Here is a 144,179-nt window from a genome sequence, read left to right as displayed (position 1 = left end):
ACAACTGTTAGGTACTCTTGTTGAATTGATCTCTTTATCATTATGTAATGCTCCTTATTGCTTATACAGCCTTTGTTTTAAAGTCTGTTTTGTCTGATAGAAGTACTGCTTCCTCAGCTTTTGGTTTTTGTTTTTGTTTTTTTTTTTTTCCTTTGTGTGGAATATCTTTTTCCATCCCTTCGGTTTTCATCTATATGTGTCTAGGTGTGAAGTGAGTCTTTGTAAGTAGCATATAGATGGGTTTTTAAAAAGTTCATTCTGCCACCCTATATCTTTTGATTGGAGGATTTAAGCTGTGTTTAAAGTAATTGATATGTATACTGCCATTGTGTTAATTGTTTCCTGGCTGTTCTTGGAGTTCTCCTCTCCTCCTTCTTGTTCACTTTCCTTGGGATTGGCTTTCTTTAGTGTTCAGCTTGACTCTCTTTCTCTCCATTTTTTGTGCATCTCTTTAACATCCTTTATATATGGCAGTTGATACTAAGGTGATGATCACTTAAGTTCAAACACATTCTACAATAACTACTTTAAAAATTTTTTAAAAATGTTTTTATTTATTTTTGAGACAGAGAGAGAGCATGAGCAGGGGAGGGGCAGAGAGAGAGGGAGACACAGAATCCGAAGCAGGCTCCAGGCTCTGAGCTGTCAGCACAGAGACTGATGCGGGGCTCGAACTCACCGAGTGTGAGATCATGACCTGAGTTGAAGTCAGACGCCCAACCGACTGAGCCACCCAGGCACCCCTACGATAACTACTTTTTAAACTCTTCCCTCCACATTTTGTGTATATGATGTCATATTTTACATCTCTTTATTTTGTACATCCTTTGACTAATTTTTGTAGATGTAAATGATTATACTACTTTTATGTGTAACCTTTGTACGAGCTTTCTAAGTGATCTAAGTGATCTACTAAGTGATTTTCCTGCTGTATGTTTTTCCTTTCATACGCTTCTTCCAGTGATGACCTTTTCTTTCCACTTGAAGAAGTCCCTTTAACATTTCTTCTAGGACTGGTTTAGTGGTGACAAACTCCTTTAACTTTTGTTTGGGAAACTATTTCTTCTTCAGTTCTGGATGATAAACTTGCTGGAGAGAATATTCTTGCTTTAGGATTTTTCTTTCAACACTTTGAAAATTTCATGCCATTCCCTTCTGGCCTGACAGTTTCTGCTGAAAAATCATTTTGTGGCCTTACGACGATTTCCTTGTACATAGGTGTTTGCTTTCTCTTGTTACTTTTAAGATTTTATTTTTGGCCACTTTAATTATTTATGTCTTGTTGTGGGCTGTTTTGAATTTATCTTGTTTGGTACTCTCTATGCTTCCTCGACCTTGATGTCTCTTTCTTTCCCAAATTCGGAACGTTTTTAGCTATTATTCGTTCAAGTAAGTTTTTTGCCCCTTTATTTATCTTTGCCTTCTCCTTCTGGGGTCCCTAGTATGCATATGTCTTGAAGTTGTCACAGAAGTCACCCTATTCTCATGTTTAAAAAATATTTTTTCTTTTTGCTGCTCAGCTTGATTGTTTTCCATTACCTTGTCTTCCAGCTCATTGACTCATTCTTCTGCCCCCTCTAATCTTCTATGGATTTCCTCCAGTGTATTTTTCACTTCAGTCATTGTATTCTTCAGAACTGTCATACCAGTTCCGACTGGTAACTTTTTATATTTTCTATCTTTGTTGAAGTTCTCAGTGGATTCACTCTTCTCTTAAGTCCAGTGAGTATCTTTAATTCCATTACTTTGAACTCCTGTTTAAAAAAATTTTTAATGTTTATTTATATTTGAGAGAGAGAGAGGGAGAGAGTGCGTGAGCAGGGGAGGGACAGAGAGAGAGACAGTGACAGAATCTGACATAGGCTACAGGCTCTGAGCTGTCAGCATAAGACCAGCACGGGGCTCACACTCACCACCTGTGAGATCATGACCTGAGCCCAAGTCGGATGCTCAACCGACTGAACCACCCAGACGTCCCTCCGTTACTTTGAACTCTTTATCAGGTAGAGTTTTTCCTTCGGTTTTGTTTAACTCTTTTAATGTAGCTTTATCTTGTTTCACTTAGAAAGTATCCCTCTGTCTCCTCATTTTGTCTGATTCTCTTTGCCTCTGTATATTGGGTTAGGTCATCTATGCCTCTGGGTCTTGAAAGTAGGGGCCTTATGGAGAAGGCACCCTGTGGTGGTTTGTAGTGAAATCTCCCCCGGTCACCAGAATCAGGCACTGTGGGCATGTCCCCTGTGTGGGCTGCATTTCTGTTGTGCCTTCCTGTTGAGCATTAGCCACAACTGCTGCTGGCACTCTTATGGGCAGGGCTTATCTCCCATGTGGCTGGGCTCAGCCCTACTGCAGTCACTGTGCCTGTGCTTGCGGGTGGGGCCAGCCCTCAACCTGGCTGTGTGCAATGATTGGTCACAACCACTGCAGATGCACCGGTGAGGAGGGCCTGCCCCAGGCGTGGCTAGGTGAGAGGCCTGGCAGTAGCTACTTTGGGCAACACTGGTGGTTGGGTTAGCTCCCCACCTCCCTAGGGCAGGCGTTGCTTTTGGAGGGGCATCAGTCCTGGCTGGGGCTGCCCATTGCGTCTTGTGGGGCAATAGTCACTTTGGAGAAATTCTGGTCTCAACTGAGGGTGCCTGCCAGGGGTGGCAGGGTGGGAACAAGCTGGGGTGGGGAGATTGTATGAGATGGGTTTGCAGGGGAATGCTGGGGTGGGGCAAACAGTGCTGCCAAGGGAGATGGAGAGTGTCAGAAGTGGCTTCTGCAGGCATCTGGGTATCTAGGTGAAAGGAGGCCACGTGTCAGCACTTCTGTTTCTGGAAAAATCTTCTATAGATCCTTGTCTCACTGGCACATATCCTAAGATTGCCAATAAATCTCATTCACACGTAACGCTGGTGCTTTTCAAGCTTCTAGTCTTGTGCTGGGTCTCCTGCCGTTGCCGGCTCTTTAAAAGCAGGGACTTGGTTTCTCATAGCCCTGTGCCCTCCTGGAGTTAAGCCCCACCGATTTTCAAAGTCAGGCACTGATTTCCAGAATCAGTGTGTGCTGCTTACCCATCTGGGGTCTGGTCCCCTTGCTCCTCTGTGGTTGTGGTCTCCCTACTACTTGTTAGCAGCCATACCTGTGGTCTGGTTCCCTTCCTGCCTTTCCCGGTGTGGCCTTGTCTTTACGACTTCAGCTGTGGAGAACTTTTCCTGCCTGCCTTCAGATCATCTTCAGAGCGAGGTACGATACCTGCAGGGGTCGCCTCTGTGTGTGGGAAGCGGTACATTCCGGATCCTTCTACTCTGCCGTCTTTTCTCTCTCCTCAATTTCTTATTCTCCTTTCTTTAGTATAAAGAAGAGTTAGCATGCTTTTTTTCACTTGACTGTATATCCTAGAATGCGTTCCACCTCCGTAGGGAGGTCTTCCTCGGTCCTTTTGACAGCAGCAACGGATCCATTTTGTTGCTGAACCATAGTGCAAACCTCTCCCTTTGGCCATTTACGTAGTTTAAAGTATGTTGCACTCATAAATAATACCGCGCTCACTAAACGTGTACATTTTTTGGAATTGATGGGTATGTACCTCCAGTGCCAATTCCTACGAGAGTTGTTGGATCAGAGCATAAATGTATATGTAGTTTTATTAGATATCTCCTGATTTCCCTCCACAGAGGTTACACAATTTTGCTGTCCCTCTAGAAGTGTTTGAGAGCACCTGTTTCCCCACACCTCACCAATATATGTATTATCAAGGTTTGGAATTATTAATTAGCATTGTTCTTATTATCAGTGAAGTCAAAGGCACCTTTTCACCTATTTAAGAGCCTTTTTTGTATCTTTTTATGATTTTTCTATTCATACCTTTTGCATATTTTCTATTCAATTTTGGTCCTTTATTCCTCTATTTTAAAACGATTCGTTTATTCATATTGATTCTTGAGTTGTGACATATGTGGGAAATACTTTCTTTCCATGTCATTTACCCTTTTGCTCTGCTTTTGGTCTGATTTTCCTATGCAATGCATTTTATACTTATGTATTTAAATATATCAGTCTTTTTTTTTTTATGGCATCCAGACGTTGAGTCTTTATTAGAAAGTCTTTTTCTATGCCCAGATTATCTAGGAATTCATCCGTATTGTCTTCTACCATGGTATAGTTTTCTTTTGTTAAAGTGGATCTCATGTTTAAAAAATATTTCTACTAAGGTATAATTTATATATAACGAACTGCTCAGTTCTTCAGTGTATTATTCTCTCAGCTCTGATGAATGCAATCAAGGCATAGAACATGTCCATCACCCTCCCTTTTCAAAAATGTCAGAATTGCTTTGTGATCTGAAGTCTCTCCCTGCCTATGCCTATTTTTGCCCTCTCCCCTTTCTGGGCGTTCCCCCCGATAAAGCTCTTGTATGTTTAATTTTGTTTCTGTGTTTTGGAGGACTAAAATGGACATAGGTGGTAACAGAAGTGGAATGTGGAAACAGGTGCCTGGGGACCCATGGGGGGACATTGCATTTCTCTTCCCTCAGCCATGGGTTCTGCGGGGCTAAAGGTCCTGTTCCCACTGGGGATGTGCTCTTGCCAGGACACAAAGCTGATCACCTGCCTCTGTCACTCACTGGGACACTTTGAGCTGCTCACATCCTAATCCTTCTCCTAGTGAGAAGCGGAGCCCTCATCTTAGCAGGAATATTGACCCCAGTCATCAGAAGGTCTCAGAGCTGCTTTCACAAAATAGGGGCAGGGAGGAATATGTGTGGAAACTTTTTTTTTTAATGTTTATTTTTGAGAGAGAGGGGAGAGAGAGACAGAGAGACAGAGAGAAAGGGAGACACAGAATCTGAAGGAGGCTCCAAGCTCTGAGCTGTCATCACGCTGCCCGATGTGGGGCTCGACTTCACGAACTCACGAGCCATGAGATCATGACCTGAGCTGAAGTTGGATGCTTAATCGATGACAGACTCACTCTTCGTGCCCACTACGGGATTTGTCTAATAGGCAGCTTTGACTTGGGGACTTGTTACCATGCTGGTCAGAAGTTTGTGGACTGGTGCTCTTCCTACATAACCCTTCCTTCCCTCTTCCTGTTGACAAGTGTTGGACCTAAATTGCTGTCTGAAAGCACCTGCTGACTTCTGGTCTCTCCCTTTATCCCTCACAGGTGCTTTCCCCAGTCATCACCTTGCATGCTCAACCCTGAGCCTGCAGCTCAGAGGACCTGACCTGGCACTTTGAGGTCACTGGAATTGACCACCTGATTCTCCTCTGTATTTAAAATTGCCCCTCCCATAGGGCCTGGAGGCAATGTCATTTTTTACTCTTCCATTCCTAAGCATAACTGTCCCTGTCTCCAACTTCCATGAGGATAATTAGCCTCCCTCCCCAGGCTCCTCAGTGATTCAGGCAGACACCTGACCAATCCCTAACACCAGATGGGTCAGCACCCCAGAGTAAATACAGTGAGAGCTCATACTGAGGCCCCAAATGAAGAAGCCATGTTGCACCATTCGTGGAGAGCTTTGCCCAGAGGGCTCAGTTACTGAGCAGAAGGCTCATGCTCTCTTACGGAAATTGCAAAAAAGCTCAGAGAAGCTATTTCCTAGAAATCAGGGTTCCTACATTATTCTTTCAGGAATCTGTGCAATTATGCCAAGTTAGGGGCCTACCCCAGGCCGATATACTTTTAATTACAAATATACAAAGGGCTTATATTCTTGAAGAGTATTGTATATATATAATACTATATACATATATACACACACACACATACTTATATACACACTCATATACCTATAAACACATATATGTAATTGTTACACATGTAATTCAAGTATGTATAATTTACATAATTGCATAGAAAATACCCCATATATTAAAAAAAAAAAAAAGAAAATACCCCACATACAATATAGAATGACTGCTTTATAGAAATTTTACAAACATCCCCTTTCTTTTGTTCTCTTCATATCCTAACAGAAGAATATCAGACACTTTACAAGGGCGATAATACGGTCTGACTACTCAATCTGCAACCAGAAGGATAAAATGTATCTTCTTTCAACACTCCGCCCAGACACATTCTCAGAATATATAGAGAAGGTATTGGACTTAAAACATAGTCACATTTTTGTGTTACAAATTTGAAAGCTTTGACTTTCAAATTTGCAAGACTCAAGGCATTACTCTAACCAAATTATGCCCCTTTTGGAAAGCAGGGAACAGAGAGAAAGAACTAAAGCTGCTTTGCATAATACAGCTAGCTATTGGCCATATTGTGAGAGGGAGGTAACTTGGAAAGTGTGAGACAATTGGGAGACACATTATCTTTCTCCTTTGAGATTTACACTATATTGTCTCAGAACTATTATTTCTCTGTGTTCTGTGCTGAACTGTTGACAGAAGAGAGCGGGGTGTCTGAAAATTACAACTGCAGAGTCTATCCCTGAAGGATTGGGGGTGAAAATGGGTATCCCCCGAATATCCTGCCAAACCACATGCTCCAGCATTTCCACCTCATGCTCTCCGAGGTCTGATTCTGGGTCAGACTGTGGAAAGTGTGCCCCAAGTACAGGGCAGGGGGTTCTGGAGTCAGATCAATTCCTACTAGTAGAAGGCCTTGGTATTTTGGATGGAAGGCAGAGGGGATAGGAGGTGAGTAGGAGATCTAAATTAGGAGTTGGGGGCGGGGGCCTTCATAAGGAGTTTAATTGCCTGGGCACATAGTTTTAATCATACCCCTTCTACACTGAATTCCTTTGGGTTTCTTCCAAATCCTTCCGTGTAGTCTGATCTACCTGGAGGATATTGTGGGGTGGTTTCTTGGCGGACAATGAGGTTAACCTTCCCCTGGTGCCTGAGGAGAGGGAAGTGGAGCTGTAGGCAGGGGGTGGGGGTGGGGGTAAGGAGGGATGCCCCCCAGGACAGTCAGGGACAGGGCTGAAGAACTACTCACAGGAGGGGCGCCTGGGTGGTGCAGTCGGTTAAGCGTCCGACTTCGGCCAGGTCACGATCTCGCGGTCCGTGAGTTCGAGCCCCGCGTCGGGCTCTGGGCTGATGGCTCAGAGCCTGGACCCTGTTTCCGATTCTGTGTCTCCCTCTCTCTCTGCCCCTCCCCCGTTCATGCTCTGTCTCTCTCTGTCCCAAAAATAAATAAACGTTGAAAAAAAAAATTTTTTTTAAAAAGAACTACTCACAGGAGAGTTAGCAGATAGAAACTCTGACTTCCTGATATTTACCAGGAAACAAGAGAACCGAGTCTGGAGGCTGTCAGTAGTGGTCTGCACAGGGTGAGGAACACCAGTAGGAGACCATGAGCCAAATAACGGAGCTGTTGACTATAGTACTCTGCACGATTGTCCTATGACACTAAGCAGGTCTGCCTGTGCCATGTTTTGCTGTGGGACAAAAAGAGGCCCAGAATGTTACAATATTCTGAGATTGCTTTATAAGAACTACCTCCCTGGAAGGAAGGAGAGAACACCTCCGACAGTCGGGCGGTCCCACAGACAGAGTGTCTTACCACATCAAAACATAGAACTTCTTTTCTTAATGATTATGACCTTAGATCCCTTCAGAGTGTCCCCTGGTTTCAGCAGAGGAGAAAGGTAACACTGAGATAAAGCAAACAGACGCTATGCTATCCCATAAGGAAAAGGTGGCCCCTGTAATTCTAAGTCAGCAAACTTGAAAAGGGCTCTTTGAAAAAGCAATTAACAAGTCTTTGAAAAAGCTTACGCTGTTAGCCAAGTAAGTCACTAGGGATCTATTTTATTTCTAGCCGTTTATCTCTTTCTCTAACCACTCACTACTCTTATCTACTCAAACTGCTATATTATTTTAGAGGGGCCAGTTTCTTCCTCTCAAGTAGCAATCTCTTTCTATAGCTCCTAGATGAGTGTTAAGTGTGAGTAGCAGGGACACTATGAAGAATTGTCTGTATTAATTTGAGGATATTTATGAAAAAATAATAGAATGCATATGATCTAGTATTAAGCCACAGATTAAAAGCAGAAACATGTCGCCTCCTTTACCTATCTGGAAGCTATCAATAACTATTTGTGGTACTGAATTAAGAAATGGTCAAAATTTTAAGTAAAAATCTGATAGTGTAAAATTTACTTCGGGCAGTGTTAACAGTTCTTTATTTTTTATTTGACCAATATGAATGAAATGCACAGCGGAATCAAGGGGCTGGGCCTCTTCTTGTAGGAGTATTTGAAATAGATGGGGGTCAACAGTTCTTTTCACATAAGATGTATTAGCTGTCAGCACAGAGCCCAACAAGGGGCTCGAACTCACAGACCATGAGGTCATGACCTGAGCCAAAGTCAGATGCTTAACAACTAAGCCACCCAGGTGCCCCTAATTATTGCAGTTTTAAAAATCCTATTTTATCGGGGAGCCAGGGTGACTCAGTTGGTTAAGCATCCAACTCTTGATTTCAATTTAGGTCATGATCCCAGAGTCATGGAATTGAGTCCCTGGGTGTAAAGCCTGCTTAAGATTCTCTCTCTCCCCCTCTCTCTCTGCCCATCTTACATACTCGTGCTTTCATGCTCGAACTCTAAAAAAAAAAAAAAAAAAAAAAAAAAAAAGGTCATGGGGCGCTTGGGTGGCTCAGTCAGTTGAGTGCCTAACTTCAGCTCAAGGTCATCATCTCACAGTCTGTGAGTTTCAGCCCTGAATTGGGCTCAGAGCCTGGAGCCTGCTTCAGATTCTGTGTCCCCTTCCCTCCCCTCCCCTCCCCTTCCCTTCCCTTCCCTTCTCTCTCTTCCTCCCCTGCTTGTGTTCTCTCTCTGTCTCTCTCAAAAATAAATAAATAAACTTAAAACAATAAAAAGAATCATATTTCATCAATTTTGTTTTTAAGTGGCAGAGCCTGATGTGGGGCTTGAACTCATGGACTGTGAGATCATGACCTCAGCCATCTGAAACCGAGAGTCAGATGCTTAACCTACTGAGCCACCTGGCGTTCCCATATATTTCATCAGTTCTAAGATACATGTTTTTTCCCAGTTTAAGACCTCTTAGCATCAACAGTATTCATTGATCCCTGTTGGCCTCCTACAACCTGCTGTAGCTGGCATGCACAGGACATGCAGGTAAACCTGGGCATCACTATTCACATTGTCTCTTCAACAGAGTTAGGTACGTTGTTGGAAAGATACATATTGAGTTTAGTAAATGTACCATTGTAACCACTTTTAACTGTACAGTTCAGTGGCATTAGGTGCATTTGTATTGTTGTATAACCCTCACCACCATCCATCTCCAGGACTTTTTCATCATGCCAAACTGAAACGCTCTCCATTAAGCACTAATCCCGTTTTCATCTCTTTCCCACCCTGGTAAGCACTGTCCACCTCCTTTCTGAATTTTGACTCATCTAGGTAACTCATCTAAGTGGCTTCATACAGTATTGGCCCTTTTGTGACTGGCTTATTTCACTTAGCATAATGTCTTAAGATTAATCCATGTTACGGCATTTGTCACAAGTTCCTCCCTTTCTAAGGCTGAATGAAATTCCATTATATGTATATATCACATTTTGTTTATCCATTCATCCCCTGGTGATTTACAATGCTTCTTAAAAAGCAGCTTGACTGAGATATGATTGACATACAGTAAACTCAGCATGTTTCAAGTATACTCTTTTTTTTTTTTTTTTTCAACGTTTATTTATTTTTGGGACAGAGAGAGACGGAGCATGAACGGGGAAGGGGCAGAGAGAGAGGGAGACACAGAATCGGAAACAGGCTCCAGGCTCCGAGCCATCAGCCCAGAGCCTGATGCGGGGCTCGAACTCACAGACCGCGAGATCGTGACCTGGTTGAAGTCGGACGCTTAACCGACTGCGCCACCCAGGCGCCCCTTTTTCAAGTATACTCTTTCTCCTCCTCTGCACACACACGTACATCCATAAAGCCATCAGCACTGTATGGCATTACAAAAAGGTACAAGGGGGGCGCCTGGGTGGCTCAGTCAGTTGAGCGTCCGACTTCGGCTCAGGTCACGATCTCGCGGTTCGTGAGTTCGAGCCCCGCATCAGGCTCTGGGCTGATGGCTCAGAGCCTGGAGCCTGCTTCCGATTCTGTGTCTCCCTCTCTCTCTGCCCCTCCCCCATTCATGCTTTGTCTCTCTGGGTCTCAAAAATAAATAAACATTAAAAAAAAAAAAAAAAAAAAAAAAAAAAACAAGGTACAAGGGCATAGATCACATATTAGAGAAGCAAATGTTCATTGTTGGAGGAATGACCAAAATCTGATATTTTCTTGCAAGGTACCAACAAAATATTTTTATTTTTTTTTTATAGAATCTTTTTTTTTACTGTTTATTTTTAAGAGTGAGCATGAGTAGGGGAGGGGCAGAGAGGGAGGGTACAGACGAGCTGTAGTGGGCTCCATGCTGAGAGCAGCGAGCTCAGTGCGGGGCTCCAACTCATGACCTGTGAGACCACGACCTGAGCCGAAGTCAGATGCTCAACCGACTGAGCCACCCAGGTGCCCCATGTGAGAGATTAGAAAGAGGATTAGCTATAAGACCATAACACCTTGTTACAGACACTTTCCTAGGCCGAGCACTGCACCCAAAAGCAGGAAGAATTGCCCAATTCTTCAGAACAAGTTTCAAAGCAATGACTTGTGTGACTGATTCATGCATCATTATTGAGCCATCATTAAGGAGTTGATCAGTCATCTTTTAGGAGCTTCCTATGGATTTTGAACAGAAGTTGCTCAATTTCCAGAGACCAGTGATTGAGTTGGGCCCCAAACTAAAACTACAAATGTAGTCAACTACGAAATGCTAACTAAACCCTGCAGTTCTTCAACAGCCTCAAAAATTATACTGTCAATGTTAACGGTTCCAGGGAAGGCAAGACGCTGAGCACTGGCATTTGAGCCTGAGTAAGTGTGAAGGAGCTCTTTAAGCAAAAACATTCTAAATGACCAGAAAGCTCTGTGTCTGGCTTTCATGGCAGCCTTTGTTCTTCTTCGGTGGGTCAACAAATAACAAGAGATCCTATGACCAACAGTATCTTCAATTCAAAGAAATGTGGTAATTAGGAAAAGACATGAAAAGTAGCTTCAAGCTTCTAAGTGAGACATTTCTGGTGGTCATCTCCTTCTTGTGATGCATGGGTCTCCTTAGCCCTCAGTCTCAGGAGAACACAGGCAGAGCCAATGTGGGATGATGGGATTGCACCTGGTCTAAAGGTCCACCTGTTCCACCACACCTACATAGTCCTATTTACATAGTACTACTAGTCCAAGCTGATATATTTAAATACATTTTTTTAAATGTTTACTTTTGAGAGGGGGAGAGAGTCAGGGTGTGAGTGGGGGAGGGGCAGAGAGAGAGAGGAAGACACAGAATCTGAAGCAGGCTCCAGGCTCTGAGCTGTCAGCACAGAGCCCAATACGGGGGCTCAAACGCCAACAGCGAGACCATGACCTAAGCAGAAGTCGTCCACTTAACCCGACTGAGCCACCCAGGCGCCCCATACGTTTAAATAAATTTAAATGATCGCTTCAGACTTGACTTGAATTTCCCGTGGTCTTAATCCGTTCCTTTTCATGGGGCTTTTTTGCCTGCCTTGTCTAGGCAGAGGAAAACAGTGGTTCACCAGAAACGATCAGGGCGCTTGTGACAGAGACTTCCATGTTTATTTTGCACAGGTACAAGTAAGCATTGCCTGAGAACTGGATTTGGCATATTGTGTGAAGTAAGAGGAGTAAAGTTAAACAACCGGCTCTTCATACCTTTCAGCTACTGAATAAAAGAGCTCAGTCTCTCTCACACACCAGTGTATGCTTAACTGCCTCCCTTCTCATTGCCGGGTTTTATGCATAGCGCTCGAGAAAGGTGGAAGGTGTGTAGTTCTATTGAACCCTTCTCCATTCTGTGACGACTGTGCCATAGAGAGTGCGAAGTAGCAAATTGCCTGCAGAAAAGTGGTCTTGATAAGATCAGTTCAGCGAAGAAAAAGAAAATATGTGATTGAACTTATCAGATTCTACTTTTTGAAAATAATCCACACTGCGTTTTATTGATTGAGCCTCTATGACTGTGAAGACATGGGGCCTTGTTAATACGCAAAACTCTAGGAAATAGTTGGTTTGTTTTTTTTATCCTTTCCCACCCTCTCCTCCCCTACACCGCCACTCTGGAGACCAGGAAACTAAGCCTCAGAGGAGTTAAGCAACTTGTCCAGGATCTCACAGCTGTGAAGTGGGGACTGGGTGGTGATTGATGGTTGTTTTATTGCCATAAAGTAGACATATAACATTGTATTAGTTTCAGGTGTACACCATGATGATTGAAATTTGCATATATTGTGAAATTGTCACCAGAATAAGCCTAGTAAACTCCTGCCACCTCACATAGTTACAATTCGTTTCCCCACCGGTTAGAACTTTTAAGAACTCCCCTCTTAGCAGCTTTCAAATATACAGTACAATATTATTAACTCCAGTCCCCAGGCTGTATATTACATCCCTGTGACTTATAACGGGAAGTTTGTACCTGTTGACCACCCTCACCCCTTTCTCCCACCCCATACCTCTTGCCTGTGGCAACCACCAATCTATTCTTTGTACTCAAGAGTTAGTTGTTTTTTTTCTTTATTCAAATTCCACATATAAGTGAGATCATACAGTGTTTGTTTTTCTCTGACTTATTTCGCTTAATATAACGCCCTCAGGTTCCATCTGTGTTTTTACAAATAGCAAGATTTCCTTTTTTATGGCTGAATGATCTTACGTTGTAGATAGATAGTAGGTGTTTTTCTTTTTTCTTTTTAAAATTGAAGTATAATTGACATACAATGTTATGTTTCAGGTGTAGGACATAGTGATTTGACAATTCTATATATTACACAGTGCTCACCCTAAGCGCAGTTACCACCTGTCACTATACAAAGTTACTACAATATTGGGGTGCCTGGGTGGCTCGGTCAGTTAAGCGTCTGACTTCAGCCCAGGTCACGATCTCGCGGTCCGTGAGTTCGAGCCCTGCGTCGGGCTCTGGGCTGATGGCTCAGAGCCTGGAGCCTGCTTCCGATTGTGTGTCTCCCTCTCTCTCTGCCCCTCCCTCGTTCCTGCTCTGTCTCTCTCTCTGTCTCAAAAATAAATAAACGTTAAAAAAATTAAAAAAAAAAAAAAACAAAGTTACTACAATATTATTAACTGTATTCCCCATGCTGTACTTTGCATCCCTGTGACTGACTTAATTTTACAACTGGACATTTATACCTCTTAATCCCTTTCACCTATTTTGCCATTCCCACAACCCTCTGGAAACCACTAGTTTATTCACTACGCTTAGGAAACTGTTTCTGGCGTGTGTGTGTGTGTGTGTGTGTGTGTGTGTGTGTTACAGGTTCCACATATAAGTGCAATTGTATGGCATTTGTCTTTTTTGTGTGTCTGATTTATTTCACTTAGCGTAATACCTTCTAGTCCATCCATGTTGTAACAAATGGCAAGATCTCATTCTTTTTACGGTTGAGTAATATTCCATTGTGTGTATAGATACTATATCTTCCTCATTCATTCATCTATTGATGGACGTTTCAGTTGCTTCCGTATATCGGCTATTTTAATTAGTGCTGCAGTAAACATAGGGATATATATATATATATCTTTTTGAATTAGTGTTTATGTTTTCTTTGGGTAAATTCCCAGCAGTGGAATTATTGGATCATATGGCATTTTTATTTTTGTTTTGTTTTTTTAAGGAACCTCGATACTGTCTCCCAGTGGCTACATCAATTTACATTCCCACCAACACAGCATGAAGATTTCCCTTTCACTGCATCCTTGTTAACTCTTATTTTTTCTGGTCTTTCCTTTTATTATTATTTTAGGGAGAGAGCATGTACATGAGCTGGAGAGAGGCAAAGGGGGAGAGACAGAATGTGAGGCGGGCTTCATGCTCAGTGCAGAGTCTGACCTGGAGCTTGATTCCATGACCGTGGGATCATGACCTGAGCCAAAGAGTTGGACACTCAACCAGCTGAGCCACCCAGATGTCCCTCTTGTCTTTTTGGTATTAGCCATTCTGACATGTGTGGGGTGATATCTCATTGTGGTTTTGATTAACATTTCCCGTTGATTAAAGATGTTGAGCATCTTTTCATGTGTCTGTTGGCCATCTCTATGTCTTCTATAGAAAAATGTCTATTCAGGAGCTCAGCCTCTTTTTTAATCAGATTGTTTTTTCGTGTTGAATTGTAGTACTTGTTTACATGTTTTGGATATTAACCCTTGTTAGATGTATCATTTGCAAATAGCTTCTCCCATTCAGCAGATTGTCTTTCCATTTTGTTGATGGTTTCTTTCATTGTGCAAAAGCTTTTTATTTTGGTATAGTTGTAGTAGTTTCTTTTGCTTTAGTTTCCCTTGCCTGAGGTGACATATCTAGAAAAATGTTGTTAGCCGATGTCCAAGAGATCACTGCCTATGTTTTTTCCGAGGAGTTTCATGATTTCAAGTCTCACATTTAGGTCTTGATTCCACCTTCTGTTTGTGTATAGTGTAAGAAAACGGTCCAGTCTTATTCTTTTCTAGCTGTCCAGTTTTCCCAGCACCATTTTTTAAAGCGACTATCTTTTCCCCTGTGTATATTCTTGCCTCTTTTGTCATAGATTAATTGACCATATAAGTGTGGGTTTATTTCTGGGCACTGTCTTCTGTTCCATTGATCTATGTGTCTGGTTTTGTGCTAGTACTACACTGTTTTGATGACTGTAGCTTTGTAGTATACCTTGAAATCTGGGATTGTGGTACTTCAAGCTTTGTTTTTCTTTCTCAAGCTTACTTTGGCTTTCATGGTTCTATAAAACTTTAGGATTATTTATTCTAGTTCTGTTAAAAATACTACTGGTATTTTGATAGGAATTGCATTAAATATAGAGATTGCTTTGGCTAGTATGTACATTTTAACAATATCAATTCTTTAAGTCCATGAGCATGGTATATCTTTCCATTTATTTGTGTTGTTTTCAATTTCTTTCATCAGTGTCTTAATTTTTTTTAATATTTTTAACGTTTTTTATTTATTAATGAGAGACAGAGACACAGAGTGTGAGCAGGGGAGGGGCAGAGAGAGGGGGACACACAGAATCTGAAGCAGGCTCCACGCTCTGAGCTGTCAGCACAGAGCCTGATGCAGGGCTCGAACTCACCAACTGTGAGATCATGACCTGAGCCGAAGTCGGTCGCTTAACCAACTGAGCCACCCAGGCACCCCAGTGTCTTATAGTTTTAAGAACAGAGTTCTTTCACCTCCCTGGCTAAATTTATTTCTAGGTATTTTATTATTTGTCATCCAATTATAAATGGGATTATTTTTTATTTTTTAAAAGTTTGAGAGACTGTATGCACGAGTTGGGGCGGGGCAGAGAGAAAGGCAGAGAGAGAATACCAAGCAGGCTTCTAGCTGTCAGCATGGAGCCTAATGCAGGGTTCAGTCTCGCAAACCATGAGATCAGGACCTGAGCTGAAACCAGGAGTTGGACGCTTAACCAACTAAGCAACCCAGGCACCTCTATAAATGGGATTATTTTTAAAATTTGTCTCTCTGCTACTTTGTTATTAGTGTGTGGAAATGCAACCAATTTCTATATATTAACCCTGAAACTTTGCTAAATTCATTTGTTAGTTCTAATAGTTTTTTGGTGGAATCTTTAGGATTTTCTATATATAGTATCATGTCATCTGCAAATAGAGAGTATTGCATCCTTACCAATTTAGATGCCTTTCTTGTTTTCTTGCTTAATTGCTCTGGCCAGGACTTTGAATACTATGTTGAATACAAGTGATAAGAGTGTAAATTCTTATCTTGCTCCTGATGTCAGAGGAAAAGCTTTTAGCTTTTCACTATTGAATATGTTAGCTGTGGGTTTGTCATATATGGCTTTAATTATGTTGCAGTATATTCCTCTAAACCCACTTTGTTGGGAATTCTTTTTTTGAATGTATATCTCATTTGGTTTATTCATCTCTTTTGGGGGGGCCCTTTTTTATTTTATTTTTTATTTTTTAAAATGTACATCCAAATGAGTTGGCATACAGTGCAACAATGATTTCAGGAGTGGATTCCCTAGTGCCCCTTATCCATTTAGCCCATTCCCCCTCCCACAACCCCTCCAAGTAGCCCTCAGTTTGTTCTCCATATTTATGAGTCTCTTCTGTTTTGTCACCCTCCCTGTTTTTATATGATTTTTGTTTCCCTTCCCCTTAGGTTCATCTGTTTTGTCTCTGAAAGTCCTCATATGAGTGAAGGCATATGATTTTTGTCTTTCTTGGACTAATTTCACTTAGCATAATACCTTCCAGTTCCATCCACTTAGTTACAAATGGCAAGATTTCATTCTTTTTAATTGCCAAGTAATACTCCATTGTATATATATATACCACATCTTCTTTATCCATTCATCCATTGTTGAACATTTGGGCTCTTTCCATACTTTGGCTATTGTTCATAGTGCTGCTATAAACATGGGGGTGCATGTGTCCCTTCAAAACAGCACACCTGTATCCCGTGGATAAATGCCTAGTAGTGCAATTGCTGAGTCATAGAGTAGCTCTATTGTTAGTTTTTTGAGGAGCCTCCATACTGTTTTCCAGAGTGGCTGCACCAGCTTGCATTCCCACCAACAACGCAAAAGAGATCTCTTTCTCCGCATCCTCGCCAACATCTGTTGTTGCCTGAGTTGTTAATGTTAGCCATTCTGACAGGTGTGAGGTGGTATCTCATTGTGGTTTTGATTTGTATTTCCCTGATGATGAGTGATGTTGAGCACTTTTTCATGTGTGGGTTGGCCATCTGGATGTCTTCTTTGGAGAAGTGTCTATTCATATCTTTTGCCCATTTCTTCACTGGATTATTTGTTTTTTTGGGTGTTGAGTTTGATAACTTCTCTGTAGATTTTGGATATTAACCCTTTATCTGATATGTCATTTGCAAATATCTTCTCCCATTCTGTCGGTTGCATTTTAGTTTTGCTGATTGTTTCCTTTGCTGTGCAGAAGCTTTTTATTTTGATAAGGTCCCAGTAGTTCATTTTTGCTTTTATTTCCCTTGCCTCCAGAGGTGTTGAGTAAGAAGTTGCTGTGGCCAAGATCAAAGAGGTTTTTGCCTGCTTTCTCCTCGAGGATTTTGATGGCTTCCTGTCTTACATTGAGGTCTTTCATCCATGTTGGGAATTTTTATCAGAAAAGTTGAATTTTATCATATACTGTTTTGGTATCTATTGACATGATCTATGATATTTATCCTTCATTTTGTTATTTGGTGTATCAAAGTGATTGATTTGCAGATACTGAATCATTTTTGTATCCCTGGAACTTGATCGTGTAATGTGATTCTCTTAAAGTATTGTTGAATTTTGTTTGCTAATATTTTGTTGAGGATTTTTGCCTCTGTGTTCATCATGGATATTGGCCTGTAACTTTTTCTTGTAATGTCCTTGTCTCATTTTAATGTCACAGTAATGCTGGACTCATAAATGAATTTGGAAGTGTTTCCTGCTTTTCTAACTTTGGGATAGTGTGAGGAAAAAAAGTATTCTTCAAATGCTGAGTAGAATTCATCAGGGAAACCATCTAGTCCTGGACTTTTGTTTCTTGGGAAGCTTTTGATCACTGATTCAGTCTCCTCACTAGTAATTGGTCTGTTCAGATTTTCTATTTCTTCCTAATTCAGTCTTAGTGGGTTTTATTTTTCTTGGAATTTATTCATTCCTTCTGGGTTGTTTAAATTGCATGTATAATTGTTCATAGTACTTATCAGATATTAGCTGAATTTGTTTACGAATATTTGCTTGCCAAATAGCTTGCCTCACAACTGCATGAAGATAATCAGTAATTTAAAGTATATATTGTTTGGGGCGCCTGGGTGGCGCAGTCGGTTAAGCATCCGACTTCAGCCAGGTCACGATCTCGCAGTCCGTGAGTTCGAGCCCCGCGTCGGGCTCTGGGCTGATGGCTCAGAGCCTGGAGCCTGTTTCCGATTCTGTGTCTCCCTCTCTCTGCCCCTCCCCCGTTCATACTCTGTCTCTCTCTGTCCCAAAAATAAATAAACGTTGGAAAAAAAAAATAAAGTATATATTGTTTCCATTTTGTTCCATTTTATCCATTCTATTCCACCCACATTATTGGCTACAAATACAAGTCACAATCATAGATACTGGAGATACATAATGAGTAAGATACAGTCTTTATTTGCAAGAAGGTGGCAGGCCAAATGAGCAAGGTTGTGGGGTATAAGTTCGGAGATTAAATGACTATCTAGACCACATTGTGACAGGTGCTAAAAGAGGTTGAAGTTTTAAATTGGACAATCGTGGTTTTAAGCCTTCTCCTTATAAAACAAAAAGAAAAATTAATAGACACAAATATCACGTCTCAGCCTAGATATTACCTCTTTCAGGGGCCTTCTCTGACCCACATATTTGCAACCAAAGAACCTATCAAAGCACCTTACACAAATCTAATACCTGCTTGTATTCTCCACTTGTCTGTTAAATTCCTTGAGGTAAAGGCCTACATTCGGTTCACCAAGAATATCCTTGCATCCACCACAGGTTGAATGAGCGATAAATGTCAGCTTTGTGAGGATATCATTTTAAAAATATAGCACCTGGGGGCACCTGGGTGGCTCAGTCAGTTGGGCGTCCGACTTCGGCTCAGGTCATGATCTCGTGGTCCGTGTGTTCGAGCCCCACATCGGGCTCTGGGCCGACAGCTCAGAGCCTGGAGCCTGTTTCGGATTCTGTGTCTCCCTCTCTCTCTGACCCTCCCCTGCTCATGCTCTGTCTCTCTCTGTCTCAAAAACAAATAAATGTTAAAAAAAATAAATAAAAAAAAATGAATTTAAAAATATAGCACCTGTTTCCCTTGAATATCTTTTCCCCCCAAAGAACTTATTACTTTAAATTTAGATTTTTAAATGTTTGGAAGTAGCAAAACTCATTTTTAAAATGAAAAACCTATTAAAAATGTCACAGGGGTGCCTGGGTGGCTCGCTCAATTAAGTGTCTGACTTCGGCTCAGGTCACAATCTCACGGTTCGTGAGTTCAAGCCCCATAACAGGCTTTCTGCTGTCAGCACAGAGCCAGCTTCGGATCCTCAGTTCCCACCCCCACCCCCCGCCCGTCCTCTGCCCCTCCCCCACTGGTTCTTTTTTTTCCTCTCCCTCTCTCACAAAGTAAATAATAAAATTAAAAAAAAAAAAACTTGCAGCTTAAAAAAAAAAAAACATGTTCTGACGACACGCTGTAGATGATCATAATTTGTTTTCTGACATTAGGAATATTTATTTTGGGGCCGGTAAATATTTATCTAGCATGACAGACAGAGTGGTTGGGTGCTTTTATGATACCTGCAGATGAGGGAGTTGAAAAAATGAGCTGCCCTCTGTCCTGGGAGTAGTGAATGGTGCTTTCCGAGGCAGTATCTTTGAATCAAGAAGACCTGGGAGTTAAGTCTGAAGGAGCCTGATGGCTGAGTGAAGGTGACTGGATTCTGTTCTCTAAGCCCATGCAAAGGGAAGATCCTGGGGATTTGTTTTTAGCAGGGAGTTGCATGGGGCAGAGTTGTGCTTCAGGGAGAGGATCTGAAGGCAGGCCAAGCTGTACCGGGGGCAGAGGAGTAAGAGGCTGTGGCTGCAAAGAGCCTGACTCACGGTAAGAAAGGACAAGGATGGAGAGCTAATCAAGGAGGAATCCAAGGGCCTTGGCAATCCGCTGAAAGACAGTTTTGCTCACTGTTGTCTCTGTGCTCAGTGCCCAGCAATAATCAGTAATTGCTCCGGACGTGCTTTACTGAACGCGCCAATTCATGTAGGTGGGAAGGAAAGAGGAAGAGCCTGAGATGTAATTGAAAAGCCTGGCCTGGGTGCCTCAGGGGACAGTGGTGTTGGCAGAGGTTTGGAACTAGAGGGCTGGAGCAGGAACGGGAGGGAAGGTGGTGGATTCGGAGGGGGGCGACTGGTGTGGCCGTCGGCCCCTCTCTCCTCCCTGTGCTGTCCTTCCTGTGACCTGTACGTCTGTCACTTCTGTCTGCTTCCCCAAGTTCCATCATAGCATCTTTTTTGTGTTTGGAGGGGTTTTTGTTTAAGAAATTTATGGGTCCTTTCATGCTCCCTGGAAAAATCCTATCGTCTTTGGACAGAAACTACCTTGGGAGCTCAAGAAGACCAGACGCTCAGTAAATGGGGAGAGGCGTTCTGTTCAAGTGATTTTTTTTTCTCATGTTCCTCAGGTTAAGGAGAAAACTTAAAAAAAAATTTTGGGTGAAATACTTGTAAAAAGAACTCTACCTTCCTTTGAAAGCAGATGGTTGACGTTACTGGTAATATAAATTACTTAAAACGTGTGAATAAGAAAAAAACCATGGGCAACATACTCTCGCGATGATGACAGAGTCCTCTGAGGGCATTCTTTAACAAGCCCATCCAGGGGTGATGATCTAGGGCAGAGCTTCTCACCCTTTACACTGTTGATATTTGGGGCAGGATAATTTCTTATTTCGGAGTCTGTCCTGTGCCCTGTAGGGCCTCGAGTCGCAAGATGGTAACCACCCCCCACCCCCAGCTCCCAGAGTTGCTGAGTTGTGACCAAAAAAGGTCTCCACATAATACCAAATGTCCCCTGGAAGGCAAAAGCTCTCCTGGTTGAGAACCACTAATTTAGAAAAACAAGTTTTTGTTTGGCTTCCCTATTTCCTATTAGTTAAGGTCTCAGACTCCGTGAATTTCCCTGGTAATTTCCAGGTCTTTTCTGTAGAGAGGCAAATAATTTCTGTTCACTAAATGATCCTAGGGCCGCCTGGGTGGTTCAGTTGGTTAAGCGTCTGACTTTGGCCCAGGTCATGATCTCAGGGTTCGTGGGTTCAAGCCCCACCTCGGGCTTTGTGCTGACAGCTCAGAGCCTGGAGCCCGTTTCAGATTCTGTGTCTCCCTCTCTCTGTGCCTCCTCCACTCGTGCTCCATGTGTCTGTCTGTCTCTCTCAAAAATAAATAATAAAACATGAAAAAAATTAAAAAAGAGAGATCCCAAACGTTATGATTTTTGTATCACCTTGGAGTATTGACCAGTTTTGTATCTAAACTAGAAAATTTATTCTAACATTGCTTTATAAATGTCTACAAATAGTTTCTCAAGATGCTCCTTGAGCCAGATGTACCTTCTTCCCTCTTCTCTGTCTTAGATTATCTAATTGAGTAAGATTTTGGGGCCTGTTCAGTGTATACTTGTGGAAAGTCATATTTTTAACTTTTGTGAAAGTTATTCAAAGTTTTCAAGTTTTGTGAAAGCGATCGACTTTTCCTTTCCTGGCTGGTGTGACCTGGGGTCACCATCGTGAACTTCAGGTCCAAAGGCTGCTAGTTGTCAGATTTGGTTTTCAAGTCTCCTCTGATCTATCTCTGTGATACTTTACAATTTTTCCTGTCTCTGTCTATTTTCTCTTCTTACCCCCATTGTCACCGACGTGGCTAGGCCCTTTTCATTTGCACATGGACTGCTCTTCCCAGAATCCTCCCAGCTGGCCCCTCACTTCTAGTCCTTTCCTCCTTCCTTCCTCCTTTGGGGAGCTCTGCTGTCAGATAAGGATTCTTGAACCATCCAGGCATGCTGCTCCCAAGACAAAGAGGCCAGGGAGCAGGATCAGAGAAGTTCCGTGTTGAAAGAGCTGGTCTTCCAGATTCAGGGGTACGGGTTTAGGGTTCAGGCTTAGGGTTAGAGTTTCAACACAGTGAGGAAACCGAGGCCTAGAGAAGCCAAGTAGCTGTAAAGTCACACAGTGAGGGAGAGGAATATTTTGTTACAGAGGTTGGTAATCAGTTTGCGCCCTGGAGAGTCCCTGGAGGTTGACTTGATGCATAAACCCCAGATATCACCCTGTTCCCCATTTGTTTCCATTGGAAAGGACAGAGCAGAAAATGGTTCCATTAATGGGTATGGAGAATGGGGTGCCAATTAATCCAAGCTTTTCTGGCCTCCATCACCATCTTCTATGTATGTGTTTATTTGGGGATTAGTCCCCTGTCTGCTTTAACCCCACAAAGGCCTGCCTTCCTTGTTCTGCCACTCATCTAACTGTACAGCAGGTTCTTCCTGATGCTTCTGCACTGGGCTCCGTTTGCCTGTCACTGTGTGTTTCTGCTAGCCCTCTGGACTCGCCAGGTACTTCTGTCTCCCTTCACAAATACCAGCTTCTAACCTCTCCTGCTTTTTGGCTTTTTCACAGAACCAACACGTGAGTAAGTCCCTTAGTTAAAAAAATTTTTCCCACGAGTATAAGTGGATCAGGTTGGTTGTTAGACCCGCTCTATCTCTGCATGATGGCACGGATGACACGGATGTATGGCACTGTGGATGGGAGCTTGACCAGAGCTCATGAGAATACACGCTCCCCCCACGACCTGAAGGTAGGGTGTGCCCATGGACACTTTCATAAGCCACACGGTAGAAGGGAAGAGTATCCCCTGCTTTCCCAAAGTTTCTGTGAAGCCACTTTGCTTTTTGAAAGACCTACGTTAGTAGAGTAGCAGCTTTTTATTTTTTTAATTAATTTTTTTTTTAGCAAAAGTGAAACTCCCCTTTGGATTTAACGGATGCTAACGTCAGTCTTTTGTGAAAGTGAAGTGAGTGTAGTCTGAGGAAAGCAGGGGATCCCTGCATCTTACTTAAATAGCACCTGAAGTGTATGGATTCGGCCACTCAGAACATGGCCAGGATAACTGTGCAGTCCTAGCATAATCATTGCCTCCCCTACATCACAATATATCCCCGATGGCTCCAAAATTTAAATGTAAAAAGTCCCTAAAAATTATTAAACGCAAATGTGAGTGAATATTTGTATGATCCTGGAGTAGAAATGGGCTTTCTTTTCCATTCATTACATGAATCTCCGAAGGCAAAAGGAAAAAATAGAGAAGTTTGACCGTATCAAATAATTGTGAGTTTCTGTGTATCGAGTGTTAAGCCTAGGAAAGAGCCCCATAAAACCTAGTCAAACCATGCGCTGGGATGACATAGCCACAAAAACTGAACGAAGAGTACATAACTGATAAATTCAGAGCTATGTTTTTTTAAGTTTATTTACTTTTGGGAGAGAGAGAGAGAGAGTATGCAAGAGAGCAGGGTAGGTGCAGAGAGAGAATCCCAAGGAGGTTCTGAGCTGCCAGCCCAGGGTCCGATGCAGAGCTTGAACTCACAAACCGAGAGATCATGACTTGAGCCGAAATCACCAGTTGGACGCCTAAACCAACTAAGCCACCCAGGTGCCCCTAAATTCAGAGCTCTTACAAATTAATAATAAGTAGTAAATAGTGTAACATAAAAATGGACAGAAAAACATTAGTGGGAAAGAAATTGAAGAAGAAATGCAAATGGCCACAGATATATGAAAAGGGGCTCAAGTTTACTACTAATAAAAGAAATACAGATGAAAACCACAGTGGGATATCCCTTTTCATCTATCAGTTGTGGCAAAGACAAAAACCAAAGATAATGCCAGGTGATGGCAACGGAGAAAAAAGTATTTTTGTGGTAAATGAAGAAAATCCTGTGGGTGGTGCCAATTAAATATTTAATTTATTTTTAAATGTTTATTTTGAGAGCACACACATGCACAGGAGGAGCAGAGAGAGAGAGAGAAAATCCCAAGCAGGCTCTTCACTGTCGGCTCAGAGCTCAACGTGAGATTCGATCTCATGAACTACGAGATCATGTCCTGAGCTGTAATCAAGAGTTGGACACTTAACCGACTGAGCCACCCAGGCACCCCAAGAGAGTAGTATTTGTTTTGTTTCCCAAGATGATTCTAAAATAGCTTTTAAAAATTCTAAAAATCCATAATACATGTGAATTCTCGATAAATTGGAAAACTGATGAGACGAACAGATGAAGAAGATGTGGTATGTATACACAATGGAATATTACTCAGCCATAAAAACGAAATCTTGACATTTGCAATGATGTGGATGGAGCTAGAGAGTATAATGCTAAGTGAAATAAGTCAGAGAAAGGCCATATGATTTCACTCATATGTGGAATTTAAGAAACAAAACAGATGAACATGGGAAAAGAAGCAAGCCAAGAAACAAGGTCATAACTCTAGAAAATAATCTGATGGGTGTGGTGGGTGAAAGAGGTGATTGGAATTAGGGAGTGCATGCGTTGTGGTAAGCACCAGGTATTGTATGGAATTACTGAATCACTGTAGTATATACCTGAAACTAATATTACATGGTATGTTGACTAACTGGAATTTAGATGAAAACTTCGGGGGAGGGAGGCGGGGAAACAAAAAAGAGAAACTGAAAACCGGCAGTGATCACACAACCAAGAATACTGTGGTTAATGTTGGGTGCATTCTTTTCCAGACTTCTCACCTGAACTGTGTTTTTCATGAGAAACAAGAGATGCTGTGATAGTGTGGGGATGAGGGAGGCGGTGGTAGGATGGGAATTAGAGCTCCTGTATACTCTACAGCCTTCAGACTACCTTCTCTTGACTCCCCTGAAACATGTGACTTTTTCATACCTATGATTTGAAATGTCCCTCAATTAAGAAACAGCTTCTGTGTGGGTTAGGAATTTGTGAATGACGGCTCATATCAGACCTGAAAAAGTAGTGAGTAAAGAAGGTATCTCTCTCGCTTTTATTAATGAAACCTAGAAGTAGGCAGTCAGTCCAGAACTCGTGAAATGGCTCCGTGGTATTACTTTCACCTCATGGCTTCCCCTTTCAATGTTGCCTCAAGATCCTAGATAGCTGCTGAAGCCCCAGCCATTAAATCTGCATTCATGAGTTCCCAAAGAAGGAAAGAAGCTCTTAGCCTCTCCTTTTTTTTCAATGTTTATTTATTTTTGGGACAGAGAGAGACAGAGCATGAACGGGGGAGGGGCAGAGTGAGAGGGAGACACAGAATCGGAAACAGGCTCCAGGCTCCGAGCCATCAGCCCGGAGCCTGACGCGGGGCTCGAACTCACGGACCACGAGATCGTGACCTGGCTGAAGTCGGACGCTTAACCGACTGCGCCACCCAGGCGCCCCTAGCCTCTCCTTTTTAAAGAGCTTTCCCAGAAGTCCCATTTCTTACTTCAAATGATAGTTTTGTTTATGGTTTCCATATAGTTAAATCTGTTTTGTTTTGTTTTTTTTCTAATTTTCTGTTCTTGATATAATACTAAAAAGAAATTCCCAACTTAGGTATCATACATTTCCTGGATCTTTTGGAACTGTTTTTTCTTTTTAGATATAAATCTGAAATGTATGTTTATAGTGTTGGGGTTGTGATCTCCCTTTCTTTTCCCAAATGGCTGTTCTAAGGAGACATTTCCTTTAATCCATATTTGTTCATCCTATGGCCACTGCCACTAGCCAAGACCCTTCTCTAGACAATGCAGGAGGCAGCCGCACAAATTCTTACTCTTTTTTTCTTCTAGATTTCCTTAAGACCCACACTTAATTGTTTGTGCCTGTATTTCTGACCATTCCCTTTTTTTGTTTCAACCTCTGGGCCTCTTTTAAAGCCAGCGTATATTCCTGCTTGTACTCCTACGTGGCATTACAATCTGTTTTCACATATTTCTCCCACACGAGACTATGAGCACCTTGAAAGTAGAGACTGTCTTAATCAACTTTGTAACTCTAGCATCTAAAACTTAGCCTCCTCCATCAACAACTGTTACGTGGGGTGAATGGATGAAGCACTGCCATGTCACTTACCGTTTATTATTGGTTCCGTTTAGGTTACTTCCTAATGACACAATGGAAGGCATCTTTTTGTTTTTTTAACGTTTGTTTATTTTGAGAGAGTGAGTGAGAGTGAGTGGGGGAGGGGCAGAGAGAGAGGGAGAGAATCCCAAGCAGGCTCCTCACTGTCAGCACAGAGCCCAACACAGGGCTCTATCCCATGATCCGTGAGATGATGACCTGAGTGGAAATCAAGAGTCAGGCACCCAACTGAGTGAGCCACCCAGGCACCCTGGGAGGCACCTTAATCTCATTATTAACTTGCTTCCAACTCTCTTTTTTGGTAGGCTATTTCTGAGAAAGTTTCCTAAGCAAAATTAATCCCTTTTTAAAAAAAAAAAAAAAACAACAATTTTTTTTTTTTAACATTTATTCATTTTCGAGAGACAGAGTGTGAGTGGGGGAGGGGTAGAGAGAAAGGGAGACATAGAATCTGAAGCAGGCTCCAGGCTCTGAGCTGTCAGCATAGAGCCTGACACGGGACCCAAACTCCTGGACTGCGAGATCATGACCTGAGCTGAAGTTGGACTCTTAACCAACTGAACCACTCAGGCGTCCCAAAATTAATCCCTTAAATGCTATTTGGGTTTCAGTTAGTTTCAGCTTGGTGGCATTACGTTTTGGGGCATAGCTGACTTCAGGGAGTCTCTACCTGTTAATTCCAAGAACTACAATTGACGCTCGAACAATACAGGGAGTTAGAGGTGCTATCTCTCCCCATCACCCAGTCAAAAATCCATGTAAAACTTCTGACTCCCCCAAAACTTAATAGCCTATTGTCGACCAGAAGCCTTACCAATAACATAAGTCAATTAACACATATTTCATATGTTCGGTGTACTGGATTCTCATAATAAAGTAAGCTAGAGAAAAAAAATGTTACTGAGAAAATCATAAGGAGAAAATACAAATACTGTACTGTAAAAAAAAAATCCACATATAAGTGCACCCGCTTAGTTCCAAACTGTCTCGTTCGAGGGTCAGCTGCACCTGTAAACTCCAGTTCTAAGACACCGGTACTAAGAGGACCTTCCCTGGGACACCGAGGCAGTTATTCATTCAGGAAACATTTACGGTGAACCTATCATCTTCAGGTTGTCATGCTAGCTGCTGAGGCAGAGCTGAGTCATTCGTGGTCCCTGCCCTCAGAAGCTCATGACACCACAGTGAGGGCCAGTGCATTTGGACAGGCTTATGAGGTGAGGGAATAGAAAACATGGCGGTGGCTGGCCTCTGGGTCTGTGGTACTGAGGAGCGGGTAGTCTGGCTTTGGTAGAAAGGGGGCTCCACTCAAAGCTGGGGGGCTGAAGGGGAGAGTAAGCAAATAAGGCCTCCTGTACAATTCAGCAGATGATCTACCGTGGGAATGTGAGCAGGAAGGAGCAAGCGGGATTGTATCTACTTGAGAAGATACCCTTCTTTCCTGCTTTGAGAATTTTCCGCTGCATTTAGTGAACAGATACATAGTGAATTCTATGGGGGAGGGGAGCCGTGTTCTTTTTTCTTTCTTGAATCTCTTTTCCCTTTTGCTCCAGTTCATGGGGAGTGTCCGCTGAGTGTGGATTTCATCGAACAACCCTGAGTCGAGACAGAGTTGATTGTGTTGGGTCTTTTAACCACTTGTGTGTGGCCAGCTATCGTAGCCCCATCTTCTCCGAGATCCCACTGACCTAGAACATACAATAGAAGCTCGAAGAACCTCCACCCCCTCTTCCTCAGAACCTTTAATTCCTTTCAAACCCCAGCTCCAGCCCATCCAGTAATACATTAACTGGCTTAATGCCTGTGTATCTGTTTTCACTTTCTGCCCCCTCTGAGTCATATTCTCTTCTCCTTTATTAGTCAGTGGGGTTGCCCTTGCTGTCTCTCTGCGGATAGCATTTCTCTTCTGAGCAGCCTTAGAATTCTAACATCTACCATGCTGGGTGCTGAGAGAGAAAGCACATGACTTCCTGGAGCTACCAGCCTAATGAAGACAAAGCAGATACTTCCCAGAGGTAAACATCACTATATAAAATAAGTAAAAGGGTGCATTTGCCAATTTGTTAATCCAGCTTAAAATGGTTGGATTCCTGCTGCTTGGGGCCTCCTCTGACTTTATTTTTGGGGCTGGGGGGTCCCCAGAACGTCCCCTGAAGTTAATAATAAACTCCACTGGATTCTTCCAGATTCACTCTGATGAGCCCAGCTTAGTTTCTCTGTTCCCTATTGGTAGAACTTCTAGACCTTCCCACAAACATATAAAGATTTATAATCTAAAACTCAGGGGATGCGAGCCAAGCTATTTGCCCAGTGGGGAAGCTAAAGTTAGGAGGAGAGGAGTAAAGGGTTGAGGGCGGGAAGAGTTTGCTGCTTCAGGAACAGTAAAATAGGTATGGTTATTGTGGGAACTCAGACCTGTGTTGGACGCTTTTATACTTAGTGTCTGGTTTCATGTTGCTTTTAATTTTTGATAGCTGAGGGAGTGGCTTCATCATTTTCAGGGTTAAATACCTGGCTGTACTCCTGAACTCTAGGATACATTTACCTCCAGGCCCATCTGGCTCTGCCTTTACGTCTCAGAAGCGGTAAAAGAAACCTTAATGAAGGGCCTTGTCCTCCAGGTCCGGGTTCCTGCCTTGTGAACTGCCTGGTTCCCAGGCACCGGGGGCCCGGGCCCTTCCCCTCCCCCGTGCTCTACCTTCTCTTCATGACCCGCACGGACTTAAAGTATGGAACCCGCCACCATCCCGAGTGCCTGAGAGATCTCTGCAGGTTGCCTGGCTCACGATTGTCCCGTACCTCCAGCCATCCTGTCCCTCATCTGCACTTTCCCGGTATCAGCTATAGCTCATTCCTCATCTCTGTGGTGCCAATACTGACCATGTCCAACTGAGTCTCTTCCAGGGCACAAAGGGACAATTTTAGGTCTTTCCCCTGGACTACCCATCTGGCCACATTACTACATCAACACTCCAGAGTTCAAGAATGCTATTTGTACCCTTCTTGAGCTATTCCTTGTGTAAAACAGGCCTTTGTGGGCTGGACCCGGAGCCTGCATAACCTTCATCAAGGGGCTGCATATGCCAGCTTCTAAGTCAAGTTTTAAATACATGTTACCTTGTTTAATCCTCACCACCATCCTATAAAATAGGTATTGGTGTTAGTCCCCCTTATACAAAGGAAGTCACTAAAGGGGCGCCTGGGTGGCTCAGTTGGTTGACCGTCCAACTCCGGCTCAGATCATGGTCTCACACTCTTGTGAGTTTGAGCCCCGTGTCGGGCTCTGTGCTGACAGCTCAGAGCCTGGAGCCTGCTTCAGATTCTGTGTCTCCCTCTCTCTCTGCCCCTCCCTCACTCACACTCTGTCTTTCTCTCAAAAATAAAACATTAAATTAAAAAAAAAAAAACTAAACTCGCTAAAGCGTAGAGGAATTACAGAATTTGCCCATGACCGCACAGCTAGAAAGTGGCGGAGCCAGGGTTCAGACCTAGCTCTGACTTGGCAAAACCCAGGTGTGTCTGCGGCTACCACATATTTCGTATTACTAATGTGTAAATTATCTCAACAAACTGTATCTCCAGTTTGTCAATGTCATACTAGCATATACTTAGCAAATGAGAGTGGATCCCTATTTTAATTACCTTAAAAATCAAATATTCAGAATATTTTCTTTTATTGAAAAATCTGTATCTGTGGTATAACTTTTATGGGAAAGAAGGCAGGACTTTGAGCAGGCCATCCAAGAAAAGTCCTGAATAAAGAAATAGGAGGGTGGGGTACTTGGGTGGCTTGGTCAGCTGAGCGTCTGACTCTTGATTTCAGCTCAGGTCATGATCTCAAAGTTCATGAGTTTGAGGCCTGCAGAGGACTCTGCACTGACAGCGTGGAGCCGCTTGGGATTCATTCTCATTCTCTCTCCCTCCCTCCCTCCCTGTCTCAAAAAAAAAAAAAAAATAATAACAACAACAAAAAGAAATAGAGATGTTTGTAGAGATGTTTGTAGATACCAGAACAAGAGTTTATCATTTAATCATGTTTGCCTCAGAAATGTTACAGCTCAAAACAGAGCCACACAGACTCTGAATGATGGAAGCTGACAGAAGACAGAGCCAGTGGAGTGGGGCCATAAAAATGGGAGCACAGATGACCCTATACGGCTCTTTTGCTATTGGCCTGTCTCCATCTATAGTCAGAAACAGGCAGAAGATGTCCCCCCAAAAGAAAAGACCTAAGTTCCCTAGGCTGTACTGGGGGCTATGTAAACACTTCTTGGAGGAGGAAGGCAACTCTGACAGATGTTGCTTATTATGTTGTTGTTTTCAGATGAAGCCCATTTTTGGCATTGGCTAGGATTTCTGCTTTGCCTCTTCTGCCCCCTATTAAGCTCAGCCGACAGGGGGCGCCAGAGGGAGCCAATGAGGCCGGAGGCGGGATTTCCTGCTTGCTTCCGGTCTACTTCCTGCTTCTGTGAGCATCACCATGTCAACGCCTGTTTACTACTGGGCAGGGGCAGTCTCTTGATGTAACTGCACTGAATGCAGTTACAGTAATGGTGGACAAATACCTCAGCCGCCTCAGGAGAGGTTGAGATCTCAGCCTGGGGGCCTCTTCTGAGGTCAGAGACCCCAGCGCCTACTGAGCGGGTGGTGCTCTTCCCATCTCAGAGGTCTGAGTTTTAGCTTGTTGGCACCCTTCTTCCCAAATTTTAAATGAAAAAATTCCCAAATCTTCATTCCTCCAGCCTAGGAGTAGTAGCTACTTTCAGCAATTGCCACTTCCTGATTTAGGGTGGCCTGACACCCCTCCCTGTCCCCTACAGTTCTCTACTTAACTTTATATCTAGTTAAGTTATTTATATTAAATTGGCTCTTGCAAGTATTTGGCTAGGCATGCTGCTTTTGTAGGGTGGGGGGTGTGGGGAGGGAAGGGGACGTTGGGTACAGGAGAGAAACCGTGGCAATGCCAGCAGCTTCAAAGAAGGTGGTTTGCATGCTATATTACCCAAACCAGCCAGGGGGGCTCTCACTGAAGTCCAACCACCCATAGCGTTTCCATTCCTTAGACTGCCAAGACGCTAGACTCAGACATGAGTGAGTGAGGTCTACAGTCTGAAACCCTGTGGGTGTCTCTACAACTCACAGATTATTTATAATGGGATGACAGGCAAAAGGATTTTTTTTTTTTGAGCAGTTTCTATTTGAAGAACAAACTTTTTTTTTTTATATATATAGAACTATTTTTAAAGAAAAAAAGAGGATTTTATGGTTTTACTCTTGTAATGTTCACGGAACAAAAGAGAAGTGATATTTGGATTTCAGGCCAAAATAAGGCAGGGGCCTACCGGTGTTTCTATGGTTCCTTGCTAAAGGGGGTGGGGGTGGGTGGGGAGCTTTCAAGTTCTTGTGCCAGCGTTGACAGGTTTCTATGAATGGTTTTGTGGCAGGAGAGCATGGTTACAAACTGGACTATTCTGGTTGAAATACCTGCTTGCCTTCTCAGATATTGCCAGCATTTTTTTTTTCCTGCCTTGTTCACCTCCTTGAATGCCTAGTGTTTGAGAATATGCTCCTGAATGATATATGTGAGCTAGCTCTCCCATCTGAGAGCAGGAAGCTAGAAGGTGACTGATAGAGCCACCTGCTGCTCTCTACTTTGCAGAGACCGAGGAGGAGCCTGAGACTGTTCCTGGACATCCTGTGAATATCAGAAAATATCCTGTGGAGGCATTAAAAGAAGGGGATATGGTGTTCACATTTGCTTCCATGGATTCCAACCAATCTTCCTTGGAAACAAACACATCTTGACAAGTGATCTTTCCTAAGCAAGGACAAAGGTATTAAAAAGGTGAGAATTTTCTTCATGTTTCGTTTTTTTCTTCCTCTTAGATTCCCATGAAAGTTATGACCAGGCAGGACACAATCTTATGCTTACAAAGAGGACACAACAAGGGAAAACAGTCATTGTTGAGAGGGTTTGTCACATTTTGTTTCTCTCCTTTTAGAGTTTTTTCCCCCCTAGATCATCTGGTTTTCTTTGATGGTACTCAGTACCCCGTACTGTATTATTTAAAAGATGGTTGTGGTTTGGAGGAAGAAGCATTAAGGCTTGTGGACAATAACAAAACAAAATGAACAAACAAAAAAACTGGGGGAAAGGCGAGTGGGGAAGAGTCCCATATTTGCTTCTTAAAGCCTATGTGATATTTGGCAAGTTATTTAGCTTTTATCTTCCTATTTAAAAAAGAGGCCTAATACTACTACAGCTCAGGTATGTTGTGAAGATGACCTGGGGCAATGTAAAAAAAATATTTGTGGCCCTCGTTAAATATTGTATATGCGTAGCTTTGTGTGCCTCTGTGTGTATATGTATTTTAAATTTGGATAGACTGAATTATCTACATGAGTGATTACAATGCATTTGTTGGATCATATCCAATTTTTTGTACTTGTTTAAGAACATTTTTTAAAAAGGGGGCGGCTAGATACCAAATCTAACCAATGAATTGTATGTAGTAAAAGTATCCTAATATGTAAATTGCCAAACAAGACCAAGAAGTGTACTCTTAAAAGGATTGAAATCTTTGGATTTCTAGAACAGACACTGAGAGTCTGAATTTCAGGGATTGTCTCTCTACACTGATTAGAAATTCTAGGCCCCAGATAAGAGCCCCATTTAGGAACAGGGTGGTCAAGGGTGGGGGAAGACTGAGGAATGAAGGGCGGGTGCAGATTTCCTCTTACTAATTAAACCTCAACGTCAACAGGTGCTCAGTTCTGCTTCCCTTTCTTTTTCTCTTGGAGGGGAGGTGGAGCCAGCCCGATCCCAGCACACATGGCCAGTTAGTCCAGTCAGGCTCTAGGCCCCCGCCAACAGGCCAGGTGTAAGAGATTCCTAGGCCGGTCTTTACTGAGGTTATTTGTCTAGTAAAGGAATGTATTTTTGCCATCACTTTGGAGTTGCACTTTTGATGTTCCTGTGAATACGTTCAGGGTTAGTGTGTAATTGAAGGCGTTTTGTTCTGTCCAAGGATTCCATCCTCCTCCTCCGTCCTTGTGCCCAAACTCTACTGGTTTCTCATTCCGTGAGGATGATTTGGCGGAAGAAGATACAGTGGCAGCAGCGTTACCTGTGGGCCCTGGGCTGCTATATGCTGCTGGCCATTGTTGCTCTGAGGCTTTGTCTCAGATTGAAATGTGACTTTGATTCCCTGGATCTGAAGTCCAGAGATTTTCAGAGCCGGCACTGTAGAGACATCTTGTACAAGTCCCTGAAACTGCCAGCAAAGAGATCCATCAACTGTTCTCGGATCATCCAAGGGGACCAGCAGGCAGTGATTGAGGCTGTGCTGGACAACCTGGAGATCAAGAACAAGCGGAAGCCTTTCACAGACACTGACTACCTTAACATGACCAGAGACTGTGAGCACTTTAAGGCTGAAAGGAAGTTCATACGGTTCCCTCTGAGCCAAGAAGAGTTAGACTTCCCTATTGCCTACTCAATGGTGGTCCATGAGAAAATAGAAAACTTTGAAAGATTGCTCCGAGCTGTGTATGCCCCTCAGAACATATACTGCATCCACGTGGATGAGAAATCCCCAGAAACTTTCAAAGAGGCAGTCAAGGCAATTATTTCATGCTTCCCAAATGTCTTCATGGCCACTAAGTTGGTTCGGGTAGTTTACGCCTCCTGGTCCAGGGTGCAGGCTGACCTGAACTGTATGGAAGACTTGCTCCAGAGCCCAGTGCCATGGAAATACTTACTAAATACATGTGGGACAGACTTTCCTATAAAGACCAATGCCGAGATGGTCCTGGCCCTCAAGATGTTGAATGGGAAGAACAGTATGGAGTCAGAAATACCTACTGAGTACAAAAAGACTCGCTGGAAATATCACTATGAGACAAAAGACACCTTGTACGTAACCAACAAGATGAAGGATCCTCCCCCTGATAACATACCTATGTTCACAGGGAATGCCTATATTGTAGCTTCCCGAGACTTTGTCCGACATGTCTTAGAGAACCCCAAGTCCCGACAACTGATTGAATGGGTAAAAGACACCTATAGCCCCGATGAGCATCTATGGGCCACGCTTCAGCGTGCACCATGGATGCCTGGCTCTATTCCCTACCACTCCAAGTTTCACGTCTCAGATATGGCAGCCATTGCCAGGCTGGTCAAGTGGCAGGGCCATGAGGGAAACATCAGTATGGGGGCACCTTATGCACCTTGCTCTGGAATCCACCAGCGGTCTATCTGTATTTACGGGACTGGAGACCTGCATTGGATTCTTCAAAACCATCACCTCTTGGCCAACAAGTTTGACCCAAAGGTGGATGACAATGTTCTTCAGTGTTTAGAAGAGTACTTACGTCATAAGGCCATCTATGGGACTGAGCTCTGAGATAAACTATAAGAGGATTGCTACCTGTGGGGCAAGAGCATGTGGATACATACTTCAGATGGGCTGGGACAATGTGGGGTGGGAGACCAGGGCTCTGCAATCTGTGGCATCCCCAAGTTAGGGGGCTGCTATCGGAGTGTGGGTAAGTAGATCTGCCTTGCAACTTGCTGTCCTGGGTGAACCCTCCTGGTGAGCATTCACCCACCCGACTCCTAAGAGCTCTCCCACTGACTTTGTCACAGAGTCAAAATAGGAAGCCGTTATTTGGGAGAGTAAGGGAGGGAAGTGTGGCAGGGGACCCTGGATTTCAGTTGAGTGCTTGCTGTCTGCTTTTCTACTCTATGCTAGTTCTAATAAATTCTAGGCTTGGTAGTGGGGGCGGGGTGGGACTTTAATGAAAAGAGGGCCTTTTGTACTATTAACTTAAAAATAAATAGCTCTTTATTCAAAGCCCTACCTCTACTTTCGTCTAATAAGCCAGAAAAAAAAAAGATACAAGTGTGAGACTTTTTCTCATAACTATTTGTGACATTTAAAATCCCTGGTGGCTGGCAAGAGAATCTCCATTATTCCAAAGTTGATCATGGCCGAGTGTGTAAATAGCAGATTCAAAAGAATGTACAGGAACAGAGTGGATTCTTTGATTATTCAAAGCCCTCCTCATTTTGTTTACATTGCCAGATTCATGGCTTCTCTGTAAGGGAAAAAGGGCGATCTGACCAGTGTGGTCACTCATATACTTACGGGACAATTACAGCACTAATTTTGCCAGCTTCACAGCCAAAGCTTAATGTTCCATAGCAAAGACAGCGTTTTAGGTAAGGCCCTCATATAATTTCTTGGCCAAACTGGAACACATTTTAGTGGAAGGCAAATGGCTATTAGTCATAATCTTCTGTGATGGGAAAGGGATATTATATAAAAAGATAGGCATGTCTTATACACTGAGCAACTGGTCTTCTGTGTACAATATGCTCTGGAAAAGGGATTTAGACACCAACTGGTGTAATGTGAATGATCCGATTAATGCGTGATGTCACTACTGTGTTTCTTCTTGGTTATGATTCGCTTAATCAAGTTTTCTCTCACAGTCAACCTTCCCTGCAACCCATGTACTCTGACACAGTTATCATTGTGTCTAACACAGTGAATTTTCTATTGGTAAGTTGTTATTTCTTGTAAGGGCCTACTCCTCTGGTGATGGGCACTGCCACCCCTCCTTACCTGCACTGTGATACCGAGTCCTCCTCAACCTTGCTCTCAGCCCCACCACAGAGGTGACTGATGAATAGTTATGTGCTCGGCAGATGAGCCCTGCGACGTCTGTTCCCAGCAGTGGTGACCATGGACCTCTCCACCTGCTACCCTTTGGGACTGTCCTTGTTCCTCCTCTGAGGGGGCTGGAAGGGGGGACCTGCTGCTGTGGGAAGTGGGCAGAAAATCTCCCATGTGTGCATGGGTTCTGAGAAAAGAACTCAGGTCTTTGGCCTCATAGTCAACTTCCTCTGTAAGTTTTCATGTGAAATAAATTGAAAAAGTTTAATATAAATTAAAAAGATAAAAGTGTGAACTTGTCATTTTGGGGGAAATAAGTTGTTGGACTTTTCCAAGCCCTGAAATTTTCTCTAGAAATATATTTAGGTGAATAGGAAGTGCTCTTTATTTAATAACATGCGGTCTTCATATCAGAAGGGTCAAAATTTGCCCTCATTTATTGAGTGTATTTTAGAAATCATATGATTAAACCAACATATCTGTGGGTTTTTTCCTTCCTTCTGAGTCATATCTGTTTCTTTAACCTTTCTTGGGACAAGAAAAATCATAAGTGAGTTGTGCAACAATGTTTGTATTACCTCTCAAGGTTTGAATGTTTCCTCTTTTTGATTTGGTAAGCATTGTTTAATCACTATACTTTTATTGCATGCTCTGCCTATTGTAATCTTTGCTCTTGATTGAGGGAAAATTTAAGAAAGGAAGAAAAGGCAGTTGGTAACATTGTTTGGGAATAGCTGACCTGATTTGTTCAGGGGAGATCAAGTATTTGCATTAAAAATGAAAAGGACAATTGAATGCATTACCTTCAGTAAGTACCTTCATTAAACTGAAGATCAGTTCTTCTTTCTTCCATTTAGTCAGTCATTTATTACAAAGATAGTTAAGATGTGGTTCCCATCTCTTTGAAGCTTGAGTGTGTGACAGGGACTGACATAACTCCTATGTTCGTTCTGCAAATAGTAACTAAACTCTTACTATTTACTAGGCATTGTTCTTGACACCGGGGATATAGCAGTCAACAAGACAGAAATCCTCATGCTCCTGTTGTTACATACTAGCAGGAAACCGACAGCAGACAGATAAGTAATACATATGTGTATCGGAAGGAGATGGTGCTAGAGAGAAATTAAAGGAAGTGATAGAGACTGTAGGAGAGCGGGGTGGAGAGGGAGAGTGCTTAACATTGGTAAATACTGTGGTCAGGGAGGCCCTTAATGAAAAAGTGACATTTGAGTCCAGATCTGAAGAAGATGAAGGGATGATCCATGAGGATAAATGGGGGAAGAGCATTCTAGGCCAAGAGGAAAGAGTTGCAAGGCCTTGAAGCAGAAGCTCATCTTCCATGTTTGAGGAGCAGCAAGGAGGCTAGTGTCAATGGAGCAGAGGAAAGGTGGAGACAAAGAAGAGGTAACAGTACAAGGGAGAAGGGGTATGCTGTGAATGCCCTTGTAACCCGTCACACGGAAATTGTCTTTGCGTGAAATAGGTAGGACGTGGAAGGTTTTGAGCAGAGGACTGACTTGATCCGGTCAATGTTTCAATGCTGCACCAAGACCAGACTGGTTGGGAGGGAGGGGAAGCAGGAAGGCCAGTTAGGAGGTTCTGGCAATAATCCTGGCACTAGCAATAGTGGCTTAGGCCAGGGTTACAGAAGTAGAAATGGTGAGAGTGGTCCGATTCTAGAAATGCTTTTGCGGTTCTGTTTGAGGACCCGCTGACAGACTGAGTTTGTTTAGGAGAGAAATGGTGGAGTCAAGAATGTCTCTGAGGGTTTTGTCCTGGTGAGGAGTCAGAAGGATAGAGTTTCCATTAACCAAGACAGGAAACCTGTGAAAGAGTGGGTTTTTAGGGGCAGATCCGGAGTTTGATGTTGCACATAGAAAATTGGAGATGCCTGTTAGACATCTAGGTAGAAACGCTGGGAGACAGATGTGTCAGGAGCCTGAGTTCGGGAGAGAGGTCTGGGCTGGAGACATTTCGTTGGTGTTCCTCCACTTACGCAGTGTGTACATGATGCTGCATATGAGCCCCAGAGGAGAAAACATGGATGGACACTAAGCCCCTGGATGAACTCTGGGGATCTCCAAAATGAGAGGCCAGAGATGTAAAGAGGAACCATATAAGAAAGTTGGAAAGGAGCAGCTAGTAGTGTGGTCGAGGGCAACATGGGTGCTCGGTATTCTGGAAGCCTGAAGGAGAAAGTGATCTGGGAAAGAGGGAGTTGATGATTAAGCCTAAAAATGGCGGAAAATCACGGAAGACAGCGATGAAGAAGTGGCTACCGGGCTGAACAATGTGGAGGTGACCTGGATGAGAAGATCTGTGTTTGTGGAGTGTGGAGGTGAGAACATGACTGGAGTGGTTCAAAGAGGGTATTAGAACAAATCGGCATTCAGCGCATATAATCATTTGAGTTTTGCTCTAGCCCAAGAGAAGGGGAAAAAACTACAGCAACCGAAGGTTGAGAAGGTTGTCTTAGACAGTAGAAAAGTGATAGTAGGTCTGTAGGTTGATGGGAAAAATCTAGTCGAGAGAAAAGGTGTGGGAATGAGATGGGAGACCTGCCAGAGTGGCATTCTTAGGAAGAGAGGGGGTAATTCTGTAGGGCACAGGAGGCAAAGCCTGTCTTTGATGGAACACCCACAGTAACAGGAGTGAAGGGCAGTGAAGGGGCTCAGATGCACGTGGACAGTTCCATGAAGCAGTGGGAGCTTGTGGAGTTCGGTTTCTCTCTTCTTTCATTAACATTGCACCTGAGGTATAATACACACACAGGAAAGTATGTGTTACTGGGATCCAGGTCAGGAAACAGAACATTACCAGCAATCCAGAATGCCCCTCTATCCCTTTCCAGTTACTACCGAAGCTACTGTAAAGAAAACTATGGTCCTAACACCATAGGTGATTTTGCCTGATTTTTACCTTTCTTGTAAGTACTATATTCTCTTTTGCTTATGACTCCTTCAACTCGCTATTATGAGTTTTATCTGTGTTGCTGTGTAATACTCCACTATATAACTATACCATAGTTTATCCATTCTCTTGTTGATGAATATTTGGGTTGTTTCCAGCATTTCTCTGAGTTATGCTCCTGTGAACCTTCTGGAACCTGTTTTATAGAAAGCACATATACGTTGGGTACACATCTAGGGGAGAAACTCGAGCAGCCATGAGCCAGGTGTGAGAGCTTCATCTGCTTCCTTGTGACTTTGGGCATACCTTGTTTTATTGAGTTTCACTGAATTGTGCTTCTCTTTTTCACACCTGGAAGGTTTGTGGCAATCCTATGTTGAGGGAGTCTTTGGGTGCCATTTTTCCAATAGGATTTGTTCACTGTGTCCTTGTCATGTTTTGGTAATTCTTGAGGTGCTTCAAACTTTTTCATTATTATTGTATTTGTTATGGTGATGACTGGTTTCTTGAGATGGAATCGACTGGTGAAGATGCTGTGAAGATTGTTGAAATGACAACAAAGTGTTGAATACATAAATTTAGTTGACAAAGCAGCAGCCAGAGGATTGACTCCTTTTGGAAGAAGTTTTCTGGGTAAAATGCTATCCAACAGCATCACAGGCTACAGAGAAATTGTGAAAGGAAGAGTGAATGTTGTGGCCAACTTCATTGTTGTCTTATTTTAAGAAACTGCCACAGACATCCTAGCAACCACCACCCTGGTCACGCAGCAGCCATCAAGACCCTCCGCCAGCCAAAACATGACAACCTGCTGAAAGCCCAGATGATGGTTAGCATTTATTCTTAACCATAAAGTATTTTCAAATTAAGTTCTGTATTCTTTTTTTTTTTTTTAAGGCGTAATGCTATTGCACACACCATAGACCACAGTGTAGCATAATTGTAACTTTTATATGCACTGGACGGCCAAAAAATTAATTTGACCTGTTTTTTTGTGATAGCTGTTTCATTGCAGTGGTCTGGAGCCCGAGCCACAAAATGTCTGAGGAATGCCTGTATTTCTACTGTCATTTTAACCGTTCTGGTGAGTGGTAGTGGTACCAGGTTGTACAGTTTTAATTTGCATGTGTCGTAGCTTTTCATATGTTTATTAGTCATTTAGATGTCTTGGAAGTTCTCTTATTACCCTTATTTAGTTCAGTGAAATATCGAGCAAGATGACTTTATCAGATGAGGATGGAGGAGATTTTGGAGGTGTTTGGAAAGAGGAAAAGGTATAATTGTTTCAAATTGGAAACTGGAAAAGAAGCCAGACCAAGGGGAAAAAACTGCCAGGCAGCATTAAGGTTCCAGTGACATTAAGGAGGGTGAGTCTAAAAAGAAATCAGCTATTCATCCACATTCAGCTGCTAGAGGACAGGCATATAGAGTAGGATTTACTCGGGTGTGTGATCTACCCAAGCAAGTATGAGAGGGGGCAAAGGAGCTTATGTTATGTGCGAGAGAGTGATCATAATGATGACCATGGAACTGAATCTGAGTAAGGTGGAAGGGGAGGGGGGAATCCTGGAATAGGTAAAAGGGGCATAGTGGAGTGTCAAGTTCTTGATGTGTTGGGATTGCTTTGAAGTGAGGGATTTGTTCTATTTCAAGGAGTCTATTAAAGGTTTACAGAAACGGTAACATTTGAACTCTCTTAAATCTTTAATTATAAATTTCCCCTTCCTCCTTTTTGGTCTTTTTGGCAATTTGTTGAACAAGGTAGGTCTTTTCCCTCTACATTTTCCCTCACAATGTGGATTCTGCTTATAGGATCCTATCAGTTCTTTCATTTAACATATTTCTCTCCCCAATATTTCTTATAAACTGGTATTTGGATCTGGGGGAGCCTGATCCAGTTTTGAAATTTTGCCAAGAAAATGTCATGGTTGGTATTTTGTTATTTCCTCTTGTATCCCAGCAGGAGGTACATAACATCGTTTTGTGTGTGTGTGTGTGTGTGTGTGTGTGTGTGTTTTAAAATGATGGGACTGAACTGTAGGGTTTGGACGTTGTCAGCATGATTATAAATTCCCCATAACCTTTCGACCTAATCGTTTTAGCAGTCATTGATGATCGTTGATATTATTTTATAATGAATTGTAAAATGGAAACCTCTTAATTCTACAAATCCTTCACATTTTTATAAAGTACAGATTTTTCATAACTCTATTATTCCAGTGAGGTACAGTTATTTCCCATTATCAGCTTTTAGAACACTGAACAGTTTAGCTAGCAACAAATTTACATACATAGGGAAGGTGTTGGTATCATTTTGAACCTGTGGTTTAAAAACATACTTTATATGCTGTGATGCACTTCAATTATTTTGATGCTTGAAATGCTCCATTTTTGGCTAGTGTATTATTTTCCTGTGGCTACTGTACCAAATTGTCACAAATTTGGTGGCTGTAAATAACAGAAATTTTATTGTTACACAGTCCTGGAGGCCAGAAACCCAAAATCAGTTTCACTGGGTTAAAATCCAGGTGTTGGCAAGGCTGTGATCCTTGTGAAGGCTGTAGGGGTGAATGTGGTCCTTGCCTCTTCTACCTTCTGGTACCTGCCAGCCATCCTTGGCTTGTAGCCACATTACTCCAACCTCAACCTCTGTGGTCATATGGCTTTCTCTTCTGTGTCTCAAATCTTCTTATGCATCCCTCTCATAAAAGAGATGTATGACTGCATTTAGGACACACCCTGACTATCCCATGTTCTCTCCATTTCAAAATCCTTAGTCACATTTGCAAAATTTTTGCAGTATAAGGAAACACATCTTTCAAAGATTAGGACCTGATATCATTGGTGGCCATTATGCAGCCTGCTAAAGCTAGTGAGAGCCCTTTAAAGTTAGGCTTTAAAATCCCCAAAGCTCTGTGTCTTTTTGATTTGACTCCAGGAATTTCTGATAACTGCCTTATTTTCTGAAACAAGAAGCCTTTCCGAGTTCTCTATATTTCTCATCCCTTACCTTTAATTAGCCATTCTCCAAGGAGGTGGGTTTTGTTGTTGTTGTTTTAAAAGTGTGAATGGTATTTATAAACTACAATTTGGGCATTAGGAATGCTCTTTGCTAGTGAGTTGTCCACTGAATCAAAGGATCCAGGAATCAAGCAGGGCTTGGGGAATAGGAAGAATGACTCTTCTCAATAATACATCTAATAACCCCACTCACAGAATTTTGGCTTCTGTACTTGAAACTTTGGGATCTGCTGGTTGAGTCCCAAGGGAGGAATGTGTCCATTAGGAAACCAACAGTGCTCTCCATGAACTGGAAAGTGTGACTTGCACTTGGGCATTTAGGGTGCTTGTGCCACTGAACCAAGGGGAAAAGTAGGGGGTTACTGTATTGACTGGGGTGCTTGGTCTCAATTGTCAAGGGAAATATGGCTGTTGCTAAGCAATGGAGGGCACTCTCTGGAGTGCTTCCGTAGTGCTTCCACGTTCAGCTGTTCAAAGTTAATAGAAGGCTACAGTAACTCACCGAAGGAAGAATCAGTAAGGACTTAGATACTTCAGGAATGAAGGGTAGGATCTCCTCACTAGGTAAAAAACCCCAGCCAGCTAAGATGCTGACTGAGGGCAACAAGAAAATGATCTGGGCTGTGAAAACAAGGTGAGAGATAGCCATATGATTTATAACAATGAGGACAATGCCAGCTGTTGCTTTCCTACGTATTTTCACTTGTTAATCACCTTCCCTCTCTCTTCTGTTAAATATAAAAGCTTTGGTGGTGACTGATTTATAATTGAGACTCAAGATGATAAAATATCCTCCAGGGGGATTGTCTCAACTAAAATTCTCATCATCCAGATGTTCATAGTGACTGGTGGGATGTTTTGTCTTTCTTTGGGGGGAGAGATTAAGTGTACTTTGTACAAGAAAAGTTTGTTGTGTATAAATCTCAAAAGAGGCAAGAGGATGGGTGTACAGGCAGAGTAGTTAAAGGAGGGTGCTGGATATTGTCTGTTCCTTCAGCTCTCTCTCTATTTATGCTTTGAGAGAGAGAGAGAGAAAGAACACAAGCAGGGGAGGGGCAGAGAGAGAGGGAGATACAGAATCTGAAGTAGTCTCCAGGCTCTGAGCTGTCAGCACAGGGCCTGATGCAGGGTTCGGGCTCACGAACCACGAGATCATGACCTGAGCCAAAGTTGGAAGCTTAACCAACTGAGCCACCTGGGTACCCCTCCTCCAGTTCCATATTAACTCTTCTATATTTTTTCCTCTTCACTGTTGTGGCAGGAGATCCACAAGCTACATTTCCCTAGACTCTGCAGCTGGATTTCTGTAAGTCTGACCTGTGAGAGGCACTACTGGGATACTGGGGGGAAGAACCCATCTTCCAGTGGTGTCACAAGCAACGGTACTGGCTGCGGTACTCCAGCTGCAGAAGCTGGAGTGCACCAGCACAGTGGCAGCTGTGGCTGATGAGAGTAGGCTCTTGGCTGCTTGGTTCCACAGTAGCAGCCTCAGCGATAGTGACTGTGGGTCTTAGGATTTTCCTTTTTGCTTCTTCCAGCCATAGGAATAGTAGCTGTTTCCTTAGTATTCTTTAGATACACTCATTCCTCCTTTGCTCCTCCAGCCCTTTGAAGACCTTTGTAACAAACTCCCTATATTACATTTCTTGTGTTTGAAACACTTTCTAAAAAAAATTTAAAAAAGAACTTGTTTTTGAGAGAGGGAATGTGCATGAATGGGGGACGGTCAGACAGAGAGGAAGACAGAGGCTCCGTGGTGACAGCAGAGAGCCCTACATGGGGCTCAGATTCACAAACTGTAAGATCATGACCTGAGCCATAGTTGGACGCTTAACCGACTAAGCCACTCAGGTGCCCCTAAATTTTTTCTAAAGTTTATTTTTATTTGAGAGAGATACAGAGAACAAGTGGGGGAGGGGCAGAGAGAGGGAGGGAGACATAAGAGCCGAAGCAGGCTCCATGCTATCACCGAAGAGCCCCACACAGGGCTTGAATTCCCAAACCATGAGATCATGACCTGAGCTGAAATCAAGAGTTGGACGCTCAACTGACTGAGCCACCCACACACCCTGTTTGAAATACTTAATGTGGTTTCTGTTTCACTGATGAGACACTGACTGATACACTTCCTCTACGACAGGTATTATCAGGGCCCCCAAGACAAGCTGAAGACATAGTTCTTTTCCTCAGGGGTCCTACAGCTTGTCAAGACAAGAAGATAATTCAGTACTAAGTAGGGTGGTACAGGAATTCAGAGACGTGGGAAATGGAAAGATGAGGAAAAGCTTCTCAGATGTGGTGGGGCTCAACTAGAACAGACAGCTCTAGGGAGAAGACACACAGGTTTTCTCCTAAACATTATTTTTTTAAAGGCTAAAAAAACCCAAAAACCTGTTGGCAAAATATACCTAACATTAAGTTGACCATCTCAGCCATTGTAAAGTGTACAATTCATTATGCTTCATGTTGTTTTGCAACCAATCTCCCAGAACTTTTTTCGTCTTGCAAAAAAAACTCTGTACCCGTTAAACAACTAAATCCTCCCAACCCCAACCCCTGGCAGCCACCATTCTGTCTAAGTTTGACTGTTGTAGGTCCCTCATGTAAGTGGGACCATAGGGTATTGGTGCTTATCTTTCACTTAGCATAATATCCTCAAGTTTCATCCATGTTGTAGCATGTGTGAGACTTTTTTAAAGGCTGAATGATACTGCATTGTATGTGTATGTAACATTTTGTTTACCCATTTGTTCATCAATAGACACTTGTGTTGCCTCAACCTTTTGACTCTTACGAATAATGCTGTTGTGAACACTGGTGTACAAATATTTCTTTCGGTCTCTGCTTTCATTTAGTTTTGGTATATACCCAGAAGTAGGAAGGCTGGATCATAGAGTAATTCTAGTTGAAAATTTTTGAGGGACTGCCATGTTTTCCATAGTAGCTGTACCATTTTATAGTCAGTTGTACACAAGGGCTGCAATTTCTCTACATCCTTACCAACACTTGTATTTTGTTAGTTTTGTTTTGATAGTAGCCATCGTAATGGGTGTGAGGTGGTCCTCAACACTTAAGGTTTTGTTTTGAGCTACATGGTTTTTAAGAAGTCAGTGGAATTTGTTATCTGTTTCTGTGGTAATAAGGTGTTTTTTACCCTATTTAAAGAATGTCTTTTGCTGTTTTTCGGCAGTTAGATTATGGAGTGCATCATTATCCTGTTTGGAGTTTATCAAACTTCTTCACTCTGTCAGTTTAGGGCTTTCCTCAAATCTGAAAAAAATTGGCCATTATTTGTTCATTTTTCTATGTGACAAAAAGAAAATGCTGTATTCTGGATAGATTTTATTGCTAGGTCTTCAATTTCACTGAACTTTTCTTTTGCAGTGTCTAATCTGTTAATTTATCCAATATTTCACTGCATATATAGTTATTTTTTATTTCTATCCCACTTTGGTTATTTAAAAATATTTTAAATTTTTTTCATGTTTTTAATACTTGTACAAAATTAGCTGTCTCAACATCCTTGTCTGCTGGCTTTCATCACTGCCCTGTCTGGGTCTTTTCCTATAGACTACTCTTTCTTTTAGTTATGGGTCACATTTTTCTGCTTAACATGTCTAGTAATTCTTTAATTAGATAGGTGCAGGACATTATGACTGTTACATCATTGAGGAACTGGATTTTGTTTACTTAGCAGTGTCAGGCTTTGTTTTAGCAATTATTTGTGGATCAGTTTGATCCCTTTGAATCTTGTATTTAAAGCATCTTTGCTAGGGTGGGTCTAAGCTAAAGTGGCCTTCACTCCAGGGGATGTATTTTTTTTAATATATTTTTTTAAGTTTTATTTATTTATTTTGAGAGACACAGAGACAGTGTGAGTGGGGGAGGGGCAGAGAGAGAGGAGAGAGAGAATCTCAAGTAGGCTCAGCACTGTCAGCTAAGAGCCTGATGCGGGGCTCGAACTCATGAAACCACAAGATCATGACCTGAGCTGAAACTGAGTTGGACGCTTAACCAGCTGAGCCACCCAGGCGCCCCCTACTCCAGGGATATTTTATGGTCACTACAAAAGGCATGATCCCCCTCTACTTAATACCCTGGGTGATTACTGAGGACTCTTCACTCTGGCTCTTCTCCCTCTGTGAGCTCTGGGAATTGCTGTTTGCAACTAACCTCGTAACCTAAGTCACTTCTTGCTTGATCCTGTAGAGTGTCATTCTACCTATATGCAGCCAAGTACTCAGTGAAGACACAGTGAAGACACTGTATTGATTCCTTTCTGGAATTCTGCTTACTTCCAATTACCTCACTGTCCCTAAACTCTGATCTCTACTTTCCATCACCACACAGTTACACATGTATTTTCTCGTGATAAGAACTTTTATGATTTTTCTCTTAGCAACTTTCAAATATGTAATACATATATGGTCACCATCTGGGACATTACATCCCTAGGACTTAATTATAACTGGAAGTTTGTACCTTTTGACCATCTTCAACCATTTTGTCCACCCAACTCTACTCCCTGCCCCTGGCAAACACTGATCTAGTCTCTGTATCAATTTTTTTTTTTTTAAGATTCCACGTAAAAGTGAGATCGTACAGAATGTGCTTTCTTTTTCACTTAGTATAACTCTCAAGATGTATCTATCTATCTTGTCACAAATGGCAGAATTTCCTTCTTTTTTATGCCTGAGTAATATTCCATTGTGTATGTATTTATATATATCACATTGTCTTCATCTAATGACAGACACAGGTCATTTCAATGTCTCAGTTATTATAAATAATGCTGCAAGAACATAGGCATGCAGATATCTTTTCAAGATAGTGACTTTGTTTCCTTTGGAGAAATAGCCAGAAGTGGAATTGCTGGATGGTATGGTAGTTCTATTTTTAATGTTTTGAGGAATTTTCATATGGTTTTCCATAGTGGCTGTACCAATTTATATGATCACCAATGGTGCACACGAGTTCTCCACATCCTAACACTTAATTCCTGTCTTGCTGATACCAGCCATTCTAACAGGTTTGAGGTATGGTATCTCATTGTGGTTTTGATTTGCATTTCCCTGATATTAGTGATATTGAGCTCCTTTTCATGTACCTGCTAGCATTTGTATGTCTTCTTTGGAAAAATATCTATTTGAAATCCTTATTTTTTAATTAGACTGCTTTCTATTGAGTTGTAGGAGTTGGTAATATATTTTGAGTGTTAACATCTTATCAGATATATGATTTGCAAATATTTTCTCCCATTCAGTAGGTTGCCTTTTCATTTCATTGATGGTTTCCTTTGCTGTGCAGGTTTTTTTGGTTGGTACAGGGCTACTTGTTTGTTTTTGCTTTTGTTGCCTTTGAAGTTAGATCCAAAAAAAATCATGAAGACTGATGCCAAGGAGCTTACCACCTGTGTTCTTCTAGGAGTTTCATGGTTTCAGGTCTTACATTCAAGTCTTTAATCCATTTTGAGCCTTTTTTTTTTTTTTTTTTTTTAAGATTTAAGTATTTCCTACACCCAACGTGGGACCTGAATTCATAACCCTGAGATCAAGAGTTGCACACTGTACCAACTGAGCCAGCCAGGCACCCCTGAGCTCATTTTCGTGTATGGTAGAAGATAGTGGTTGAGTTTCACTCTTTTGCTGAAGCTGTTCAGTTTTCTCAACACGAGTTATTAAAGAGACTGTCTCTTCCCCATGGGTATATTCTTGGCTCTTTGGTCATGAATTAGTTGGGACATATATGCGTGGGTTTATTTCTGGGCTCTCTGTTCCATTGATCCATGTGTCTCTTCCTATGCCAATACCATACTGTTTTGATTATTATAGCTTTGTTAATATCATTTGAAGTCAGGGAACATAATGCCTCTAGCTCTTCTTTCTCAAGATTGTTTTGGCTATTTGGGTGTTTGGTGGCACTTCATCTTGGAAAATTGAATGTATAAAAATCACAGGGAGAAAAACATAGAGCATGTGTGTCCACTCCCTTAACTTAGACAAAGGTTTGGTACTTACCCATGCACTTTACACTTCTAAAAGTGTAAAGAATAATCTCCAATCTCTGCCTAGGGGCAAAGGAACCAATTTTGAAGCCAATTTCTCCTGGAACAGAACTTTAAGCGTTCACATAGTCTTTCTGCACAGTGCTCTTGAGCTAATCCTACTAAATTCTTTGCTGCATGTTGACACATTCCTACACCTATTATAAAGTGAAATGCCTTGCCCTAAACCCCGCGGAAAGTCTATCTACCTATGTACTAGGAAAATAAGGTTCTAGTATTACCACAGCATTAAAAAAAAAACAAAACAAAACTGGATGAGTTTTCACCAAATTAGAGGGCATTTTCAGAATGGATTGACAAAGTCTTTAAAATCTACTGGAGGGTCCTGAAAGTCTCCAGAAAAAAATGGCAATCATTGTATTAAGCAACTGAAACTGAGTTATGAGACAGCTATGTGGGTCCCATATGCCATGATAGTAAGATAATGTGGACAGAGAAAACCATAGTAAAAAAACAAGCCCTAAATATATTTTAGGACAAATGCCACACATTACAGGCATTAAGATAAAAACCCAAGAACTCTTTTAAGAAATTTCCTAACATATATTCAAATAGTGAGGTGAGTATCATGAATCCCATTTACCTACTACTAAACTTAATTTTGTTAGGGTCTCTCCTCTTCTCCCAGCCCCTGATCACTTCCCTCCTTAGTTTTTGCAGTGCCAGGCATCATAGAGTTTCATTCGAAAGTATTTTAGTAGCAGCCATGGATTATGATTTACTGCGTTCTCACTTGGACAGCTCCATGTATTGTGCTCTTACATGTGTAGTCGTAAGGACTTAAAGCAATGCTATGAAGGACCGCTTGTATTTTCATTTAGTTTTACAGCTTTGGGGCTTTATACTCCCCCTTCAGGCTTTTTGGTCTTGGAGAAGTGGACCCCTATCTGGATCTTGACTTTCTGGTGCACTGGATGAGGATAGGTTTATTGGTTGAAGTTTCCATCACCTTTGAAGTCTCTGATCTGTGAACCTCATCACGGGACCAAGGGTGGGCATCTTGGCCAGCAGGTCAAGAGATGTCCATGTATTTGTTAATACCCTGAACTCCCAGCTCCATTGACTTTTTTTCAGTGAAATTTCCCTGGTCTGGGGCTCTGTCATTCCCACAATTAATCTTCTAGGCTAAATTTTAACTCCTGCCAGGATACTTGTCTATCTTCCCTGCATTATTTCGGCTTTGTTTCATATGTCTCCCCCCACCCAAAGCCCATTAAAGGTGCTGTATTTCCGTGCTCTGGGAATGCAAGCTGGTGTAGCCACTCTGGAAAACAGTGTGGAGGTTCCTCAAAAAACTAAAAATAGAACTACCCTACCACCCAGCAATTGCACTACTAGGTATTTATCCAAGGGATACAGGTGTGCTGTTTCGAAGGGACACACGCACCCCCATGTTTATAGCAGCACTAGCAACAATAGCTAAAATATGGAAAGAACCCAAATGTCCATCGGTGGATGAGTGGATAAAGAAGATGTGGTGTATATATATATATACAATGGAGTATTACTTGGGAATCACAAAGAACGAAATCTTGCCATTTCCAACTACTGGAGGGTATATGGAACTGGAGGGTATTGGAGGGTATTATGCTAAGTGAAATTAGAGAAAGACAAAAATCATATGACTTCACTCATATGAGGACTTTAATATAAAAACAGGGAGGGGGACAAACAGAAGAGACTCATAAATATGGAGAACAAACTGAGGGCTACTTAGAGGGGTTGTGGGAGGGGGGATGGGCTAAATGGGTAAGGGGCACTAAGGAATCTACTCCAGAAATCATTGTTGCACTATATGCTAATTTGGATGTAAATTTTAAAAAATAAATAAATAAATTAATTAATTAATTTGCTCCGCTTTCAAGACCTCTGGTATTCTGCTCGCAGTCTACCATGTCAACTGTATCTTCTACTTTCCCTTACCATGTGCTGTTTTGTTAAGTCCAAATTTTGTAACTATGTTACAAATAATGGCTTCCCATCTTATATATTTATATATTCCCATCTTATATATGTATGTGTATATATATATACACACACACATATTCACATACGTGTACATCAACTTTCAAAATTTTACCCTTAGTAGCATTTAATTATGATCCACTCAAAACTGAAGGCAACCTACTTTCACACTGTGATTGATGTCTACCAAGAGATATTCACTTTTCCAAAATTAGCTGTAGATAGATCACAACAAACCAGCCAAACAGCAACCAATCTGGCAGTAAATGCAGAGAGGGTACTCTTTCCTATTAGGGTGTTAAAATAGCATTTAGTAATGCATCTATAGTGGACTGACTTTACATTATTACAAAAGCCCAGCTTTTTGTCCTAGTAGTAGAAAAACCAATGGATTTTTTTCTTCTTTCACACTGACAGACAAGCTTACTATCACTGGAGCCCATGGCCAGCTGGGAAAGGACACAGTGGCTTGAGTTCTTGCTGTGACCCTTTAGTAATTCCAGTAAAGTCTGAGTACCACAATGGGAGCATTAGAACACCTACACTGCAATAAAAGAATCAACTGTGTGATGTGTATGCAAGTAACCAGAACTGACAGGACATGTGACCTAGGACTACTGACCTCCTGCCTGGGCAAAGCAGAGGTGTGTATGGTGACTATAACTGAAGTACAAGAACTGACTTAAACTGGGGGGAATGAAATCTGAACCCCAGGCGTTCCATACCAGTTACCTGGATTGAGTACAGAAATGGACCACGTTCTTCCTGTGTCTTATGTCTTTTCATGTCTTTAAAGGGCTCCTTTGTAAGAGGAGATCAGTATGGGCTATATACTCAGAGACACAACTGGGTTTAAGTTTTGAAGGATGGGTAGGATTTTGATTTTTAAAAGGAAAGCCATGAAAAATGGAGGAAACAACGTAAGGAAACTTGACTGGAGCAGACTATGATGGTTGGTAGGGAAGGTTCGGAAGGGAATGCTGGAATAGATTACTAGAATGGGGTGTGAAAATAAAAGTTAGTGTCCATGTGAGAGCAAGGCTTACACTGACATGCTGAGGTCATCCGGCAGAAGCACCCAGATGGTGCAAGTTATTGTTGCTCCAGTTAGTAGGTCAGGCCAGTCAACAGTATCTTACAACAAACTCCTCACCCAGGGTGCATATGCTGCTTCTCTTATCTCTTGGATATCTATTGATATCATTTACAGAATTTTGAATTCCCAAACAGGTACAGAACTCTAGCCCTATATTTCTTTCTGTAACATCTCAGTGACTATTACTAACAAAAAAAATTTTTTTAATCATGACTTACTCCTTAAGAACTAGAAATTTCTGGGCCCCTGGGGGGCTCAGTCATTAGGCATCTGACTTCGCCTCAGGTCATGATCTCATGGTTTGTGAGTTCGAGTCCCACATTGGGTGAGCTGGGGTCCTGCTTCTCTCTCTCTCTCTCTCCCCCCCACTCCCCCCACCCCTCCTGGGAATTCTGTCTCTAGCTCACTTGTGCCCTCTCTCTCTCAAAAAAGAACTCGAAATTTCTACAACCACTGTTTACTATCAACATACTTGTCCCCTAACCATTATGTGTAACCTCCAAAGTAAAAAGGTTTGGTTTTGATTAACTGCAATTAAGAAAAATCCTAATTCCGTAACTTTTGGTAATTTAGAGAGGTTGAGTTTCAATTTGTTAATGTGTAAAAAAGGAACAGAGGTCTTCTGGGGTTGTTGTGAAGATCATCCAGTGGAATATATGTAACAGAGCACTTGGTCTCACCCATAATAAAGTCAGTTATGTTATAGCTATTATTTTACAAACAAAAGTCTGTGCTGCTAAATAGATCAGACTTGAGCACTGGTTGCTTAATGACACCTGTTACATAATGTGCTTCTACAAATGAATAAAGAGAACTATGTGTAATACAAAGACCTGTTTAACATTTTAATAGGTTTATAAAAAGCTGTTTTGCTGAAGATCACTGCCAACTCTATTATCTCTCAGCAGCTTTATCTTTTAGAGAAGAAGGTAATTTTTCATCCCAGGGTAGCTTCATTTCCACCTTTAAACTAAGGTGGAAATGCAGCTGACCACAGGATGAGGCTGGCAAGAGCCTACCCTCCCTAAATGATAAAGTGTCAGATCGTTATTAAAAATAGTTGGTCTTGATTCATCTATAGTCAGCTACTAAATTTCGGTTACTTAACTACCCAGTGCCTGACCTTCTCCCTCTGATATTTTGGAAAAGTCATATTCTTATTATACATGCCTAGCTTGACAAACAGGAGAACTTTGTGTACTTGAAAGAAAGAAGATATGGCAGGTATTCAGTAGGACTTTGTATTGAAAAATCTATTGTTAAGATGTAGATGATTTTAAAATGTATGAAGTATGACCAATATGGCCAGTTTAAGAAATAATTTAATGTCCTGTAAAGACTTATTTTATGTAGTTAGGTTTTTTAGTTTGGTTTTGGTTATGGAAGCTAAAGATGAAGTTTTCCAGGGTGCCTGGGTGGCTCAGTTGGTTAAGTGTCCGACTTCGGCTCAGGTCATGATCTCATGGCTTGTGAGTTCAAGCTGCGCATCGGGCTCTGTGCTGACAGCTCAGAGCCTGGAGCCTGCTTCAGATTCTGTGTCTCCCTCCCTCTCTGCTCCTTCCCTGCTCGTGCTCTATCAAAAATAAAATAAACATTAAACAAAAAATGGAGCAAAATGAAATTCCAATCCAGAATTTGGTTTTACCCCTGCTAAAGTTACTACTGATGAAAAGTAACTTCACTTTACTGAAATGAATGCATTTCCTTTACAGAAAAGGAAAGAGCAAATGCTTTCAAACACTTATCTAATATCTTCATATTGCTAGCTTAATAGTTCTACCAGTTATTACTCACATTGAGTTTTAAAATGAGTTTATTAAAGAATGTTTTTAGGAAGGCAACAATGTTATTAAAAAAAACTTCTGTTTCTTCATGCTGAAAAGGTAAGAGGCTATAGTTACAAGCTTCTTTCTATTGGAATTCTGATAGTATAGCACAGTGTAGTCATTTCTGCGATGCTAGAATAAATAAAAAAAGTCTCTTCTATGCTTCTCCTCAAAAAAGCGATGAATAATAACAGAAGATGGCATAATAAAGCCATTTTTTTCCCATTCATTCTGTAGTATTGGAGCCAGTATCTAGGAAACAGGAGAAGAAGAATAAATTGAAAGAGCAACTTAATTTTAAATATTTTGAGAATTATCTTTAAAACAGGAAATAACGGTGGCACTGCTGTTGAGGGGTGGGGAGAAAAAGAAGGCAAGGTTGGGGGAAGCTGATTAAGGAAATGTCTTGAGAACTTTAACTTGCTTTTTAAGGCACAGGTAAAGAAGATAATTCTTAGCTCTCCCTATTTATGCTAGAGAAAAACCAAATTAATATTACTTGGTTCATTATATAAGTTATACCAATTTGGTTCATATAGTTGCCATAGGATGATTTTTTTTTCTAGGTCCTCTACTGTCCCCAAATTTTAAACCACAAAGAACCGTAACATATTATGAGGAGAAAATTGTATTTTAATTTCTGATGAGAAACCAAAATTCCAGCCACTGTCACTGTTCCTATTTCAGAAAGCTTTTAGGAAAAAAAGGGCTTATCCATTCATCTGGTCACTAAGGAATGACATTTTCTCAATCATTTATATTTTAATTTTGGAAAGAAAAAATTCTAAGATTGTATTCTTTTCTGCTGACAGAACACATGCAACACAACCTCAACTTTTCTGGAGTACTTAACAGTTTTCTGACGATCAGTTAATACACTCCTCAGAAGCTACTGCAGTAGGTAAGGCTGATTTTACTATTCATCCACTGAATTCTGAAAAAAACAGACAATCTTGCATCTAAGCAAGAGTAATACACTCTAAGGACTACCAGACAGGAGCTTCTGTGAGGAAAACACACATGTTTACGTGGACTCTTTGATATTAGTAATTTGCTCAGGGGTCTTCACCGCCCCCCCCCCCCAGGGGTCTTCTTTAACTGACTTTTTGATTCTTAGCTATGTTTCTTTCTTGCTTGCTTTTTTTTTTTGGTGGTTCCACTGGTGAGGGTTCTTAGCTATGTTTCAAACAACTGAAACAGACAATCTACGAGTCTACATCTGTGCTGTCCAACAGGGTGGCCACCGGGAAGCCATGTGTGGTTATTTAAATTAGTTAACTGATAAACAGTAAATTTCTCAGTTGCCCTAACACATTTCAAATGCTTAATAGCCCTATGTGGCTACTGGAAAGTACAGATGGAGAACATTTCCATAGGTATGAAAGTTTTACTGAATAGTACTGGTACATCATTAACTTACTTTGATAGAGGTGCAAGAGTTATAAATTCATGCCCCAATTCCCCAGTCTAACAAAAACTTAAAAGTCTCAGGGTTATGCTGATGCTATTAGCCTTAATTATAAGGAAAATATGAAAAAAAGTATAATCTGACCTACAGAAATGTCATAATCCAGGAACTATAAAATAACATAGATTTTTTTCTGTCATTAAGCAAGGAAACAGTATTTGATTGGATAATATTAAAAAGCCATCTTTATTCCCACATAACCTTTTGAAAAGGGCAAGTCATTGTAGTGTTGCTACTTTCAGAGACTTGCTGGTATCTGGAAAAGACTTCATTCTTTAAAAAAAGGGCCAAAGGCATTTATGCAGCCATGAAAAATGATGTATCTGCAAATGTATGCATACATTTATTACTGTAAAAAAGGATACATAAGACTAGAGAGTTATGCAGTAAGATATTAAGTGACGTTCTAGATGGTGTTACATATTACGCTTTTCTTCTGTCTTCTCTACATTTTTCAGTAATTAGCTTATTTCTTTTGGAACCCCAAATATACAAAATAACCTGAGAAATTTAGGGTATTAAATTTCTACATTTTCTTTTGCTTTTCCAAATTCCCTTCTTAGCGAGTAACAGTATTCTCTATTTAATTTCAGGAACAGCTGTTTGAAACACAAATGGTTCAGATCATAAAGTAAAAGTAAGTATATGTTTAAAATATAATTAGCAAAAAGGAAATAATCATGGAAGAGAAAGCAGATACATATAGTTTTTGAAACATTTAAGGACTTGAACAAGGTCCTAGGTCTGCTGTGGAAAATATATCTGCACAGATATAACAGAGAGGGGAATGGATATTTATCATTATAACTGATAAGAGTCTTAGGGTTTTTCAAATTCTTTTACACGATTACTTTTAAATATAAAACGTATAAGCATCCAGCAACACAGAAATCATAGGATAAACTGTCAAAATTAAGCACTTCAAATGTGCAACTGAAAAAACTTAATTTGCTTATTTTTACTCACAGAGATTGAATTTGTGTGGGTTAGTCTACATGTCCTATGAAATGTTCATCCCTAAAGTCATTAAGAGGACTGGTTGAGACCTGGAATTCAGAATCTAGCTGAGACAGAAGCCAGATCTCTTAGCCATTTCCCCCCTTAATTCCAGATGAAGATGTTCTAAAGACTCAAAAAAACAAGATTTCAAGTAGTTTTGCTTTCACAGTAATTAGGTAAACACTTACTTTTACCATCACAGGCTACAATTTTCACTTTATCCACTTTAATAAGTTCTGTCACCTCTCTGAATTCAACATCATTCAATACAAAAGTCCACACATTATCGCAGAATCTGTACGTATTTAGAGAGCCCTTTAAAACAAAACATTTAGACATACCATGAAGTCATTTTTCCCCCAAGGCAATTTAAGAACTCAGTTACCAAGAATGTAATCTTTAAAACAATATGATGATTTAATACTTACCTTAAGATTTTCCTTAATTTTCATCCTGTCATTTGGGAAAAAACAAATCAAAAACACCACCCTAGATAAATTTGCTAGTAGTTAAATGCTGTAGTTAGCAGACTATTTTCAGCTCTCAAAGAGTCTGCAAATTACTTACCTGAACCATGTAAAAAAAGCTGGAAGGAAATTTGAATTTGTACTGCTCTCTTGTGGCAACACGATGAAAGTTCACTTGAATTTTTATGTAAAAACTTTGATTCCACCCCAATTTAACTAATAAGCCTCACTGATAACAGAGTTGATTAACACATTTTGTACATTATATGCATTATATTCTGTATTACAAAAGTAAGCTACAGCATAGAAAATGTTACTAAGAGAATCATGAGAAATATTGAGAAAATACGTATATGAAAGTGGATCCACACAGTTCAAACCCATGTTTTTCAACCACATTTTATTGTATGTGTTAATTCTCTGAGCTTGTACAAAAGCAGGGACTACCCAGAAACACTAAATTTTAACCCTGTGTCTTGGATGAATTACTGTGCTATATAGAGCCAATGGAACTACATTATTGTCCTGTGCAACTGATAAGGAGTATTTTGGTTTTTTTTAGGAGCAGGAATATGTGCTTAAATAAAAAGGAAATTCTCAAAGAATGCGGTAAAAGTGCAAGGAAAGACACAAGCTGAATGCCATCAAAACACACATACACATGGAATCTTCACAAATGAAATTTAGTATTTGGTAAGATATTTATAAACCCCAAACCGTCAATTCAGAAAAACATTCTCTGCAGTGTTACTTGTAATAGTGAAAACTGGATTCTACCTAAATGTTCTATCAAGTGAGAATGATTAGGGAAACTATGATGGTTGTGAATGACTTCATGAAATTTTAAAAAGATGAATAATTATCACTTGTTGGACTATGCTAGGCTCTGAGGATACAAATATGATCCCTGCCATCAATGAGCATACGGTAGCAGGGGAGATCGTTAAAACAAGAAAGCATACAGTATAGCAGTACTATGAAAGAGAAGTAAGCTAAGGGCACCCAAGGGTATGGAAGACATGGGGCACAGAAGGCTTCCCCTCACAAAGTGAAGTTGAAGTTGAGTCCTGAAAAGCGAGTAAAAGTCAAGGAGAGGTGGGACAATAGAAAGTAAAACACATATTTGGAATGGGATAGCTAAATGTGTCGAGCTCCCAAGGTGGAGGACATCCTGGAGAACCTTGGAAAGATTTGCTGCATCCTAAACCTATTATTAGGTCAGTGAAGGATTTTGAGCAGAAGAATAACATGATCAGATTTGCATTTCTGGTGATAACATTAATTGATTGGGGGTGGGGGGGAGGCAGTCCTGATGGAGGCCGAAGACTTTGATGCCTGCAAGAGAGGTGAGAGTGGCTTTACTGTAGCAGCAAGGAAATGGAAGTGGAGAGATACCAGGTAACAATGCGCTATGGTAGGGAGACAAAATCTGTTCATCCCCAAGTTTCTGTCTCCAATAACAGTGCAATCATAGGAAAAGCCAGTTTGATTTGGAACTTGTTGACTTTGAGACCTAAGTCACCATGTGCAGAAAGCTGCTAGAGTGTGGAAGAAAGCCTGGGAGCATGAGCCTATCAACTTTAGAGACACAGGGTTGGATGAGATCATTCAAGGAGAATAGGTGGAGCCCTAGATAACCCTAAGGAATACCAACAATGAAACAAAAAAGGGTCTGAGAGACAGTGGGGTCAGAGAATAGAAGCTGGGATAGTATGGTTTCAAGGAAGTATGGGTTTCAACAGAGAATGTAATGTCACAAATTATGCATTAGGTTTAGCCATAAATAATGTGGTAAGAAAAGTTTTAGTGGAGTGGTGAGATTAAGGCATGGAAAACCTTCAGGACATAGTGTTAACTGAAAAAAAAAAAGATCTCTTTAGTTACATTCTGAGCCTTTGGAAGGCTACACAGCTAAATGCCAATTTTAATGTTCATTTCTAGCACCCCTGAATGCGAACTATCCAGTTGGTGACAGCTATGCCAATAATCTGAACAAGGCATGTTACTAGGATATTTTCAAATACATGTTGAAATTCTGTTAGTTGTAACGTAAATGTATATACTTCCCTTATTTTATTGTGAAATTGCTATAAAACTTGCCCGAAAACTATTTTATGTTCAACGCTAACATTTAGAGTAAAATAGACAACTTTTGAGCCAACAAAGGCTTAATAGAATGTAAACACAAGAAGAGATGAATGATAGAATCTTTTTAGAATTGTTTAGTGAGCTAGAATTCCTAATATAAAATACTATATTTAATTTATAGTATCTTCGTCCAAGTCCTAATCTAATATATCTCAAGTATAAGGACTCGAGAATAGAAAATTTTATTTAAAAAAATGTATACAAAGGGGTGCCTGGGTGGCTCAGTCAGTTCGGCTCAGGTCATGATCTCCCAGTTGATGAGTTCAAGCCTCACATCAGGCTCTGTGCTAACAGCTCAGAGCTTAGAGCCTGCTTTGAATTCTGTCTCCCTCTGTCTCAAAAACATTACAAACAATGTATTTAAGGAACTTTTCGAATACTAAGATACTTGACTTTGGTCAAGTAACTGATTTAAACCGTAATTAATTTGGCCAAACTATGTCTTCAATGCACCTTTACATATATCTGTATCTGGGCAACATTCTTAAAATATCTTAATACATGTTCTTGGTAGAAACAGACCAGATAGGGAAAAGGAAACTGTCAGTGTTTTTAGAGGGGTGGTTTTTCTTGACCATTAAATCTTTTAATGCCTAATTACTACTTCAAGTTTAACATTACGCTCACCTGCTAGCATACTTTTTTTCTAAAGCACACATTGACTTTTTAAAGGACTAGTTCAATATGAATTTTCTCCCTAAAAATTATTTCAAGGTCCTTGGTGAATATATACATTGACCTTTTTAACATGTAATGGGCCCCCAGGCTAGTAAAAATTATTACAAATAATACAGACTTAAATGTGACCAAGCAAAATAGGTTATTTGCAAACACTCTGAACAAGTTTGCTGTAATGGGAGAGGTAGGTAATGAAAGCCCGAGCTATGACAGAGTAGTTATTACTAGCTATTGGAAAACAGGCAAACTTATAAAACACTATGCAAAAGATGCAAATGTCAAATTGTGTTTAATTTTTTTTTTTTAATTTTTTTAATGTTTATTTATTTTTGAGACAGAGAGAGACAGAGCATGAACGGGGGAGGGTCAGAGAGAGAGGGAGACACAGAATCGGAAGCAGGCTCCAGGCTCTGAGCCATCAGCCCAGAGCCCGACGCGGGGCTCGAACTCACGGACCGTGAGATCGTGACCTGAGCTGAAGTCAGACGCTTAACCGACCGAGCCACCCAGGCGCCCCGAGTGTTTAATTTTTTTTAATGTTGTATTTATTTTAGAGAGAGGGAGACACAGAATCCAAAGCAGGCTCTGAGCTGTCAGCACCGAGCCCGACGTGGGGCTGAGATCCCATGAACCGTGAGATCGTGACCGGACCTGAAGTCGGACACTTAACCAGACTGAGCCACACAGGTGTCCATGTTTAACTTTACCTAACTAGACCCAAACTGGAAACCTACAATACCACTAGAAGATAAGTAGTCAAATTGTCTATATAGGCAAAAATGTATGTATTAACTTAGAATTAAAGCATCAGGTTCTGAATGACAAACCTGGCAGGTTTGTACATCCGGTTATACAAAACAGCAAACTAATTTTGCCAGTAAAATTTAAGAATCTACTGACAAAATTTTATAAAGGTACATTTTACTCCAGATAACTTTTACGCATGTGAAACTGATAAGATTTATTACATAAAATACATGCAGACTTTATCCCTTCATTAAAATTATTCTCTGTATACCCAAGATCCACAATGCCTGGTATGTAATAGACACTGACAGGTTGAAGAAAGGATTTTATTTATTTTTTTTTTCAACGTTTATTTATTTTTGGGACAGAGAGAGAGACAGAGCGACACAGAATGGGAAACAGGCTCCAGGCTCTGAGCCATCAGCCCAGAGCCTGACGCGGGGCTCGAACTCACGGACCGCGAGATCGTGACCTGGCTGAAGTCGGACGCTTAACCGACTGCGCCACCCAGGCGCCCCGAAGAAAGGATTTTAAATAAAAAGTTTTTTAATTAAAAAAACCCCAAACTCTATACTTCTCTTAAATCAACTGACCTCTATGTTTTTTTCATATACTGTAATCTTTTAATTTCTACTTTATGGTATCCCTTAACAACATGAGCACAAATATTAAATATAACCAAATTATGACTCTATTAATATCAACGTGGTAAGATTATTTCTTTCTATTTACCATGATGCTTGCAATGGGCTTCAGTCTGATTTACCATCCAGTTTAGAAAGATAGCTTTGTTCAGTTTGGGCTTACTGTTCAAAGTATAAATGAGTTAAATGAGATCAAGCTACCAGAACAGATCATTATCTACCACCAGTTCAGGTCTTCATTAGAGTAGGTGGGAGGCAACATGAATGCACTTCCCTGGAATGAGGGAAGGTCAGAGTTTGAAAAACATAAGCAAACCGGAGAGACAGCTCTCATTTACCTTCAATTCTGCAGATAAGGGTTTGGGCATTTGAGACCTCAGTGACTCTGGAGGGAAGGCAACTAAACATACATAGGCTGATTTGTGAAACAATGGAACAAAAATCTTAAAAACAACTCTGTATCTCACATTAGGTGGATAGAGCTGGTATACAGAATTTAAAAGTAAAGTATAATTTGGGGCGCCTGGGTGGCTCAGTCGGTTAAGTGTCTGACTTTTGATTTCAGCTCAGGTCATGATCTCAGGATTTATTGAGTTCCAGCCCCACATCAGGCTCAGAGCTGACAGTGTGGTGCCTAGTTGAGATTCTCCCTCTGCCCCTCCCTTGCTGGCACACTCTCTTTCAAAATAAATAAAGTTTAAAAAACAGTTAAAAGTATAGTTATTATAAAACAAGTTCCAAAATTCGATTAAGCCATCTCTTCCTTTTATATTACTAATTATGTACAGATCCTAAAAAGCACTGTTAAAATAACCACTGGTATAAGCTGCAAAATTTTAGGAAAATATCCTTACCCTGAAGTTGACTCTGTTCCTGACCCTCTGGGCCAACGCTGAATTTATAGCCTTATCAAACTGAAGGAGAACTTGGAGAGCAAGTTGGGGGGTGATCTGTTGAGACTGAGAAAAAGTAAAGGTCGTAAATCCTTTTAGGGAAGGACATTAAAGACAACATACATATGAGTTATCATCTAAAATTTAACCGAGGTTAACCAGAGCCTCTTAAACTAGAATCTCTTACTCTTTTGTGCCATAAATGACAATTAGGAAGTAAAGCCTCACTGTATTTTCCTGCACTGTCCTGACTCAAACAGGATTGTGAAAAGAAAACATGCAGTGATGTTACACTGCCAGGACAAAACTCTATCACTCCTTTATAGTGTCTGGAAAGAGGCATTCAGTAAATTGAAGGAACCAAGTTTCTTTTAAATAAAAACCACAGGACTTTATATACTAAAAAAACCCTAATCTCATTAAAGCTCATAAAATGTATGAAAGCAAATGGAAATAATATTAAAACGTTCTTAGAGAAGTTTAATTTAAAGGTTAATTCTCCTAAAATTGAAATATAAATTCAAATTTAAATCTCAAAAGACTATGAAATTTTCCAAAATTATCTTAAAGCTACACAGACTATGCCTTTCTTGTAACAGAAAACCAATACTCTCAATTTTTATGTTTAACAATCATCTTTGAAAAATTAGGCATGTTCAACCATGGCATCAGAATGGTATAATGTACAAGAACTTGCAGTTATTCATCTGAATACTGACTTGCTGGGTCAGAGAGTCTAAGATCTCTAATGTCCTATCTCTGCCTGAGACAAAGGATATAACAAAAACTATTATAGATCCATCTAAATAAAAACTGATGTTTAGTCTCCCACCTGTATGAGCTCATCCAGGCTCTCCTGGAGACTGTTTCCCAAAGTGGTATTTCTGTATAACTGATATGCCATGGCTTAGGAGGAAGGAACTGTTTTTCTTATTCAGGCTTGCATTGATGTCCTAAAAATTTAATATGAAAGTATTAAACATTATAAACCATGTATGTAATATAGTCACTTCATATACTAATATATGCTATCTGAACCCTTAATAATTGCAAATTGCCTTATAACTAAGAATTACAAAGAACAGTTAAAAATGACTTATTCTTTTCTCTTATTTTGACATAGGCATTTATTCTCCTTTACACAAAGTACAGGTATACTCATTTACAGATATATTTTTGCTATTTCTTTTAAAAGTCTGCTTTTTAACTTAATCTAGAATGAATTTATCACGTATTACCATTCCTTTCTCCTTACTGCCAAGTCACTAATCCAGACAGTCTTCAGCTTCCACGTACATGCCTTCGCTTCATTGCCTTTTTTCCTTAACGTCTGATATTTACAGAGTGCCTATCAAGAAGATCGCACTATCATAAGCAGCAGGGACAGGAAGATAAGTAAGGATATACTCCTGATTCTAAAAAACTTATACTCTAGACAGGGTAACAGAAATACAAAAATAGGATTTAACTCAATAGAGAAGAGTAACTATGATAGATCTATAGAGTGTATGATGCAGGCTACCTGTGGACTGAGTAGACTGGTTACCAAAATCTTCCTGATTCTTCAAGCTAGACTTCAGCCAAGCAAAAGAAGAAGAACGGAACGAGTAAAGCCAAAGGAGTATGAAATGATACAGTTTAAGGAGGATGAATAGGCAGTGGTAGGAAACGGAGCTGAGAAAGAGGACACGATGGATTTGTTCCACCAGGAGAGACACCAGGGTTTTACAGGGAAGATGACGGGAACCACTGAAGCATTCCAGGAAAGGTCAAATGAGCAGCAATCTGAAGAACATACTTGAAGGAAATGAGGGCTCAAATAGGGTGGCAGTAGTACAGTTTCAACAAATTTTGAGCTGCTGCTACATGTCATACACAAGACCACTGACCTCATGGCACTTTCAGCTTTAGAGATGGACAGGAGACTTTATATCAAGTAAAGCTCGGCAAAAATAATGGTTAGTTATCAATCTTCACGTTATACGCCCATGGAATTTGATACAGGAGATCACGTCTACCTTCTTGAAACCTTTTCTTTGGCTTCTGGGATGCCACACTCCATCCTCTCCTCCCAACTCAGTGGATATTACTATTGTTTTCTTTGCCTGGTTCCTCCTCAGCAACCTGACCTCTACTGGAGGGCCTTAAGGCTTCTTAGGTCTTCTCTATATGTTTTACTCCCTTAGTTAGCTCATTCAGGCTTATGGCTTTTACTACTATCTGCTGATGACTTCCAAATGTATATCCCCAGTCCTTGTCCCCTTGTTGCCATATATAAAATTGCCTCAACACTCCCTGAAAGTATCAATAGGGTAGCTCAAATGAAATGTGACAAAAACCAAATTCCTGACTCTGTCCCTCCCAAACCTTTTCTGCCCTCAGCTTGCTCACTCTAGTAAATAGTAAATCTAGTCTCGTGTAAATAGGACACCCCCAAAATTTTACATTCAACCTTAGCTTCTCTCTCACTCTGCATCCAACCTGTCAGCCAATCCTTTGACCTCTTCCTTCTAAGTATAGCCAGGAGCTGACCACTTTTGTCATCTCCAGGGCTACCATTAAGTCCTCATCATCTGCCACCAAGATTACTGCGATAGCCCTGTAAGAGCTCTCCCTGTTTCTACAATTGCCTATAACACCCCTGCCCCTAGAGCAGCCACACTGAGCCTTTTAAAACATAAATGAAGCCACATCTCTCATTTATTGCAAACGTTCAATAGCAGCATCCTACCTCAGAATAAAGTCCTCCTAATGGTTTGCAAGGCCGACATCCTCTGGGTCCCTTACTACCTCACTGAACTTACCTTCTTCCACTTACTCCTTCATTCACTCTGATGCAGCCATACTGGTACCTTGCTGGTCTTCAATAAGGCAAGATATTCTTGCTTTGGGGCTTCTGCACTGTCATTTTTGCTTCAAGTGTTCTTCCCAACTACCTCCATGGTTCACTCCCTGATTTAATTCACATCTCTGCTCAAATGTCACTTCATTAGAAAGGACTTCTGTGACCAACCTATAAAAAAAAGAACTACCTCCCTTCCCCCTTACACTGTTTTAACTTTCATTCATACCATTAACTGTAGCTGACACACATATGCTTACTGTTTCCATCCACTAAAATAGATGTTCCATAAGAGTGGGTTTTGTTCACAGTTAAAAAATTTACCATCTAGAACAATGACTAGTATGTATTCAATAAGTATTAGTGAACAAATAACTTGGTGGTTATGTCAAAATGCTAATATCAAATATTAAAAATTTGTCATAGTGTGATACAAAGTTTTCTTCGTTACTTAGGAAAATGAAGCAATGAAACTTCCAGACTCGCAAGATGGTACCAAACCACCTACCAACATCTACATGCACATACTTTGCCTCACTGCCTGTCACTGTGCCAAACCATCCATGCTGTTATTCAAATACAATCTTTCAACCTGTGCATCAAGCCTATCCCTCTAGTACACTCAAGAATATTATTCCAACAACTGAATTAGTCCTTCTCCCCCTGACCTTCTAATTTCCCATCTCTAAGGATCATTGCCATCAGCAAATAAACAAGGTGGCTACTTCTCTTATCTTCAGGAAGAAAAAAAACCAAAAGTCCTGGGGCGCCTGGCTGGCTCAGTTGGTACAGCATGTGATCCTTGATTTTGGCTCAGGTCATGATCCCTGGGTCCTGGGATCAAGCCCTTGATCAAGCCCTTGGCTGGGCTCTGAGCTGAACGTGGAGCTTAAGATTCTCTCTCTCTCCCTCTGCCCCTCTCCCAGGCTCATGCGTGCTCTCGCTCTCGAAAATAAAATAAAAAGTCTCAACTCCCTTTCCTCATAGCTGCACTCTGTTTCTCTGTAAGGAACACTCCCAAGAGTTACCCGCACTCACCATCTCTCATTTCTCCTTTCCCATTTTCTCTTACACTCACTCCTCACAGGCTTTGCTTCCAACACTCAAATGAAACAGATGGTGAACCAACGGCATTGGTGAAGCTAATCCAGATTTCTTAGTCCTCTTCAGACTTAATCATTTGACACAGCTGATGACTCTCCCTTTTGATATAGGACCTTGGCTTAGCTTCTGGGACCTCACACGTTTTTTCTTTCTTTTTTTTTTATGTTTATTTTTGAGAGACAGTGAGCAAGTGTGAGAGGTGGAGGGGACAGAGAGAGGAGATACAGAATCCAAAGCAGGCTTCAGGGTCTGAGCTGTCAGCACAGGGTCTGACAAAGGGCTCAAACTCACAGACCGTGAGATCATGACCTGAGCCGAAGTCAGATGCTTAACCGACTGAGCCACCAAGTGCCCCTGGGTTGTTCTCTTCAACTCCCTGGTTTATCCTTCCCTATATCATTTGTTAGTTTACCCTGTTCTTTCTGAATTCTCTAAGTCACAAATCACTGTCAGTGGTCTTTTGATGTCTACACTCATTCCTCAGGATAATCCTTGCTGATGATTCCTAAATTCATATGCTAGCATATACCTTGCCCTTGAAGGCACTACTGGATCCAACTGCCTACTCAACATTTTACTTTTTGTTTTTCCCTTTTCAGTTGATGTAACTCCATACTTCTGTGGGTTTACACAAAAACCTTTGAAGTTATCCTCCACTCCCCTCATCTCACCTCCACATCTAATCCCTAGCAAATCCTGTAAACTCTATCTTCAAAGTGCATTCAGAATCCATCCATTTCTCACCATTTCCAATGTTACTCCACCATGTGTTATCACCCTGGTCTGTGCTGTGATCATCTGCCACTGGATTACTGAACTAGCTTCCTAACTGGTTTCCCTGCTTCCACACTGCCCCTACACTTTAATCCCAATTTGGCAGCCAGGTAATCTGTTAAAACTTAGGTTAGAACATACCTCTTTTCTGTTCCAAACCTTCCATTTCACTCAGTCCTTACAAGAATTTGGCTGCCTATGATCTCTCCAACCAGACCTACCATCTCTCCCTTGCTCTCACCCAGTATGTCTACAGACACACTGCCTTCCATGTTATTCTTAGAACATGACAGGGAAGTACCTGCCTATGTAAGCCTTTGAAAAGGCTGTTCTTTCTACCTGGAATACTCTCCCCCCAGATACCTACTTGATTCTCTCAATTCCTTCAAGTACACCTTGTACTTAATGAGCCTTAAACTGATGGTCATACTTAAAGTACCAACTTGCACCTCCACTTTGGAACTTCCCAATCCCCCTTTTCCTGCTATGTGTTTTTGATGGCACTACCACCTTCTAACATGTTATGTAATTATGTTTATTTTTTGCATCTTCCAATAGGGGCTTTTATCTGTTTTGTTCACGGAAGTAAACCAATTGTCTAGAACAAACAGCAACTAACTCATAATGGAAGCCAAATAAGTATCTGCTTAGTAAATTAAGGCAAAAAATCTACGTGGGTGGATGGGGGAGGGGTTAAAAAGGGCAACAAGAGGTCCCAATAGAGAGAGAAACTTGACAAAGTAGGAGTACCAACTCTTAGGTCATGCCCACTTGACAACATCGTAAGAGTTATCCAGAAAATGAGAGGCCTGAGAAAACTGAAACTTAAAAGCTTAAGTTACAGGAAACTGAAAACTAACCAAGCCTAACCAGCTTGTTCCGCTTCTGTACAATTGCTTGGCGAGCCCGTGTACTCCTGATCAATCATTGTTGCTTGGCACATCCGTGTATTCCTGATCAATCATTGTGATACCCGTACCCCTGGTTGTGGTCTGACCTAAAGGCAGGAACCAATCGAATACTGCTAAGTGTCCAACTTTAAACACCAACCAATCGCAGCTCTGTAACTGTGGAAAATTCCTGATTTCCCCATGACTTGTTTGTACCTGTCTATAAAAGGGGTGTAAAAACCTCTCTCGGGGCCTCTTAGCGTCACCGGCAACGAGTGCGCAGAGGTCCAGGTTCGAACCTGCAATAAATGACCCTTGCTGCTTAGCTTTGACTCTGGACTCTGGTGGTTCGTTTTTGGGGGTCTCTTAGACTCTGGGCGTTTCAAAAATAATTATAACAATGAACTATCAGGGAAATAAAAAAAAACAACTCATTGGCTCTACAGGCTGATAGAATGGAGCCAGCTTGGGATTCTCTAATCTCTCTGCCCACTGCTCCTGCTCCCAGCACGCTCTGTCTCTCAAAATTAACAAACTTTAAAAAAGAAAAAAAAACCCCACAATCTCATTTACAATTGCATCAAAAAGAATAAAATAAAAATAAATTTAAACAAGGTGAAAGTCCTCTACACTGAAAATGTAAGATACTGGTGAAAGAAATTGAAGACAACAAAAATAAATGGGAAGATATTCCATGCTCTTGGGCTGGAAGAGTATTGTTAAAATCTCCATACAATCTATGTAAAGCAATTTACAAGTTCAATGCAATCCATATCAAAATTCCAATGGCATTTTTCACAGAACTACAGCAAAGCCTAAAATTTATACAGAACAACAAAAACCCACGTAGCCAAAGCAATCTGGACAAAGAAGAACAAAGCTGGGGCAACATGCTTCCCGAGCTCAAACTACATTGCGAAGTTATAGTAATTAAAACGTTATGGTATTGGCATAAAAACAGACATATCAATCAATGGAACAAAACAGACAGCCCAGAAATAAAAACCACATTTATATGGCTAATTAACCTATCACAAAGGAGGCAAGAATATACTATGGGAAAAAGACAGTCTCTTCAATAAATGGTACTGGGAAAACTGGGCCACTTTCTGACACCAAACACAAACACCATACACAAAATAAACAGAAAATGGATTAAAGACCTGAATGTGAGACCTGCAACCATGAAACTCCTAGAAGAAAACATAGGCAGTAATCTTTTGGACACTGCCCTTAGCAACTTATTTATGCATACGTCTCCTCAGGCATGGGAAACAAAAGCAAAAATTAAGCTATTGGGACTACACCAAAATAAATAGCTTTTGCACAGCAAAGGAAACCATCAATCAAACAAAAGACAATCTTGTGAGTGGGATAGAATATCTGCAAATGACGTATTTGATAAGTGGTTGATATCCGAGATATATAAAAAACTTCTACAGCCCAACACGAAAAAAACAAATAATCTCGTTAAAAAATAGGGAGAAGCCCTGATTGGACATCTTTCCAAAGAAGACGTACAAGTGGCCAAGAGACACCTGAAAAGATTCTCAACATCATTAATCATCAGGGAAATGTAAATGAAAACCATTGTGCGTTTTGAGACAACATGGATAGACCTAGAGGGTATTATGCTAAGTGAAATAAGTCAGACTAAGAAAGGCAAATACCATGATTCTACGCATCAGTGGAACCAAAACAAAACCCACAACCAAACAAATGAATAAACAAACAAAAACCAGAATCAGACTGATAAATACAGAGAACTATTGCCAGAGGGAAGAGGGGTGAGGGGTTGGATAAAATAGGTGAAGGGGAGACGGAGATACAGTCCTCCAGTTATGGAGTAAGTCAAATAAAAGGCGTAACATAAGGAATACAGTCAACACATTTTAATAGCAATGTAATAGGACAGATGGTAGCTACACTTGTGGTGAACATAGCATCAGGTATAAACATGTCAACCCACTAAATTGTACACCTGAAAGTAACATTGTGTGCTAACTATACTAAAAGAAAAAAAAAGTGGTGTATATATGCAAAGAAATACTATGCAGTCATAAAAAAGAGTATCTTGCCATTTGTGGCAACATGAATGAACCTAGAGGGTATGATGCTAAATGAAATAAATCAGACAGAGAAAGACAAGTACCATGTGATTTACCATATAGGTGGATTCTAAAAAAAAAACAACAAAAACAAAACAGACCACTTTTAAATACAGAGAACTGATGGTTGTCCGAAGGGAGGCAGGTGGGAGGAATGGGCAAAATAAAAGAGATTAAACAGTACAAACTTCTGGTTATAAAAGAAGTCATAGGGAATACAATTAATAATATAGTAGTAACACTGTATGGTGACAGATACCATGATGAACACTGAGTAATGTATAAAACTGTCAAAGCAATATGTTGTATGCCTGAAACTAACACAGACATAAGTTATTATATATAAGCCTTTTGGTAATCACAGAGCAAATCTCTACAGCAAACACACAAAAGATAAATGGAAAGAATATCAGAATACCACTAAAGAAAGTCATCAAACCACAAAGGAAGAGAGAAAGAAGGAAGAGAACTACAAAAACAGCCAGTAAACAATTAACAAAATGGCAGTAAGTACATAGCTATCAATAATTACTATAACTGTAAATGCACTACATTCTCCAATCAAAAGACAGAGTGGCTGAATGTGTGTATCTGTGTGTATATATTATATATATACATATATATATACACATATATATAAACAAAAGACCCATCTATATGCTACCTGCACAAGATGCCTACATTTTAGAACATGTAAAATGGAAAGTGAAGAGATGGAAAAAGATATTCCATGCAAATGGAAACCAAAAGAAAGGTGATGTAGCTATACTTCTATCAGAAAAATAAACTTTAGGGGCACCTGGCTGGCTCAGTCGGTTGAGCACTGACACTTGATTTCAGGTCAGGTCATGATCTCGGGGTTCATGGGATTGAGACCCACATTGGGCTCTGCACTTACTGCACAGAACCTGCTTGGGATCGTCTCTCTCCCTCTCTCTCTGCTCCTCCCCTGCTTGCACACACACTCTCTCAAAATAAATAAACGTTTAAAAAAATGAGAGAAAAGAAACTTTAAAACACAAAGACTGCAATAAGTGATAAGATGAGTGTCACATAATGATACAGGGGTCAGTCCAACAACAGAATAGAACATTTGGAAATACTTGTGTAGCCAACATAGAAGTATCTAAACATATTAAGCAAGGAGTAACAGACCTACAGGGAGAAAGACAGCAATACAATAATAGGAGATTTCAATATTTTCAGTCAAACAGAAAATTAATAAGGAAATGCTGGTCTTAGAACATGTTAGGCCAGACTTAAATTATACATACAGAACATTCCTTCCAAAAGCAATATATATTTTTCTCAAGTGCACATGGAACATTCTCCAAGACAGATGATATGTCAGGCCACAAAACAAGCCAATAAATTTAGGTGGAATGAAATCATATCAAACATGTTTTATGATTATAATGATATGAAACCAGAAATTATACAAAGAAACCTAGAAAATTCACAATGTGTGATTATACAATATGTTACTGAATAATCAATAGATCAAAGGAGAGATCAAAAAAGAAATAAAAAAATGTCGTGAGACAAGGAAAATGGACATACAACATACCAAAATTTGTTGGATACATCAAAAGCAGTTGTAAGAAAGAAGTTCACAGTGATAAAGGCTTACCTGGAGAAGTCTCACAAACAACCTAACTTTACACCTCAAGGAACTAAAACACACACACACACACACACACACACACACACACACACACACACAGCAGAAGGAAGAAAATAAAGATAGAAATGAAATAGAGATTTAAAAGCCTTAGAGAGTATCAATGAAAAAAAGAGCTGGCTCTTTGAAAAGATAAACAAAACTGACAAGCCTTTAGTTAAATTCATAAATACACCTAGAAAAAACAATTCAAATAAAATCAGACACTAAAGAGATTTTACAAATGACACCACAGAAATAGAAAGGATCTCAAGAGACTGCCATGAACAATTATATGCCAAGAAATTGGACAACCTAGAAGAAATTAATTCCTAAAAACACAGAACCAAATGATGATGAAATAGAAAACATGAACACACCAATCAATGATAAGGAAATTTACTCAGTAATCAAAAACTTCTCAACAAACAGAAGCCCAGGATCAGACGCCTTCACCGATAAACTCTACCTAACATTCAAAACAGAATTAATACCAATCCTCAAACTCTTTCAATAGAGAAGATGAACGAACTCTTCCAAACTCATTTAAGAGTCCAGTATTACTCTGAAACCAAAACCAGACAAGGATCCTACAAGAAACAAAACAAAACAAAACAAAACAACCCCCCCCCCCCAAAAAAACCCAAAAACCTGAAGGCCAATATCCCTGATAAACATAGATGCAAAAATCCTCAATAAATATTAGCAAACTGAATTCAACAATACATTAAAAGGATCATACACCATGATCAAGGGGGATTTATTCGAGGGATGTAAGCATGGCCCAAGAACCTCAAATCTGCCAATGTAATACACCATAATAACCAAGTGAACGATAAAAATCTTATGATCATTTCAATACATGCATAAAAAGTATATGACAAAATTCAACATCCATTTATGATAACTTTCAACAAAGCAGATTTAGAGGAAACATACCTCAACATAATAAAGGCCATATAGCACAAGCCCATAGTTAAAATCACACTCAACAATGATAAACAGAAAGCCTGGGTGACTCAGTACGTTGAGCATTCGACTTCAGCTCAGGTCATGATCTCAGGGTTCACGAGTTCCAGTCCCGTGTCTGGAGCCTGCTTAGGATTCTGTATCTCTATCTCTCTCTGCCCCTCCCCGACTTGTGCTCTGTCTCTATTTCAATAAATGAATAAACATTAAAAAAGAAGTAAAAAAAAAAAAAAAAAAAAAAAGAATTTTTTTTTTAAAAAGAAAGTCTTTTCCTCTAAGATCATGAACAAGACACGACTCTTGTCCTATTATATGTGACAAAATACTACAAGTCCTTCCAGAGCAATTAGGCAAGATACAGAAACAAAAAGCATCCAAATTGAGAAGGAAAAAGTAAAACTATCACTATTTGTAGACAACATGTTATATACAGAAAACACTAAAGACTCCATCAAAAACTGTCAGAATAAATTAACAAACTGAGTAAAGTCACAGGATACAAAATCAATACACAAAAATGTACTGAGTTTCTATACACTAATAACTATTAGAGAAATAAAGAAAACAATCATATTTGCAATTGCATCAAAAGGAACAAAATACCTAGGAACAAATTTAACTAAGAGGGTAAAAGACCTATATGTTGAAAACTACAAGACATTATTCAGTTTATTCAGTGAGATAAATTGAAAAAAGGCACAAATAAAGGGAAAGACATTCCATGCTCATGGAGTAGAAGAAGCAATATTATTAATATGTCCTTCCTTACTACCCAAAGCAATTTACAGATTCAATGCAATCCTTATCAAAATTCCAATGGCATTTTTCAAAGACACACAACAATCCTAAAATTTGTATGGAACCCCCAAACCCCCAAACAGCCAAAGCAATCTTGAGAGTGAAGACCAAAGCTGGAGGAATCACACTCCCAGATTTTACACAATATTACAAAGCCACGGTAATCACATATATCAACAGAACATAACAGCCGAGAAATGAACTCAGGCATACATATTCAATGAATTTATAGTAAAGAAGCCAAGAATAATGGGGAAAGGGAAGTATCTTCAAAAAATGATGTTGAGAAGACTGCACAAACACATGTAAAAGAATGAAAATGGACCACTAATTTACACACTATACCCACAATAATCAACTCAAAGCAGATGAAAGACTTGAATGTAAGACCCGAAACTGTAAAACTCCTAGAAGAAAACACAGGCTACAGTTAAGTTCCTTGACACTGGTGCTATGATATTTTAAACTGGACACCAGAAGCAAAATCACAAAAAGCAAAAATATATAAGTAGGATTACATCATACTAAAAAGTTTCTGTACAGCAAAGGAAAGTGTCAACAAAATAAACAGGCAACCTACTGAGTGGGAGAAAATATCTGCAAATCATCTATCTGATAAGAAATTAATATCCAAATTATATAAAGAATTCATACAACGAACAGCAAAATAACAACCCAATTTAAAAATTGGCAGAAGATCTGAAAAGACATTTTTCTTTTTTTTAAATGTTTTTAATGTTTATTTATTTTGTGCAAGCAGGGGAAGGGCAGAAAGAGAGGGAGAAAGATTCACAAGCAAGCTCCACACTGTCAGCGCAGAGCCCAACCTGCGGCTCCATCTTACAAACTGTGAGATCATGACCTGAGCTGAAATCAAGAGTCAGACGCCTAACCGACTGACTCACTCAGGCGTCCCATGAACAGACATTTTTCTAAATTAGACATACAAATAAATGGCCGACACACAAAAAGAAGCTCAACATCACTAATCATCAGGGAAATGCAAATTAAAACCACAACGAGATATGACCTCATGCCTGTTAGAACGGCCACTATCAGAAAGACAAGAAATAACAAGTATTGGTGACGACGGAGAAAAGGGAACTCTCTTGCACTATTGGGGGGAATGTAAATTGGTGCAGCCACTATGGAAAACAGTATGGAAGTTCTTCAGAAAGTTACAAATATTAACTACCATAGGATACAGCAATTCCACTTCTGGGTATTTATCCCCCCCAATGAAAACACTATCTTGAAAAGATATATGCACTCCATGTTCACTGCAACATTACTTACAATAGCCAAGCTATCAGAGCAACCTAGGTGTCCATCAATGGATGAATGGATAAAGGCATCATGGTCAATATATTACAACGGAATATTATTCAGCCATAAAAAGAATGAAATCTTGCCAATTACAGCAGGGATAGACCTCAAGGGCATTACCATTTTATTTATTTTGAGAGCTAGAGAGAGCGAGGGAGGGTCAGAGGAGGGGGGGTAGAGACTCTGTGCTGTCAGTGCACAGCCTGACACGCGGCTCAGTCCCACGAACCATGAGATCATGACCTGAGCCGAAATCAAGTCAGATGCTCAACTGACTGAGCCACCCAGGTGCCCCATCATGGGCATCATCATTAAGTGAAGTGAGACAGAGAAAGGCAAACACCGTATGATATCGGATACAGGTGGAATCTAAAACCAAAAAAGGAAAAAACCCAAGCGCCTAGTTTCAGAGAACAGATTGGTAGTTGAGGGGGTGGGATATGGTAGAGAGGGAGTCAATGGAAAACAGACACTGAAAGTTTGAATCAAACAAAAGATTGACTTCTACATGTTTATATATATGCTAAATACATACATAAGAGTTACATTTTAAAGTCAGAGGACAAGTGAACTGGACTGTTGAGCACAATGCATACACCCAAAAAAGTAAAGAGGTTTGAAGGGATAATATATAAATATATACATAAAAAACAGAAACAAAAAGCAACGTACTGAATAGGGGAAACTATTTGCAAATCATAAAAAAGAATTCATACAACAGCAAACACACAACCTGATTAAAAAATGGGCAAAATATCTGAACATTTTTCTAAAGAACCCCTACAGATGATCAACAAACACATGAACAGATGCTCAATACCACTAATCATCAGGCTAATGCAAATCAAAACCACCATGAAATATCACCTTACACACGTGATAATGGCAATTCTCAAGGAGACAAGAAATAAGTGTTGGCGAGAAAGTAGAGAAAACGGGACCCTTGTGCACTGTTGGCAGGAATGCAAACTGCTGCAGCCACTATGGAAAACAGCATGGAAGTTCTGCAAAAGATTAAAAATAGAACTACCAAATGATCCAGAAATTCCGCTTGTAGTATCTGTCTGAAGGAAAGAAAAACACTAATTAACCTGAAACTAATGTTACGTGGCAATTATACCTCAATAGATACTAATTTAAAAAAAATAGCTTTAAGTTATTTAAACATTTGTTAGTTACTTTAATTATTTTAGATTCTTAAAAATCCCTTGTGAAATGTTCAAATCTGTTAGATCTGGTATCCCTCACATCCATTTCGTGCTCCTTCACTTCGCAATTTAGAAAATTAATTAGAAGGGCTCCACATTCGGAACTAACTCAGTAGTCCTCGTCCTTCCTGATCAAATCATCCAGTTTAAATTCGTTACCCTGTGGGAGCCCGCTTGAACTTTAAGGCAGATTTCAAATAAGCGAAGCAGCCCAGGAATGAGACACTTACGGAACGCGCTCCTCTGATATTCGGCAAAAACAAAACGAAACAACACAACAACTCGGGAGGCATAAAGACATTCACCTGGCTAACAATAAGGTGCTGGGCTGAAGACCTCCCCCAGGACCGTTCAGCTGGCGCCCTGTGGACCACAAACCTCCCGCCGCAGGGCGCAACCTCCTCCCGCCGACTCCCGCACTTTTCCTTCGCGGGTACCGGTCGCCTGGCCATCCCGGCAGCGAAGTCAGTAACGGGCCCACCCCGGGCCCCTGCCCTCCGCGCCGCCCTCGAAGACCCAGCCGACCGCAACCCCACCTCTGGGGGACGGCAAGGAGCGCGGGTGCGGCTCACCCAGTACCTGTGGGGAAGGCGCTTCCCGCCGCGGAGCGGACAGAAGCGGAGCAGCCAGCAGCCCAGCAGGAAGCACCTACTACCCGACCACCTCTTCGGCCGTCGCAGAAGCCGCAGAGCTGCGCCGACGACCCGGAAGTGCTCGCCGAACCTGGAAGTGACAGCACGCGGGTGGGCCGGGAGGCCCCGCCCAGCCCCTCCTCCCACACGCCACTCAAGCCTTGCCACGGGAGGGTGTGGTGTGGAGGGAGGAAGGGCGTGGGGCCGGCAGCTTTCAAGCCCTAGACCGGTGGACGAGCTTCCTTTTTGAGTAATTCACCAGGTTTACCAAATCGTTCATAATAAGCTTATCCACTGTTAGATACACAATTAGGGATGTTAGGGCAGTCACATTTTATGCCTGAAGTGTGTTCAGGGTAATACTGTTGAAGATCCTGTAATACTAAATTGAAGACCAATTCTGAAAAGATTAGAGCAGGTATCACTTTATGATTCAAAATACGGCTGCAATTCAGTTAGCCCAACAAGCTCTTGTTGAGTTCTGAAGAATTTTAATGTGGGAGAACTTGTATTTAAAATTTGTACCTAATGCAAGACAAATACTGCAATATATATTGAGTTTACATAAACCCAAAGGGCATATCCTAAGTGGACTAAAGGCAGCATGGTGTGTACAGCTGTTTGCCATTAAGTAGGTGAACAGTGATTAAGGAGTAAATACATAAACAAGTGCTATCAAATGGAATCTCTGAGCAGTTTTGTTAGCTAAACATTCTCATTTAAGCCACGTTTTCAGCCACTTATTGAACTGATTTTATTGTTGGATTCCCCACTACCAAAATGATTCTAAACTATGAGATACAAAGTTTGATAGTTTCAACAATGTTTAAAATGAAAGCAGGATGAACACTTCACCCCTTTGAAGAATAGCAAGTAGTGCCCAGACTACATAAAGAGAAACAAAAGTTCTGTAACTACTGAAAGGCTTACAAGATAAAAACTCAGTGTAACAATTTAGTAATGTAACGTAAGACAAAATATGTGATAAAAATGAGTCAAAAACAAACTTTACAATTAATTTATTTAAATCCATTAACGTTGCAAAAGTATCATGTGCAACAAATCAGGACACAAGTTATTGTATTCCTAATAAGTCAGAGAAAAATAAAATATTACATCACCTTAGTAAATCAAGACCAAGTCTTTCCTTTCTTACAGGGATCACATCAACATCTTCCACACACAGTCATCAGAACTAAATTTCTCACACTGTAAGATGACAGCACCAGCCTAGGCAACATATTTTGAATAGTGAAACGATCACAGCACATTGTGTCTACATGGCAACAACGTGAACTTACATTAAGAAAAATATTTGAATTTTTGGAATTCGTATCAAAGTGTGTAGGTGACTAACTCTAAATTGTGTTCCACGTGAACAGTGTCCAATCGGCTGTGCAAGACAGTAGCCCTGAACACCTCCAATATTTACTAGTTAGGTTTATGTAAATGAACAGTTTAAGGGGCATAACTTAAAAAGTCTGTATACAAAAAGTGCAGTGGAGCAGCAGAGTAGTATTATTTTCCAAGTTCCTCCTTAGCCATACTGATTGTGAAAACACACAGATTTCAAAATGTAAATGTTTTAACCTCTTATATAAGGTCACATAAGACTCAGACAGCTATCCGAGGCAAACAGTTTAATATTGTTCTTTATCAATCTGAAAGCATTAAACCTTTGATTTTCATTACGTGTTTAAGTGCTTTATGTGAACTTTTCATAGAGTTTTTAAAGTAAATCTCAAAACATAAGAAATTAAGTAGATCTAGCACACATAGTTGAAACAAAATAACAGTTCTGTTCAAATTTTAGAGTCACTCCTGGTGTTTATTAACACATTATCTTATTTTCAAGTACTATTTAGAACTTTGAAGGAAAGTTACGTTACAGGGACTCACCTCAGATCTAACTCTAATTCATTCAGAATCTTGGGTGGTGGAAGAGGGAGTGAAAGGCTCCCCAGGTAATTCTTCAGTACTATTAGAACACTGCATAGATGGTCTCCACTGCCCTTACCAGCTGACCTTCTCATGTGAATGTAAATTCGTAATGCTTTCTCCCAGCAACTCAACTCCTCCAATTCCTGGTCCCTGCGACAAGATAAACTCTAACGGAACAGGTGGTCTAATTAATAAGCACATTAACTCCTCTATTCCTTTCTTTTGAGGTTTGTGATCCGGTTCTCAAATATCTAAATAGGATGGGAAAAAAATAAGCATGAAAACAAGATGGGACGGATTAGCAAATCTATTTTCAGCCTATCTTCTCCCTTCTGATTGAGCAACGTTACTAATTTTCCATATATAACATGGGGAAAAGGAGGACAAAGCAACTGTCACCTTCTATATACCTTTACCAATCTCATCAGGAAACTGGCCCGTTCTATCCGATAATATCCTAATGCTAATTTACCTGTCAACTGAAGAAATCTAAAAAAGCCACTTCCGCACTAAATCAAACATTTCGAGATTCCCTGAGCACTCACATAAAAACCGCCAAATAGTGGTGCTATATAGTCCTCTACAAGAAGTCTCTATCAAAAAGCAGATCCCTTACCTTTTTAAATTCTGAAATTGCAGTCGAACAAATTCTAGCTACTGACATACACTCGTCAATCAGCAAATTTCAGTACTCACTGCAAGTTACTAAGTAGCGATGTCCACTTTCAAAGACTACATTAACGTTTACCAATCTTAGAAAACATAAAAAATAACCTAGTCCTAAACTTTAATCTGAGCACTGTTACTGCTGACCCTCTCTGTTCCAACTTGTTTCTGTATGAAGAGACAAAGCAGAGGAAAATATAAATTCTCATTATAGGTGTTACCCGTCTTTGCCTCCTTCACTTCCAATCTTCTTACTCACATGTTCCGTGTGAAGCCTGCAGGTTTTCCTGTTGGATGCAAGAAAGCCTACTGCATGGTGCCAAGAGCTGCCACACACACTATTTCCCTTTACAGACACATTCAGTGACATCTGAGAGAACCCCTTTATAGTTTTTTCTTCCTTCCTTGTTTTGTTATTTTCCTTTCAAACTACCCTGCTAGGGCTTACCTAGAATCATATTCCACCACCAAGCTCCGCCCAAGGTAAAGGCTATTAAGCTTAAACTGTGAGGTCAATATACCATCTTTCCTTGGTGCTACCTAGGAATATGATCCAGCAGAACACAACCAAATTACTTTATACAAGAAACTTTTGACTAAGAGGCATTCAGAGCCCAAGTACAACAAAATATACTGACAAAAATCAAATTAAACCAGTTAAGTTAGATCCATGACCTTAGGAGAAACATGAAATACTACAATTATATGTACTTTCACTTCAATCAGTAATGGAAAATTAAAATTGAATGATATGGGGGGAAATGTCACACAAAGACAAACAATTAACAACAAAGTTAGTAAATGCTTCTCCTCCAACCTACCAGTTATGATCTTAAGCCTTAGGGTTATGAGACATTTATTATGGGGCACATCTCTATACCAGATTCCATTAAGGTGCAGGTTAGAGCAGGTGTGTTTTACTCTAGCGATTCACGGCACATCCCTTTCATTATATCCCAAGTGTTAACACTGTTCCCTCTGAATTTTAATGTTCTAATGGATGACGGGCTAGTTGTACTTCAAAAAATATTTAAGAAAATGCACCACTTTTGCAACAAGCTGTATCTGTAGTTAGGAACAATGCTTGCAAAAGCAAAAGTGAACAAACACAATAAACTGTTGAAACTGAAAAACTGTTAATGTGGAGGAAAACCACCTATTTAAAAAGCTCAGCAAACTGTGAGCAGGATAAAGACTTTTATAGAGGAAAGACTACTTAAGAGCTCTACAAATACATACCCTAATCACAATTAAATTCCACAATCGTTTATCCATAATTCTCATATGGTTAAATTCAGAAGGAATGGCTAAGTTGTTATTGTTAGTTTGCTTTTTCAACACAAGCCGTTTCTAAGGTTTGAGCAAGCAGTAATGGTTTTGGCTTTACTTGCCAGAGTGACGTTAGTTTAGGATCTGCCTACAGCTGCTGGATCCAAGTTAAGTCAGAAGGCTGCTGAGGAACATCTCATCCTGGGAATCCTCCAGGATTAGACTTAGGTTTAGCATGTCAAGTTTATAACTGAGAAGGACAAAAAGTAAAGGAAAATTCTCTTTGTAATACAAACTTTATATTAAAAATGGCAATGGTGAAAGCCACATGTATGTTCAGTCTGACAGAATAAAGCCTAAAAGCTTAGCCCTCCTTTGCTCCAATTTTGCTACTCTAGGACACTCTTTAATAAATTGCCTCACAGGAAGGCCCAGAGTGTGGCAGTACCCTCAAATTTGGAGGATACCAAGTTTTCCAAATAAGTCACACAAGTGTATGACACTATATTAGACCAACCTACTGTTTTAGGATGATTCTGCGGGCAATTAAGTTCTGTGCGAGCACCTAAGGACAATGTATTTTAATATAGTGTCAAGGTACTTACCAAATTAAACAAAAAGTTAATATAAATGTGTCATCCAAAACAGCATAATGCAGTGATGCTCTAAGACTTACAAAATAACTTAGTTTTACAGTACTGTCAACATGATTCAAAAGAAAATGTGAATACACACAATATCTGACTAGGTCAAACACTTACTATCAAGTTTAAATAACTGATAAAGTATTTTGGTAAAGTGCCCACATTGAGAGCAGTTAAAAAAGCAGCCCCTATTTTCTACAGAAAAATAGTGACAGTGAAGAACTCATCACATTCTCTGAATACTACACTGCACTCACAAATTCTGGAGAGTGATACCCTGGACACACAGCTTATTTCACATTAGTGAACAAATCTAAAATTTTTATAATAAAGTTCTGACTTTGGGCCAGAAGATAAAATGTCCCATATATACATATATTACAAATCCCAATTCTTAGCCTCTGAAGTTTAGTTCTAAAAATGGCTTTTTGACTTGTCTTTAAAGTTTAAAAAGGAAACAGTGTGCAATACATTTGTATTTGCGCTTCTGAATTAAACGGTATTTATTAAATGAGAAAAAAGCCTAGGATAGTATACATCTACTTAGATTATGAACATGACCTTTGGGTGTTCATGAGAACCAGTTTAACTGTCCCTCATCTTATGAGCAACTTTACTCTGTAAGTTACCCAGGAAATGTATCTAACCATCTACAAAAACAGAAATTCGAACATGCACTTTACAAATCATGATCTCATTTACCTGCACATTCTTCCACAAGACAGGTATACATTAAAAAATATTGCTCAGAAACATAAAAATATATATTATCTCTTTCCTTTACCATTAGGCATATAAATATTTTACTGAAGAAGATGTATCATTCAACAAACAAACGCAAAAACTGCTTTATATAAAGTGTGGTTCTCTGCTATTTAGCAATATAAAATATAAAATGAGTACAATATAATTAGCTAATAAAGAGCTAAATTCAAGAGATTTGCAAACCAATACAGCAGTGAACAGTCCCTTATACAAAAGTCCATTAAGGAAGAATCAAGTCAATTTTGTAACAGGTTACATAAAAATCAGGGCCAATAAATGCATTATAAATGCAAAAAAGAGCACTGCTTCATCAGCACATTCTTCAGTCTTGTCTGGACTAGATGCCAAACTTACTGTTCACTTTTCGGTTCATCCTGTTTTCCATTAAGCTCTTGATCAACTCTGGTTAATGAAAAACAATATAGATAATAAGACACTAGCAAGTGAACAGTTTTCTTTTAAAAATTGTGACTACTTTTAGCACAGAATATTATTCTGTTAAAAACAAAGCTTTGCAAAGAAGCAGACATAGTAAAAAGGTTACCAGACATTTCCCCAACCATGAAAGGTAATTTTTAAAGACAAGAGGACACTGGCAAGAAATGTGACTGTTGTTTCCTCAAAGACTATAATATACTTTACGTACAAATGCCCATAAACTTTACTAAAAGTTCAAACTATAACAAGTATATTAAAATCTTGGAGCCATAGCATGGCTGGGGCAGGGATGTAAGTGATGAGAAAGTGGCAGGAAAAACTCCCTCAAAAATGATTTTGTTAACAGAAATATTAAAATGATACCAATCCCACCAATTGATCAATGTTTTTAAATTCAGTGATAAAAATGCACATTTATAGAAATCAGAATTATCGTCTAAAATTTACTAGTACACTTAGAATATAAATGCCTTTCACTTACTCTGATAGTAAGAAGCCATCGAATTTAATAATCAGAAATATCCAGAGGTGGTTAAAAATCTGCCTCAATTAGCAGTGTGTCGCACAGAGATCATATCAAAATTTAGGCAAGTGAAGATTAGAATTATGTAATTACCACACAATTATAAACAACCCTTTAAAGAAGATAATGTACCATAGTCTATTATATTTGTACTAGTTGGAATTACTGATGGAGGGGAGTTTAAAACAATTTGATATACAAAGATACTTTTCATTACTATGTTTACATTACTATGATCATCACCACTCATTACTAGGATTACCTGAACATTAGTAAATGAGCCCGAAAAGTCTTGGTCTGTGGTAAAGCCAGATTAACAACATTTAAAAACATTTTTTTTTTTTAATATGCTGGTACCAAAAATTTGAAAGGTACATATTCTTGGTAAGGCTTGCAGTATACAACCAATCTTTTCAAAATCTGAAATATCCTTAAGAACGAATTTCACAATTACTTTACTTTTAAACTACATTCAAACATGTTAACAACTGTTATCTCTCCCTGGCCATACTTGGCACTGAGGAACTGTTTGGAAGAAACATCTACAACATTTAAAATTCTTATACTTCCACACTCAGTTTTGAAACCCCATTATTACCAGTACTCATCATAGGGATTTCACCTTAAGTAAGCTCCTCCTCCTACAGCCTCTGTGAAATGTCTTAAAATATGCTCCTTTATCTTTAAAACTTTAATGTTACCATTTTCAAGCTGACAAGAATTTATTATTTTTTAAGAGTAAAAAAACTGTGTACAAAAAAATAAGGAAGTGCCTGAAAGATACATGTAATGATTCTATCAAGGTTAAACAGAAGTTTTTTTTTTTTTTAATTTTTTTTTTCAACGTTTTTTATTTTTATTTTTGGGACAGAGAGAGACAGAGCGTGAACGGGGGAGGGGCAGAGAGAGAGGGAGACACAGAATCGCAAACAGGCTCCAGGCTCTGAGCCATCAGCCCAGAGCCTGACGCGGGGCTCGAACTCACGGACCGTGAGATCGTGACCTGGCTGAAGTCGGACGCTTAACCGACTGTGCCACCCAGGCGCCCCTAAACAGAAGTTTTTAAAAGAGAAAACAAACAAACAAACAAAAAAAAACAAGATAAAATAGTACTGGTAGGTTATCAAAAAATATATTTAAATAAAAAGTATAGTTCTACTATTTTTCTGATGCCTAAATTCTAGGTAACTGAATACTAAGAACTTTGTAAAAAGGCCCAGCAGATTTTATCAACAAAGGTAATTCATTTTGAAATCCATGAAGCAACTGGCTTCAGTATACAATTACAGATTATATTTTTAATTTCAGTTATCTGTCTGGCAAATGTACACTAGTGCCTAGAAAAAAAAATTAGCAAGATCTAAAATTACTGTTCAGACCTCTATGTTCAAATGTTTGTTAAACTGTTAAGTGTCATATAAAAATGTAAAGCTATGATTCCGTCACAAGGTCAACGGAATTCTTGCTCATCAACAGAGTCAAAATGTCCTCAAAGTTAAGAATGTTTCAGTTCCTTATAACTGGTTCCTTAGAATGGTCAAAGTGGTAATTACATACAAATTTCTCACCCTAACTCTTAAGACACTTAGTATTAAGACAGTTTTGCTAATATGTCATTATTTTTTAAAAATCCATTAACAAGTTACCTCCAAATTCTACACTGTTCTAAATTAGTATATAAAATGGTAATTATTTTATACCCTTGCCTTTCATGTTCTATGCCAAGATATTAAGAGCTAATAGTTTGTTATGCTCAAAGCAGAAGTATTCAAAATTAAAGATGGAAAGCAGAGTATTTAACTATTAAATGGTATACTGAATTTTAGGTATTTTATTGTATGTAGGATTTGACTGGTTAGCAGGCCATTTATAAGCATACAGGGAAATCAATGTTGGTTAGCCAAAGAATATGTACATTGCAAATATAATCATAAACCCCAGGGAAATAAATTGATTCCTTAAATAAATACATATATTTATCAAAACCACTAGACATGTAAAGAATATGGTGAAACAGATAAAGTCTTAGAGGTAATTGGTTTTTCAAATAGTATTCTTAGCAATTTCTCTGGTTTTGTCATCAGTATACGTATACCAAAAAGGAGTGAAGAGGGGCTGTGGCCTTTAATTCCTAATTGGCATTATACATGGTGTTAAAACAGGGTGAATCCAAGCCATATTCAGCATCAGGAATTTTAGATTCACTCTGTATTTGGATTCTGGGGTATGTTTATATTTACAGATGCTATTATCTTTGTCTACAAGCTAACCAACCAATGAGGAAGAGTTAGTCTGTGCAATGCAAATGGACTAGTCTAGATGCAACCCAGTCAAGGTGTGCATATACCTTTTTTGTTTCTTTTTTAACTTTTCTTCTTCATACCTTGGTAGGGAAGAGTTATTTCAGTAAATATACATGTTATGAAGATGAACAAAAACTCGAAAAAAAGGCACTGACAATAAACTCATATAAGACTGCAGGCAAAACCAAAAATACTTAATACACTGTGGAGAAAGTCAAAACTGACCTAAGAAATCTGGCTTTGACACATTAAATGGACTAAACCTCAGATTAGCAAAACAAAAAACTTTTTTCTACGTGACAGCAGTGTGATACCCAAGTATTTATGTTAATAGCCTTCTACCAAATCCTTATAAAAGTTATAAAGAAGTGAATGTGGTAAACAGAATATATTCCAGCCACTGGAATGTACCAAGGTTAGGCTGATAAAAACAATACCGTATTTCTCCAGTAACAGGATTATTCAATGCCATGATGAATTTACTCAAATTTGGAGAGCAGCATGTCCCAAGTCTACAGAACATTCTTTAGTACTGACCAATGAAGAAATCAACTCTTAAGATTGCGAAGTCTTTAGAAATGAAAATTAATCACAACCAGAAAAATACTTCCTACTTCTTCAACTGATAGCCTGAAGAAAATGGTGACTTATGGAGAAGGTGTTGGAAAATGGCTTCTTTCCCTTTTCCTTCTTTACAAAAACAAGAGCAGTTACAAAATATTTATAATACAGGAAAAAGAGTGTGTATTGAAAAATATTTACCTCTTGCATATCAAAATATAAAAATCCAATATAATTAAAGAAATAAAACAAAACATACTGTTTTATGCATTCTGGTATGCCAACATATTCCATGGGGACAAGTTCCGCTAGTTCTGCCAAATTAAAGACGTATCTAATTTTTTGGCTGAATTTTGAGCTACGGAAGAAAATAAAAATAATTACCTCAATATTCTGACCAACAGAACTGACAAATTCATGCAAGGAGTTTGTGTTTTTGTTTCTAGTTTTGTTTTCTTTTTTTAAAGTCAATGGCTCTCAGAAAATTACCTAATAAAGGGTCTTGTAACAGCTAGAAGTGTTCTGATAAACCATGAGGGATGTACAATGATTAGTGATTTTAGATTTTTCCGTAACCTGGAGTTAAAAAAAAAAAGAAAAAGAAATAAAAATTTAAAAGCTCTACAAATTCTACTGCTGGAAGAAAAGGTAAGACATCAGTAAGTATGTACAACTTTATACAAAAAAAACCCCTCATCCATAAGTTCATTTAGATGGGATATTCTTAAAGACAAGAAAATGTACTCTCGAATTCTGATGGTCACTCCTACTACTGAGATGAACTTTACTCCACTTGGCTAAATTTATGTCCATCCACAGTATAGCCTGTCATTAAATGTCTCCTAGATATATTCACTTTAGGATTGTGTCAACCAGGGGTAGAGGTCAATATGGAATACAGAGGTAAATTGTTTTCATTTTTCAGGAGAGGAGGGAACTGGTACTCATTTCTTTGACACTATGAAAGGCACTGTGCAAGCAGAAAGCTGGACGTGAAGATCACCACAGGAACAGGAAATGTAAATCAGATCTAACACATTCTTATGGGGTGTAAAACTCCCCCCTAAGAATTAAAGGCAGTATCCTGGATGACTTATAATGACCAAATAAAACCTGTTTTATTAATGCATATTTCACACTTAAATAAAGTGATCATTAGCATTTTTTTTTTAATCATAAAAACTAGCTCCTGCCATGTTTAGGTATTTAGAGAAACCTATTAATGAGTCTGAGTTCATTAAATTAGTTCAAATTAGCTATAGTCAAATCAAACCAATTGTAGAATCAAAGTTCCCTCCATTACCATGGATGACTAACTCCTAGGAGAACACACTTCTGGAGCTCACTCCAGAGGAAGATTATAGGTGAGCATCTTCAAAACCATAAAACATGCTAAGCACTATGAGTTAAACAAAATTCACAATATATTAAAATAGGAAATGTACTAAGTTTTCCATCCTTTCCCAAAATGTAAATTACAGGAAAATGTTCAGTGTGGTATAAATAAGGAGAAATAAAGAACTATTTTATAAGTTTGTTTTAAGGAATTATTCTTTGTAAAACAGATCAAAACTCATTTCCTTCAGGATATTCTAAGATACTACATTGAGAAAATAGAAATGTGTTATGAAATTAACCAATGTAATTTATGGTGTCTTTAAGTGGCAACAGGAAATAAAATTTAACCTAATAAATCTAATCTAAAAATTATTCAGACTAGCTTTCAATGTGTATTTACAATACCTTCTATCAATTTGCTGATAGCATTTCCTGAGCCATCCCAGACTGGGCATTTTTCTTCGAGTTGTAGCACCATTTAAATAAACTATCATGTAGTTTTCTGCTACTAACAGCTCCAAAGTGCCAATAACATACCTATAAAAACAAATTAAGTTTAAGCCTTAAATATTGCTTTACACTACCAAACTCAATTATCCAAATTATAGAATGTCCTTCCCTTCTCTTAAATGACAGCAAAGCCAATTAAAATTCTAAAACTCCATTGGTTGGGGGGGTGCCCAGGTGGCTCAGTTGGTTGGGGATCCCACTCAGGCCAGGATCCCAGGGTCATGGGATTGCCCTGCATCAGAGGAACCTGCTTGAGATTCTCTCTCTCTCTCTCTCTCTCTCTCTCTCTCTCTGTGCCCCCCTTACAGAAGCACACTTCCTCTCCCTCTCTCTCTAAAAAACAAAACAAAAAAAGTTTTAAAATTGCACTAGTCGGTATTATGATTATATATTTAAGTGTTTATAGATGAAATGACATGATTTCTGGGATTTGCTCCAAAGTTATACAATGGGGAGAGCATAAATTTTGGGGAGGTATAAACTGTTAACTATGGAACTGGGTGATTCATACACAAAGATTCAATATACTTCTTTCTGCCTTTGTATATGTTTGAAATTTTCCACAATAAGTTTTTTAAGTTCATATATTTTGAGAGCGTGTGTGTGTGTGCACAAGAGAGAGGGACACAGAGGGAGAAAGAGAATCCTAAGGAGGCTCCACGCTGTCAGCGCAGAGCCTGAAGCAGGGCTTAATCTCACGGTTCACGAGATCAAGACCTGAGCTGAGATCAAGAGTCGGACACTTGACCAACTGAGCCACTCCGGCACCCCTCCACAGTAAGAGTTTTAAAAACAGCACTAACTTAAGAAACAAAACGATTCTGGAGAAATATAACAGAACTTAGTTCAGTTACATTTGGCTTCTTGGGAATAAATGCAGTTTAGTCATATGATTTTGAGATCAAAGCAATTTCTTTACACTTAATGTATCCTCAAATATAAATAATAAAGAAGCTGGAACAGATCATTTGAAATATCCCCTCCGGTTTTAAACTGACAATTTTTCTGCTGAGTTGGAGAACAAATAGTTGCATAATGCCAAAGAATAAGGACTTAACCAGGATGGGGATATTTATAATCTTTTTCCAGTTAAAGTTCACCTTCTTGAAATGGAGATCTAATTAACCCAAAATTCTTCCAAATATTTTTGTGAAGATACACTTACTTAAAGAGATTGTCCATCAGGTATCGATAGTTGGGTTGACCACTTTCAGGCATAAAACATACAGCAAACACAACAATGGCATTTAATCCATCGCCATAATATCCTGGAAAAGAAATCAAAGAAAATCGCTAGCATGATTTTACTTTTTCAGAGGAAATCTGTACAGTTGACAGATTATAGTGATTCACTTTCCACAAGTTTTTGGATCAAAAATCCTGGTTTCTTATTTAATCTTAAATAGTCTTAGAAAGATGTTTAAATCCCCTCTTCTCAAAACAAGTGCAATAAAATCTCAAGAGGAAAGGGTGGGCATAAAACCAGAAACCCAATTAAAATAGCATAATCAGAAAGCCAGACTTATTTTAGTAAATAGACAAATGTGATATAATCCAAGCAGACACAATACAAAAACATCTGCAATAAAACAATCTTAAGCAATTTATGGTTAAAGTGGGTGCTTCTCAAAAAATAGTTTTACAGTCAACAATACCTAGCATTTTGTGGATTTTAGAGAGGATTAAAAACTAAGAAAAGATTACATCTCTGACAATTCTAACAGAAGAAAAAGTGTTAAATGTGTATGTTTATTAAAATGTGTATGTTTATTATAATCTCTAGATATTAAGCTGTATCCAGTAACAAACAGTTTTGCTTTAACTTTCATTTCTATTGTTTACAAACACAGGCTGAAAAGGTTTAAACATTTCAAGTACCTTAGCATCTTCAATATCTTTCTTAATCTCAGCCACAAAACACATTGTGTAATTCAGTAGGATAAAATGGCCCTAATTATTTTCCCCTAATCCAAATAAAGCACTATTTCTGAAAGATATTAGGTTTAAACCATAAGGCAGGTCTCACAACTTGTTTCCCATGAACCAGCTGAATTAATGCAAGTCTGTGGACTTCCTGATCCAGATTATCCTGTTTTCTTCATCTGAATAAGATTAAATTAGGTGGAATAATGTAACTGCAAATATTCAAGTGATTTGTTTTCAGATGAATGAAGACTATAGAAATAAGGAAGGGAATGCATTTGGTAGAGAGTAAATTAAGTAGAAATGACTTTACATAAAAAAACCCAATCTGCTTAACCTGTGTGGTCCCTTTCCTGCATTAGGATTTCAGGTAATAAGACATGTTCTAGAGAGTGACTTGCATTTTTTTTTTTTTAATGTTTATTTTTGAGAGAGAGAGTGAGAGAGAGAGAGAGACAGAGCACAAGCAGGGGTGGGCAGAGAGAAAGGCAGACACAGAATCCGAAGCAGGCACCAGGTTCTGAGCTGTCAGCACAGGGCACGACATGGGGCTCAAACTCATGAACCGTGAGATCATGACCTGAACCAAAGTCAGATGCTCAACAGACTGAGCCACACAGATGCCCCAGGAGTGAATTGCATTTTGACTACCATTAACATTCTGGCACTATTTACAGCGTGTAAGTAAACTTCTGTACATGGCACAGATGGATAGAAGTTATAATTGTACTTCCAAAGCTTTTCCTATTTGACTTGTGATTTCTTAAGGATCAAAGCCTTATATTTTTGGATATTCCACAAATATGCAAAGTTGGTGCTCCGTAAGAATGTGGAATGAATTAGTTCTGTACTTTATGATAAAGCTACAGGATTTGTTTAGGGCTTTAAGTAACACCAGGTTTTACTTACACAACAAAAAGACTAATACAAGAATGTTCACAGCAGTTTTAATCATAATAGCCCAAACTGGAAACAACTCACATAGCCATCAAAGGAAAAGTGAATAAGCCAATTGTGGTCAAACCACACAATGAATAACACACAATTAGCAATAACAAGGAATGAACAATAGACACGTGCAACAATATGGATGAATCTCCAGAATATGCTGAGCCAAAGAAGCAGACACAAGACTGTATACTGTATGATTCTAGTTACATGAAATTCTAGAACAGGAAATGTCATGGGGACAGACATTCGAATAGTGGTTACTGGGGAGGGGGTATTCATTGGGAAGGAGTATGAGAGAATTTTGGGGGCAATGAGAAGTTCTATCTGTCTAGAGGTGTAGGTGATATGGGGATACATGGTTACATGGGCATTTGTCAAAACTCACTGAATCTTACATTTCAGATTAGAGCACTTTTAAGTGAAAAAGTCAGAAAGAAGAAAAACAAATACTGTATGATATCACTTATATGTGGAATCTAAAAAAGCCAAACTTAGAGACTAGAATGGTGGTTACCAGGGACTAGGGGGAAAGAGGAGATGTTGGTCAAAGGGTACAAACTTCCAGTAATATGATGAATAAGTTCTAGGGATCTAACGTGCAGCATAGTGACTACAGTTAATAATACCCTATTATGTACTCGGAAGTTGCTAAGAGAGCAGATCATAAATGTTCTCACCACAAAAAAGAAATGGTAATCACTATGCAATATGTATTGTATCAGATCAACACATTTTACACCTTAAACTTACACAATGTTATGTGTCAATTATAGATATCTCATGAAGCTGAGACCAAAAAAAAAAAAAGAAATTTGCAAATGCTACAAAAAAGGATTACGGCATTTCACTGTATATAAACTACAAACAGATAAAAAGATGAGAAAGTCTCAATTTTGGGGGGGTGTCTAGGAAGAGAGTGGGAGGAAAACAGTTTTTGCTGTACACTCTTGTACCTTTTGAACATACTGTGTGCGTCTACTAATGATTTTTAAATGTGGTTTTATCCTTCTACTTCAAACCTGTTATATTTCTAAAATGACATAAAAATTACCAGTTACAATTTTTAACTCAAGGGAGAGCTTCTTTAAGCTTTTACATTTCTGATATTGCACTAAAAAATATGAACAATCTTTGATCGCTCTTACCTCCGTGGCTGATAACTTTTTTATAGGGTTCAATTGCCTTCATATCAACCCTGTGGTCCTGTTCTCCAATTCTGAACATACGCCAGCGTCGTCCATCTTCTTTTTCCTCTGCTGCTGTGTATTCGGTAATTGAGCCTTTCCTAATAATTTCAGTAGTTTTGGGCTTTGGAAGATCATCTGTCAAAATAAAAGGTTTTTGAATCACAAATTGTTACTTATAAATAACAAATAAAAATAAAATTGCATGTTAACCACTTTACTATCTAATTAGACTGTTCAGAGAATTTTTCATTATACCTTCTGTGGAATTTTTAAGTGTTTCTTCTATAATAGAGGAAAAGGCTTCTTGCTCTTCGTATGAGGCCATTTTATGCTTTTGGAAAACATGGTTAACTCTTTTTGTATTGCTTAATTCAGAAAGCACCTAATCACAGTGCAGTGTATATTCATGAGTCCAAAAAAGATAATTCACACAACCATCAAAATCTTAGCATACTGGCCTTACAATACTGTTCTAGATTCTATTTACAACATTGTTCTTGGTAGTTACCACTATAGGTTATTTACAGTAACTATCTGAGAGCAAACTGGTTTTTGTTATTGAGCACATAAATTACTCCCCAAACATTGTAATACCAGATAGAAAGTGGTTAACTAGTCAATGATTATTTCTCATTTGATCAATTTTATTAAGCATATATTTACTGAAAAAATTCTGACGTGTACATGCAAAAGTCTATTTTGAATTGACATTAGCCAAAGCAGAAGCACCAATGATTAGGTGTAATTTATATTTCAAGATTGCATTTTAGTGGATTTTAAATGAAGAAATGATTTTCAAAATTTTAGTATCATAGTCCTTACCAAAAGATGGGGGAGGGGGAACCTACTGCATGTTAGCTGTTTGTTTCCAAGATAAAGCTGTTAACGGAAAATATCCTTCCAGGAAATGACTACAGCAGCATTAAAGAAAGAAGAGACAAAACACATAGGCAGAAAACTATTTCAGTATCTTTTAAAAAAAACTGCTATAACTGGACTGCTTAGTGAACCAGTAAAACAGGGAAGAAAAAAGGAACAAAGATACAGCATATCAAGGATCTTACTCTTCACTTCAGATAAGACACAAAGTGCCGAACACTGCTTTGCAATGAAAATCATTCTAAGGATGAAACCCACAAACAACTATACAACTATACTGCACACAGCAATTATGTCATTAAAGAAAGCATCCAAAGCAACAGACATGCCAACTCCTTTGAATTCTAAATAACTAATAATCAGGAATATAAAGTTTGAAGACTAAAGTATACATACTTCAAGCTGGTTGTTTATACAGTGTAGGCAAACCTAATTAAAAAAAACTCCCTTCAAAGCTCCCTCTCTGCAAATCCTTAATTACTTGTAGCATATTCCCTAAATTACATGTCTCTTCAAAGCTTTTCTTGCTTAGATTATTGACTGAATAAAAGAACATGCCATAATTATCAAGTGATATTTTGGAAGCAACATGAGAAAACATAACTTTACAATACTGGGCAATTAAGAAAAAAAAAATTAAGCCACCTGTGTAATCTACTAAAAACAGTTTTGAAACATAAGAATATTCAGCGTTAGCAGTACTTCACATCTTAGTAACAAATACAGTAGGAACTTTAAAGAATAACATGCTATTTCAACAAAATCCCTTCGTCATTGATTTTGGGTTCATGCTCAAGTTTTAAGTTTTTCCAATTATCCTAATACGAAACTGCTACTCAAAAAACACATATGCATACAGAGACAAACATTTATTGATAAAAGTTAGATAAAAACAATGAAGCATTTACCTTCCCACTCAAATTCATTACTGTTCTCTGATGGCGTGTCTAAGCCATCTAAGTCAATCTCTCCACTTTCATCCAAATCATCTGACAGCACAGAGCCATCACTAGGATCCAGGGTCAGGCTAATGTCTGGGGCCATGAGTTTCTTTCTCACCTTATTTCCATTAAGTTCTAGTGAGCATGGAACGGGTAAAAGAAAAAAAAAAAGGTGAAAAACAGATTAGAAGGATTGTTTACATGCTCAAGTTGAGTAAGAGAAAAATTTTAATCACTTCATTCTTGAGGAAAATTAACATTAATCAGACACAATCCCAAAGCATTAATTTACGAACTTTGGATTTTGATCATTATTGTTTCTACATCATGGCAAGATGACATACTCCAACAAGGATATATCTTTTTAAATAACAGAGGCAGATCTTACAACCAACTCTTACTACTAAAAATGAACTCCTCTCGGGGCGCCTGGGTGGCGCAGTCGGTTAAGCGTCCGACATCAGCCAGGTCACGATCTCGCGGTCCGTGAGTTCGAGCCCCGCGTCAGGCTCTGGGCTGATGGCTCGGAGCCTGGAGCCTGTTTCCGATTCTGTGTCTCCCTCTCTCTCTGCCCCGCCCCCGTTCATGCTCTGTCTCTCTCTGTCCCAAAAATAAATAAACGTTAAAAAAAAAAAAAAATTAAAAAAAAAAAAAAATGAATTCCTCTCAACTTTTTATTGTAGAAATTTCCAAAAACCAAGGGTAGGTCTTTGGAAAGTTATAATTTCCAGAGCATTCCAAACACGCTTTCTTAAACATTCAACTCATTCTTTGGCTCCCTATAATAGAACAAAAAGTGAGTGTGTATGTATATATATATATATATATATATATATATATATATATATTTTTTTTTTTTTTTTTTTTTTTTTTTTTGCTTGACAAAGAAATGTGTTAAAAAATAGCACAAAGCCTATCATTTCATTGAAACCAAAATGTCAAGTTCTTACCAGGCTGGCTCTCTGGTCCAGTTACAGCTAATATATCTGCTTCCATACTATCATCCTCTGGTAAAGGTCTAGAAGACACAGACATAATTTTTATTTCACAAATTAAAAAAATTTTTTTTGAAGTTAAAAGAACTATTAAAAATATAGAACCAATTATGTGGAAAACTGAATAGAGTGGTTTCTTAAGCTTCAGTAATTTACAAACTACTTTTAAAGAAAATTTCAGACTGTTGGAGATGACTTACATATTTAAATAAATAACACATAAAAGTAGATACAAATTCCTTATCTAATTCCTCTTGAATACAACTATACAACAATTCTAAAAATTATAAACAACCTAAAAAAATGTAATTCAAACGCAGGAATTTAATGTGACATATGATACAATGGGTGATGAAGGTAAATTGTCCCTCACATGGGAGGATGGTGATGATGGCTACAATTCTTTTGAGCTTAGTATTTCTACATTACTATTATCCCCATGTGTTATGCAATGGCTTGGTATTCCCACCAGCTGTCCTTATTCCCACTGCTAAGGGACCTTTCTATGCACTGGGATGGTCTTCTAACCAGGAAGGTATGGAAGCATCATTTACATAGAAGATCTGCCTCTGCCCTTTTTCTCTTAACCCAGCTGGTGTCAACACCATTGTAAACACAAATGCAAACATATCAAGGTAGCTAGCTAGATGATCTAAAAAAAAAAAAAAAACACCTTATTTATTTAATAAATTTTTTCTTAAAATAGAAACACAAAATTTAATAATTCTTACAGACATTTAAAGACTCCCTTCTCCCAGGAACCCCTTAGACTCTAAGAAATACCACATTAAAGCATTTTTTTTATAATAACAAAAATTTTGAAATTTAAATCTTGAAAACAAAAATGAAAGATTATAGAAAATCACATATATTTACTTGGAATATAAGATACAAGAGAATTCATCTAACTGTTGGACGGGAACTCTCATTTTCTAGTATCAAATGAATACCTTTCAATACTGGGCTGTTTCTTCTTTTTTTTTTTTTTTTAATGTGTATTTACTTTTGAGAGAGAGAGAGAGAGAGAGAGAGAGACAGAGAGAGAGAGAACACGAGCATGAGATGTGGAGGGGCAGAGAGAGAGGGAGACACAGAATCTGAAGTAGGCTCCAGGCTCTTAGCTGTCAGCACAGAGCATGACACAGGGCTCGAACCCACGAACTGCAAGGTTATGATCTGAGCCAAAGTCAGATACTTAACCGACTGAGCCACCCAGGTGCCCCTCAATACTGGGCTTCTTTAAGAAACTCAATATTCATTTAGTAAGTGACATCTCAATAAAGAGATTTTGAAGTTTTGTTTTAAATTTTCTTTTAAAAGTATTGCTCACATTGGAAAATCTTCATCTTGCCATTCTTCCTTAAGTTCCACACCTTCCATCCTCAGCTTAGATTCAATATCAACTACAAGCTCCTGATAATCCAGAGAGCCAATGTCCTGTGAAAAGAGAAAAATTTATAACAACATATCTTCCATTTTATTTTTTAACCGCTTAAAAGGCATAATAATCTTGTACCTTAGTTCACACCTCCACCCTGGTTGTGAAATCAATTTACTGGGTTTCAACTACTATTAAAAAAAAAAAAAAAAGAATGAGAATGAAGAACGGTGTGTGTGTGTATATATATCCACACACATATATACATATATACATATATATACACATATGTGTATGTATATGTATACAAATATGTATACATATATACATAAATATGTGTGTGGACATATATACATATACATATATATATATATACTAGCAAAGTAAGTGCTATTTGTAGTAAGGGTATTGTGCAGTGAAAATATTTGTTTTCAGTTACATATATGCATGTGTATCCCAGGCTGTGATTTAAAATTTATTAAATATTTTGACCTATGCAGAAAAATTATGCAATTTTAGGGGGAAGGCACAATGAATAAAAAGTAAATATATTCTCTACTCTAGACCCATAATTTTCTGTCATGTGGATGGAGGTTGATTCTAGAAATCGACAGTAAATCGCATTTACATTCATGATGGCACTAAAGCCAAGTGATATGTGTGCTGTATTTTTTTTTAACTGAGGTATAATTAACATTTTTGAATTGAAGTACAATAAACATGTGTGCTGTTTTCTGTATTTCTGTATTTCCTCCCGCCATAATTCTGGAGGTATTTAAAGAAGGCTATTTAGTAATTATCCAGTAAATTAATTTTGATTTGCTTCATATCTACACTAAACTTTTCTCATACAGTTCAGCATAAGTTTTCAGACATTTAGTGAATATTTCTATTGATGCATGTACATGTGTTAACCTAGGCCATTAAATTTTAGTTTGTCTGAGGAAGGGTGTGGGGCCAACATCCTTATTTTACAAAGTGAAGAACCTAGAGATTGGTTTCGTTGATGGAATAAGAAACAGAGGTTTAAGTATATTATTTAAGAAGTCATAAAGATCAACTGGTTAATGAGTGCAACAAAAAACTGACAACTTTAGGGGGAAGAGGTATAAATGAGTATTCAGTTGAATTACATTAGACCAAGTCAATAGATGACTAAAGGTATTTTTTGAAAAAGTAATAAAACATGTATTTCTTAATAGGAAGTATCACTAGAAGTATTAAAAACAAAGCAAAAAGCGGTTGGCCCCAGTAGAAGAAAGAGGGTGAGATGGGGAGAATGACTGATGCATTTCATAGTAAATCCTAAACTATTTGACTTTTAAAATCATGTATATATAACTTTTAAAAATACTTATCAAATAAAACAAAAGGTGACAGTCATTCACATTCACTTCAATTAGTCTTCTAAAACAACATGGAAGGATCTCAAGGATATAATGCTAAGTAAAGTGTCAGTCAGAGAAAGACAAATACGTGGACAAATACATCATATGTGGAATTTAAGAAACAAAACAAATGAACGAAGTAAAAAGAGAGAAACAAAAAACTCCGAGTCTTAAAAATAGAGAACTGGTGGGGAGGTGGGTGAGGGATGGGTGAAAGAGGTGAAGGGGATTAAGGGTACACTCATCATGATGAGCACTGAGTCATGTACAGATTTGTTCAATCACTCTACTATACAACTGAAACTGATATAATTCCAGTTAATTATACTGGAATAAATAAAGAAAGAAAGAAATAAAACAAAGACATGGTTATGGTTTATGGTTGCTTCATGTGCTGTCATTACAACAGTCAAAAGATGTACAAAGCTGGGGGCGCCTGGGTGGCTCAGTCAGTTAAGCGGCCGACTTCGGCTCAGGTCATGATCTCGCGGTCCGTGAGTTCAAGCCCCGCGTCGGGCTCTGTGCTGACAGCTCAGAGCCTGGAGCCTGTTTCAGATTCTGTATCTCCCTCTCTCTCTGCCCCTCCCCTGTTCATGCTCTGTCTCTCTCTGTCTCAAAAATAAATAAACGTTTAAAAAAAAAAAAAAAAAAGATGTACAAAGCCGTACAGAAAAAGCACTGTGTTCCAGAACAACAATAAAATTAGGCAATTTTCTGAGGTGTTAGATTTCACATGGCAAACTAAATTTATATCTCTGCCAAGTTTGAATTCTTACCTCTGCTCAAAGAAAGGTTTCACACATTCTCAAAAGGTTTAAATTTTCGAGGACACGCTTTCAAGTACAGAAAAAATGGCAAATGCTATCTTTTCCTCACTAACATATTTGCTTGGAAAACTCAGTATTTATATATAGGAGTAAGGGATTTTTAACTCTTTGGGAAAACAATGAGCGAGGCAATGTTGAGTAGAGAAGAAAATAAACAGAAAAGGGATACCTACCTTACCAATCTCTTCTATTTAAGACACAGAACTAGTGTAAAAGACCCCAAAATTATGGTCAACAAGCCCAAATACTTAATGCTTACTGCCCTAGAAACTGATGCTCAAGAAGACTGAAACACTCTGTTAATACAGGTTTAAAACTGTCTCTTTCAAATTCTTAATTTTTTAAATTAATTTTTTTTAATTTACATCCAAATTAGTTAGCATATAGTTCAAATTTTTAATTTTTAACATTTTAATTTACTCCTCAATGTTTTCTCAAGTCTTTTATAATCACATTAAAGTGAACTAATATACTTCCTAAATTCAATAATCAGAAAAAGTTTCCATTATTTTGTCTTGCCTTTTTGCCAGATGTTGGAAAAATGCCAGGATGTTCTTGGTGTCTTTTTCAAATATCCCACATACTCAGAAAAATATTTAATATCTCAAAAACAAAAGCAGAGACTGAAAGTGCTATCACTATATTCCCAACACCTAGCACAATGCCTGGCACATAAGCCTGTAAATATCAGTTACATGAATAAATACTTAATTGTAGGTATGACACTGGATAGCAAGCCTTTGTGTTGCTCTACCCCTTAGGCTTATTTTTCTTATTAAACTATGTAAGTAGGCTTTCTGTTGTTTTACTCCCCAAAAAGTGTAGTGAAAATATTTAGGGCAATCCACATCCATGCAATTATCAATTTCTGTTGGTAAAATTATTCCTCATTTGTAAGAGAAAATATGTAACCAGTGAAGTTCGATAAGACAAACCCTGTCCTTTCGAGCCTCTACCACAGGAACCAGTCTATCACTTGAAAAGAACTTCTCTACCCAATATAGAGCCTGAGTCCTTCAGATATCTCAGCTGATTCATTCAATTTGTACTTCAAAATCATGAAGTACATGATGTTAATACACACAGCACATGGGCATGGATATTTAGTTTGGGGATAATTATTTAAGCTAGTTAAACAGAACCTAGGAGGAGAGATAAAGATAGATTCACTCTTGACCATTCCATCACGAATTTTAGGGAGAAAATACACTAGGTAGATAAAAAGTTTAAACAATTGAGAGAATATTGTTCTTGGAAGCACTTAATCATCAGCAGCTGTAAGAACAGGAAACAAACAAGAAAGGAGCAATATAAGCACAACCACTTTGAAGGAAATCAGGACATTGCTGACTCACAAGTTAACTGTGCCTGTTTCCCACTTTTTGTTCATAGATTTAGCAAATTAGAATGGGGAAATAACACTTTAAGATGCCATGTGTTTAAAATAACCTAATGCAACAGGAATAACTTGATTTCTCAACAGACTTGTGGTACCGGGAGAACATCATAACTTGTGCCAGTTATCAGTGGAAGTCATAGAGATAAATTCACAACAGTTGCTGACCTCAATGAGGTTAAAAATCAAGGAGAATGTATTTCCTCCTGACAGGCTCTGGAGGGAGGTGTGGTGGTAAATTCAACCAAAACGAAGAAGGGGTTTCCCTATGCAACTCAAGATTGAAAACATTAAAAGCAAAAATTAAGTATTAAGGGGCGCCTGGGTAGCTCAGTCGGTTAAACGTCCGACTTCAGCTCAGGTCACGATCTCACGGTCTGTGAGTTCGAGCCCCGGGTCGGGCTCTGTGCTGTCAGTTCACAGCCTGGAGCCTGCTTCAGATTCTGTTGTGTCCCCCTATCTCTGCCCCTCCCCCATTCACGCTCTGTCTCTCAAAAAATGAATAAACGTTAAAAAAACGAAAAAAAAATTAAGTATTAGAATCATATTTACAACTGTCTTGAGTTATAAATTATAATCTTACATGACAACTTTACTATTATGTAGTGTAACAGTTCTGCTGGAATAGGTGCTAGTAACCACCATCTACAGTTGCAGAAGGAAATGCCCAGGCAAGCCTTTCACTTCCCCATTTAAACGAAAGGGCTTCATTCTAAATATTTATGTTCACTTTGCCCTGTAAGGTTGGCAACACTGGTAGCACTATAGGAAAACACTTTAGGCCAACTTAAATGTTTACAAAGATCACCAAAACACCTACAGAAAAATCTTATATGCTTGTCACTACTTGAGAGCAGGATCATGCAGGGGTTTTTAAGAATGAAATGACACCATGATCTGTCACCTTACACCTATTAGAATGGCCATTCTCGATTCAACAAGAAATAGCAAGTGCTGGCAAGGGTGTGGAGAAAAAGAAGCCCTTGTGCACTGCTGGTAGGATTGTGAATTGGTGCATCCACTGTGGAAAACAGTATGGAGGTTCCTCAAAAAATTAAAAACAGAAACACCATATGACCCAGAAATTCCACTTCTGGGTATCTATCTGAAGGAAACAAAACCACCATCTCAAAAAGATACATGCAGCCTCATGTTCACTGCAGCATTATTTACAATAGTGAAAGTAGAGAGGCAACCTATGTTTTCATCCATGAATGAATGGTAAAGGAACTGTGGCATATATATATAGAACGGAATATTATTCAGCCATAAAAAGAATGAAATCTTGACAGTCGGGACAAATGGATAGACCTTGAGGGTATTATGCTACGTAAGATAAGTCAGACAGAGAAAGACAAACACTATATGGTCTCACTTAACTTATATGTGGAATCTTAAGACACACATACACTTGTATGTGGAATCTTAAAACACACATAAAACGCACACACACACACACACACACACACCAAGTTCTTAGATGCACAGAACAGTGGTTGCCAGAAGGGAGGGGGGTTGAAGGAGTGGGCAAAATGGGTGAAGGGGGTCAAAAGGTACAAACTTCCAGTTATGAAATAAATCCTACGGATGTAACGTACAGCACAGTGTATTACAGATCTGAAAGATGCTAAGAAAATAATTCTTAAAAGTTTTTATCACAAGATAAAAATTTTTAACAATATGTGGCAATGAATGTTAAATACACTCATTGTGGTGATCATTTCCCAATATATAAAAATATCAAACCATTATTGTATGTACACCTCAAGCCAATATGATGTTATATGCCAACTGTACCTCAATTTAAAAAAAGAGTAAAATGAGATACTCTGTCAAAAATGTTAACACAAAATTCAAGAAAAATTACAATGGTCTGACTCTTCTCAAAATTGTGAAAATAAAGCAAAGAATAATTATGTCACCTATAAACAGTACTTTTAAAAAAAAGTTCTTAATGTTCATTTATTTCAGAGAGAGAGACGGAGCGTGAGCAGGGGAGGGGTAGAAAGAGACACAGAATCCGAAGAGAGCTCCAGGATCTGAGCTGTCAGCACAAAGCCTGACACGGGGCTTGAACTCATGAGCCGTGAGATCATGACCTGAGCTGAAGTCAGAGGCTTAACCGACTGAGTCACCACCCAGGCGCCTCTAAACAGTACTTTTATTATCAGTATGCAGAACATACTGGAGATGCTCTAAGGCCTTTACAGAGATTACAGTATAATACTGATCTCCTTATTGTAGTTATAAATATATTTTAAAAAATTTTTAAATTATTTATTTTTGAGAGAGAGAGAGCACGCGCGAGGGAGGGGCAGAAAGAGAGGGAGACAGAGAATCTCAAGCAGGCTCTGCGCTGTCAGGTCAGAGCCCGACAAGGGGCCGGAACCCACGAGTTGTGTGATCATGACCTGAACCAAAACCAAGAGTCAGACGCTTAATCGCTTAATCGCCTGAGCCATCCAGGAGCCCCTGTAGTTACAAATATTAGTTGTAATATAAAATTATAATTTTGAGGACTGCCTAGGTGGCTCAGTCGGTTCAGTGGCCAACTCTTGATTTCAGCTCAGGTCATGATCTCCAGGTTCAGAAGACTGAGCACAGTATCAGCGTGGAGCCCTCTTGGGATTCTCTCTCCCTCTCTCTCTGTCCCTCCCCCACTTGCAGTTTCCCTCTCTCAAAATAAATAAATAAACCTTTAAAAAACGATAATTTTGGAATATTACTATCATCACATTATACTAGTAATCTGCTTTACACCATGTAAGCTTAATAAGACATCTTTCCATCTACTGTTAGCCAAGGTTAATTTTTCAGAACTGGCTATATATACTTCCTTTTTTAGATGCCTTCCTGCATCCCTGATCTTACCAGCATTTCTCCAGATGGAATCTGGAGAACTACTTTCCTTTTCACATTTACTAACCACTTGCACATTCATCATCCCATATGTTCCAATCAACAACTTCTGCGAAGTATAAAACATTGGTGTTATTATCACCATTTTCTTCTTCTTTTTTTTTTTTTTTTTATTTATTTTTGGGACAGAGAGAGACAGAGCATGAACGGGGGAGGGGCAGAGAGAGAGGGAGACACAGAATCGGAAACAGGCTCCAGGCTCCGAGCCATCAGCCCAGAGCCTGACGCGGGGCTCGAACTCCCGGACCGCGAGATCGTGACCTGGCTGAAGTCGGACGCTTAACCGACTGCGCCACCCAGGCGCCCCACCATTTTCTTCTTATATGTGAGGCAAACGACACTACATCCCGGTTCCCAGATTAACCCGTAGACTATTACAGCACACTGTCTTCAGTTCACCATCAACTTTATACAGAATAAGCCTGCAATGCCAGATCTGGTTACATTTAACTTCAAAGGTCCTCTAACACTTAAAGACTACAACAGCACTGACTTATGATGGTCTAGTTCAAGTTTCATGTTTGCAGAAGTGGACCTGTCATACTTCCTGTATAAGCCCAACAACGTTAGGTGGCAATTGAGGAGATTAGAGAGATTTAAGAAGAGTGTGGAGAAAATGTAAAATGACAAGAACTAAGTAAAAGATGTACAAGATCATCAAGAAGATAGTACAAAAGGTAACTAAATTGCGTAACTTCAGTTACCAACCTTATCCATTTACAAGTTGCAGAAATTCTTACACAATTTTAGAGAAAGGATGTTTAATTGAAAAAAAGTTAAGTAATTATGCATTAAGACAAACAGAGATCCTAATCAAAAAAGGTGAGGACGAAAAAAGCAACACTAAAGTGCAACCACACACTTCAGCGAACTATAAGGCACTATGATTACCAGGATGAACAGGGCAAAAGCTGTGCTCTCAAAGAGCTCCAGGAACAGGCAGACAAGGTAAGTTTCAAAGCAACATAACAGACCCAAATAAACTCCTGATTTAACGTGAGCAGATCTAGTTGATCTCAAGGTGCATCAGCTACACCCAGGAAACCCAAACCATTAAGCAAAAGGCAAAGTCTGAATTCACGCAGGAATTCGTCTTTTCACAGAGGAAGGTCTACTAAAGCTTTCATTACAAATGCCGTTTCCGCGTCTACTCCCCGAGAATATGAGGCACATCAGAAGTCCAAGTTTCTTTGTTCTGCACCCGGACTGACGCTGATCCTAAATACGGGACCAAAGGGGCCAGGTCACCGCACCCCGACTAGGGTGTGTGCAGGGGGAGCGGAAAAGGGGCAAGTTCTCTCCTGAGAACAACAGCACAAACGGCAGACGGGTGGCGGGGGGCGAGCAAGGATGGCAAAGGCAAGCAGGAGCCGAGCCAAGGGCGGGGGCCTAAGCTGGGTGGGGATCCGGGAAGCACCTCCCGGGCAGGTTCCAAGGCGCCCCCTACACCGGATAACTCTCTGGGCTTCCTCTCTCGGGCTGTCCAGGGGACACGCGCCCCTCAGACATCCGCCCCAGGCCTGCTTCCAGCCCAGGCCCGCCGTGCCTAGTCTTCCCGGGCCGCACTCACCCCGGAGGAAGCCTTGGCCCCCTCGTCTTCTTCGCCCCTCCAGGCCGGCGACGCGGGGCTGACGGCCAGGTCGCAAGACGTAGCGCCGAGAGGAGCCCGCTCCCCTCGGACGGCAGCGGAGACCCTGGCCCAGTCCCCTGGCTACAGCCGCAGCGGCAGCAGCTGACCCGGATGCAGAGAGTTGCCCCGGCGGAAGTGGTAGTATCCTGACCTTCTTCAGGCGAAGGCGTGGCGTCTTCTCTAAGCAGAGCAGGCCTTGCCCCCACCCCCTCGGCCGTCGCGGACTAACGCCTGCGCAGGCGTCCGCCGGGAGCCCTGTATTCCAGCAGACCTGGCGGCGCTTACTCGCGTGATGGCGTTACTGGGTGCTCGAGTCTCAGAGAGCCTTTTTTACACTCTTTATTTTGGCTTTATTGATCAATACAATACATTTGTAGCATAAAATGGAGACAAATAGGGGAGGAAAAGTACTCGAGGCCTCATTTTGGGGAACTAAACTTCAGAAAAACCCTTGGCAAAATTCTCGAGGCTGAATAAAACAGTGCTGCCCCGAACACAGGGAGCGATCAGATTAGTGTTTTGGATTAACAGTTAGTTGTGGACCATGCTCTAGTAAGATAAAACAAAAATATTAGACACATTTTATTATTAGAGTCAACAGCCATACAATTACTTGTAAAATTACTATAAAGTTTTCCAAACGCTTACTCTAATTTTCTGCACCTGTCTCACCGTGGATCGGTAACAATCAGTTCTCTGAAGGGCCCAGCTCTCTATAGCGTCAAGGAACTAAGATTATTTGGAGAATATAATAATCTCTCTCAAGAAATTTCATCCAGTAAATCCCTACAAAGGCTCGACGGTCAACTACTGGGCAGTGTATTTGTGAATGGGGGGAGGGTGGTTGAGGGGAACAGAAAGCTCAAAAATTTGAATCATTGACCCAAAATGCAGCTCCCGGGTTTACACTGTTTTGGCAACATTTACTGACCGTTGGCAGGTGGTTAAACTCTGTGTCCCATCTATAAAAATAAGGAAAAAACAACTTCATAGGATTTTTGTAAGATAAAGTCATATTTCTTAGAATAGTGCTTGACATACTGTAATCATATATGTTAGGTATTATTCCCCCTAAATAGCTGGCAGAGAAAACAAAACTTACCAACTGGTACACAGAGCTTTAAACAACGTCTTGGATCATGCTTATGTATGCGATTCCATCTTCAGTTACAGATTTTTCATAGTTCCATAGTTTGCTTATTTCAGTCCCGCAATGAGTAGCATTCCTCACAGGGTGGCAGCAAATCATTTGAAATCATATACAGTTATGTGATTTGGTTGTTGTTGTTTTGTTTTGCAATCTTCAGTTTCTATTTCATTTCAGTAACTTCACTGTTTAATAAGCTCGGTTAGTGTTTCCTTTAGTTTTGAAGAATCCATTCTACGAGTTATCTTTTTATCCCCATCTCATGAATTATCCATACTTATTGCTGAAACATTAGAAACTATAAATAAGGCAAAAAAGATAGTCACTGCTAATACCTTTATGCATATCCTTTCAGATTTTTGTATACATATACCTATATAAATAGCACATACATGTTTTTATAAAAAATGAGATAATGTATCTAATAGTTTATAATTTTTTTTTCATTTAAAAATATATCCTGAACTCCTCTTCAGGTTGGTAAGTATATTTCAACACCATCGTTTCTATTTTGGGTAACTTACATATTAACAATTCCTTATTGAACATTTATGTTACTCCATTTTTTTTTGATAATGAAAAAACACACTTCACAGAATGTACAAAAACATCAAAAACATAAGACTAACTGATTTTCAAACAAGATACTAGTTATATTTTCAAATAATACGCTCAGTATATTTTCCTTCAACTTTTAGGTGACATACCTTTAAGCAATGGATCCAACTGTTAGCCTGAAAAAAGTATAATTAAGACACAGTTTTCCTTGTGTTTGCAGATTTTTTTGGACAATCTTTAGTATATTTTTACAATCACTTGTTGTCTAGTATGGGTGTCCTTGAATAGGTATTTAGAATATTTAGACTCTTAAAAATTGAGGGGTGCCTGGTGGCTCAGTCGGTTGACCATCCAACTTTGGCTCAGTTCATGATCTCACGGTTCATGAGTTCAAGCCCCGCATCAGGCTCTGTGCTGACAGCTCAGAGCCTGGAGCCTGCTTCAGATTCTGTGTCTCCCTCTCTCTCTGCTCCTCCCCTGCTCACACTCTGTCTCTCTCTCAAAAATAAATAAAGATAAAATTTTTTTGAAAAAGAATTGGAAAGTAATTCAGAAGAAAAAAGTGTGGCTTCCAGACCCGAAGTAAAAGATACCATTTGGAAAGTGATACATTTGGTCAGAACCACCATCAGCCATTTCCTTGTGGTTTTCAGCTTTGGTGTTATGTTTAAATAGGCTCTCCTGGGCACCTGGGTGGCTCAGTCAGTTAAGCCTCTGACTCAGTTTCAGTTCAGGTCATGGTCTCTTGGTTTGTGAGTTCAAGCCCGCATTGGGCTCCGCGCTGGCAGTGCAGAGCCTGCTTGGGATTCTCTCTCTCTCTCTTCTCTCTCTCTGCCCCTCCCTGGCTTGTGTGCTCTGTCTCTCTCTCTCTCTCAAAAATAAAAAATAAAAATAAAAATAAAAAATTGGCCCTCCTCACCCTAAAATTATACAAGTAGTTAATAATTGTTTATAGTTTCATCTTTTTAAAAAATACAAACATTAAATTCAATAGGAATTTTGTAATATATGCTTATGATACGAGGTAGGGAATCTGATTTTTCCCACACTGACAAACTAGTTCACTTAACATCATTTATTGAATAATCTGTTAATTCCTGAACTTGACTAGGACTCATTCAAATGAAAGTTTACCTTCAAAGATGTCATCTTAGGTTACCCACTTCATTCAAGTGTCCATTCACAAACCTTTCGCCAGACCTTTGTATACATTCACAAACTGTCACTGAACAAACTTTCACTGAACAATATTATGAGTCAATACTGTCGGTCCCTAAGGGTACAGGTAATAAAGACACAGTGTCTGCCTTCAAGGAGCTCAGAGACTAGTCAGGGAGAGGGGCAAAGGAACCCAGTAAAACAACTTGGTGGACTGAGGTGATATTGGTACTTCCAAAGGACAGCTAAATAGAAGGGAACTGAACAGATGGCTGGAGAGGAGTAGGAGGTGGGGTCAGTAAAGGAAGACTTTTGGAAGGAGGTGATCTCGAGCTTAGTAGTAAAAGGAGAATCTTCTGAGCAGAGGTAATGGCATGTGCAAATGCACGGAGGCTTCTAGGAACCGCACATCGTTCTTCACGACTGGAGCCCAAGCTGTGGGAGGATGAGTGGGTGTGAAAGGCCAGTAACAAAAATAAGCCATCAAAGGCCAGATGAAAGGGGAGGTTTTTTTGATGCTAAGTATTTGTTCAGAGCCAATATAATGAGCAACGTGGAAAAGCAATCAATTATTACTTTATAACTGTGCTCCAAAAGAAGAGATTGAAACATGTCCCTCGCAATGACAGCATTATTAAGTTCTGAGAGAACCACTTTGAAAGCGGCAATATTCATTTGAAAATATACTTCAGTACGTGTGTTAAGATCATTCATGTTACTTTGTCATACTTCATCTATCAAAACAAAAGCACTTAGCCAAAATAGGCTTGCAGAGTGCTGAGTCTATACCTGCTTCTCGCCCTCACTGCAACCTGGGATCAGAGAGGTAGGATGTGAGATGACGAAGAAGACATTTCAGACAATGCTAGGAAAATGCTTGTGTAAATTCAAATTTTAGAAGGCAGAATGTACATTAAACAAAACTCTTGAATAATACTGCCCTCCCCACTGTATAATTTTATAGGCAGATTGTTATTCTTGCTTATGAGCGTAGAAACTCAGTGATGTTCGGCAGCTCACTCATAATTTTTGAAAAAAATGTGAAGTCTCCTTTTCACGTGGGCTGAAGACGTCTTTGCTGGTTGAGCTTGAGGGTAAAACTGGATACAATTATGTATTCATTTAATTATTCATAACTTGAGACTGCGATGCAAGTATATATATTTTTTTCACTTATTCACTTTATAAAATTCTAAACTAAACCCAGCAGCAGTTTTGTCTTTGGCATGGTGACAAGTTTCTTTCTGACAATGAACCAGTAAAAGAAATAATTCCAGAGAGAATTGATGCTTCCCTATTTCTGAAAATGAAATCGGACGGCACACATATATTACACATCACTGTTGCAAGATGCTTCCACATTTCACAGAGCCCAGCACATGTTTTTAAGAAATGTTTCCATATGCAGAATTAGACTATGGCCATTTAGGAGGAAAACGAGGTTAATTTGCCAGAGAATTTTAGTCCACAGGACTTTAAGTATTCATCTCATTCAGGGAAATAGGTTATGGATTGAAGTCATGTGAGAGCAAGAGCTCAGATCTGGAGAAAGTCATGTTTGTTGAAGATGAGACAGGATATGCATTTCATTCAACGTAAGTAAGAAAAGTCTAGTGCTACTTTCAAATGCTCATCAAAACTAATACTGTGAACAAAGAGTCCACATTCAAGTCCTCTGTGAAACTGTTTCTGCAACGTCATGAAAGAAGTAACAAATAGGAGTTTACAGGTATCTGAGGATATACATTTTATGATCTAAAAGAACAAAATCTGGACAAATCATAGCAACAACTAAACTGGACATCATGGTTGACATTTGGAAAGAATGTCACCTACCCTGAACAGGGGTCATTATGAAAAACCACTCCCCTTATTAATTAATGCTCTTGCAAAAGTACTGAGACATAGTATCCCCGTGCTTGGTTTATTACTAAAGTAAAGAGTAGCTTTGAAGAGAGCAGGAGATTTGACTCTTCTTTGTCTCAGTGTGGCATCTATATTTGGAAACATGCAAATAAGTGATAGCTTCCAATTAGGAAAAAAGCAGTTTGATTGACTGATTGATGATGATGATGATTTTTACCAGTGATAATTTTTTTCAAATTCTTCCTGGGCTGGGTAAATAAAAGTGAGAATTTTCTAAGGTCATCCAGACTAATACAAAATTAGATATAACACTGTCATTCACCAATGCCTTTATCATTTATTCTGCATCTTTAGAGTCAAAATGCAGTCTTATTTGCTTTAACAAAACAAGTGTATTTCAAAATGCACAAAGAGTTGTTGGGCCAATTGGGAATTACATGCTACTTAACAAAGCAAAGTGCTAACATGGCTCTATGTAAGGCAAATGCACTTTTATTTAATTTCACACAAATATAAACATTAAAAGGTGACATCATCTGGTTCACTATTGCAATAGGCTGTATGTCCTACAAATGTATTTCCAAAAATACTTTACTTCCTAAGAGTAACTACCTCAACTGAGAGAATCTAGATCATTATGTATATTTTAAAACAGTGCAGGTAAAACGTACTAACTCAATTCTTTTTAATGAATGTCAGTACAATGAGGAGAAAATATTAATATTGTAACATTATTTTTCATTTACATGGTTCCCTTAGGATACTTAAAGCAATACTTTTTTTTCCCTATATAATTGCTAAAGCACCAAACAGTACTCACTGAGAAAAAGTAGGACACTTTCCAGTTTCAGGTATGTATGTATGGAATGGGGAGACATGAAAGACAGAAGGTTACCATGAATTATCAGCTTTAAAAGATCCTTAGTCTCTACAATTCTAGATTTTTTTTGAATGGAATACTAATTTTTCAGCAGGTCACTCATTAATGTGAGGGACTTTTCATATACATAGATGGGAGATGCTATTCCATTACACAATGCCCTTACTCAAGCACTATTTACAAAAATTGTATCTAGTAATCTTGGTGTGCAGTTTGGGATATGAGAGAGTGTGGGGCGAATTTAAATCAATAAGATGACTAATGCCTGAAATTACATTATTAGTCTTTCTTATTTAGCTTATGACACTGATTCATGTTAAAATGCAATTATTTTTCATAGAGGGTTTAACACATAAACTTTACGTTAAAATGGAAGGCCAGGGACTGGACGGGGATTAGGAGAGGCATTCTAGTCCTTACTCTGCTACAGTCTCTGTGACCTTGGGAAAGTTCTCTGTCTTCTGCAGATCTTCAATTTCCTTGTCAGTAACTAATGGGGTATCCAAGACTCATTTTGCCTCATTTTTATTATTTTGCTGAAAGCCGAGCTTATCGTTTCCTTAAATTTTAGAAATTCACTCAAATGTTATATGGGTGCTTAAGTACAAATACCTGAAAATTACACACCTTCATATTATTGTCTGCCTTAGAAAAAATTGGCATTAAAAAACCCCAATCCAAGTACATACATAAAACCCATGCCAGATAATAGGAAAGACACTTTAAAGAATCTGAATATTTACCAGGGATATTGGTATTTACAGTTTGCAGGTTTGCACAATACAGTAGATAAAGCCCTGAACTCAGAATAAGCAGATTTCCTTTAAAATTCCAGCCAGACCATTGAAGATCTCCCCCACACTCCATATGCAGTATGTATTCTCTAAGACTAGGAAACAGGCAACGGCAAATGAAGAAAAAGACAGTAGTCTCAGGGAGTCTTCAGGCACTGCCTTGAAGGGATCACTTTTGTTTAAGGACCGTTCTGACAATAAGGAGTTCCTTCAAAGTTTAGTTTATGAGACTGCCTCTTATAATAGTTTTTGCTTTCGTTCTTTAAAGAAATTTTTTTAATGTTTATTTTTTGAGAGAGGGAGAGACAGCGTGAGCAGAGGAGGGCCAGAGAGAGAGGGAGACACAGAATCTGAAGCAGGCTCCAGGCTCCGGGTTGTCAGTACAGAGCCCGCCATGGGGCTCGAATCCACGAACTGCGAGATCATGACCTGAGCCAAAGTGGGTCACTGAACTGAGCCACACGGTCAGTTCTTTAGTCCTTTATCTGACGTGAAGGGACAGAGGACACATGCTGAAATGAAATCACTTGAAACCTGTCCCTCTTTTTCATTTTAATAATTCCTTTTGTGATTTGACTATTAAAAAAGACATTCTCTAGCAGGCCAATTTCTTGGCACAGCTATATATTTTTTAAAGTATTAATAGGAATGTATATAGTTTTCGGTTCTTAGAGTATATTTTCTAAAGGTGTCCCGGGAGCCTTGGAAATAAGGGGTCTTTTTGTTAAATTAGTAAATCTAGCAAAAAAAACACAAAAATCTCATTTCAATTTATTTCAGAACAAAAAGTCACAGGCCGTGGTCTTCACTGCCCATCTTCCCCCACATCCTCATAAATTGATTAATTTTTGATCTAGGAAAGAATAATTCATTTTTATCTTCATTTAATTTTAATAGTCAAGGAGTAGTCTATAGAGATTGAATAAATTTAATCCTTCTGCAATTAGTGTCAAATGAATTCTTCCTGGATGTGGATAACTAAAGAAATACAGACCCTCCCACACACCGACAGAAACCTTTATCACAGGTTTAATGTTTCATGTCAATGATCCTACTTGAAAGGAAGCTTGTCTTGTTTTCTCTCCTCCCTTTCTGTCCTCGTTAATTGTTTGTTTTTAAACCTAAACTTTCTCTCAGCTTCTCTGAGAACTGTAGTCTTCACTGGATCGACCACATGATCCCACAAGGATAACATTCTGCCCCTGACTTGTCTCTTCTGGGTAGAGGAATTAAATTTTTCCCCTAATCCATTTTACAACCACATAACTTCTGTGGGATGCTCCAGTGAGGATGATAGGGTCAGACCTCACGAGAAAGGTCTGGATGTGTTCTGTGCACAGCAAGCGGATAGGATTATTGTTAAGTAACCAGTGGCTGCACACAACACGATCCATTTGGATCATCTCAGATTTGTCACCCAGAGGTGCCTTTTCCGAGCAGGAATGTTGTCCTTCCTATGGGGGAAGCCCAGACACAAAAAGCCACCAAGCACATCAACATCCAAAACATCTTAAATACCCTTTCTTCTTTCTTGCCTTTAAAATCAACATTTGAGTTTATAGGATTGGCATCTATATAGGTTTTATAATTAACCATCTTAATACATGAAGAATATAACAATCTAATACACCTCCTTTAATTTCTGGTGGAGTTATAAAAGCATACGGGCTATTACTAAACATGACTCATCAGGATTTTTTTAAAAAGATAATTTAGTTATCTCTTGTCAAGTCACTATTTAATGTTACTTTCTATATTTGCTGTGATAAGCATTAAAATCTGTATATTGGTTGATAAATCATTGTTTAGGAGTGTCTAAAGGGTTCAGTAAATTGTATGAAATTGCCATAGTGTAATAAATGGTTATTTGATAATGAATGAAATTGTTTGAAAATACTGTTAAAATGTCAAGTTTAAACATATAGATCATCACTCAAAAGGAAGGCAAACATGGAAACCACAGTGACATCATAAATATACGGCAATAAACACATTTATTTATATCGGGCAAGTTGTAGGTACTTTGTATAAATGTGTACAAATTGATATATGAAGTTAATTTCAATCTGTAAAAGTAATTGCATTGGTTTAACTTATTTAACTCTCCTTACAATAATATTTATTGCAGAAAAAGAAGGTAAAGAAATAAATGATGATAAATAGATAAAATACATAGGAAATGGGAATTGTTTTACAACTTAATTACACTGTCACATAAAATTATCACACAAATACACCAACCAGACAGCAGAAATACATTAAAACTCTATTATCCAATGCAGAGAACAGTTTTTTGTTGGCCTTTATTTCATTTGCACATTTAAAATAATTTTTATTTTTTTCTACCAGCATAAAATGCAAAACAATGTTGAAAGCAAAAAGAGTAAGTCAGGAACAAAATTTTTCTAAAAGAAATGTTCTGTTTTATACAATAGTGTGGAAAATTCACATAAAATCTAAGAAAAGTGCAGCAAAAGCATTCCCAATTCCCCACAATAGCTATAGTGAAGAAATGTAAATTGGGGAACTCAATAGAAAATAAAACTAATTGATTTGTTTTTAAAGATTTTAGTTTTTAATTTTTTAAGCTAACCTCTACCTGCACTGTGGGGCTCAAACTCACGACCCAACGATGGAAGAGTCACAGCCCTACCAAGGGAGCCAGCCAGGTGCCCTATTAGCTAACGGCTTGGTGAGACTGGCGCAGAAATCATAAGATGAGCACATAATTTAGTAGCTACTAAATCTTTAATGGCAAAACATTTCATTCTGGGCTAAGTAAATATATATGGCAAAGATTCACTGGTTTTTAAAAGTCAACTCAAATTCCCTAATACTTAGTAGGTATGTGCTAGATACTGGGGGTGTTACTTTGGCTTTGTCCAGGAAAGGCTGATCATCTAATAGGGGAGATGAGACATGTTCAGAAGAAATAAGGCATATTTGTTGATCTGTATATATGCTTACTTTGCTGTTAGTTTCTCAACCATAAATTGGGACCAGAGTATAGTGTCACAAAACTTTCCAGTAAAATTCTTAAAATTTGGTATCCATCGCCATCTTTGATATCTAATCCTAAAAATTCTGCAACACATTTCATATCTACTCTTGTAACATATTTAGGTTATTAGGGCAAAAATAATTTCATTTATTCTGTGGAAATTTAAAATTTATAATGAAAAGTACACAGTTTGGTTTGGGAAAAGTGAACATGATAATTAAACTAGTCAAAGAGAAACAGTCATTGAAGGGTTGGATGAGAATTAAAAATAATTACGAGAGTGAAAAGTTTAAAGGTTTAATGCACTTAGTAACAGAAAGTGATTCAAAAGCATATCATGCAATTTCTTTATGAGGGTCAAATATTTAACCATGGATAATAAACTAACTTTTTAGATGATATTTAGTTTTTATGAAACAAAGCCATATTTCTTTCTCAAATCTCATTTTTCTCAATATCCATTCAAATAGAAGGCAAATGTGTGGGTCTTTCACAGTCTGGAGGTTAAATAGGACCCTGTAAACACAATGCTTGGATCATAACAAATTGAATTTATTCTTCCAATTTGTTATAAAATGCCAAATGGGGAAGCATAAATAATGAAGGACCAATTGACCAGACAAGGCTTATCTGAAATTATGCCCTTTCCTAAATTTGAAAAAAAATCTCTGATAAATTCCTAATCACTGGTGTTTGAAACATCTCTAATACTATAGGTCTTACAGAGCCATTTTACAGTTTTGTCTGTTGATATGCATATGTACATATTTTCATTTTATATACATTTATGTATATGTTCTGTTACATGTACATTTCCACTGGGCAAATTTTTTTCCTAATAAGGAAATTATGGAAATACAGTTGTAACAGCAGTCAAATTGTTTCAAAATTTTTAAATGATAAAATAAGAATAGCCCACGGGCGCCTGGGTGGCTCAGTCAGTTGAGTGGCCAACATGGGCTCAGGTCATGATCTCGCGATCCGTGAGTTTGAGCCCCGCGTCGGGCTCTGTGCTGACAGCTTGGAGCCTGGAGCCTGTTTCGGATTCTGTGTCTCCCTCTCTCTGACCCTCCCCCGTTCATGCTCTGTCTCTCTCTGTCTCAAAAATAAATAAATGTAAAAAAAAAAAATTTAAAAAAAAATAAGAATAGCCCATTTTTAGTATGCTAAAAATCTAGTATTCCATTTTTATTGGAATAAAAATGAAAAGACTATTTTTAATAAGTCAAATTTAATGATGAGAAAAATGTCAACGTAATTCTTATCAGAGAGAGGTAGATCTGATTGTTCTTAGTGGCATGATATATGGTAATTAAAGAGTATTCTAAATCTTAAGGGTTTCTAGGCTCATTTTGACTTCAACTGGTGAATTCATTTATAAAAGAAAAGAAGTAGACATTGAAATAGGTAAAATACAATAATAAAAGTAATTCAAACATGACAGTTGAAAATGGAGGTGTTTAAAAAGAAAATTTAGAGTATCAGATATTGATGAGAGTACAATCATAAAATGTTATTCCTAGAACGATTTTCATCTTCCTATAAATTAAATAAATTGACTCACTTCTGAATGTTAGAGTCTTCAAAATGATATGTATATACTGAAAATATGATCTTTTTTATTGGCTATTGCTACAGAAAGGGTCATAAGTAATGCCAGCCATTAGTAGAATTTAGAAGATATCATTTATTATACTTCAGAATGGCCTGTTATAGACAATCGTTATTTAAGAAAATATTGAACATGGGATGTAGTTAATTTTAACATATTGGAAATATTGTTAATTTTAAATTCAAGTTCCTCTATTCTCAGAGGGAGCAGTGTATAATCTTTTAAAAAAATTTATATCCGTCTTAAGACAAAACTCAAGAAAGACAACGAACGTAGCAAAACAGAAATGCCTGCATCTCTCTGAACATATTAGATGCTATCGTACTAAAATAGAACTCTTTTGCTTTCGTTATTTTTTAAAAGATTTTATTTTTAGGTAGTCTCTACACTCAACCTGCAGCTCATACTCACCACCCTGAGATCAAGAGTCACATGCTCTACTGACTGAGCCAGCCAGGTGCCGCTGCTTTCATTTCTAACATCCTCTTAGCATTAATGCTTTTGCTGATGCTATTGTTCCTTCCTGCCCTACCATGACACCTATTTCTCATCTGACATGCTTTCCTACACTGTCATTTGGGTGCCTGGAGAAATTCTGTGTGTTTGCGTATGACATTTTAAGAAGAGAATAGGGTAAATCCTTCTTTTCTTTAAGATTAGAGACAGGCCTTAGAATAATCCATGCGCTCTGTTTATATAGAAATGACATTCAAGTCAGGTCAAATAAAAACAGGAAATTCCCAGTTGGGTCCACATTTACACCAGTAGAAGTATGAATATGGGAAGTGCCGCCTGGACCTTCCTAAGACTTGATCTGTCATAGATGCCTGTGAATGCCTATGGGTAGAGACCTAAGATATGGACAGTAGGGATAACACTGCCCATGGGCCTGTGTTTGGAGTGGTTCTAAATGTTTTCAGAGTTCAAGCAGCTGTTGCTATATGGCACCAGGGAGAGGAGAAGAGCGAGGAATGCTACCAGTTGGTGCTAAAAACAGACTGGAAGCCCTGGTCCACATTTGCAGAAATACACTGCCTGGACTTGGCAGGCCCTCCTTGCTTTCAGACCTCTTTCTCTTCTTGAACATGAGCAGTTGAAATATTTTCTTCCCTTCTTTTCCTCTTTAGTACAACAATTGTTGTTTTGGTCAGATTTTTATGTACAAATAAATTATTTTACTTAATACATATATACTTCTTGCTGAAGTTGGGGGGTAGGAGTTCAGAGAAGGACGATAATACATCCTGTGCTTTGCCCCCAGCCTTAAAAAGCTCTAAAGATCTGGACAGGGGCCTATTTCACTAGACAGATAATGAAGCTACTATGGAGTGCTTGTTGGTGTACTGTAATTTTTGTTTTCTTTTTTTCCTTAAGCCAGACTTATCAAGTATAATTTACATATATTAAATTTCACCCCATTTAGATGTCTAGTTCTATGAATTTTGAAAAATGTATATAGACTTGTAACCACCTTCACAGAAAAGATACAGAATATTTGTATTATCCCGACAAGTTCCCTTTTACCGGCCCTTACCGTAGCTGTTGGCCTTAACCCAGCACTGATTTATTCCTTGTCCCTAGAGTTTTGACACTTGAGAATGTCATGTAAGTGGGGTCATAGAGCATGTAGTTTTAGTTTGGCTTGTTTCTCTTAGCATGATGCTTTTTGAGATTTATCTGTGTTGTTGCATAGACCCGTAGTTGGTTCTGTTTTATTGCTGAGTAGTATTCCATTGTATAGATATACTATAATTTATCCTTCAATTGATGGATACTGGAGTTGTTTATACTTTTTGATGATTTTGAATAAAGCTGCTAGAACCATTTAAGTACAGGGCTTTGTGTGTATATATGTCTTTATTTGGGGGGGGGGGCTAAATACCCAAGACTGGTTTCTGGGTTGTAAGGTAAGTTTATTTTTTTTTAAATTTTTTTTAATGTTTTTATTTATTTTTGAGACAGGGAGAGACAGAGCGCGAGTGGGGGAGGGGCAGAGAGAGGGGGAAACACAGAATCCGAAACAGGCTCCAGGCTCTGAGCTGTCAGCACAGAGCCCGACGCGGCGCTCGAACTCACAGACCGTGAGATCATGACCTGAGCTAAAGTGGACGCTCAACCGACTGAGCCACCCAGGCGCCCCGGTAAGTCTATTTTTAACTTTATAAGAAACTGACAAACTGTTGTCCAAAGTAGCTATCTTGTTTTTCATTCCACCTGCAATGCATGTCAGTTACAGTGGCTCTTCCTTCTTCTTGGCACTTGACATTGTCAGTTTGTTCTGATTTGAGCCAGTCTAACAGTTAGTGAAGTGCCTTGTAATTTAATTACATCATTTCATGTCTATAACATTTGATCCAACGGTTCAATTCGGTGAAGTTTAAATGATTCTCTCCACAAGGAGTTTGTCTTTTAGTTGAGAACCTAATACAAACATACACAAAATCCAACGCAGTATTTCAACAATTGTCCAACTTACTAGCAAGAAAACTATCAGATGAAGTTCATGATTGATTTCCAGTGAGTTGTTCAGTTGACCATTGCTACAGCATTTAACCATCCCTGAATGTTTTTGTGGACACCAAGTCTAATGGATTCTTCCTTCACAATCTGTTACTAGTTTTTTGTTGTGGATTTTTTATTGTCGACATTTCAGGCCTTTATCATCTCATCATAGATTACTACAGCAATTTCTAACTGGTCTTGTGCCATCTAGATTCTTTCTACTATAATCAGACCTAAACACAGGCATTAAACTCCTCTACCTAAAATGGTATTCTGCTGTTGTGTAACAAATTACCACAAACTTAGCGGCTTAAAACAATGCTATTATTTGTCCACAGTTCTGTGGGGCAGAAGTCTAGACGCAGTGTTACTGGGCTCTGTGCTTAGTGTTCACAAAGCTAAAACCAAGGTGTTGACCAAGCTGCTTTCTCATCTGGACCTGGGGCCCTCTTCTGAGCTTACGTGGCAGAGTTCAATTCATTGTAGTGGTAGGACTCGGGTTCCCATTTCTTACTGGCTGTCAACTGGGAGATACTCTCAGTTCCTCAAGCCCACTCTCATTCCTTGACAGGTGACCTTTTTATCTTCAAACACTGGGATAGAAGTTCTCCCTCTCATCAAATCCTTCTTATGCCTCAAATCTTTCTTTCTAAACAGAGCCTAATCCCATTTAAGGGTTTACCAGATTAGGTCATGTCCACCCAGGATAATTTTACTTTTCTTACAGTGAACCATTTCATAAAACATAACCTATTTATGATTGTCATGTCCCATCTATGCTCAAGCGTAGGAATTAGACAAGGTGTATACGGCAGGGAAGGGGAATATTAATAAAAGGCAATATTGGATCAGATCTAGGTCAAGAAATTATATCTGTGTCCTTTCTCCTCCCCAGAGTCTCATTTCCCTATAAATTATATCCCTGGGCCAAAGGGTCCTTGAGCTTGAGTGGAGGAGCGCCACCCCAGTCACGGCTTCAAACAGTGAGAAGGGTTCTAGTCCCTCATTTCTTTTCAGGCACCTTACTCTTTGGTATTCTACAGAAGCTGAACCTCCTCAATATGCTTCCGGACCCAGAGTGCATGCCACAGTTTGGGCTCTAGTCATTGCACGGTTTTGAGCGGAGGATTGACATGATACGATATACATTCTAGAAAATTATTCTGGCTGCTGCCTTGAGAATAGGCTTTGGTGATCAGTGGTGCAGTTGAGGAAGCCAGAGTGGAGGCAAGGAGGTGAGCGAGGAGATGCTGTACTGACCCAAGTCAGAGATGATGGTGGCTTAGACCAACACGAGGAAAAGAATCAAGACGGCTGTGACTACAGACGTGAAGCAAGCAGTTAGAGGTGATCTGGCCTCCAGCACTAAGGTTAGAGGTCTACTGGACCAAAGGATCAGAGGTCCTGAAAAAGGATGGGGCTCTCTAAAACTGGACCGGATCATTCTGGGTTGGGAGTGATAAAGTGACCCCTTGGCATTGATGGTGGAGGAATAATTTAATCTAGACCCAGCCAAAGCTTCTGTTTCTGAACATTCAGTGCCATGTGCTTGCCTGCATCAGTCTGTGCCCAGCACTTCCGAGGGGGGGGGCTCTTTTCTGTGTGATACCCCTAGTTTAATCCTGTTACCTTGGCAGTTAGCCTTGGCATCCATAGCGCCCATGAGAAATCAAAGGATAATTCAGATTCATAACCAAAGTGTCATTTAGGGCATGTCTCTGTGCATAGAAAGTGAAATCAAATGTTGAGGCAATTATGAGAATTATTCAGGCAAAGACATTTCTTCTTCCCTTATATGGATATTTCATGAAAAATTTCTAGGCCTGTCATTAACTAGCTCATTACTTTAATTAACCACTTCATTATGTAAGTGTAGACACAGCCTTAAAATTATTTGTACTGTTTTTTCCTGTGTGTAAATAACAGCGGAGTAAAAAAATATTAATTTATGAATGTAATTGTGTAGGTGATCACTCCACATTTACTCAGCACTAGCAATTAGTGCATGCAAATCAGCTAAGACAAAAGTCTCTCTGATCCTATTCAGAATACAGGAAGAGTTAATTTGCAAGAATGCCTGTTTCTGGCCCATCTGATTCTCTAAAGTCACGTTCTTGCCTCTGAAAATCAGAAACTGACCACATTTGTTGTGTGCTTTCTGATCACTGTTAATGCCCTTGCAAACACAGGAAATAAAATGCTAACAAATCATCATCCATTACCTAATTATATTTACCTAGACAGATAAAGTTGGGGGGAGGGGGAAGAGTGGATCATATTTTTTTTTTAAAAAAAAGGCATTTCTCATTTGGCAAACAAAGATGAAATTTATAGCTTAATTATTCCTCATAGTGCCATACATAGAGCCTTTTCTGTTAAACATATCCAAGTCCCGAGATTTTTCTCCCAAAGAGGTGTAAAATGTGTGTTGATTCCCAATTAAATCAGTTCCCCCTCCAGTGGGGATAGTGCTAATGGGATTTAAACGTTCTTGAGGCTTCACTAGGGCACACATTAGGAAAAATCCTGACGTGGATGGAATATTGCTCCTTCAGCAACACAAATATCAACTAATAGAGAACTGTGCAACTACCTCTGACATCCTGCGTTGTGGAAGCTGCTTGAATTAGTCATTTTCACTAAAAATCATGCTTGTGGATGAATAGCAGCAGTTGATTTGTCTTGATCCTTGGACAATATTTGGACATTTATTTCTAGGTTGTTTATTTAAAAATGCACGATGCTGAAGTTTTATGAGATACACCCACAGGTCTGTGTAAACTGAGCTACATCCGCTGGCCACTGTGACCACATATATTATTAACTCTTTGTGTGCCATGGGAAGCACTCAGGTACCAGTCTCCCGAAGTTGAGAGCTGCTTTGAACAGGCATGGACTGCAGTGGTTTCCGGGAGATGAAGGTAGGTATCTAAATCCGCTTATTTAAAGTCAGTCAGAGAGACAGATACCACATGTTTTCACTCATATGTGGATCTTGAGAAACTTAACAGAAGACTATGGGGGAAGGGAAAGGGGGGAAAAAAGTTACAGAGAGGGAGGGAGGCAAACCATGAGACTCTTGGATACTGAGAACTGAGGGTTGATGGGAGGTGGGGAAGAGGGGAAAGTGGGTGATTGACATTGAGGAGGATACCGGTTGAGATGAGCACTGGATGTTGTATAGAAACCAATTTGGCAATAAATTATAAAATCAATCAATCAATCAATCCACTTATTTAATCAGGGAGGGGCTCGGTTCAATTTTTCTTCTCCCATTTGTTGCAATTCCTGGGTATCTCCACCAGAGGGAGCACGGTTAATGTTTGGAGAAAAAAAGCAAGTAGCCTTAAGCCTTACACCCTTACTACTCACGAAGGTGGTAGATAGCTTTTCTATCAGAGGCTGATATCTAAGTGCTAGCCACATACTACGTTTTTACAGCATTATTTTGTTATTTTTAATCCCTTCAGTTTAAATTACATTATTTATTTTTAAATAAAAAATAGTCATAAGTTTCAAAATTTCTACAGTACAAAAGTATACAGTGAAAACTCTCCCCGCTACATTTGTGCCCCAGCCTCTCAGCTACCCTCCCACATGCAACTAATGTTACCAGCTTTTTTGTGATGTGTCATTTCACAGGCATTTAATGGTATCAGTTTGTTTAGAGCTAAGTTATGCATATAAATGTAAATGAATACTTTCTTTCCTACCCTTTTAAAGATTCTAGTGTACTATACGCACAGTTCTGCATTTAGTATCTGAGAGATTGTTGCCTATGAATGCAAAAAAAGATGTTCTCCAATCCTTTTAATGATGTCATTGTACACATGTACTGTAATTTACCCTATCAGTTCCTTACTGGGGGACAGTTAGGTTATTTAAAAACTTCTGTGATTCCAACAATGCTACAATGACTAAGCCTATAAAAACATTACTTCTTTTTTTTTTAATATTTTTTTTAACGTTTATTTATTTTGGGGACAGAGAGAGACAGAGCATGAACGGGGGAGGGGCAGAGAGAGAGGGAGACACAGAATCGGAAACAGGCTCCAAGCTCCGAGCCATCAGCCCAGAGCCCTACGCGGGGCTCGAACTCACGGACCACGAGATCGTGACCTGGCTGAAGTCGGACGTTTAACCTACTGCGCCACCCAGGCGCCCCTAAAAACATTACTTCTTAAGAATGCAAGTTTACAGGGGCATCCAGGTGGCTCACAGTTGGTTAAGCATCCGACTTCAGCTCGGATCACGATCTTATGGTTCGTGAGTTCGAGCCCCATGTCAGGCTCTTTGCTGTCAGCACAGAGCCTGCTTTGGATCCTCTGTCCCCTTCCCTCTCTGCCCCCTCCCCTGCTCTCTCTCAAAAATAAACATTAAAACATTAAAAAAAATTTTTTTTTTTAACATTTATTTATTTTTGAGACAGAGAGAGACAGAGCATGAACGGGGGAGGATCAGAGAGAGGGAGACACAGAATCTGAAACAGGCTCCAGGCTCTGAGCTTTCAGCACAGAGCCCGACGCGGGGCTCGAACCCATGGACTGTGAGATCATGACCTGAGCCGAAGTCGGCCGCTTAACCGACTGAGCCACCCAGGCGCCCCTAAAACATTTTTTTTTAAATGCAACTTTACCTGTAGGATAAATTCTGAGAACTGGAGGACCTGGGTCAAAGAGTATATGTATGTATAGGGTATTTCTGATCATGGCACCATTTTACACACAAGGGCTCAGAGAAGTGGAGTGACTCACCCAAGGACACACAGTTATTAAACACTGAAATAGGATTCACACACATATATAATTTAAAGACAAACAATAGAGGGGCACCTGGGTGGCTCAATCAGTTGAGCATCCAACTTCAGCTCAGGTCATGATCTCGTGGTTCATGAGTTCAAGCCCCACATTAGGCTCAGCCTTGTTGTTGTCAGTCTGTCAGCTCAGATCCCGCTTTCAGATCCTCTGTCCCCCTCTCTCTACCTCTCCCCTACCTGCACCCTCACAAAAATAAATATTAAAAAAAATTAAGACAATGGATATGAATATTTAAACAAAAGAAATTATCTATTTAATGAGAATATATGCACATTAAATCAGCTTTTAATCATTTAAAAATAATACAGTGGTATTATAGGGAGAAGCATTGAAAAGAAAAGGAACATTCCTAATTCTATTACCCAGAGATAAACTATTAATTTGGGGGTACATATCCCTCCATTGTTCTTATTTACAAAATAGGATCCTATTTTAAATATTGCTTTATAATCTATTTTTTCTCTTATTAATATTTAATAACTAGCTTCTCAGATCATTAAATATTTTGCCTTAACATCATTTTCATAGCTTCAGTGTTTTCTATTATATAAAATGAACCATAATTTAACTAAATCCCTTATTGTCAGAAAATGTTCTCATGCCTCTCCCCACTTTAAGTATGATACGCAATACTGTGAGGAACATGTTTGGACTGGATTTTATTTTATTTTATTTTTTGCAATCTATTGCACTGGGGCAGCACTCTAGCCCTCCTTCAGTCCCCTTCAGCCTCTGGATCACCCTTTTGGGAGAATTCAACATTGTAGTTAGTCTTTGCAAAGTGGCAATGCCCAGTGCTCACTCCCCTTCTCCCGCATTTCTGCACATGAACAGAAAATAAGGGGACCTGGTTATTCCTCAGCTCACTTTGTGGTAGTGTCGCGGTCTGCTCAACCGATCAGACATTTGCTCCCAGGGCTTCGGATCCCACGACAATGGAGGCACAAAAGGAATCTTGGAGGTCAAGGTCATTCTTATGGGACTGGTGGTGAAGGGCCACTGCTCCTGTGGGGTGACCTTGGTTTATCTGGCCCCCTTGTATCCTAGATCTCAAGCATGATTCTCTAGCCTTCCATTGATTTAGTGGGCTCCCAAGATTCTTGCAAAATGGTCTCTCTTTGCTTGAGATAGCCAGAATTGGTCTTGATTGCTCGCAACTGAAAACCGTCATGAATGCAACGGTAATTGTAAGCCTGATCCGTGATTATTTTTTTAGGTAAAGAAACCATTTACGAAAGAAGGGAAAAAAGGATTGCTTTACATAACAAATTCTCTCATGCATTTTAGAAAATCATGGATCAAGTAAGGTACACCTGAATAATTTAAAAATTGTTTGCTGGCCAGCTTGTCAATAATCTTTTGGCAACTTATTAACATAGAAAGCTGCAGATTTGTCAAGAAGGCCCTCTGAGGGGTGTCTGGGTGGCTCAGTTAGTTAAGCGTCTGACTCGATCTCAGCTCAGGTCTTGATCTCATGGTTGTGAGTTCAAGGCCCACGTTGGGCTCCATGCTGCAGGTAAAGCCTACTTAAAAAACAGAAAAGAAAAGAGGGGGCACCTGGGTGGCTCAGTCAGTTAGACATCTCACTTCTGCTGAGATCATGATCAGTCAGTGCAGATCTGTCAGTGCAGAGCCCCTTTGGATCCCCTGTCTTCCTCTCTGCCTCTCTCCTGCTAGCACACACACACACTCTCTCTCAAAAATAAAAGTAAACCTTTAAAAAAAAAAGAAAAGAAAAAGAAAGCCCCTTGATACTTGTGAGGTGATAACTATATAAAAAAATTAGTTGTATCTGGCTTTAGACAAACTCAATGTGTATAAATTTAGATCTATTATTCATATAAATAGGGAGGGAAGAGGGGCTCGTTAGAAGACTGAAATACAAAACCTAGAGTTTGTCACCTCCTAGCACCTTCACCTTGGGCAAGTCACTTGACCTCATGGAATTGCTTCTTGATCAGCAAAATTGGGGTAGTAACAAGCCCTATACTACAACGTTGCTGCTTAGAGTCTAAATGTCAGGACATATGAGATGCATGTGAAAATATGTTATAATGTGTAAAATGTGAAATAGCATTTATTTTATAATTGCAGGAAAGGAGCATTTCTGGTCTTTTTAGAGCTTGTTCATTATTTTATACGAGACAGGTTTACATCAAACCACCCTTAGAGTATTCAAGTTGATTCCATTTACAAAACTTTGGCTTACTTAATTACTTTAATTAGTAAAAGCTATTTCTGGGGCACCTGGGTGACTCAGTTGCTTAAGAGTTATAACCTTACTGTCATGAGGCTGATCGCCAGGTTGGATTCCATGCTGGGGTGTGGAGCTTGCTTAAGATTCTCTCTCCCCCTCTCCCTCTGTCCCTTTCCTGCTTGTGTGCTCTCTCTCTCTTAAAAAAATAATAAATAAATAAATAAATAAATAAATAAATAAATAAATGCTATTTCTTTTCCTTTCCTCCTTTCTTCTTTCATCTTTCCATTCATATATGGTTAGTATCTAGGACATTAGAGTGAAAACAAAGGTGATAGTTATGTGTAGTTCAATTAAAACAACTTGATTCAATACTTCTTCTAAAAACCTATACTGTGGATTGAAAACTGAAAAATTTAATCGATTATTTAGCTTCCACAGTGCCCAGCCATTGTGTTTTATAACTGGTTCTCCTGATATGACACGAGTTCTTGAGGTCAGTGACCTGAGGCTACACTCTACCAGTTACCTTATAGAAAAATAATTGGGAAGTGACAAAGAAGTGTCCCTCAAAGGGAACCAGCCCCACAGAAGCAGATCATTCCCTGGAGAGAAGGGAGCATCTACGGTTATCCTTTCATATAATCTCAAGGGCCATGTGGAAGTCAAGGGAAGTCCTGGGGACACCATTCTAGGGATGATGGACACGGACAGCAGAAGGGGTGAGGATGTAGGTCTTGAGGTCATGAAAACTGTAACTTGCTCATATTTGTTTTTCTTGTTATCCTGGTAATGTTACCGTTTTTCTATTGAATTCATTTCTTTTCTGTCCATGTGACAAGCTGGATTCTTGTCATGTCTTCCTCTGTTGTTATCCTGGTCTCTTAACTGGCCTTCCTGCTCCCATCTCTCCTCCCTTTCAGTTCAGTTTTTACATAGCTTCCATACACAGGGGAGAGAATGTCAGTTTTTATCAAGTGCAGCATAATAGGTCATTACTAATTAATTTGTTTATTGACTATCTCCTATCCTCCCTAGAACATCAGCATGGACTTGGTATTGCACACTTCTGTATCTCTAACCCCTAGTACCATGCTCGGCACATGACAGGAGCTCAGTAAACATTTGTTGAGTGAATGGATGAATGAATGAATGAGTGAACACCTTTCTGTGGGATGACCACTCCTTTTTTCCATCATGTACTGAAATCAGACTTGTTCTTCAAGGCATAGCTGACCTTCTCTAATTGTTCGTCTTTCCCTGTACTTTTATTCATGTCATAACATGCATCAAATTCTTCTTTGTATTAAATTAGATCTGTACCCCACTGCTTTGTAATTACCTCACATGCAGACTCTGTGTCCTGCTCACCTCTGGCTCCCCTACAATGTCTAGCACATTGCAGATGGGAGTAATCAATTAGCATTAAGCTAGTGAATATTCTTAACTTCTTCAGCAGGTGACTCTCTATGATCATCCTAACTGGTCAATTCCAGTGACCTAATTTAAACTGGCAGAGATTTCAATCGACATGCATAGCGAACATTCACATCATACAGTTAAAATCTATGGGGGACACAGAAGGAATCTAAGGCATGCTGTTGGTCCTTAAGGGGCTTACTGCTTAATTAGGAATACAAGATGATTCCATTGACCACAGCATTAGAGCCACTTTAGGATTCTTGTTAAAAATGTCGCCTGACAGAAGACCTCCTGAATCAGAATTTCTAAGGAGGTGGCTGAAAATCTGCATAAAATCTTCATAAGCTCCCCAGATAACTTATATTCTCAGCAAACTTTGAATTAATGAAAACCCCAATTGGCCTCATTCCTCCTTTCATTCCCAAATGGTGCATCTGATCCCTAATTATAGATGCAATCAGTCCCCAGTTCCTAAGAATAATACTAGGTTCCAGATCAACATGCAATGGCTTAGTATCAAATCACCTCTGCTACAAGTCTGGTATCTCATTCATTCAGTCATCAAAATTCATCCATTCATTTATCTCAAAATTTACTTAGAACCTGCCGGGTTTATAGTATTACCCCTGAGGCTTAGGTCTCATGTGTAGATTTCTGCCTTGGTCCTGATTCACAAGTCCTCATCTATTAACCTCCTATTAGAGAAGTTCCCCTTTGGACTGAAGCCTCATCCTGTCCTTGGTCTTCCTCCCCTCAGAGACTGGCGCTCTGTTCTGAGCTATAGGTCAGTGGCTGAGGCCCAGCTATTTGTTGACAGTGTTTCCAGAGACTGAATGCTTACCTGTCTAGTCTCTAGCTTTCTGGAGTGCCAGATCTAGGGCCTCCCCACTGTGCTCATTTTAAGTAAATGGACACAGTCTTTATTTGGAGAGTAAGGCTTGAAAGATATATGAATGAGTGGCTTTTCTAACTCTAAGTGTTATACAAGTGCTAGTTATCATCATAAAAAATAGGAGCCAGGTATAAATGCAGGATGTTATCAGCACAGAAGTACTGGAATACACCTATCTCTGGTCAGCCCTTGAAAACTGTGAAGTTAAGTAAAAACAAGGTCTCATAAATGCACCATATTCAGAAGCACATGAATTGCAACTGACAGTTTTACTTATACTTGAAGCTATATAAAATGTCCAAATATTTTTTAAAAAGTAAAGAAAAAGCAAGACTTTGGCCAGGACACTCAGGATAGTAGACCCTATCGGTTGTCCACTCAACAGCCTTTCCATCTTCTTGTATTTCTTTCTTGGTGGGAAAGCTGATTCTCATTTCAGAGGCTGAAATGTCCGAAAGGTACTTTCCAGGTTCCTTCTGGCTAGGGCATTGGCACGTGATCCAATAAGTCTTGGTCAAGGGACCCAAGCGGAAAGTCTGCTGGTGAAGTTCTGTGAAGTGTTTTTCCCTGATGAAAAGAACAACACTGCCCTTTCTGCTTTCAGACATAGTTGCCAACTTGATGTGTGGGGCGGCAGCAGCCACCTTGCTACAATGAGGGGATAAGCCTGAGGATGACAGCTAATACACTGAAGATCAATGAGCATTAAGACAGAAAGAGCCTGGGTCATTGATGTCACCGTTGAGGTATGGAATTAACCTTGCCTGCAGCCCCTCTAAAGTTACTACCTTAGTAAATGATCTTTGTGCCATTTTCAGTTAGGCTTTCTTTATGTGTAGCTAAAATAATCCTAAACTTAAATGCAATCTTTAAATTAACTATCTAATTTGTTACTATCCTGGGTGTTTGTAAGGACAGTTTTATTCGCCTTGCGTCTTTCTCTGATTGAGACTTTGGTTTGAGGAGTAGCTACAGTAAAAGTAAAAGTAGCTGCAGTTTGGTGGGGTATGAGGTTATATATGTTATATGATTTAATTTTTTTTTAATTTTACAGATAGAGAGAGGCAGAGGGAGAGAGAGAGATAGAGAGAATCCCAAGCAGGCTCCACGTTCAGCACAGAGCCTGACACAGGGTTTGATCCCACAACCTAGGGATCATGACCTGAGCTGAAATCAAGAGTCAGATGTTTAACCAACGGAGCCACCCAGGTGTCCCTAATTTAATTTTTATAGGCCAAGCTCAAATGGTTCTGCCACTGCACAAAGTAATAATGACTCTGAATTATAGATGTGGTAAGTAAGGTAGTGTGTGGTGTAGAGACCTATGCAGGAGGGGTGTTAAAGTTAATATTAGAATTCTGTGTCTCTGACTTGGGTTTGCCGTTAACATGTCTGGATTCATGATATAACATTCTGACTGGCATAGTTAAAAATATCTGCCAAACCACAAGAAACTCTTAAACACAGAGAACAAACTGAGGGTGGGTGGGAGGGAGTGAGGGAGAGGGGAAAGTGGGTGATGGGCATTGAGGAGGGGACTTGTTGGGATGAGCACTGGGTGTTGTTTGGAAGCCAACTTGACAATAAATTATATTCGTAAAAAAAATCATCTTCACTCCCCCCCAAAAATAAAATAAAATAAAATAAAATAAAATAAATGAAAATACCTGCCAGGGGCGCCTGGGTGGCTCAGTCGGTTAAGCGTCCGACTTCAGCCAGGTCACGATCTCGCGGTTTGTGAGTTCAAGCCCCATGTCAAGCTCTGTGCTGATGGCTCAGAGCCTGGAGCCTGTTTCAGATTCTGTGTCTCCCTCTCTCTCTGACCCTCCCCCGTTCATGCTCTGTCTCTCTCTGTCTCAAAAATAAAATAAAACGTTAAAAAAAAAAATTAAAAAAAAAAAAAAAAAGAAAATACCTGCCAAAACACTATGACATGATTAAAAATATCCTTTTTGCTGGAAACATCTGGGAATTCTTGTTTCAGTTAATTGGAGATGTATGTGTGCATCCAGGTGTGAACAGACCACAAAGGCCCACTATTCATTTTCTTTTCAGTTAAACTGACCCAGGGGATGTTTTTCAAAGTTTTCGTGCAAAAAAGTACACCCTGTACATTTTCAATGCTGTGTTCTATAAATTAAGTGAACAATGTCCATAAGTACAAATTTACCCACTGGAATCTAATAAAGAATCTAACTTTATGGACAGAATTTGAAATTCATTTTGAAGGTTCTTGCTCTGAGAGTCCAGGCCAATATATAAGTGTTTTGCCTTTGCAAGTGATAAGAATGCTGAATACATTTCATTTCAATTAGTATAATTTAACAAGAATCACAAATTGTTTTAGTATGAGTTTGCTAAATAACAGATATTGTGTACTATGGCAACACTACTAATTATTCAGTCTAGTTAGTATTTCTAATTATTCTTTAAAATGAAGTTTATAATCATAACATGATCCCAAGTGAATTAAGAAAAGCAATAAAAAGATGCTGAAACTCACAACAGCTAAAGACAGTTACTTCAGTATTTTTTATATCCAGATAAGTAGTAATTAGCAGAGCTAATTGATTTTTAAATTTGTATTGTAATAATGAGAAAAGCAGTGATTCAATTATAGTAAGATTATTTTTCAGGACTATGATCAATGAGCAACAAGTAATAAAGAGAAAAGATAAATAACGTTTCCAAAATATGACTATTTTCCACACTTTAGAAATGGAAGGCAATCTTGCAATGACTTGCAAGTATATTATATATTGTAGAGGTTAATTGAATTATAGATGAAGCAATTATGCCTTGTAATGTAATCTTTCCTGTTTAAGGCTGGAAACTATCGAAGTGCATGAATACAAGTTTAAAAACAAAAATAAATTTTTGTATTGCAAAGAGAATACATATTAATTAACAATTAGAAAATATAGATGAACAAAAACATCAATAAAAAAAATTTAAGCAAACAAGTCCCATTACTCAAGAGATAACCATATTTTTTTGTACATTTTGATGTATATTCTCTGACCTTTCTATGTATCATGTATATTATGATACACAGCTTCTACAAAATAGAATCACAGTTATTGTTTTATACCCACATTTTTTTATTTTGAAATGCTTTACAACATAGGGAAATTCTGGAAGTACAGAACAAAGAACTCCCTAAACCCATCATCCAAGGATCCCACTTAAGTACCAATAAATATTCTTTACACAAAAAGATCCAATCCAGAAACAGATGTTGCTCTTTTCATGTCTTTGTAGTCTCCATTCTGAGACAACTCCAGTCCTAACTTGACTTTGATGATCTTGATGCGTTTGAAGATTACAGTTGTTAATCTTATTATTATTAAAAATTTTTTTTAAACATATTTATTTTTAAGAGAGACAGAGAACAAGTGGGGTAGGGGCAGAGAGAGAAGGAGACACAGAATCTGAAGCAGGCTCCTGGCTCTGAGCTGTCAGCACAGAGCCCGATGCAGGGATCAAACTCACAAACCATGAAACCATGACCTGAGCCGAAGTTGGACGCCTAACTGATTGAGGCATCCAGGTGCCCTGTTAACCTTATTATTAGTTATGATTATTAGCTGTTTTGTCAACTGTCCCTTGATTTGGCTTCGTCTGATGTTTCCTCATGATTTAGATTCAGCTTATGAGTCTTTGGCAGGCATATCTCAAAGGGCTGTTGGGCTCTTTAGCATCTTATAAGACGGCACACGAGTTGTCAACTAGTGGTGGTGCTGACTTTTGTTACTTGAGTAAGATGGTATTTGCCAAGTTTTTCCACTAGGGAATTCTTATTTTTCCTTTGTAATTCATAAATATTTTAGGTGGAGATACTCTGAGAATGGGTGTATGTATCCCATTCATCAACCAATTCTCTTTTATTAGTTTCTTAATTAAATGTATTATTACTATGATAGTTACCAAATGGTGATTTTCTAAGTCTGTTATTTTTTCTACATTTGTTAGTTGACATTCTACTGTAAGGAAGAGACTTTTCTTCTTTTGTGTGTTCATTCATTTATTTATATCAGAGTGGATCCATGGATTTCTACTGTTTTATTTCTTTTAAAGTAAAGTTTATTTATTTATTTTGAGAGAGAGAGAGAGAGAGAGAGAGAGAGAACCAGTGGGGCAGAGGCAGAGAGAGAGAAGGGACAGAGGATCATAAGAGGGCTCTGTACTGACAGCTGAGAGCCTGATGGGGGCTCAGACTCACAAACTGCAAGAAAATGACCTGAGCCAAAGTCCAAAGCTTAACCGACTGAGCTACTCAGGCACCCCAGGATTTCTACTGTTTTCAATGGGGGTATAATCTATTAGTATTATTAATCATTCTGACAATTATATTATCCCAAATTTAGCCAGTGGGAGCTCCTACAAGCTAACTTACATGTCCTAACATGTTCCCATTGTTCTTTGAGCACTGTCTTCCTTTCTGGAACAAGATATTCTAGGCTTCTTGTGTATTTTCCTTCCTCCAGCCTTGGGATTAGCCATTTCTCCAAGGAGCCCTGGTTCTTTTTAATGGAGAGTGGTATAGACACCAAGATCTCAGCAGTTGTGTGCTTACTGTAACCAGAATGTTGATACTCTTTTACTAGAATGTTGATGTGCCCAGGCACCCCCCTTTTTTTTTAAGAGTGGACAAAGTCAGTAAATATACATATATACATATATAATACATATATATTTGATTTTATATTTATGCATACAGAATACCATGTGTCTACATCAGAATCTCCAATTTCAGTATAACACTGCAGGGTTAATTCTAACCTTCTCTCTTTTTATATTTGTAACTCTCTTCTCTGACAGCAAGAAACCTGGTTCCTTTAATCCATTGCTTAAACTGCCTCTATGTAGCCAATCTCTCAACTCCTGCTGGGTCACCCTTGGGTTAAAAAAGAAAAGAAAACTAAATAATATATAATTATTATCATTCCAAGACACAAATAGTTATCTATAACACTTTTTTTAAAAAAAAATGTTTATTTATTTGTTTTGAGAGGGAGAAAGCATAAGCAGGTCAGGGGCAGAGAGAGGGAGACAGAGAATCCCAAGCAGGCTCTGCACACTATCAGCACAGAGCCCAATGTGGGGCTCAAACACACACCGTGAGATCATGACCTGAGCTAAGCTCAAGAGTGGGACACTTAACCAACTTAGCCACCCAGGCGGCCATATAAGACTATTTTTAAAAGCTAAATATTACTCCACCAAACGTTTATGTGGACATTTAGGTTGCTTCCAAGTTCTTTTATCAGAATTTTACACAATTCATTATTATTTACTATTCCTAGAAGGGCATACTGGGTGAAAGGCAAGAGTATTTTTAAGACTCTTAATTTTTAGTGCCACATTCTATTTTATTTTTTAAAATATTTATTTTTGGGGGACGGGAGAGACTGAGAGAGAGAAAGAGAACAAGTTGGGGAGGGCCAGAGAAAGAGGGAGAGAGAGAATCCCAAGCAGGCTCCACAATGAATGTGGGGCTCGATCCCATGAACTGTGAGCTCATGACCTGAACCGAAATCAAGAGCCACCCAGGTGCCCCTTTAGTGCCTCATTTTAAAGTCAAATAAAACTATATGAATTTGGATCCCACTTGTATGGGATTTATAATCACTCTTTCATGGATTGGACTAAAACTGAACTTTGCACTGGCTAAAGTGGCAATTACCCTGTAAAATGAAAAAATACAGAAAGAGATATTTACTCAAGAGAGCAAATCATTTTCCAATCCCTTACATGCACATTCATCTACTCAGCAGCTAGTTCCTGACTGTCACCCTTGTTCAAGACAGCCTGCCGAGCACTGCAAGTGACATAAGGTTGCGTTAGATGCCAATTCCTTCCTCAAGGAAGCCATTAAATTAATGAATTAAAAATCCTTAATTTATTCATCAAAGGAAGGCCCTCTAGGACTTCTGTTTGGCAGGACTTCATTAAGGATTAATTTTCATTATTTAAAAAATATTTTTAAAGGGCATTTTAAAAAAAGTCTATAGTTGAGACTAATTCAGAATGGCCTTTCCTTTATATCCTATGGTACATTTTTACTGGAACACCATACAGCACATTTTTGTTATTCAAAAGAACTTGGGCTTGCAGAATACTTGTGAATCAAAATATTAAAAATTGATTTTTTTTTCAAATTCTGGAACAGTCTAGTCACTTTCTTTTCTTTTTTTTTTTTTTTTTTTTTTTTTTGGGAACACAAACTTAGTATAAATACATACTTTGGCCTAGATGCAGAGACTGGCCTTTTTAAGGTAGACTATGCTTAGAAATCCAGATGGCAGCCTTATTTAGGGCTTTTCTTTGAAAGGCAGGTACTAAAGGATGAGTTCATGGGTTTTACTAAACTGGGCGTCTGTGTCTCCTGAGACCTTGAGCTACATGAGCAACACCCTACCCTCAAGAAAACAGAGAACACTGGGGCGCCTGGGTGGCTCAGTCAGTTAAGCATGTGACTTTGGCTCAGGTTATGATCTCACAGTTCATGAGTTCGAGCCCCGTGTCAGGCTCTGTGCTAACAACCTCCCCCACTTGTGCTCTTCTATCTCTGTCTCCCAAAAATAAATAAATGTTAAAACAATAATAATAATAATAAGAAGAAGAAGAAGAAGAAGAAGAAGAAGAAGAAGAAGAATAAAGAAAGTGGACAACAAGAAGGTTAACAAAGACCTACTCTCAGGAAATTAAGAAAATGAGAATTTCATTCATTTTTTTCATTTCCAAGCAAGCTCTCAGTCATAACGTCTGAGGAAGGCAGTGTGATAAACAACATGGTAGGCCGGGGAGCTGAGGCAAGTCCCTCGTCTGCAGGAGATCCTACAGGGCGGAACTCACTGTGAGTGGGTTGTGTATCTGCCACAACACAAGCATGGAGTCTGTCCGAGGTTAACATCCTAATACTTATTTCCCTTCTCTGCCTTCAAACTTTCTAAGCGTTTCTAAAGAAAATGGGCTCTGACGGGCTCTCGTAGGCACACTGACTCGGATCTAGGAGTCTCACTGACTCTTGGCCCTGGGGTAAGACGATCCAATCCTTTGAAAAAGTTTTCTCATTTCTCCAGCAAATAGCACAGTGTCCCGTTTCTGCTGGGCCTCATTTATCATTCCCAAGAAAATCTTTTGCAGACAAACAGACTGTCTCTGAAGGACCCCATCACATTCTGTTTAGCACAGGCTCTCGTACGGGAGCTGCCCTCTGATTGCCCTTCAGGAGACTCTTAGAAGACTCACTATATTTCTTTCAATGTTTGGAGGCAGACTGCCAGATTTTAAAGAGTTAGTGAGAGGGTGGCAAACTCGTGTTAACCTGAGTGTCTCAAACACTGGGTTAAGATTCTGAGATTCATCTGGGCTCAGTGGTAAAACAGTACTCTGACTGACTGCTAATGTTTGATAGGTTTGGAAGGGGGTGGCTACCCTTGTGCCACATGATGCTGCCTCTGACCCTTTTTTGGACTAAAGATAGGGCATAAATAACTCACTATAACAGCCAGTGTTTCTTTAAATCTGTATCTTATTCCTGTGTCACTCTGACCACAGTAGGGTAGTGCTATGGTACGTACATTCGGTTCCCCAGAGAGCTCCTTCAAATAAACTCGGTCTTTAAAGTTCAACCTTAGTAAATCTCCCAGATTGTACCTGAGGTCCCTTTTCTGCACGTGGACTTCACACAGGGGGGGCTGAGGAGCAGGGAGCAGAGGATATCTACTTTCATATGATCTGCGCCATGCATTAACAGAGGAAAAATGTCCCATCACTGTCAATGGAATGAATATTCTATCAAAATGGCCCTCTCATTCTCCAGTATTGAGATTAACTTTACCTGCTAAACATGGTAAAATTTATTTCGGTGGCCTATGACCACCATCTATCAGCATCCGACCCCTATCTATATAAAACAATAAGCATGATCTTAAGGCACTCTTAGGGGCTGTCTAAGAGATGTATATTTGCTGACATACAACCTGACTGAAGCCAAACACCATTACCCCTGTGACTGATTGGAGGGCGGCCGTAACTGAACAGTTTTATTTCCCTCCAGCAGCTGAGCTCCCTGACCATGCGAGCTGAGCTGACACGGCATTTCAAGTCCTGTTACCAGCTCAATGGTTCTCTTGTAAAAAAAAAAAAAAAAAGCACCTCTTCATTTAGCCTCTCCATCTTGATCATTGCTGATGGGCTATCAATAATTTCAAGTTGGTTGAGCAGTTGGCTGAAGGTTAAATAAATTCTGCTGGCTGTTTGCATGATTGTACCAGAGCGGAAGGATTCCAATTTAAAGCAGTTTTCTCACAAGTGCTCCTTGGAACTGTTTCTACAGTAAAAAAGTTATGAAATTCAGTTTTGAAGGTCCAGGTGCACTTGAAATGGTACCATCATCAGGTGCCACAAGAACCCTGACATTAACAAAAATGGGATTTTTCTCTAACTTCAGATTTTCCCCAGAGTAATTTAGAACCCAAACAACACACGAAATTAATTATTAGCAGGGGAAATTCTCAATATGCTATGGCCCTATTTTGGATATTGGTATTTGTTTTCTAAAAATGATCCAAATTATATTTCAGAAATTCATCCATTAGCAATAAGAGCAGGAATGTGTGTCACAAGCTGTAGTGATACAGGTTTCCCTTGCTATATCAAAGTAGAACAGTCCTATGAAACCTTTTGTAAGCCAAAATGGCATAAAGAGGCAATTAGCATTAACTTATATGGAAAAACTTTTAAGCATTGTCAGACCCCCCAAATGACCTCTTCTAGGTTTTTCTGATATGTTAGGACACCTCTTGCTAACAGATGCACAAAATAAATTGAGATGAAGCACATGGTTTTGACACGGGTGAAAATCATGGCGGCCTAATGCAGAGACGCTGAGTGTAGTTCCCAAGAAAGGCGCTGGGTGGCACCACTCTTGCTGCTTCGAGTGCACCCGTAAAGGCTGGGGGCAAAACAAGCACAGAACGCTATTTTCGCTTTCCTCCTTGTTTCGTAAAAGTGAAATCCTGTCTGGATTCCTTTTCATTAGTGAACGCAGGTCCTAATGTAGGTCCTGCAAAAACGTGAAGTGGTGTGGTGTGGATTTTTGAAAAGCAGGGGATACCTGGATTGTATGAAGGTTTCAATTGCTAAATAGCCAACTTTTACCGTACTTTATCCACATTCAGGAGGTGGTTTTCTTTTTTAAAGTAAATTTTGTTTTTCCCCCATTGTAAGAAAATGATATGCACGGGTTATAGAATATGAGCAAAGTACCGGTAAGCAAAAAGAAAAGAAAAATCACCCATCAGTTAACTATTTTCACCATTTTGTCATACATCTTCCTAGTTTTTTCCACGTACATCTATTTATAATATTTTCTTTGGCTAAGATGTGAGTTTTACTGAATGTGAAATATTGCATCTGTAAAAACTAAGCACACAGATGCTCTTCTAGATATTTTTTGAGCTTCCTGAAATTATTTAAGCTGTATTCGGTGTGAGTTGATGTTGTCACATCCTTAGGATGGGTTTCCCACGAAGCGCTCAGATTCTCAAGTCTTTTTCGTGATACTGTGTTTTTTGAACTGTAATTTTCGAATCTCTGATTCTGACAATAAAAGTGTATCTGGTTTGCCTGGGTCGTAGCTAATTGATTTGGTATACGCTTATGCAGATTTTCAAAGATTTTTTAAAGTTACAATGTTTTTGGCATTGTTTTACAAACAATAAAACCCTTAGCTTCCTTTTGAGGAGGTAGAGAGGCCGATAACAGATGTCTCATGAGGCTTACGCCTGTGTGGCCTGCTTCACCCTTCAGCCGACGCTGTACTGCCCCTTCTGCTTTTCACACAGGAGGAAGCTCTATACACATGTGAGCTTCACCATTTGCAATTCACTGGTACTTCTGGCATGGTAGAGCTCACTACCTGGGAGAAAACTTGGTCTTTACGCACTTACCCCAGTTCTTTTTAGTACTCATCCTTCCCTTACATTTGCACTCATTGCTCCCATGAAAGATAGTTAAGTGGTCTAGAGAAAGTGAAGACTACAGTAAGATATTATCTTGGTTCCTATGGCTCTTCTCTGACTTATAATTAAATTACCATGTTTTCCTGAGTAACAAGGGAAGATAATAAAGCAGCAGTGGAAATGGCTTTCGGTGATTTTGAGCATTGTTACTCCAAGTGTGCTTTGCAAGGCAACAGCATCAGTATCATCTGGGAGCTTGCAAAAAAAAAAAATGCGAAAATCTCAGAAACTACTCTGATGGGGCACGGGGTGGCTCAGTCGGTTAAGCGTCTGAATCTTGATTTCAGCTCAGGTCATGATCTCAGGGTTCGTGAGTTCGAGTCCTGCATCAGGCCCTTGCTGGCACGTGAAGCCTGCTTGGGATTCTCTCTCTCTCTCTCTCTCTCTCTCTCTCTCTCTCTCTCCCTCGCTCTCCCTCTCTCTCTCTCAAAATACATAAGTAAAACTAAAAAAAGAAAAAAAAAGAAATCGCTCAGATCTACTAAACTGGAATCTGCATTTGGACAAGAGTTCTGGTTCTTTGCATGTACATTAAAGTTTAAGAAGCACCTGTCTAGAGGAATACATTTTGTTAAAATGTTGAAGTTCAGTCATTTATAGTCATGCATTTAAATAGTGTAATCTGACACAAGACCTTGATGTTATTTTGATTTGTTTGAAAACAATCGCCTCACCGTGTGATATTAATCTTTAAACCGCAAAGAGTAGCTGCGATCTATTCCCTTACCATGGTCACTGATGTCAGATCTTTCATGAGTCGGTTTAGGCTGCACCCTGAATAGATTCAGAAAGGTGCGTCAGACCAGTTATCAAAGGCTCTTTATGCTTAATCATACTAATAGAAAAGCAATAACAACAACAACAAAAAACCCTTCTAGATGACTTAGTCTTTGCCAGGCATTGTTCTAAGTGTTTTAAGATAACTCAATGTGCAAAATGACCCGTTAGGATAGACACTAGTACTGTCCCCATTTTACAGTGAGAAAACTGGGACTTGGGAGGACTGAGTAACCTGCCCAAAGGTATACAGAGAGTAAGTAGCAGCGCTGGAATGCAATCCTGACTAATTAGCTCCAAAGTGCATTCTCTTAATCACTCTGCATAGGATGATACAAAAACACAACATGACCATTTTATGTGAATTTGCAATACGCTAGTTTGAAATCACATAATATAGAAATATAAGTTGCCTCTCTCCTTATGCAGTTTTGAATCATGCAATATTCCTAAATTTAAAAAGTGTCAAATATCTCGTAATTTTGAAGCCTCCTGGTTGACTGACTGGTAAAAGTGTTTATGCTATTACCACGTGGTGGCGCCACTCTGACTAGGAAACAAATAATCCAGCTATCCTTTGTCAGCTCTGGAGAAAATCAGCCTGGAATTAAGCTAGGTCTTTGGGAATAACCCTCAAATACAATGTAATCCCTATGAATTTGACTTATTTACTGTAGGCCTGGATCACAGTGTCTGCGTTAATTTCAAGTGAAAAACTTTCAGCTCTATATAGTATGCCCATTAGTATTTGAGTTGTCACATTCGTTTCAAAGATCATCTTTCAAAAAAGGCAGTGTGTTGGGGAAGAACACATTGTAATTCTGCAGCAACTCAGTACTCTTTGCTTCTACTACCACATATCAAACAGACTTTGCGAAATACACAAATATAAAACCTGGCGTATCTGGTGCCCCCTTTTGTGGGCACAAAACAAATTGTTTCAAATTACACAGACAACCAGCTCCTTGTTGTTGTTCTTGTTGTGAGATTCACATTGTTTACTTTAATAACTATCTGACTCTAAAATGTTCTTTATGTATTTTAGCACAAAGTAAAGAAAATTCAAAATAATTTTGCACATGTATGTATACATACTAGCAGACCCCCAGTGAATGCTTTTCTGCTTGAAAAGTTTACGACTATGAAGCTAGTAGTTCTATGTGCTAGAGCATGAGATCAACCAGAGACTCATCCAAAGTAGAATTTCATCAAGAAATGAAATCCAGGCAGTCTTTCTACTGCTAAGGTGATCATAACAACACTAAAGTCATAATTTACTGAACTAATAATCATTTTACTATAAGTTCAAGGCAAAAGTGAATTCTCCATAAGAAAACAAGTTATCCCATATCATTTTAAAACTGTCAGTTTATTCACGGGTCAGTCATTAATATATGTGCCAATATACTAGAAATATAGATCTAATAAAACAGGAGGTTATAGTAAGTCATTAATTAAGACCGGCAGCTTTGGCAAACTGTCTGAATCAATTTTACAGACTCGTGTCAAAAGTGTTAATAGTAGTTGAAAGGGTTTTCAAAGGGTAGCTCGCAAAATTAAAAAAAATATATCCATGACTAAAACCCAGAGATAAATACAAAAACGTGTAGATATAAATTTCTTCACTAAGCCCCTGGATCTGCCTTGTTGAGACCATTTCACACAGCGTAAATGGGAGGTGAATACCCACGAAAGAGAAAAAATGCAAAGTGGGGGTCCTTATTCCCCTCCATGACCTCTGGCAGGTGCTCCAAGGTGGATAGATGATGGAACGATACTAAAAAGGCAGCCCATTAATAAGAGATGCGAGAGCAGTGGGAGGTTAGGTCAGTGGCGACATCCACGGAAGACTTACCACGAACTGCATACAGAGCCCAGCACACAAGACAGGTAACTTAGCTGAATGGAGCACAAACACTGGAGCCAGCCTTCCTCTTGGGGTTTTTCTAAGTGCCTCTGACACTTATTGCTGTGTGACCTCAGGCGGGTTACTTAACCTCTCTGTGCCTCAGTTCCCTCATCTGTAAAATAAGGAGAATATTAGTACCTACTTCACAGGGTTGTTACAAGCATTAAATGAGTTGATGTGTACAAACACACTTAGAACCGTATTTGGTACAATTTATTTATTAAAAAAAATAAATACAGATTTACTATAGTCTTCTCCAATTCCCTCAAAGTTTGCATACAATGAAGACCACTTCCTGACCCAAACTGTGTGAAGTTATCTTTTAAAACTACAAGTGAGCTTTGGTCAACCTCACTGCCTACTGGACTGCATTCAAACTCCTTGGCCAAGTACAGAGACCTCTTACAATGCCTTCTTTCTACTCCTTCAGTTCCTCAGTCTTATCTCCAGTCAGCCTGTGCATTCCAGATACACGAAATTATTTGCTCTTCCCCAAATCCGGCAAGTTCCATGTCTCCAAACTTTGCTCATGCTGGTCCTTCTACATGAAATGCTCATTTCTCTTTGTCTAGTTGGTGAACTCTGCTAAGACCAGCTCAAACAATTCCTCCTTTAAATAGTTCTTTTTAAATGTTTGTTTATTTTGGGGGGGGGGCAGGGGCAGAGAGAGAGGGAGAGAGAGAATCCCAAGCAGACTCCATGCTGTCAGCACAGAGCCCAACACAGGGCTTGATCCCACAAACCGTGAGATCATGACCTGAGCTGAAGTCAAGAGTTGGCCGCTTAACTGACTGAGCCACCCAGGCGCCCCCAGTTCCTCCTTTAAAAAGGCTTCCTTGACCATTTCTCTTTGCCTGTCTGTCCCTCCTCTCCTAGCATCACCACCCCCTGCCCAGTGAGTTATTTTCTATCACCTCCATCCTCTCATTGAAACTATGTGTCATCCATCATATTAGCTGTTGCTCTAGAGTATAAATTTCTAGAGGTCATCTGGTTCCCCAAACATCTGGTAAATATTTAAAGTATGGTGGGTTACTATACAATATTGCCTTTCAATGCAATGCTTTCATCTTCAACTATTCCCATTCTGGGTTTTGATTTCCGGAGAAACCCAGGTTTTCTAGTGAAGTCTCTATCTGGGATCATGTGAACTTGACAAGCTCCCACAGCCGTAGCCAGCTCTCACAGCTCATTCTTGGTAATTAGGAGCTGGTGCTGGATTCCAGCCTTCCCCCCACCACCCCCCAGCCAGGAACTTGTGCAGCATTCAGGCCACTGTACTTTGGCTCCTGAAAGCAGCCTATTATAGACTTCATTTCTCGGCAAACGAGAAGGAATAAGCACAGATGACTGTATTTTGGATCGGAATATTCGATTGAAGCAATGTATCTAAATACAGAGCACGAGAACTGTCCCTGACACCTATATTAATCACCACCTCTCTCTGATTCCTTCCCTTTGTCTTAGGGAAAGGGAACACTCTGAGGCAAGTGCTGTGCAAGTTCCTCCTTTACCACAGCTCTGTGTGAGGTGAGTGATGAAACAAGCATCACTGTTCTCTTGTGTAATCACTAAGCACCAGAGTCACAACGCGCTTCTCTCTCAGACTGCTAACAGCCACCATTGTGTTACGCTGTATGGAATATGTGTCTTGGTATCAACATCACATTTTTGTTTCATGTTTTAAAGGTTTTGCTAGGAGGAAACTGCTAATCACGACCCCCTTGTTGGGACTAAAATCCAGTTCTGAAGGGAGATTTCTTTTCAGTCCCATAGTTTTATTTCTCTGGCTTTCATGAAACGCAATTTTGGCCCAGTGGGGTCACGAGGATGTAAAGTACCACTAAGACTTCTCGTTTCTTTTTCTTTTGAGTCTCTGAAACATTTTAAATCCAATCAACCGTCTTCAATCAGCAGAGACCCTGAGTAGAAAAACAAACAAAAAAAAACTACCAGAAGCCATGTTTCTTAGACACAGAGACAGAAACTAATGGAAGTACTCTGGGTGGTCAAAAAGTTTTGAAAACTCACAAGTAAGAACTATTTCTTTGGAAGGTAAATAAATGAGGCGTTGATATGTTCTGATCATACCTCCCGCTTTCCATTACTAGGAATGAGGTGCAGGACAATAGGCATCGTTACAAACATCAAGGAGAGAAAAGAAGACTCAATGACTCAAAGACTCAAAGAAGATTCAATGACTGTTAGCATGAATACATGATGATGCCGTTACATGTTTTTCATAGAGGAGGTGTGTGGGTCAACCTGTGTGAACATATGGGAGCCAGCGTTCGATGCCTCTGATTCTGCACGACTCTTCCCCAACATGAACCTTACGAGATATATTGTGTTTATTTTAAGTTACATGTGGGGTGTGTGCTCCAAGCATTCTGTAGTCATTGCCAGTAAAGTGGAAAGTAAAGGCCTCCAAACAGGTCACTTTGCCACTCTTTACCCTATTTCACAGCTTGCCCTACGAATTTTGCTTTTAGCTGTAAAATAGTTCTGTTGTGGGTAAACGCTGGTGTTAGGATTAGTTTATGAGGGGTGCCTGTTAAGCATCTGACTCCTGATTTCAGCTCACATCATGATCTCATGGTTTCGTGAGTTCGAGCCCTGTGTCAGGCTTTGTGCTGACGGGGCTGAGCCTGCTTAGGATTCTCTCTCTCTCTCTCTCTCTCTCTCTCTTCCTCTCCCTCTCCCCTTTGCCACCCCCTCTGACTCATGCTGTCTCTGTCTCTCTCAAAATAAATAAACCTTAAAAAAATGTAAAAAAGAATTAGTTTACTAAAAAAAATCTCACTTTATTTAATGTGCTTAATTTTTTCCCCCCCGTTGGGCTATAAAAAGAAGGCAGGCAGGAAACAACCACTTAACTATGTATACTGTTGAGTGAGATTTCTTACACAAATCTTCAAGGGAGGTATTATTATTTCCTTTTTACGTACAAGGAAAGCAAGTCTTACAGGGTTACACAGCTCTAGGCAAGGGAGTGAGGGCTTAAACCTTCATCTAACTGCTTCACTAATGCTTCTACTACACTGGGGGTTGTAGACTCACAGCCTGCCTCCTGTTTCTGTAAAGTTTTACTGTGACCGTGTCAAGTGTACTCATTTACCTACTATCTATGGATGCTTTTGTACTAGCATGACAAAGTCAAATGATTATAAAATCTACGCATGGCCCATGAGCTTAAAGTATTTACTATCTGGCTCTTTATAGAGAAAGTCTGCTGATTCTCAATCATCCACCATTTCTTTCTTTTTTTTTTTTTAATAAAGAGAAGGAGAAAGAGAGGGAATGAGAGAGAGAGAGAGAAAAAGAGAGAGAGAGAGAGAGAGAGAGAGAGAGAGAGAGAGAATCCTAAGCAGGCTCCACGCTGTCAGCACAGAGCCTGATGTGGAGCTCTATCCCATGAACCATGAGATCATGAGCTGAGCACAAATCAAGAATTGGATGCTTAACCGAATGAGCCACCCAGGCACCCTGATCACCCACTACTTCTTAAGAGCTGTCGTTCGTACATTTTTCTGAATAACATATGGGGTAAGAAATTAGTGAGGTTTTCTTTTTTCCAAACTTACCACCCCCCCATTTCAATGTTAAAAAATACTTCAGAACACAGGAGGGTAACAAAGAAGAAGGTAATGATGGCTTATAATGCTGTGATCCAGGGATAACTAAGGCCATCCTTCAAAACTTTTTCCTGTGTGTATATGAATACATGCGATTTTTTCCCCCACAATGAAATAATATTATATATGTTGATTTGTATTTTGCCTTTTTCACTTACTATATTTTGGACATTTTTTCATGCCAACAAATACACATTCATGTCATTTTAATGGCTGTATAGTATTTGATTTTATATTTTGCCATATTCATTTATTATTTTTTTTCTTTTGGCAGCAAGGAGGAGAAACTCAACAAATTGCTCAGTGCTAGAGTAAGTTGTAACTAAAAACACACTATCCAGGGGCGCCTGGGTGGCTCTGTCGGTTGAGTACCTAACTCTACTCAGGTTGTGATCTCGCGGTTCTGGGTTCGAGCCCTATGTCGGGCTCTGTGCTAACAGCTCAGACCCTGGAGCCTGCTTCAGATTCTGTGTCTCCCTCTCTCTCTGTCCCTCCCCCGTGAGTGCTCTCTCTCAAAAATAAAAACATTAAAAAAATTTAAAAAACACTAAAATCATAAAGATTTTTTAAAATTACAGTAAAATTATAGGTTTATTTGCAACTCAAGCTAGTGTTGGGCTCATCTGAACGCAGACAAGTCTCGAGGAATGTGCAGCATTTTACCTTGAAGTCTAGAATCTGTGAGGGCTATTTGACTACTTTCCAGTGACCTATGTTAAAGTGAGCGTTTTATATCTGAGACCAGCTCTCCATTGATATACTGCTGGTTCCACGCCTGAATGTTTTACTTCCTTGTTATGTTAAAAGGGAGGTAAGCATGCTGTTTGATAACATGGCATAATTAGATTGTTATACCAAATAATAGCCACATCTACACTAGCGTTTTGGCCTGGAATATAAAACAGTACATACCATGGAATAGGGGAATGCTAGAAACCATTACATACAAACTCTTCATTTTGCAAACAAGGAAATGGGGCTGAGAGAGCTGGCTTCTAGAACAGTGTTCTTTTAACTATTAAGTGTCTTTGTTCTTTTCATTTTTAAGTTTTAAAAACAGCCAGTTCTCCTTTCTGCATGAACTCTTACTGGGAGCACCAATACATAACATGGGCAAAAGGAGAGCTGCTCTCGCTGAAGCAGGGGGAGGGGTGCAGGGTACCTGCTTGGTCTTCTCTTTGTCCCCACATGTGGCCCTGTGGGTTCAAGACGATATATCCAGGGGCGCCTGGGTGGCGCAGTCAGGTAAGTGTCTGACTTTGATTCAGGTCATGATCTTGCAGTTCATGGGTTTGAGCCCTGTGTTGGGTTCTGTGCTGACGGCTTGGAGCCTGGAGCCTGCTTCCCTCTCTCTCTGCCCCTCCGCCCTCACACTCTGTCTCTCTCTCTCTCTCAAAAATAAATAAACATTAATTAAAAAAAGACCATATATCCCGATACTTGCTTGGATCTTGAACCCTACATTAGGCTCATTTCAGGTGTCTCCTTTGTCCTGTCCTTCTGTTTTATGAAGAGTTTTTATGAAAAGGCATTTGATTGGGAGTTATTTTCTCCCTTGTCTGTCAACCATGTCTAACTAGGAGGGGAAGAATAATAATTGGGGTTAAATGCATAGAAGCATTTGTTTCATGCAGACTTAGAGGCCAGAAAAAAAGATATTTTTCTTGATATTGCTTCAACATCGGAAAATGTTCTGGCGATGAATGTTATGTTATTGATGGTCAAATATATTCGACGAAACATTCATTTTTGCTATTCAGTGGCACTTGGCCACAGAACAGATCACAGTAAGCAGATCACAAAAAATTTACTGTAATTTTAGGGACATTTTTATTCCAACCTTTTATGAAAGGTGAACCATTCTATTACCTAATCCAGTGGCATAAATAAGAATTATTAAAACCCATCTAGATTATTACTTTATTGATGTTTCTCACCTGCACATCCTATTATATACAATGTTTATCTTGGATGACAATACCTTGCAGCACAAAAAGAAAATTGAAAGCCAGATCTTCTCTAAGAGAAAATCAAGATCATTATGTAAACAGCAGGCGGGTCTCATCCAGAATATGTCACATAAATATCACACCATGAAACAAGAAATGTAAATTATTGTACATACACTGTAATGGAAAATTGTATTATACATTAGTGGAGTCACCCATTTATCTAATCACAATCAGTTCCCATAAAATCTCATTTAGGAAAGTTGAATGCAATTCAGGGGAGATGGCCATGGGAATTTCAATCAGGGGAACCTGAGTTTGGATCGAGATCTCACCCAGGCCTGTGAGTCAGCTTTTATTGCTTTCAAATACCTTCCAAATCTCTGGAATTATCTGTATCTGAATGGACCAGCCCCGCCTCGCACCTGGGGGAAGACATGAGACCAGCCAGCATCCATGGCCTTATTTCTAAATCCTGGTTCAAAGACAATGTTCAACCCACAGTGCCATCTAAATGTTTTCTGGGCTTTCCCACTCCTCTCTGACCAGAATGTGGTCACTCACACTCATTCATTTGTTCATAGATTCTCTTACTCAAGAAATACGTACTCAGCGCCTTAAAAGCTTAGGCTTTGTGCTGTGAGGTGTGGGTCTAAAGAGACGGAAGCATTGTCCCAGACTTCAAGGTGCCGCCAGTGTAGCGGGGACAATAAGTCATCGAACAATCACCAACGTATGTGTCATTCAATGGTGGATGCAAAAGAGGGAGGACAGCGGGTGCTATGGGAATGCAAAAAAGATCTGGTCTGTGGACAGCATGATCCAGGAGTGGCTTCGGGTACAGAAGGGACAAATATCAAGCAGAGGGAACACCACATGTGTAGGTCTGGAGGGGAGAAGGAGCTTGCAGCATAAGAAATACAGCTGGTGTAGCTGGAGCCCAGGGCACAAGGAAGAGAGGTGTGCCAGATGATGGCGGGACGCCGAGGAGGTAGGGAG

The 144,179-nt window shown here is 39.4% G+C and overlaps 3 protein-coding genes and 1 long non-coding RNA gene across 9 annotated transcripts; 1 reads left to right on the top strand and 3 right to left on the bottom strand.

The window, feature by feature from the left end:
* The first annotated feature begins 27,620 nt into the window (after nucleotides 1-27,620).
* GCNT3 (glucosaminyl (N-acetyl) transferase 3, mucin type) lies at nucleotides 27,621-34,204 on the top strand. Its single transcript, XM_030318062.1, has 3 exons — nucleotides 27,621-27,756; nucleotides 31,401-31,586; nucleotides 32,770-34,204. Exon 3 carries the CDS (start codon nucleotides 32,830-32,832, stop codon nucleotides 34,144-34,146), a length of 1,317 nt encoding a protein of 438 aa, XP_030173922.1. The 5' UTR covers nucleotides 27,621-27,756; nucleotides 31,401-31,586; nucleotides 32,770-32,829; the 3' UTR covers nucleotides 34,147-34,204.
* On the bottom strand, nucleotides 34,163-39,186 carry LOC115515860. The gene is made up of 2 exons (XR_003969428.1): nucleotides 38,641-39,186; nucleotides 34,163-38,174 (listed from the first exon to the last, which is right to left on the bottom strand). It is a non-coding gene; the product is annotated as an uncharacterized LOC115515860 (long non-coding RNA).
* A 13,089-nt stretch (nucleotides 39,187-52,275) lies between these two features.
* On the bottom strand, nucleotides 52,276-76,649 carry GTF2A2 (general transcription factor IIA subunit 2). Of its 3 annotated transcripts, none has more exons than XM_030318059.2 (5): nucleotides 74,609-74,752; nucleotides 61,183-61,303; nucleotides 60,312-60,416; nucleotides 54,962-55,088; nucleotides 52,276-52,558 (listed from the first exon to the last, which is right to left on the bottom strand). In XM_030318059.2, exons 2-5 carry the CDS (start codon nucleotides 61,252-61,254, stop codon nucleotides 52,533-52,535), a joined length of 330 nt encoding a protein of 109 aa, XP_030173919.1. In that variant the 5' UTR covers nucleotides 61,255-61,303; nucleotides 74,609-74,752; the 3' UTR covers nucleotides 52,276-52,532. The 3 variants fall into 3 exon arrangements, with proteins under 3 accessions (XP_030173919.1, XP_030173921.1, XP_030173920.1); XM_030318061.1 differs by lacking the exon at nucleotides 74,609-74,752 and adding an exon at nucleotides 76,561-76,649 and having other exon boundaries at nucleotides 52,528-52,558; XM_030318060.1 differs by lacking the exon at nucleotides 74,609-74,752 and adding an exon at nucleotides 73,708-73,749 and having other exon boundaries at nucleotides 52,528-52,558; nucleotides 61,183-61,305.
* On the bottom strand, nucleotides 75,664-102,170 carry BNIP2 (BCL2 interacting protein 2). 4 transcript variants are annotated; one of them, XM_030318054.1, is made up of 11 exons: nucleotides 101,974-102,129; nucleotides 93,826-93,932; nucleotides 92,451-92,518; nucleotides 91,468-91,635; nucleotides 89,639-89,815; nucleotides 86,785-86,887; nucleotides 85,515-85,646; nucleotides 84,261-84,347; nucleotides 84,031-84,129; nucleotides 83,255-83,290; nucleotides 75,664-80,348 (listed from the first exon to the last, which is right to left on the bottom strand). In XM_030318054.1, the coding sequence occupies exons 2-11, from the start codon at nucleotides 93,873-93,875 to the stop codon at nucleotides 80,297-80,299; spliced, it is 972 nt and encodes a 323-aa protein (XP_030173914.1). In that variant the 5' UTR covers nucleotides 93,876-93,932; nucleotides 101,974-102,129; the 3' UTR covers nucleotides 75,664-80,296. The 4 variants fall into 4 exon arrangements, with proteins under 4 accessions (XP_030173914.1, XP_030173915.1, XP_030173916.1 ...); XM_030318055.2 differs by lacking the exon at nucleotides 83,255-83,290 and having other exon boundaries at nucleotides 101,974-102,170; XM_030318056.1 differs by lacking the exon at nucleotides 84,261-84,347 and having other exon boundaries at nucleotides 101,974-102,130.
* Between the last annotated feature and the right edge of the window lie 42,009 nt (nucleotides 102,171-144,179).

The sequence above is a fragment of the Lynx canadensis genome, chromosome B3 (assembly GCF_007474595.2).
Source record: "Lynx canadensis isolate LIC74 chromosome B3, mLynCan4.pri.v2, whole genome shotgun sequence".
NCBI classification, from domain to species: Eukaryota; Metazoa; Chordata; class Mammalia; order Carnivora; family Felidae; genus Lynx; species Lynx canadensis.
Note: the sequence above shows the minus strand (reverse complement) of the source record. Positions and strands in the feature narration are given on the sequence as shown.

What these genes read in the sequence shown, in the direction of transcription:
- GCNT3 (XM_030318062.1), top strand. Translation starts at nt 32,830, where the DNA reads ATGATTTGGCGGAAGAAGATACAGTGGCAGCAGCGTTACCTGTGGGCC.
- GTF2A2 (XM_030318061.1), bottom strand. Translation starts at nt 61,254, where the DNA reads ATGGCATATCAGTTATACAGAAATACCACTTTGGGAAACAGTCTCCAG. An exon ending in GGAACAGAGTCAACTTCAGG is followed by an intron (nt 55,089 to 60,311) that starts GTAAGGATATTT and finishes TTTGTTTTAAAG; the next exon opens with GGCTCTCTAAATACGTACAG. An exon ending in TGTAGCCTGTGATGGTAAAA is followed by an intron (nt 52,559 to 54,961) that starts GTAAGTGTTTAC and finishes CCTGTTTCCTAG; the next exon opens with ATACTGGCTCCAATACTACA.
- BNIP2 (XM_030318054.1), bottom strand. Translation starts at nt 93,875, where the DNA reads ATGGAAGGTGTGGAACTTAAGGAAGAATGGCAAGATGAAGATTTTCCA. An exon ending in CTGATGGACAATCTCTTTAA is followed by an intron (nt 85,647 to 86,784) that starts GTAAGTGTATCT and finishes TTGTTTTTATAG; the next exon opens with GTATGTTATTGGCACTTTGG. An exon ending in GTTACAAGACCCTTTATTAG is followed by an intron (nt 84,130 to 84,260) that starts GTAATTTTCTGA and finishes TTTCTTCCGTAG; the next exon opens with CTCAAAATTCAGCCAAAAAA.